General features: G+C 41.4%; 6 protein-coding genes across 7 annotated transcripts; 3 read left to right on the plus strand and 3 right to left on the minus strand.

The window, feature by feature from the left end:
• Positions 1-879: 879 nt before the first annotated feature.
• On the plus strand, positions 880-9,285 carry LOC139467046 (proline-rich transmembrane protein 1-like). Its single transcript, XM_071248758.1, has 4 exons — positions 880-959; positions 7,011-7,252; positions 7,834-7,971; positions 9,023-9,285. Exons 1-4 carry the CDS (start codon positions 944-946, stop codon positions 9,173-9,175), a joined length of 549 nt encoding a protein of 182 aa, XP_071104859.1. The 5' UTR covers positions 880-943; the 3' UTR covers positions 9,176-9,285.
• A 3,989-nt stretch (positions 9,286-13,274) lies between these two features.
• On the plus strand, positions 13,275-19,919 carry LOC139466588 (uncharacterized). Its single transcript, XM_071248180.1, has 6 exons — positions 13,275-13,618; positions 13,922-14,068; positions 14,581-14,938; positions 16,768-16,973; positions 17,287-17,428; positions 19,873-19,919. Exons 1-6 carry the CDS (start codon positions 13,275-13,277, stop codon positions 19,900-19,902), a joined length of 1,227 nt encoding a protein of 408 aa, XP_071104281.1. The 3' UTR covers positions 19,903-19,919.
• Positions 19,920-25,486: 5,567 nt separating this feature from the next.
• Positions 25,487-64,284, minus strand: LOC139467048 (nuclear pore complex protein Nup160-like). Of its 2 annotated transcripts, none has more exons than XM_071248760.1 (36): positions 64,194-64,284; positions 61,542-61,662; positions 60,611-60,818; positions 59,422-59,650; positions 58,470-58,548; positions 57,781-57,895; positions 56,745-56,823; positions 55,536-55,624; positions 54,727-54,801; positions 54,282-54,379; positions 53,736-53,889; positions 52,696-52,791; positions 52,480-52,584; positions 50,103-50,168; positions 48,333-48,441; positions 47,306-47,471; positions 46,557-46,690; positions 45,683-45,843; positions 43,338-43,471; positions 42,860-42,930; positions 42,236-42,392; positions 41,165-41,320; positions 40,536-40,668; positions 40,142-40,237; positions 38,380-38,474; positions 37,785-37,881; positions 36,354-36,459; positions 35,232-35,401; positions 33,939-34,014; positions 33,294-33,404; positions 32,585-32,711; positions 31,999-32,121; positions 29,862-30,003; positions 28,506-28,643; positions 27,679-27,780; positions 25,487-25,807 (listed from the first exon to the last, which is right to left on the minus strand). In XM_071248760.1, exons 1-36 carry the CDS (start codon positions 64,282-64,284, stop codon positions 25,727-25,729), a joined length of 4,290 nt encoding a protein of 1,429 aa, XP_071104861.1. In that variant the 3' UTR covers positions 25,487-25,726. The 2 variants fall into 2 exon arrangements, with proteins under 2 accessions (XP_071104861.1, XP_071104860.1); XM_071248759.1 differs by having other exon boundaries at positions 53,736-53,898.
• A 420-nt stretch (positions 64,285-64,704) lies between these two features.
• Positions 64,705-71,429, plus strand: LOC139467049 (U1 small nuclear ribonucleoprotein C-like). Its single transcript, XM_071248761.1, has 6 exons — positions 64,705-64,788; positions 66,432-66,474; positions 67,851-67,959; positions 68,648-68,749; positions 69,657-69,761; positions 70,333-71,429. The coding sequence occupies exons 1-6, from the start codon at positions 64,781-64,783 to the stop codon at positions 70,446-70,448; spliced, it is 483 nt and encodes a 160-aa protein (XP_071104862.1). The 5' UTR covers positions 64,705-64,780; the 3' UTR covers positions 70,449-71,429.
• Positions 71,430-80,237: 8,808 nt separating this feature from the next.
• On the minus strand, positions 80,238-101,964 carry LOC139467050 (protein mono-ADP-ribosyltransferase PARP14-like). Its single transcript, XM_071248763.1, has 18 exons — positions 101,406-101,964; positions 99,982-100,848; positions 99,764-99,810; positions 98,807-99,037; positions 96,914-97,135; positions 96,665-96,740; positions 95,929-96,002; positions 94,760-94,990; positions 93,760-93,981; positions 93,027-93,102; positions 91,119-91,220; positions 88,479-88,649; positions 87,710-87,922; positions 86,650-86,816; positions 85,431-85,833; positions 84,227-84,363; positions 83,754-83,928; positions 80,238-83,457 (listed from the first exon to the last, which is right to left on the minus strand). The coding sequence occupies exons 1-18, from the start codon at positions 101,815-101,817 to the stop codon at positions 83,168-83,170; spliced, it is 4,116 nt and encodes a 1,371-aa protein (XP_071104864.1). The 5' UTR covers positions 101,818-101,964; the 3' UTR covers positions 80,238-83,167.
• A 3,943-nt stretch (positions 101,965-105,907) lies between these two features.
• Positions 105,908-108,635, minus strand: LOC139466900 (nucleolar protein 58-like). Its single transcript, XM_071248626.1, has 3 exons — positions 108,553-108,635; positions 106,234-106,441; positions 105,908-106,195 (listed from the first exon to the last, which is right to left on the minus strand). The coding sequence occupies exons 1-3, from the start codon at positions 108,633-108,635 to the stop codon at positions 105,908-105,910; spliced, it is 579 nt and encodes a 192-aa protein (XP_071104727.1).
• Between the last annotated feature and the right edge of the window lie 18,526 nt (positions 108,636-127,161).

Below are 127,161 nucleotides of genomic sequence, written 5' to 3' on the forward strand. Positions count from 1 at the left end.
CTCTGCACAAGGAATAACCTCTACAAAATCTCAGTACTATTTCAAACCCAACTCGGGGGCCGCGATATGACTGAAATATTTTTAAAAGCGGCGTTAAACCCAACTCAATCACTTACTCAAACTCAACTCTAACTCTTTCTAGAAAATAATTGCAATAAAATAAGACGTTTAGACATAAAATACAAACAGGGTTTCAATCTTCCTGTCTTGAAAGAAAAGTTCCGTGAAGACCCATTGAGTCATATACCTCCCAGCTCTACTCGCATTTTTAACATTAACTAATGTTGACACTAATATACAATGGTATCAGCCCTATGCAGATAAGTTTACCTATGGTAAGAAATTGGTGTCAGTATTGCCCAACAAGTGTTGATTTTAATTACGGTTTAGCCGGGGGTTAAAGATATGTGAGCTGGTAAGAGATTACCTTTCAGCACTTGACAATGACATTTACGAGAGAAGAAAAGATTGTGCCGACATTGATGTACATGTACATTGCCCGGGGATCTTATCTATAATAAAGTAATCTATGTTTGCATGTATTTGTTTATTATGTAACTGCCGCTGCGCCTGATTAGCTCGTTATAAACGAGGTGCACTATACCTAATGACTTCATAATTCAATATTTACTTTGTCAAAGTTAATTTGTGAAAATAATTTATAAAGTACCAAGAGATATGTGTACTTTATACAATTATATCATACTACGTAATTTAACTAGTGTATGCTGGAACGCATGTATCAGGTATTTCTTTGTTATTGAGTGGAATAAACATGTTATTTCCACGAAACTGCCCGTGACGTCACACATGTCACTGCACATGTTTGTGTACGGAACTTGAGACAGCAACTCAACATAAGCTCGCTGTCAGGTCGGTCACGTGACCAAAAAACGCCGGGCGAGAAGGGACGCCGACAGCAGTCACATCATACCTGGATAGAATGACAGATCAACAAGGTGAGTGCGTCTTTGTAGGTTAAACACGAAGGGGTAACAATTACGGACTATTGTTATATTTAAAGTATCATATCTTATCAAAAGTAACATCGGTAAGATAGCCTTACGCTTTTTTCGATGTCTAAATTTACCCATAAATTTACCCTGTAATTACCTGAGCACCTCCATAAAGTTGGAAGAGGTACAAGTAAAACAATAACGTTTTTTGACTCGGTATTGACACAAAAATGAAACTAATGCAATTACACTCATGCAAGATGTCTTGATTATCTGCCTTTCAGTCGAGTAATATTTCTGTATGAAATATTCATAATAAAATTCCTTGCATAACGCAGTCGTTTTAATGTCAAAATGGCCACGTGTGCAGAGATAGATGTGTCTCCATAAGCACATCATAATTCAACGTATACCGAAAATAGCCGCAATAATAACTTACATTAATTTCTCTTTACCTTTTTATTTTACAAAGCCATTAACAAAGGGAAAAGTAACCTCAATATCACGTACTTTAACCTCAAGTTAATGCTCTTCGATAATTAGAAAGTCGTCAAAATATACATTCGCATGGTTTAAAACGTGTTTAATAGAAGTCCGTTAAAATGAATAAGAAGGTTGCACAGCCGGCTGTGTATATTGCCAGCAAAATATATTTACTTAACGCTCTGGGACGGAGTCAGGTGTTTGTCTCTGTTGGCCAGGGTGTGCTTGTTCAAAGAAACGTTGTGAAACGTCATTTTATTAGATTTAGAAAAACAAAGAACCCTTTTAGGTCAAGAGAGAAGGAGGGACAACCTAGGGGTAGTACAAGGGAGGACATTGAGTAGCTGGGGTCTCTCTAGGTACATGATGTATACTGGCAGGGCGAAATAGAGATGCGACATACATCTTAATAGTTGGATGTGGACAGGGAGAGATAATTATGTGAGAGATGTGTACACAAACATATTTATGATTGATGGATGTGTACAGAGAGAGAGATTTATGATTGATAGACAAATGTGGACAGAGAGGTATTTATGATTGATATATAGATAGATGAGTACAGAAACATATTCATGATTGATTGATAGATGTGGACAGAGAGAGATGTATGATTGGTAGACAGATGTGGACAGAGAGATATTATGATTGATTGACATATGTGGTCAGGGAGATATTTATGATTGATAGATATATGTGGACAGGGATATATTTATGATTGATAGATTTTGACAGAGAGATAATTATGATTGATAGATAGATGTGGACGGACAGAGATATTTATGATTTATAGATTTGGACAGGAAGATATTTATGATTTATAGATTTGGACAGGAAGATATTTATGGTTGATAGATAGATGTGAACAGAGAGATATTTATGATTGGTACAAGGATGTGAACAGATAGATATTATGATTGATAGATAGATGTGGACAGAGAGGGATATGTATGATTGACAGATTTGGACAGAGAGATATTTATGGTTGATAGATAGATGTTGACAGGGAGAGATATTTATGATTGATAGATTTGGGCAGGGAGATATTTATTATTGATAGATGAAGGTGGACAGAGAGGGATATTTATAATTGATAGATTTGGACAGGGAGATATTTATGATTGATAGACAGATGTGGACAGGGAGATATTTATGATTGATAGATGAAGGTGGACAGAGAGGGATATTTATAATTGATAGATTTGGACAGGGAGATATTTATGATTGATAGACAGATGTGGACAGGGAGATATTTATGATTGATAGATGAAGGTGGACAGAGAGGGATATTTATAATTGATAGATTTGGACAGGGAGATATTTATGATTGATAGACAGATGTGGACAGGGAGAGGTGTTTATGATTGATAGATTTAGACATGGAGATATTTATGATTGATAAATGTGGACAGGGAGATTTATTTATGATTAACTGATTTATGAAGTTTAGAGAGATGAAAATATAGAAGCTAAAAATAATAGGGACAACAATACCATGGACTGTGTGGCCTTACAGAGTAATCTGGCACTGAACACAACAAACCACGTGTCAGTGATACAACCAGGCAGCGTGATGCTGTTGTAATGTGTGTGGTCAAACTGAATATCACATCTCAGATTTCCCAGTACCCGTTGTCTGTGTATAGATAACAGGTAGAGGCAGGGCTATGTAATGACGCGGCTGGCATAAGTGTACATTCTCCTTGGGTCGGGTCTACGCAATCAATATACACCACCTGATATGTACGTCTCATGTCAGTATTATTACAAATAATAAAATTCACATTTGTGAAAAGAACTACTGTATAAAAAAAATAAATATATACATCTCAGTTCTAAATAGAGAGAGAGAGAGAGAGAGAGAGAGAGAGAGAGAGAGAGAGAGAGAGAGAGCGAGAGTTTTACATCCACCTCAAATATCGGGTTCCCATTCCCGCTTGATGAACGGAGGCACATTTGAACTATGTCACTATCCAAGGGTGATACCACGCGTTTTGACACTTGTGTTTCGGGTGTATGTACGTATTTGTGTTTCCACCATCTGGTCATCTACCAACGGACGAGTGGATTTTCTTTTGAGCGCACAGGGTGAATGTACTGTACACTAGGGGTAGTGACAACACTGTAAAGGCCTGTAAATATTGTTGGGCCCAAGGTTTAATAACACCCCAGTTACTAGCGGGATACGATCTCAGCACCAGACACTTGCTACCATGGCGCTTTTCAACGCTTGCCCAGTCCGCCGTTTAAACTGTCTATATGTTCTTAATTTGATGCCATTCACTGAGCAACGATCATCCCCTAATCATTTTCCCAATTATAAACATGAATGTCGTGAAGGCGTTGTTTGGTCAAATCTATTTTTTCTCTTTAGCAAACGTAGAAAATAAAATGTTTTCAACATTGTAGCTGATTGTTAAATTGTATACAAACATGTGCAACGAAGTGTGACGTCACCGGCATTTTCGAAGAAAATTACGACATGTTTATTCCACTCGGTAACAAACAAATACCTGATACGTGCGCCCCGCATACACTAGATGCATTACGCAGAAGTTGGGATCGGTCATTTAATTGTATTACAGTACATGGTAACAACAACACGGTTGCAGTCAGGGACTGGTGATTTCTTGAGGTTGGGGTGGGGTGGGGGTGTGAGGGGTGGGGTTGTGTTGGGTGTGGGGGAGGGGTGATGATATATAAAATGACCACGGAGTCAATAATAATGTTCCAAAGTTTACTACTTATATTTGAAATAATAGAAGTGTCTCATTTCTTCATGCCGTCCCCCTCACACATACTTTGTTGTGTGCCCACCCCCCCCCCCCCCCCCCCCCCCACCCCACCCCCCCCACACCTCATCACCCCCTATGTTACAACACATTGTAACATGTGCTTTAGTTCCACTTTCCGCGTCGCAATACTCACTCACTAAACCGGTTGTCGAGACGGAGAGTCTATATACACTAAAGTACACCCAGCTACAGAAGGTCCACGCCGCTTATATTGCGACTTTACCTCACAGGTCCGTGTGTAATCCAGGTGGCTATCCTCTACATGCTATTATTCCTGGATTGCTGGTTAGACATCATCAGATTTCACTGGGTCGGACAGACTCTGTCATCTGGGACAGGTATATATGTCACGTGTAGGCCTGGGGTTATTCTGTTCTCAAATACATTTACCACAAAAGACGCTCCTTTAACTGACAGGTGACTTAATCCGCTAGACTCGCTGTTGGATATCTACTATTATTATTGTTGTTGTTATTATTATTATCATCATCATTATTTATTTTTTTAAATGCAGTAGTCGTAGTAGTAGTAGTATTGTTATTATTATTATTATTATTATCATCATTATCATAAGAAGAACAACAGGAGCAACAACAACAACAACAACCGTATGATATGTTACATAGGTAAACAGACTAGTCTGAGCGCCCTCATAAATCTAAGTGTGAGTCAAAAGGCTGATTTATAAACCTTTGCCACACCACGCTAACCCTGCTATATAACTCGTCCTGATATATATTATTGTAAGTTTCTCACCCGTACACAAACTATTGACTTCCTTCTTACGTTAGTTCTACATTGACAAGGCAAAATAATGACAGATGGTCATTTATAGACTTAATGTCGCTTCTTGCCTTTTGTTATTCTCTATGTTTCGCTATAAACTGTAAATTTCTCATTTAACTCGTCAATTGAGACTGTTCAGTTCCCAAAGCGCCATGTTTGTAGCTTGACCAACGCGATTCTTTCGCTTCCAACAGTGGCACCGCTGATCTGTACGGTTTGATAAAGATATTCTCAACTCGTAAACATGTTGATAGCAACTCATATTTTAAAGTCGCCTGTCTATATAGGAGCAAATGACTTGTAGTTCCGGTTTACTAGATTTACTAGAAGTGTGAGGTGTGTTCAGGTAAACAGTATTGTTTAACTATAGACGTGCATGGATAACCAAGTTATATTCAACGTAGACAGTATATCCTGCCGCGCAAAATAAAGCATGCACTTGAAAATTGGATTTGACCAAAAAATTACAAACGTTGTCAAAACGTTACTGAACTGCTTCCTGCAAATGAAGGTCGAACAACCATGTTGTCAATGAACAAATCGCCTAATGGTTAAATCTTTCGATCGTGATGCCAAGGAGAGCCTCCGTGGTCTGGTGGTAGAGCGTCCGCCCGGAAAGCGAAGGTTTGGGGTTCGATCCCCGGCCGCCTCATACGAAAAGTCGCTAAAAGATGGCATTTGTTGTGTCCCTGCCTGGCGCTCTGCAGTAAGGGGCTAAAAGAGGGACTGATCGATTAGGAGTCAGTATGGTATGTCTGAGTGGGGTATTCATGTTTAAACTCCGGCACAGTATCTCAGAGGGCTAGTACTATAAAATCGGCGTCGGGCCGGACTAGTACAAGCAACAACACACACGCGTCCATGCATGTCGCGGTTTAAGTGCAATAATCTTGAACGTGACAGTAAACACCTTTTCACCTCACCTCGTAACGCCTAAGACCCGGGTCAGATTCTCCATATGGGTACAATGCGTGAAGCCCATTTCTGGTGTTCTTCGCCGCGCTATTCCTCACTCACTAATACCAAAGCTGCTATGTATATTACAACAATATTTTGTTTGTCGGTCAACGCCGCACTCGCCAATATTCCAGCTATGTGACGGCGGTCTGTAAATAATAGAGTCTGGACCAGACAATCTAGTGATGACGTCATGAGCATCGATCCTCGCAAATGGGATAAGACGACATTCATCAATCAAGTCAGCGAGTTTGACCATCCGATGCCGCTAGTCGCCTCTTAAGAAAAAACATGGGTTACTGCAGCTCGTGCCCCTCTCGTGGCCATTTTTACGACCGGGTTCCGTCTTAGCGCAAACGGGCATACCTAAAACAATTGTCAACTCGTTGCGTAATGGTTAACACAATATTTCTCCACATATTATATATATTTCAGATACAATTAAAAGCACACCTGGACATGCAGAATTATACAGTATGAATGAACACATTTAACTGTGTCTTTTTTTTAGATCCAAGACATGTAAAATCAAAAAATATTTCTGAGGAATTCTTTGACGAAGAACTTGAAATCATTCTGATTGGTTTGTCGTATTTTCGCATATAACATTCATCGATAGGGGGACGAGTCTTCTTGCAGGTTACGGAAAGGGGCGAGTGGTGACGAATGGCATGGGTTGTCAGCGTCATACCCGTGAGTTTCAGCAAACTGGTAAAAACCAAAAATGTCACGTGTTTTTTTTCATCATGTTACTGATGCGCCGTGATAAAACTGTCCTTGTTTTATTCCCTGAATTCCGAGCGCCAGGCAGGGTAACAACAAATACCATATTTCAACGTATTTTGGTATGAAGCGGCCGGGGATCGAACCACCACCCTTCTTCTAGGCCCTTATACCATTGGGCTGTATACTATATAGCATCCTACATCTGACGTCTAGTGTCGGCTTTTTCACATTATTTTGTGTCCCCCATTTTAAAGTCCAATATCATAATTCGGAATCTTTGCTGACTTATGTTGGCGTTCTATTTCAGCCCCGCCATCGCAGGGATACGCCCCTAGGGGAAGTCAACAGTCCGCATACTTGGGCCCAGGACACCAAGGGCACCATGGACATCCGGGTCTCGTGGGCCACCAAGGACATCCGGGCTACCTAGGACACACGGTACATCCGGGACATGACAAATACAGCATTGACTCGGGTTCCACAGGTGGGTATGTGCCGCCCCCACACCACCTCCCCGAACGATACAGACAACAGTCGATTGCAACATCGGTAAGCGTGGTCTCTGACGTTATATTATAACCGCTTCCTTGAGTTATATTTAACGCACATGCAATGTTAAAAGGCCATTATTATTGTTTGGTTTTAAACATTTTTAAGATGTTTCTTGAAAATTTTGTGTCAGCAGATCTATAAACCAGTTAATTAAATAATACGCCTGATCACTGACCTCGTGTGATGACAATATGATATATAACGTCCACAACTTTGCAATATCCTGAGTGAGTGAGTGAGTGAGTGAGTGAGTGAGGTACATTAAAAAGGGGACATGTCTGGTACTACTATCAAAATTGAAGTGAGTGGGTGAGTGACTTGACTCACTCTCGGTTCTTTTAAATGTTTTTGTTTCAGCTTCATGTGACGCTGTTCATGTCATTTTATCACTTTTACTTACAAACCAAGGATCATAATCAAGGAATTTTGAAATCCTGACACGACAAGGGAAGCAACTGCGCATTTGACAACACGTACTTAATTTACTCGAAATTAACTTCCGTTACAATTAAAGAAAGTGTGTAAATCTTATGATGAAGATGTGTCTATAGGGTATAACTGTGTTTGTGTTCCTCTAGCGTCCTTCCATGGATGTCACTGACCTTGTGCACGGTGGCGAAGACTCCGACTTCAACGCTCACTTGCCCCTCGCCGTGTTCGCCACCACGTGCTGTTGTCTTCCCATCGGCATCCTCGCCATCTCCAAGTCCCAGGACGTGAGTACACGTGGGGGCAGACGGTTGGGGGTTGGGCGTGTAAGTCTGCAAGTCCCGGGACGTGAGTACTCGTGGGGGCAGAGGGTTGGGGGTTGGGCGTGTAAGTGTATGTCTGCAAGTCAGAGGGTTGGGGGTGGGGCTTGTGAGTGTATATCTGCAACTCAGAGGGTTGGGGGTGGGGCGTGTAAGTGTATATCTGCAAGTCAGAGGGTTGGGGGTGGGGCGTGTAAGTGTATATCTGCAACTCAGAGGGTTGGGGGTTGGGCGTGTAAGTGTATGTCTGCAAGTCAGAGGGTTGGGGTGGGGCGTGTAAGTGTATATCTGCAACTCAGAGGGTTGGGGGTGGGGCGTGTAAGTGTATATCTGCAAGTCAGAGGGTTGGGGGTGGGGCGTGTAAGTGTATATCTGCAACTCAGAGGGTTGGGGGTTGGGCGTGTAAGTGTATGTCTGCAAGTCAGAGGGTTGGGGTGGGGCGTGTAAGTGTATATCTGCAAGTCAGAGGGTTGGGGGTGGGGCGTGTAAGTGTATATCTGCAACTCAGAGGGTTGGGGGTGGGGCGTGTAAGTGTATATCTGCAAGTCAGAGGGTTGGGGGTTGGGCGTGTAAGTGTACGTCTGCAAGTCAGAGGGTTGGGGTGTGGCGTGTAAGTGTATATCTGCAAGTCAGAGAGTTGGGGGTGGGGCGTGTAAGTCCCAAGACGTGAGTACACGTGGGAGCAGGGGGTTGGGAGCGGGTAAATTCATGTCTGCAAGTCCCGGGACGTGAGTACACGTGGGAGCAGGGGGTTGGGGGTGGGATGTGTAAATGCATGTCTGCAAGTCCCGGGGGTAGGGGTGTATGATCATGGCTTTACGCCGCTTTATTCTCAATATTACGACTGAGGGCACCAGGATCATGTTGGAGCCCGGTTCTTCGATGTGACGAGAAAGCACAACATACGATACTGAAATGGTGTTGCTGGGAGAGAGAGAAGGTATATATATATAAGAATAGATCAGTTCTTGAGAGTGAAAGTTACATTCTAATCTAATATATTTCACCATTACAACAGGCTAAACTACACTACGACCGAGGGGACATTGAATTTGCGCACTATGCATCGCTCGAGGCTAAAAAGTACTCCTACTGGGCGATGGCAGTCGGGACGACCGTCTTCGTCACCATCGCTATGGCCATCATCATCATCCTCAGCTATTATCTGTGACGTCATCATCGCCCTCAACTACTATCTGTGACGGATATGTTTTCAGTTACACCTGCAAAACCAGATATTTTTAAAAAAAAGACAAACTTTGAGCCGAAATATTTTTTTATATTTTTAAAAAAAAAAACCAACCTATTGTGAAAAATGTATTTTCCATTGCAGATAATTTCGTTTTCGTCTGTTCACCCAGCAGTGAATGGGTACCCGTAGGATGATATGGCTGGTTGTGAACCTTGTAGCGCCTCACAGGCAGCTTGGGTTGTATACTCCCCAGGGAGCTGAGAATTATTGAGTGCACACTGATCCATTTACTGGGGTAATTATAACGCTTTGATCATGCCCGTGTGGTGTGTGGAAATATGCGCAATGTAAATGGTATATTATTATCCTTACATGATTATTTAAACAGTATTTTGATCGATTCCTAGTTTTATTAGGGGTCGGGGTGGGGTGTGGGGGTGGGGGTGAGAGAGAGAAGACACATACAGCTGGTGTGTATTAAATCGTGCCATTTCTTCACAGACTACAAGTTCCTCGTTCTGTGTGTAAGACATTTTCAGACAAGCATCATTATACCTATGAGGAGCTTCTGTTTATGTATATATGTCTCGTACACGACGGAAAAGGTTTTCCTTTGTATTATTTACTTTGTTCATGAATAAAACGGTTTTCACTATCTTTGTCTTTTGAGTGTAGTTTCGGGGCACTTTGAAGTGTTGATGATACAATTGCATAAGTTTCAATAGCAAAACAATAACCTGCCAAATCTTAAACTTGAGTTTCAGCTCTTGGGCCTTGTCGTAGCCTACATGTGACCAGTTATGGAGCCATAGATATACAGGAAATACTTTGTAGCCATGGCGTGTCAGCGTTATGTGGAACGAAAGCCCAATTTAAAGTGACGCAGTTTATAAACCCACGAAGAAGGTATGGCGCTAACAAACCAGGCATCCAAATCGGGGCAATTGTGGGATTCCAACAAACGATTAGCGGATCCTGGCACGACCAAGTGGCGCAACTCTCCATGGTTATTTGCGACGCCTTATGTTTTTATGATAAACGATGACCTCACATGACGTGTTTGTCATTTCCCCACAGCTCATTAACTAATCAGTTGTAACTCATCGGCGCCATATTGCTGAATACCCGCTTCACCTATCTATATGTACACTTCAAGTTAATCATCGGGGTTTGTTGTTTAACGCCGCACTCAGCAATAATCCAGCTATGTGACGGCAGTCCGTAAATAATCGAGTCTGGACCAGACAATCCAGTGCTTGACATTATGAGCATCGATCAACGCAATTTGGATACAATGACACGAAGCCTGGCCGAGGCAAGGGAAGTAACTGACTATAAACTTCCTTGCCACGGGAAGATGGACCACACGATCCCGTTACTCGTCTCTTAACACAGCCAGGGCCGGTGGGGTAGCCTAGTAGGTAAAGCGTTCGCTCGACACACTGAAGACCCGGGTTCGATTCCCCACATAGGTACAATATGTGGGTCCCATTTCTGGTGTCCCCCGCAGCGATATTGCTGGAATATTGCTAAAAGCGGCGTAAAACAACCATAACTCATCTGGGGGCACGGGTGGCCCAGTCGCTCAGGCGCCGCGATTCGCTGTGCAGAGTTGCGTCCCATGAGCACGTCAGAAACCCAATGATTGTGGGTTCGAATCCCGCTTCGACCAGATAATGTTTCTTCGTTTGTCAGCACCATACCCTTGCTTGTGGGTTTCACCAAAGTTGTAAACGTACTGTTAAGAGTGGCGTCAAACTCTACTCACTCACTCATTAATCATCTATGGAGAGTATCCAAGAAATATGTCCTTATTCATTGTAATCGGCACCAGTGGGGTTGGAAGTGGTCTTCAGAAACCTATGATGGCTGTAAGATCTGTTTGTTTGTTGTTTAACGCCGCACTCAACAATTCCGTAATTAATCGAGTCTGGACCAGACAATCCAGTGATTGACATAATGAGCATCGATCCACGCAACTGGGATACGATGACATGCATCAACCAAGTCAGCGAGCCTGACCACCCGATCCCGTTAGTCGCCTCCTACTGTACGTATGTATGTATGTATGTATGTATGTATGTATGCATGCATGCATGTATGTATGCTGAAATACTGTTGAGTGCGGCGTTAAACAATAAACACAAATAAAAACATACGAGTCCAAATTTACTACCCGGATACTGGACCCCCAATTACCCGACCCTAACCGGATACCTGCTGTAGGCCTCGAGAGTTGGGTACAAAATGTCCGATTGGGAATTGTTTTACTGTGACCCTGGCAAAAAATATTTAGATACATCTGTAAAACGATCTGGTCATGCTTACACTGAAGTTGACTGAAGCTCAAAACAAAACAGTCCGATGGAATTAGAGATGTGTAGGTACCCCATGCATGGAGTTATAGTAGTGATTTTATCAATATATCACGTGACTAACTTCGGTAGTCCTGTGGGTACCCGGGGCCTACTCAGTACCCACCCGACCCGAGTACCCGAGTACCCGAACTACCCCTCCAAGCCCTAATACATTAAATAAATACATAAATAAATGAAAAAAATAATCACAAAAGGCGCACACTTGTGTGTACATACTACATAAAACCGTTTAATGATTCCAAATTAAAAAAACGCTGAAACTAACTGGTCAAACAAGAAGTGTAAAAGATATTTATTACTTGCCCGTGAAGAGATCACCCGTTTAATAAACATACAGCTTTATTACACATTGTGTAATACCAAAACGCGTGCTTATGTACTCTCGGAACACGTTTCACGAACAAATATTGAAAGCTCTCAACATCCCTTGGCGTATCAACGACATTGCGTGTGGAGATGATAGATCACTGGGAGGAGCTTATGGACACACGATGACCCCAGCAACCTTGTTGCTAGGCTGACGTCACATTGCTTTGACTCGCCGATGGATCTTGCAACAAAATTCAACAAATTACGTCATCGGGTATTGTGACGTCATTGTAAACTTTGAGCTGCAAGGCCCCGTTCCACAAGGCGATCGTACTATAGCGCAACGAGAGTCTTTAGTCTAAGTTAAATTATGTGAGTTGTGATAGCCTTAGCACTACGATAATTTTGTGGGACGAACGCCTGAATTCTAAAGGTGGACCATTGTATGATATTAAATTCATACGTTTCAACTTTTGACGTGTTTGAAGTATTATTCTGTTAAACTCAATTGGATTATGCCATGGATCGTGTAGGTGTCGGCCTATTTACACTCAACAGTATAATTCTAAAAACATTATAAATGACAAGTAATAAATAAAATACTAAACTCGCTCTCGTGTAAAACCAATTTTATGAAACTCGTGAATAGTTGTGGTATCTGACTCGCTTTCGCTCGTCAGATACCAGAACTATTCACTCGTTTCATAAAATTGGTATTACACGGGAGCTCGTTTAGTATTCTATATTTAGCACACTTCAATCTGTCATGTGACAAGTACTCGCCGGATCATGTGACAATGACGTCATAGTGCCAGCCAGCAGACGAGCTAGGCGCGTTCGGAAGTCGTGAGGAGCACGCAACGTAACAGCAAGTCCCGCCACGGAAAATAGTAGAGACCTCTTTCGGGTGCCACTGGCAATATACACATCCTTCACTTTGGTGTGTTTTCTAATTTTTTTGGCAAGAGACTTACTTCATAAGGAATATTGGTCGTGCAAGACTTGCCGAGGCCAAGTAGGCCTAATGGCGAAGATCACCGAGGAAGATTATCGCCAGCTAATGAATGAAATTGATGAACTCAAATAATCTGTAGCTGATTGAATATATTTATGATTCATGAAAGTTTTAGGGAAGATATTTATAATTTAGATAGTTTTAGGAACATTTTTTTCTTTCAGATAGAACTGATTGCATGATTCACTAACGTTGCAAAACGCTCTTTCGAAAACCATAATGTCTTGGCTTCCAATGTATTTAATACTATTAATTCATTATTTTTGTGATTGAGAAGACTCTTATACTTTTTTTTAAATATAATTATAGCCCTGACCAGACTTGGAAGTTGACAAAGCATCGGATCTCGCTGGCACTATCCAAATACAACCTGAAAATGACTGAATTTTCCTCTGAACTTTTCAATCATGTAAGTGGTGAGCAGTTATCATCAGACAGGAAACACATGTCACCAAGACAAATACAACGAAACATCATTGACCTTGAACTGGAAGCAACCTCGCCAACAAAAACAGATGACAGGGCATTGCACGAATTTCCGGAATTTACATCAGATTCAGAGCATCAAGCGAATCTTAATTTTCATGAAAAATTGCTGGAAAACATTCAAACTCTGCCCCGTGAACCAAATGTTGAAGGAACGTCAGATTGTGATATACGGAGAGCAATAAGTGAGCAGAGCACACCCATTAAAAAGATGAAAATAGAGATAATAAATGGGTATGTATTCAGGGTTTGAATTGTAAACATATGAAAGGGTCAATGACACTGTTATTTTGCAATGACACAGTTAAAACAAGTTGCCAGTACATAAGGCCACACTGACAAATCATTTTACTTTTGACATAGATAATATGTGATGATGTTTATAATATAAAATATTGAACCAAATTTATTGTTGACTGGTTGGATTTATCTCATTGTTTGTATGTCTCTACCCCTGTTCTGTGAATCATTAAAGCTACTCAGAGCCCACAGATCGTCACGGTAAACAAATGCTTTCATGAAGTTTGTTTCTTCCAGAATTAATACAGTGACAACTGGCTTGGAACTTGAACATGAGTCTCCAACGTACACTGTTGTGTCTCCCAGCACAGATAGCCTGGACAGCACACATCAGATTAATCCAACACAGCTGCAAATGATGTCGGCTATGGGAGACACAGGATGGTGAGGCCCCCTTCAATAGAACATATTTTTACATTATATTTATTATTCAGTCTTCAAAATCTGTGTTCCAAGTGAAGCATTTTGTTCAAATTTCATTTTAGTGTTAGTCCTAAGTGTTTAGGCAGAAAAAATAAGAATATAAATGCTGACTGTTGAGTGGCTGTCTTTGTTGACATTCTAATCTGTTGACAGGAATGACTACATGTCCAGGTCAGTGTTTGAAATTAAGCATGGAAGTCGAGAGTACCTCTTAATTTCTTTGTCATAAAAGTTAAAGATTTAGGGGTCCCTAGATTAAAATATTTATATGAACAAACATCAAGGATTCAAGGACACCCCTTAATTTCAAACCCTGCAGGTGAGCTACAGCTTGGTGGCTCTATGTTTAATAGGGTACTTGCGTTTTGCTGATTTAGAAGCCAGGATATTTTGTTTGTGCCAAAGACCTCATTAATAAAGCTGCTTTTCTTCTTGAATATGTATTTATTGTATATGAATTGGTTTCTCTACAGGTATGAAATCCTGCCAGGAGATAACATAGTGTCGACCCCTGTGTCAAGGAAACAGCATCTACATGGCCAGAATCAACTACAGACAGTCAGTGTGCTATCTATACCAAAGACAACAGGGCTCACTGTTGTATCAGACCATCAGAGCATGACTACCACACCCGTCAACCATGAAGCCTGTAACAAGTCCAATAGCAACACCAACTATGTGTACACCCCTCATCCACGAAGTGGTCAGATCCTGTACATCACAGAGCCAAATTCCATGACCGCTGAGTCTCCCCAAGCCAATGTCCAAGCAATCACACCTCTGCTGATGAACAAACCTAACATGTCATCCAGCTTCACCCCAGTATCACAGGTCAGACTGATAACTAGAAAATAGCATTAATAAGCATTGTTCGAAATTAAGGATTGTCTGTGAGATTTATTAGTATGTGAATCGGGGCACCCCCTAATGCTTTTGCCTTTAAGATAAGGGTCATGACAAGGACTTTTGACTTGAATGTTGATTTCAAACACTGACAATCCTTGTGTGAAGTTAACTCACAGGGATGCAATTTGGCACCAGCCTGCTCGTCCGGGGCAGTGTTGTTTGTTGAGGTATTCCAAGGGCTAGTAGAAACTCTTGCTTTTTAGGGGGTGTCATTATATGTTATCACTATCCAGGTAGGGATTCCGGGTTAGAAATTGGTCCCCAGCTACCAATGCTGGTTGAAAAAGGCGAGTAAACGGCTTAGATGGTCAGACTCGGTGGGTTGATGACTGCTATTTACTGTTTGAACCTAGGAACCCTCTAAATCTAATAAAGTTACAGATTGATGTTTGATGTCAAATAGGTAAACCATTATTTAAGAACATTGAAGACATTCATTTAATAAAAATATTTCCTATTCATTTATTTTTTATTGCAAAATCAAAACCTGTATCATAAACGGCCATGGTAATACGGATCAAAATTCAGGAAGTCTGATACAATTTGTTGGGTCAGAAGAGATGGAAAAATGATTTTGTCGTTCTGAGTTAAACACGCTTTCGTGCCCAGAGTTCTTTGCGTTCTACTGAGTACCACTTTCACAGCCATCAAGATGTTTTATAAGCCTACACATTTTGATAGACATTAACTTAGGAATGTTTAACTTTCTTTAAGAAAATATCCTAAAACTGCATATTTATCCTTCATTGACAAGGGTTGTATGGCTCCACTTGCAGACATTGAAGCCCAATGGAGAGCTAGTCATTCTGTTAATTTAATGTGCAAAGATATAGTTTTTGTGCACACTTTCAGAGTTGCAGTGGCATATTTTATAATTACTGTATGCTGAACAAGCAACCTGAAAGGTTTTCCATCTGCTAGTCTGCTCTGATTTCAGAGCGTGTTTGTTTACAAACAGAAACAAGTCTGATCATATGATTTTCAAATTAGCTTGTGGCAGTAGTGTAATGCTACATCACTGCACTGGAATGTGAGATTAACAGCATGCAGTATTAGAAACTGGCACCAGTCCTGTAGTCCTTGCCAAACTGCCCAAAACTTAAGATATCATAAGGACTAGTAGAAAATTGCCAATTTTAACGGTTTTGCTATATGTTATCATTTTAAGGACTTGTGGACAATTATTGGCATGTCAATAAAGAGTTAAAAGGTCAAATAATGATTGTTGCAACACATACCACCAGTTGAGCACTGAAAAGACTTCAAGTAAATGGCTGTGGTTAAGACATGACCAAGACTTGAGAAGGCTAGTTGTATGACTAAAGAGTAGGATACAGCATTCTGACAACTCTCATAGATTGCCACATTTGCAGTACCACATGACTGAACTGAAGGCCATGTTCGTTTATCTGTGGTCCTTAAGCCATCTTTTTCATGGACTAGACAGCCAGCTACCTGGCACACTGACAGTGGCACAATGGATGACAATATTTACGTTTTCACTACTTATTTTCACTACTAATTATTGTTTGGTGTAACAGTTGTCAAAGCAAACATTTAAGGTAAGAATTGATATTTTTAACTAAGGGTGCGACTGTGATCAATACTTTTGATCCATCGATGCATTGCCACTACTACTAGATATAACTTGCTGACTGTACCAGGCAACTTACCTTGAGGGCTGATAATATATACATGTACATTAGGTTTTATTGTCCTGAAAGGTTCAAGCGTAAATTACTTGTATTTTACAGATTTGCTCTCAGAGCTTGGTATTGAATAGCAGTGGTGAAGAGAACACTAGCCCAACAGAAGCTGCACCAGTCTCAACATACAGTTGTCAGGATGACTCCCCTGTGGATCCTAATGTTCAGGACTCCTCCAGCTTCCCTCTATTGAACTCCCCACAAGCCATGGATGAGGAGCGAGAGACACACAACATGAAGGAAAGGAAGAGAAGGTACATTTTCAAATTTAACAGTCATCCACATTTCAGGACACATGCTATTAAATAGGTCCACCATTGATAACCACGTATATTTATGTGTTAAGAAAAACACAAAAATATACAGGTCATGAGGCATGTACATTTTGAGGACCTATATACATGTAATTAATTTGCAAAGATCACACAAGATCTTTAGTTTCAACATGCATACGCCTTCCCATTCACTGTTCCAATTAGTTCGTGTCACTGTACAGTGTAGTAGCTGCTGACTGGTGTACATTTTGCAACTACTGTCATCTGTAAATGAAAAAATTTATATTGACAGGGCTAGAATCAAAGAAGCATGTGACTTAATGCGACAACTGGTGCCAGGAATGTCAGAGAAAACGGACAAAGCAACTGTGTTTGAGTTTGCTGCCAGATACATCTACTTCCTCAAGAACTTTGTAGGCACTTCCCACGACAAGGTAAAATGACCAGGGCCCAGTTCCACAAAGCGGTCGTATTGTTAAGGTTGTATTGTGGTTCCTAAGGTATTCAATTGTAGCCAAAGCAACACTTTATGAACAACAAGCATTGTAATCATGTGAATCAGGCTTCAGGTTCATATTTAATTCTTGACTGGTCAAATCACTGAAGCATGTTATTTTCTTTTGGGTATGATCATGAGGTTTGGAAACAAAATCCAAAAGTTAATTGAAAAGCTTGTAGTCACCAAGATGTTTTGCAAGGAAGTATCCACAGACTATGTGACTTTGTGATAAGTCATGAGCACAACACATATAATTTGTTTAAAGATGTTACAGCTGATGCCTGCACACAAACTTAGTAACAGAAATCAACAGAATAAAATATTATGCATTTCATAGTACAGTTAAGTCCCATTATTCTGACAATGAGTATGTCAGATAAACGAAATTAAGTAGTATCAACATTTGTGATTGAAAATCGGGACAACTACACGATAGATAACGATTCAAATATGTTATTAAAAAAATATAATAAATATTCATATTGTTATGTTACATTGTTGGCAGGATATGTTTTCTAATTATGCAACCTCTAAAGTTTAACAAAACAACTGTTACGGATTGTATTACTTATTCAAAATACTTTTAAAAGCATAGTCTGGAATGGAAGTCGCAACTTTGAAACTGGTAAGTGGCTAACGTTGACTTCCTGTTGGTCATTTCATTGGTAGGTCATAGTTTGCAAATGATTGTTCTGACGTGACCTGTAATGGGATGTCCTCGCTGATGATGAGAACTTGTGTCTCATTTTAATGATATCGAGGTAATCTAAGCATGTGATCAATCCTGTTTTCTTTATTTAAAGCATTAATTGTTTATTGTTAAGCAAATTTATCTCTGCAGCCATTGTAATATGCAGCTACCAGCCGATTCTTCTCGCATCAAAACACGGGCTGTGTACTCGGGGGCAGATGACCACGGAGTAAGATGATTACTGTGTCGGATTAACGAGAATGATTAATGAGTGATTTCGGTAATTCGTTGCAAATTAGGTGTGTTGGAGTCGGAGTCGGAGTCGGAGTCGGATTAACGGGTGTAAATAGCACTGATTAAATCAGTTCCCATCATTAGTGTTGGATAAAGTCGAATGTCGGATTAATGAGTGTCGGATTAACGAGACTTGACTGTATAGTGGTATTCCTGATACGCTTCCTTCTACGATGGAAAAAGAGCATCAGTGACATGGACTATGCAATCTTATTAGGTGGCATTGATTTAAAACAATAATGTAAGCTATTGAAAATTCTTTTCTAAGGTTTAGAAATATCTAAGTCATATGATTAGCTCAAGAAAATAACTGCTGACTTATATGTGTACATACGATCAGTTGAAATCTAGCATGAAATGTTAGGAATTGTTGCACTAATATAGAATACTTAACTCGTTCCCGTGAAATACCAATTTTATGAAAAGAGGGAAAAGTTTGCTTTCGCTCGTCAGATACCAGAACTATTCAAGAGTTTCAGAAAATTGGATTTACACGGGAGCGAGTTTAGTATTTTACTTATTACTTGCCATTTATGACGTTTTTAGAATTATACTGTTGAGTGTGAGTAGGCTGACACTTACATGATCCATGGCATAATCCAATTGAGTTTTAAAGAATAATACTTCAAACACATCAAAAGTTGAAACTTATGAAGTTAATACCATACGACGGTCCATCTTTAGAATTCAGGCGTCCGTTCCACAAAATTATCGTAGCGCTAAGGTTATCGCAACTAACATACTTTAACTTAGACTAACAAATGTCGTTGTGCTACAATCGCCTTGTGAAACGGTGCCTTGCACCTCAAAGTTTACAATCACGTCTCAATACCCAATGATGTAATTTATGGAATTTTGTTGCAAGATCCATCGGCAAAACAATGCCATGAGACTTCAGCCTAGCAACAAGGTTGCTGGGGTCATCAAGTGTGCATAAACTCCTCTCAGTGATCTATCATCTCCATGCGCAATGTCGTTGAATAAGCCAAGGGATGTTGAGAGCTTTCAATATTTGTTCGTGAAATGTGTTCCCAGAGTACATAAGCACGCTTTTTGGTATTACACAATGTGTAACACAGCTGTATGTTTATTAAACGGGTGATCTCTTCATGGGCAAGTAATAAAGATGTTTATGAAATGCAAGAAAAACAAAGAGGTTGAGGTCAGTGAGTGGCCCTGTTGGATAAACTCGAACATACTTCCTCAATGTAGTAGTTTATTAGTGGCTATTCAGATTTAGTAATCAACAGTTAAATGTGTTTCTTCTGAAAGAACATTTGATTTGTTCATGTTGCTGGCTAGATTTTTGTAAAAAAGTCCATGCTGGCTATCATGACCAGTACATTGTTTTGTCTTAGATGTACAGATGCTAAGTCATTGATTTCTCTATCTAGGATTTCCTGATCAAGTACAGTCCATACTGAAGGTGCCCAGGACAGTCAATTGATGGGTGGAAAGAAACATATAAAGGAACCATTGAAAGAAATACATGCATAATCCAGCATATTCACTAGGATATGACGTGGAGAATTAAGTTCAGAAGATTAGAAGAAAATATGCTCAATTTGTCTTTAAGGCAAACCATTTCTTATTACTTTTATCATAGACATATGCAATTGGATCTCTGCTACTTGAGGCAAGAAAGATACATACTTTTTTGCACCAATTGAACAGAAAGCAAAATATATGTGTTTTTGCATTGTACAAAATATAATTCTGAAAATATTTCTTCATCCACATGTTTCATTTCCGTTTTATTTGTGTGTAATCATTAACCTATAAGCTGTGCAGAAATGAAACTTACAGGGCACTACTTACTCCTTGTGTTGAAAGAACAGTTTGATTTGGTCTTGTTTGGTCTAATTAGCATCAGATATTATGAGCTTAGAAAGTGTTCAACATGTTCAAAGGGCTAGTCCAATTATGATCATCACAAGCCTTTTTTGAAAACTAGATTTTACCTTTTCATTGAGTCAATTGGATTATTTCTAAAAAGTATTTGCTATGGTTATTTTGATAGATAAAATAGTGTTTCAGATAACATGCTGTTCACAAACATTGGGTTCATACGGGGACAAAAGTTGTTTATTTATAATGAGCTTCCTAGTTACAGATGTGCTTCAACCATTCAGACTGGCAAGGGAAGTGGTGGTTCGGTTTGTTTACTGGAAACAAGTATATATTTTATTTCTTGGCAACACAATGTACTTTGTGACTACCTACAGTCTGCAACTGCAGCCATTACTCTGAAGCCTACTCTAGTATTAATATCATTGGTTGATAGAACTCATTCGCATGTTGTATAATATTAATAGTCATGGATATGTTGAGACTGAACTCTACTGAAAATGGTGACAAACAACAATATTTGTCCAAAAGGAACTTTTATACTTCTCACCAACTATCTGAGAAACTTCTATTGCAACAAAAACATTACGTAGGAACAAGTTTTTTTCCATATTTATGGCTCATAAAGCTTGGGTGTTGATTTTAATGCTACTTTTGTAACTATGAGACTTTGACCAGTGTTCTTAGATGATAGGTGTGTTACAGTATATGGAAGTTATGATTATCTATTAATTTGTTTCTGTTGAATTTGTTTAGTTGATGGTGCTATGTATTTATGTATGATGTGAATCCAAGAAGATTTAGTTACAATAGTGGGCCTGCACAGAGGATGCATTGCATGTTATCTTTTTCTGATGTGAGGTTGATATTGAAGTCATACTTACGTTTAGAGTTGTTAACAATAAACAGTTTTCGGTGTTTGAAATTAAGCACCGAGGTCCCAAGATTCAAATACCAGAGATGCACACCTCAGCCATAACAGCTTACAGAATAACAACTAATTTCAATGCATACAATACCTTAACAGCCACATTGTCATACATCAGTCGGCTAACCTTCAAAATTTCTGTGAGGCTCCATTTTTAACAGAGGAAGGTATGTAAATGTAATCTTAAAGGGCAAGTTCACCTTGAACCTTTTTTTCTTGTACTTTTTCCACATTAAAAGTGTTAACATAGAAGTGTCATAGACAAAAATATAAAAAACATCATATTTAATTAACATATTTTTTGCACTAAAACGATTTATATTTTTCACATTTACCAAGTGTTCTATTTCCATAACAAAAACACCATGGCTTATGTCCCTTGCAATATGACGTCATTGGTGCCAATTGATAAACATTATGATGTCATCATGCTTTGTTAGAGCCGCTTCACGTGGTGTAGGTATAGTTTTGTGATTCTAGCATCTCAGATGCCAGGCAGAATTGTGCTATGCTGAGTCACCACTGCGCCGGAGTGTGTCGTAGACCATGTTGTTTTACCGCAAACTGGTCCTTGATATCTTTTGCGTTGAGAATAGACAGGGACCCAGTTGAATTGGCACCAATTACGTCATAATCTAAGGGGGATAACTCAGGCCTGTTTCGCTCGTAAAACGAAGGCCTCATAACGGCATATCACTTTCACGCTATTGTGAGCTTCCTACTTTCACTGTGAAAAAAAATGAGTATATTTTCAAACACAGATACTAACTAATTCTAAAATTGCGTTTTGTTTAGAAAAAGAAAGAAAGTGATTTTTTGTGTGTACACTTCCCCTTTAAGTTGACAAAGTATACACAAAGATCATTAATAATAAGTTATTCATAAAGTTATTTAGTACTAGATATCATCTTCCTGAGGCAATGGAGTCCAGTTTCTAACCCTTGCCGAACTAGGATGGAACTTCATGTCTCGATCATTGCGCCACCAGTGGGATTATGAGTTATGTCCATCCTATTGACCAATCAGATTCCACCTCTCTTTATCACTTGCTTTTGCTTCAAACAAGATGGTGGTGCCCAGTCAAGACAATCTGATTGATACTCAAGATAATTTTTGAAATAAAGTGGGCCCTGCCTTGCTAAGTACATCAAATCACTCGAGCACCTTGATTAAGAACTTGTGAAGGTTTAGAAAACATCTGTCAATGTTCAGTTGATGGTACACATGCCTTGAAAATCTTGCAATTGAACGAAATCTGCATGACATTCACCATGTTTATGAACTGAATGTCAATTTCAGTACACGACTTTGATTGGCCTATGAATAGACTTGTTAGTCCAGCCAAACTGGAACTCCATAACTCCAGCCTAGTTTGGCTAGGGTGGAAACTATACTTTTATAGTTGGTTAACTCCCTGTCTTGGATGCCTTGATATTAAGGTGTGAAACTTAAAGTTATCTTGACATTAGCATACAGTAAAATTCATATTAAGGTAGTAGCATACATTGACTGTTGTATGAACTATGTACTGACAATTGTGACTAGAGTATTGTTGATACATACACACTTTTTTAACCATGTGAGAATGGTACGGTTACTTTTTTGTCAGTTTTAACCTTTTTTAGATCTATCTGGATCCTCACTGGCAGAGATTAACTTGTTGTGTTGCATGGTAGTTGTAATGTTGAACGTCATGTTGATATAAAGGAAGATAACTGATTGTTGAAGTTGAATTGATGATTATTATTTGAGAAAGCTGTGATACAGAATAAAACAATTCAAATTAACTTGCTTCTTTGTTAACCCTGGTATAATGTGTTGAGACTTTAAACACTTGCTATGGACATTGTCCCCACCTTTCAGGCATATGTTTGTACTATTGTTAGTCATAATAGCTGTCATTGGATTGCATGGGAGGACTCAGTGACTTGGTTGATTGTCCCCCGCCGCGCGAAAGCGCGAAGCGGGGGATATAGTATTCACGACCGTTCGTCCGTACGTCCCAGCTGTTTGTTGCCGCCATATCTCAAGAACTAAACACTGGATTGTCTTCATATTTGGAACTATGGTGTATATACAGACTCCGAAGACATCAGTCGGTTTTGGTGACCTTGACCCCATTTTTAAGGCCACAGCAGGCAAATCTGCTTTTGGAGTTGGAAAACGGTGTTGCCGCGATATCTCAAGAACTAATCGCTGGATTGTCTTCATATTTGGAACTATGGTGTATATACAGACTCCGCAGACACCAGTCGGTTTTGGTGACCTTGACCTCATTTTCAAGGTCACAGCAGGCAAATCTGCTTTTGGAGTTGGAAAACGATGTTGCCGCGATATCTCAAGAACTAATCGCAGGATTGTCTTCATATTTGGAACTATGGTGTATATACAGACACAGCAGACACCAGTCGGTTTTGGTGACCTTGACCCCATTTTCAAGGTCACAGCAGGCAAATCTGCTTTTGGAGTTGGAAAACGGTTGCCACGATATCTCAAGAACTAATCGCTGGATTGTCTTCATATTTGGTACTATGGTGTATATACAGGCGGGGGACATTTCGTCACTTTGTGACAAATACTTGTTGTGTATCATCATACCAAGGTACGTGGAATGTTGCTCATGATATTACCCCCTAGTTTGTCTAGCCAGATTATTATTTGCCGGATGCTGTGATATTGCAGGAATAGTGCTGAGGGCATTAAAAAAACCAAAACAAAATACTATTACCATATTTACCATATTAAGCGCACTACTCCAGTAAATGTCCCCTGAACAACTTCTACAACAATCTGAAAGATTCTTATTGAACTAAAAGATGTACACAGCTGTCCATTTTTTGCATGTATTTCAAACTTATTTTTATGGAATATACAGGAATTTTCCGGTGATTATTATTCACAAATGTTTGAATTTCATCAATGTTTTGACAAGTTTGCTCTTTCCCTTCCTTTGTCATCAGTCAACTTCTAAGTAATGCCTATTAAACAATTCACAAGCTCTCTAGCCCAGGGCAAGTACAAATACTCAAATTACCCATTGTTTAACATTACAAGGGCATTTTATCTTTACCGGGGCTAGTAAAGTTTGAGTTTGGTTCAAACCCTGTGGTTGCCCGTTTAACATTGATCTTTATTAGACAAAAAAAGTGTTTTAAATGATATAACTTCATGGCATCAACTAATATGGGAGCACTTGGTATTGTGATTCACTGGTGAAAAAGTTGAAATCAGTAAATAGTGTCAGTCCATAATACTACAGAGGAGAAGACTGAAAAGGGCAAGCCACTCTAAAATGATGTGCGTCCTGGACCCATTTGCCACCATAGCTTTGTTTTGAAACAGATGTTACAGGCTCCATCTCTCTCGTTGCTAGCTTCGCATAGAATTTCTCTTCCTCACAAGATCTACATTCAAACTCGCAGACTCATACAAGTAAGACCTTGATAAATCACAAGACTTCTACATCGTTTTTGTAGTTGGAACACTGTTTCCAGAGTACTAAGATGGGGAGGGAAATCCACTTAAGACGTTCAGGTTGTATTTGAAAAGTCAAAGTCAATTACTGGTGACATCGAAGCCTGTTTCAAGCATGACGGTGTAATTTGACCCATGTCTCTATTTGGAGTTGTGTCATTTGAGCTGGACTCCAAACAAAGCTATTGAGGCGAAAGGTCATAATAAAATGGAAATATGATCTACAGGATAATCGAAGTTGTTTTACAAGTGTTAGGGATTCCAGGTTGAAAATCATTGTGATGAAATCGTGTCTTACAATTGTCCTGTGTGAGGGGATAGCCCAGTAGTACAGGTTCATGCACTGAATTGAAGCTGGCAGACACTCGGTGATCAAGGCATGTCTGGATCTGAACCCACGACCAACACATCTATAACCTAATTTCAGGTTTAGCTTTCGGAACATAAAAAAAAAAACCGTGGGGATTCTGGATTAGAATTGTCTCCAGCAACCTCTGCTTGTCATCATAAACGACGTACTGGAGCAGGTGACCAGGCTAGGTAACTTGGTTGATTGTACCCGTTGGTAATAATTTCAATCACTGGATTATCTGGTCCAGAATATTATTTACAGCTCACTGTCATACGGCTGGTGACAACAACAAACAAACAAATGTTTATGCCTCGGTCTATCCCAAACTGCTGGCAACAAAAATCACATACGAAGACAGTGTATATTTGCAAATATGAAATTTATTTTACAGATGATAATTATACATTGTAGTACGATTGCGTGTTTCATGATATTTTGATTCAGCAATAATGTAAAAATGTTGACATCATGGTCTTCTTGATTCTTTGTATGAAGTCTTGGCATTGTTTCTCGTCACATGATAACATGAAAACTGCTCTACCCATGTTGGATGAGCAGGAAGTCACTTGACACAGGCAGTCACTTAACACAGGCAGTCACTTGACACAGGTACACAGTCACAGATTACACTTTGGGGAGACATTTATCACGTTCTGGAAAGACTTCGGCTGTCTCTTTCCACACGATCTTGATACATTGTGACAGTTAGCTTCAAGTCATCATAAATCTGTAAATGAAGAATGTGAACACAGTGAAAAAAGAAGCCAATGCTGGGAGTTTAAGGCCTTTTTCTGCCGCGAAGAGGATCCGGTTTTCATTTTGACCCAGATTTAAGTTTATTGGCCACAAAATGTACCACAAGCTGGAATATATTGTGCATATAAATTCTCAAACAAGTACCCATCATCTGACAAGCAGATCTTTATAGTTTACTTGCCCAGTTTTATAGGTACTTTTCATTTATTTCTTTGAACAAAAAACAGGGGGGACTGGACATTTATTAGGGAGTGTGGTCTTAAGAACTCCTATATTTTGCCAACACACACCTATTGCATGTGGCAAAAACATTTTTGAATTTATGATTATTGTATTTGAAGAAATAGAATGTCATTTTTACCCCTTAGTCCTTTGTGAAATTTTGAAGTCAACTGATCCCCAAACTAAATTCCTGCTGATTGAGATGTTGAAACATTTTTCTAAACATTTCGTTTTGTTGCATGAAAACAAAATTGGAAATAAGACTGAACAAAATGAAAACATTGACTGTCATATGCATGCAAATGATTATAATTATTTGTGCATATTATTTACACTTCCATACCTGTTACGCAAGATCTGGACTCTGAGCATACATAATATCCCACAAATTATGTCTAATGACTTCTGATTTCATATGTTATTTTTAGGGAAACAAATACGGTCCTTCGAAATAGTTCTGCCTTTCAGTCTTGGTGTCATGAACTTCATGTAGTATTGCCCTAGGAAACAATAGGAGCCAGGGACGTGTCATCTACTTAAGATTTTTGTCAGGGACACATTTTGACAGGATTTGATGTTACAGGTGAAGATTAATCTGATGTGTTATAGAAATTTTACGTACATAGAAGATTACTACATGGGTGTCTGTCAGATATCTTACGAGTAGTTTCAAACAGTATTTAACAAGTAAAGTTAGATACGTTTCGAAACGAGTTATAAGATAAATGGTATCTGACGGACACAAGTGCAGTAATCTGCTTCTTACCCTAAATCGCACCATTTTAGGACTATTTTGTCTATTCACATGATCACAGTGGCACAATGATACGTATCATAACAGACATTTGTGATGTCATTCAGCCTACTGCTTACCTACTACCCATACCTAGTTTGATCCTAAACAATAATAGTTTCCACCACATCTCTGGATAATCAAGCAATAATGATGATAATGCCAACTAGACATGACCAAATAACATTTATCAACACTCTAAAATCATAAAGTTTTGACACAGACATAATTGAATTCTACGAGTAATGAGTAAACTACCCAAAAGTAGGTGGTCTTAATTTGACCACAGAACATCACCATGGAGTAGCCAATCACGGAATTCAATCTCCCACATATGTTCAATCTCATTAAAATCAGATCTTAGTTTTCTCGACCGCTAAACAAAGATCTGAGGACATCCCATTACAGGTCACGTCAGAACGAACTTTTGTTAATTTTGACCGACCAATGACATGACTGACAAGAAATCAACATTAGCCAATCAGAAGGCAGCTTTCTTGAGCTTTACGACACTGGTTTCAAACTGTCGACTACTTTCAAGACATATTTTGACGTATTCTCGATTGAAAATGTTAAAACTGATAAGAACATTCTGGAATGGCTTATAGATGGCCTGATTGGTTGGATGGAAGGTTGTTCTGACGTGACCCGTAATGGGATGTCCTCAGATCTTTGTTTAGCGATAGGGAGTACTAAGATCTGATTTTAATGAGATTGACATATCTTTGACACCAGTTATCTTAAATGACTTTCTCACCCAACTGTGTGTAAGAAAACCCTATCTCAGCCACACATAGAGACGCAGATGTGAGTGTAGACATACTGACCTTCTTGTATGTTATTTGCTCCTTGTGATCATGCAGTGCAGCCAGGAGTTGGTCGATACTGACGTACGGCAACCACACACACTGGGCATTCAGTCGACAACCCTGAAGTCAAACAAAATCGATTAGCTTCATTCAAGTTTATTTCTCACTTAAGATCAATTGACCCTTGTTTCCAGAAGAAACTAGTTTCGTGGTCAGCTAAGTGCCAAAATGTACAGACATCCCACAGCTAAGAACAAAACCTGAATAATGATAGGATGACGTGAGTGAGTTTGGTTTGACGCCTTTGAATGGTGTTTAAGTTACATCACAGTGTATCAGCTTCACTTGGGAGGAAGGACTAAGTGATGTAGGTCTTGGATGTTTACCATATATAGATTGTATAGATTCGAACCCACAATCATAGGTTTCTGGCATGCCCAAGGGACAACTCTGCACAGCCAATGGCAGTGCCTTGGACGACTTGGCCACCCGTGCCCCCTCTCCCTATATGAGCAGTGTTAACCCATATTCTACATTCTGTAGACACTAAGTAGGTGCTTATTACTTGTGTGTGCAGAAAGAACATGCTATAAATAGGGAACTAAGTGGTATTATACTATCTACTTGTCTCACTGACAAGCCTACATTACCATTTCCAAAATAAAAACAATTGTGTTCACCACAAAATTTAATGTGCATAAGATATGTCAAACTGCAGGTCCGTAAGTTGTAATAAGTAAACGAGACAAGCTTAACACAAAGTAACATATCAGATAATTTTTAAGAACAAACAAATTAATCCATGTCTTTTTTCTGGAAGCTGAGTAATAACACGCGTGGCTCACCTTGAGACTGAACATGATCCGGTCGACTCCTGACAGTGTGTCGGTCACTGCGTGGATGTACTCGGTGGCCAGGGCTGCAGCCTCCTCCAGGAGGTCGTAGTTGATGTAGACTCGCAGCAGCTCCGCACAGTTCAACTCCTACACGCAGCAAATATTCACAATTTTACCAGAACTGATAGGTTTGTACTAAATATTGTCATACAGCTTCTTTTACGTACATATGTTTACAAAATATGCATAAAGATAAATGTAAGATATATACATAAAGAAAAATAAATTCACCAACTAGGCATGTCCAGTCTGAGCATGTATATTGGCTAAATAACTAAAATGGTCCATCAGGTAAATCAATGGTGACGAAGCAATCAGTTTAATTTGAATACTGATTTCATAACTGTTTATCAAAACAGGATTGCATTTGCAAAGGGAGGCAACTGTAATTTTTTCTCAAAATCCGGACAAAAAAGCAAATGTCAGAAAAGGCAAGGCAGGCTGAAAAAAGATCAGGGCGCAAAACAAAAAGGTCAGGGCGTAAAATAAGGTAGGGTAACACTAACATATCAATAGATAGACCCAACTTTAAGCACATGATATTTAATGGTAACCCAGTGGTTATACCACCTTTTTATTGAACCACTGGAACAATTGCATACAACTGTATGCTCGTAATAAAAGTAAGAGAGACACGGCCAGAGTTAAAGGGTGGCAGTCAACTAAAGTCACACTTCATGGTCAATGCCCACCAGTGTCCACTATATAAAGGCTCTATCTTCAGTAAGACTTATGGACGATGGTGTTGTAAAGACAGTTAGGTGACTTTGATAGGCCAAAAGACCGTAGTTACAGAGTGGTAGTCAACGCTCTCCCCCTGTCACCGTCTATGGTTGATGCCAACTGTTTTTCAATTTCAACGAAAGAATCCATACACAAAATACAAAAATTCCTTTGATGGTAGTCCTTTTTGGGTGTAGATGCCATCACGCTCAGGAATATGGTGTATAAAAGATCCACAACAATTATAAAGACTGCCCTTTTAATAATTATTTACATTCAGAAAAGGCTAGTAAGTTCGTTTTTGACATACAGAAATGGGATATGTTGGTCTGAATGCTTGGCTCTTTTTTTGACAAGATTTTAGAAGCCTAGACACTGATAGGCTGATTAGAAAGTGATAAGATTTTCACACAGAGAGATACACCGTATCGGAGTAAATGATTGATTTTAATCTGATAATCTGTCCCTTCTGAGACAACGAGTTGTTGATGAGTGAGTAAATGAATGAAGGAAAGATGCCACCCAGGTGTCAGAAGTATCCAGATTATTTAGTGTCAGCATGCGGCTGACTTTGCTTCCTACCTTGTATGAGTTAATAAACCAGGTGGGCAGGGAGAAGCCATGAGACAGTAGCTTCTCAGACACACATCTGTGGTAGCGGGCGGTGCTGTCCTCGTAGCTGTTCAGGTAACACTGGAGCAGGGTCCAGGCCTGGTCTGCTGCACTGTAACATACAGGAGTGAGGAGGTTGAGGTAGTGAGGAGGTCGAGGTTTGAGGAGGTCGAGGTAGTGAGAAGGTTGAGGTAGTGAGGAGGTCGAGGTGTGAGGAGGTCGAATTAGTGAGGAGGTTGAGGTAGTGAGAAGGTTGAGGTAGTGAGGAGGTCGAGGTGTGAGGAGGTCGTATTAGTGAGGAGGTTGAGGTGTGAGGAAGTCGAAGAAGTGAGAAGGTGAGTGAGTGAGTGAGTATGTTTTACGCCGCTTTTAGCAATATTCCAGCAATATCACGGCGGGGGACACCAGAATGGGCTTCACACATTGTACCCATGTCGGGAATCGAACCCGGGTCTTCGGCGTGACGAGCGAACGCTTTAACCACTAGGCTACCCGACCGCCCCAAGTGAGAAGGTCGAGGTAGTGGGTGAGGTAGTGAGGAGGTCGAGGTGTGAGGTTGAGGTAGTGAGGAGGTTGAAGTATTGAGGAGGTCAGGATAGTGAGGAGTCGAGGTGTGAGGAGGTCGAAGTAGTGAGGTCGAGGTAGTGTGGAGGTCGAGATGTGAGGAGGTCAAGGTAGTAAGAAGGTCGAGGTGTGAGGTCGACGTAGTGAGGACATTGAGGTGTGAGGAGGTCGAGGTAGTGAGGAGGTCGAGGTGTGAGGAGGTCGAGGTGTGAGGTTGAGGTAGTGAGGAGGTTGAAGTATTGAGGAGGTCAGGATAGTGAGGAGTCGAGGTGTGAGGAGGTCGAAGTAGTGAGGTCGAGGTAGTGTGGAGGTCGAGGTGTGAGGAGGTCAAGGTAGTAAGAAGGTCGAGGTGTGAGGTCAAGGTAGTGAGGACATTGAGGTGTGAGGAGGTCGAGGTAGTGAGGAGGTCGAGGTATTGAGGAGGTCAAGGTAGTGAGGAGGTTGAAGTATTGAGGAGGTCAGGATAGTGAGGAGTCGAGGTGTGAGGAGGTCGAAGTAGTGAGGTCGAGGTAGTGTGGAGGTCGAGGTGTGAGGAGGTCAAGGTAGTAAGAAGGTCGAGGTGTGAGGTCGACGTAGTGAGGACATTGAGGTGTGAGGAGGTCGAGGTAGTGAGGAGGTCCAGGTAGTGAGGAGGTCGAGGTGTGAGGAGGTCAAGGTAGTAAGAAGGTCAAGGTGTGAGGTCAAGGTAGTGAGGACATTGAGGTGTGAGGAGGTCGAGGTAGTGAGGAGGTCGAGGTATTGAGGAGGTCAAGGTAGTGAGGAGGTCGAGGTATTGAGGAGGTCGAGGTGTGAGGAGGTCGAGATAGTGAGGAGGCTGAGTGGAGAGGAGATCAAGGTGTGAGGAGATGGAACAGAGTGAGGAGATTGAATTGAGAGTGAGTGAGTGAGTGAGTATGGTTTTACGCCGCTTTTAGCAATACTCCAGCAATATCACGGTGGGGGACACCAGAAATGGACTTCACACATTGTACCCATGTCGGGTATGACTGAAGTGAGAGAGGAGATTGAGGTGAGTAAGAAGATCGAGTGGAACGGCGGGATTGAAGTGAGTGAGGAGATCAAGGTAAGAGATCAATGGGGCTGAGGAGATGGAGCAGATCATGAGGAGTGTTGAGATTGAATACAGTGAGCAAGTAATAACTGTTTTACACCAAATAGAGTGAAGTGGATTACAATGCAGGGGTATGGAGTCGAATGAAGTGGGCCTATAGAGGAGAGTAGAGGGTTCTATGAAGCTGTAACAGACACGCTTGGTGAGAAGATATCATAGATGCCATCTAACATACAGCCTTAACTCCCGTTGGCTTTCTTAACGTGATGAAGAATAGCACTTGCCACCATTGTTAAAACTAATTCAGCTCAAAACAATCCGACATAAATTACCTGTTGTGTCCAAAATTCAAACCAGATGATGAACAACTTTTATTTACCTGGTACACTGTGGAAAACTCCTTATATAGGTTATTGCCTCAAAATGAATTCCTATTTTGGAGTATATTAGTACATAGCTCGACCACATTGATCTGTGTATGAGCAGACCCACCTTTTGTCTCTCTGCACGGACCCAGCATTGAAATGGTTCTCCTGCAACCAGTCCCACGCCTCCGACGTCTGGTCGTTGTCTCCGATCATGAAGTAGTTGCTTCCCTTGGCCAGATGCACACATCTTCCAGGATGAAACACAATACATTAGGCAAACAAGCACACACAAACTTTCATCCAAATCATTATTTGTTTTCAGCTTAAGATAGCTGAATCAGTTAGTATTTTCATTATTGTTCCCCATATTGTCATTTGAAGGCTTTTTTAAGCCACAGTTCAATTCAGATTTACCCTAAAAAAAACAATTATGACACAAGTGCCACCACAGGTGCAGGTAAAAGTAGGGATGTATTTTTTCACAAGTTAACATAAATATGCTAGACACATGCAAGTAGTAATGTTGCAGAAGTTACCCTTGTATGTTTTGTCTAAAACTTCTAAATGTTGTGTATCCCCCCCATGGGGATGCAGACCTCTTCCCAACATCATATGCAAATGATTAGGTTCTGTTACAGTTATTCGTAGTCTGTGTCTATAACACTAGATATAAGAGCCGGATCTCTAATAGTGTAGTCTTAAAGTCCCACCTGAGTGCCAGATTCTCGAAGACAGTGTTGAGTGTGAGGTTGAAGTACTTGGCAACAATAATGGCTCGGTCAAACAGCCCGGTGTTCACTAGGAGCCCCACCATCTCGTCGGGGCCTGGCGTCGGACCTGTGCCAGAGAGGAAGTTGGTCAGTTTTTACGCAGCTTCACATTGCTACAGCAGTGCCAGCAGTGAGTGAGTGAGTGAATGTCAGCAGCCTGAATAAAGTCAAGTCTGGACCAGACAAACCAGTGACTGAAATCATGTGCAAGGCTCAACTGATATACACAGACATGCAATCAGTCAAGTCACAGTGCCTGACCAACCAATCCTCTTCTGTCAGGATGGGATTCCCAACAGAGTAGAACTATCATAGTCATGGGTCGCAAATGATGGGCCGCAACTGGACCCTTGTCAGGGCAACTTAATTATTGAAACTCCTTACATCAGAGCAGAACAATAGTTCCATGAAACGGTGCTCTGGTTACACTGAAAACTTAATTATTGCAACTCCTTCAGTCAGAACAGAAAAAATGTCCCGTGAAATGGGGCTCAGGGCCCCGTTCCACAGAGCGATCTTAGCGCTAAGATGATCGTAACTACCATACTTTAACATAGGCTTAAGACAATCATAGCACTAAGATCCCTTTGTGGAACGGGCCCCAGGTAAATAATGATAAGTGAATTTAAATCCAGCTGATTGTACCCACCTGATGCAAGAGAGGGATCTGGGTTTCTGCGGATGAGGCGGAGGCGGGCATCCACTAAGATGTATTCCTTCTCAATGTCCACCAGCTCCAGAATCTCCATCTTCCGCGTCACTGTCACAACATGAAACACACATAAAAATACCTACTCTGTACTTCATAATACTTCTCCAACAGTTGCAGGACTAGGTTTAAAAAGAAAAAAACAAAACAAGACTTACTTTATTTTGAAATTAAATATCTTCTTCAGTTGTTTGTTGTTTAGATCCTCACTCAGCAATATTCCAGCGATATGTCTGGACCAGACAATCCAGTGATTGACATTATGAGCTTCGATTCACGCAATTGGGATTGATGACATGCATCAACCGAGTCAGCGAGCCTGTCCACCCGATCCTGTTTGTCGCCTCTTATGACAAGCATAGTGGCCTCTTACGGCAAGTAAGTGTTGCTGAAGACCTATTCTAACCCGGATCTTCATGGGTCTATCGGTATTGAGTACATTGAAATGACATAGGATTTGTGTAAGTAGTCATCTGTTTGGCACCATTTGTTGTCAGCGTGTGATGTTATTTATGTTGACAAAGAATATAACGAAGTACCAAGTGGCCACCTTGGAAATCGAACTGTGGGCTGGTAAATACTCACAACTGTGTGCCTCCTTCTCTGCCCCGTCCAGGCCATGTTTTGGGGAGATACCTGGCTCATCCTCCTCATCAGACACCTGCAGACAGAAGATGCTCCTGGTCACAAACACTGATCACCTGCACAACACTATGAGAAGAGTGATCCATGTTTTGCAAAAACACACACTTAAGTGTAACGACCAGCCAAAACATTAGCAGTTGATATTCCAACTGTGCGATCTGATACCAGGGCTCAGAACTTGATCAAACTTGCACCAGGTGCATGTTGACATGAAAACTAAGTTGCACCAAACAAAACCAGGATGCACCCTGGGCCCCGTTCCACAAATCGATCTTAGCGCTAAGATGATCGTAACTCCCATACCTTAAAACAGACCTATGGCAGTCTTAGCGCTATGATCGCTTTGTGGAAAGGGGCTCTGGTCCCATAAACTGATAATAAAACATAGGTCCGTTTGCTACCAGTAATACGTAAATTAATGATGCCCTGCTTAAACTAATTTTGTTAACATGCTCTACTAGACATAAATATTAGGTTGCATTTTTCAATACTAGGTGGCACTGGCGCATGTCTTGACTTATATAGCTACATCGAGCCCTAGCTATTTGATATGTATGTTGAATGTAAGCTTCAAACTTGATGTTTCTGTCATCTCTGTGACTTGTGTATTTTTTTCACTAAGTGTGTGACATGATCGATACTTGGATAAGGATGTAAACAATTTGTTATCCACTGATGCACTGATGTATCATCCCTAGGGCTAGGACGAGTCCAAATTAACTACCCAGGTACCCAACCCCATATTACCCAATCCTACCTGGATACCTGCTGTAGGTCTCGAGAGTTGGGTACAAAATTTCTGATTGGGTATTGTTTTACTGTAACCCTGGCAAAAAGTATTTACATACACCTATAAAACGATCTGGTCATGCATACACTGAAGTTGACTGAAGCTCAAAACCACATATTCAGAAGGAATTAGCGACTTCTAGGTAATCATGGAGTTATAGTATGGATTTTCTCTCATTAAACAATATCTCACGTGACTAACCTCGGGTCTGGGTAGTCTTGTGGGTACCTGGGTCCTACTCAGTTCCGATCCGACCCGAGTACCCGTCCCAGCCCTAATCGTCACACCACCAGCAGATTACTTGCATTTTTCAAATAATCTTCACATAGACATGTATGTAAGGAAGTGTAGTAAGCATGGAGCAAAAACACAAACACACAACTAACCATCTCACAGCCTGTAAAAGGTTTGGTATCAAAGGAGGGCGAGAAGTCACAGCTCACCTCGCTGTACTTGGACATAGACACGGGCTTGACAATCCAGGCATACTCTGCTCGGACCAGCCGGAGGGCGTTGAGAGCAGCAAGGTAGCACTGAGCCTGTCTCTGGAGCCCCTTGAGGCCCGGCAGCTCCCGGCCCAGTCGCATCCCGTGCTCGTACATCACATGCCCAGCTGTAACACAGGACGAGTAGGTTATCAGGGAGACAGGAGGAGGTTCGTCATTCAACAAGGCTCTGGTGTCATGTCTACCCTAAAACACACTCCATACAAACACTATGGTGTCATGTCCACCCTGAAACACTCTCCATACAAACACTATGGTGTCATGTCCACCCTGAAACACTCTCCATACAAACACTATGGTGTCACGTCTACCCTAAAACACATGCCACACAAACACTATGGTGTCATGTCCACCTAATAACTCTCTCCATACAAACACTATGGAGTCACATCTACCCTGAAACAGTCTCCATACAAACACTATCCAGGACCACTTGAGGTCTCATGTCCATCCAATAACTATCTCCACAGAGTCTTCTTTATGTCAGTCAAAGGCTACAATTTCTCTTACTTGCAGGAAATTAACAAGTCAATAACGTAATAATATATGTCTATTTCGTTACGAGATTTTGATTGGTTTATGCATAGACTCGTTAGTCCAGCCAAAATGTAACTCCAAAATACCAGCCTAGTTTGGCAAGGGTGGAAACTGGACTTTTATGGTCAGTTACCGTATTCAACGTTATAAGCGCCCAGGGCAGTCTCAAAATTAAAAATAGGGGGCTCTTATTAGAAAGATATTAGAGTTGAAAGATAAATTTCGTGGTCTATGCTGACAGCCTGAAATGTTTATGTACGACAGATATATTTTTCCTGAATTTAATTGCCCATAATTAAGGGTGCATATAACACACGAGTGCGTATTATTCGCGACAAAAATAAGTCTCATGTACATTGATCAATCGGAAGGGGTGCCAATTGGGATTGTTCACTAGCCAATATATTAGCAAATATCGCAGTGGGAGCTTATTAGAGCGGGGCTCTTATTACGTTGAATACGGTAACTCCTTGCCCCATGAAGATGGACAGAGCTAGGAACAGCCTGTGACTGCAGGATTACCTTTCCTGAAGTTGTTCCTGTAGATGTGGAAGGAGTAGAGGAGGTTGTAGTAGTTGTGGGTGGCGAGGTCAACTGACCGTGCCCGGCTCTCCAGGATATTCACAACCTGAGAACACACATAAATCAGGGGACTTCTCTGGAAATCTAGCATCTTGTTTAGAATCTTCATAAATGAAACAGCAAGAATGAACATGTCCCGTCTTTAGTACCTTTAGTAAATGTTCGCTTGTGTTCATTTGAAGTGTAATCTGTCCTAAGACTGAATAGCCTGCAGCAGCCTTTTCAAGCCTGTATGCACCTAGGAGTCACATTGTATCTCAGTATCACAGCACGTCATCTTGAAGTGGGAGCTATCATAGGGAACCACAACTAGGTGGACACGACAACCAAGGACCATAATCATAGACAATCTATTATTCTTATTACGATCAGATCCTGGGATGGGTAAGGGACACAACTCAGTACAAGGGACCATCGTGCCTTTGACCCACTTATCAGGGTTGATAATGACAATAAGGTGAGGTGAAATGGGGTTTAACATCGCGTCAAAGATTATTGCACTTATATAGCGACGTGCATGCGTGTGTGTGTGTGTGTGTGTGTGTGTGTGTGTGTGTGTGTGTGTGTGTGTGTGTGTGTGTGTGTGTGTGTGTGTGTGTGTGTGTGGCTGCTTGTACTAGTCCAGTCTGAGGGTGATTTGCAGTGCTAGCTCACTGAGATACCATGCCGCAGTTAAACATGAATACCCCACTCAGACACAGTACACTGACTCCGAGACGACCAGTCCTTGTTTTAGCCCCTTAATGCCGAACGCCAGACAGGGTAGCAACAAGTACCATCTTTTCACGTCTTTTGGTATGATGCAGCCGGGGATCGAACTCCGCACCTTACGCTTTCCGAGCGGACACTCTACCACTAGACCACGGAGGCAGTCGAGAATGACCATGATCTCAGCAGTATGGTCTCATAAGAAAATGTTCATGTTTTTGTGTAACGGCAGTTGTGGCATTGTTGCCTTTGTGGGCATATGAAGCTGCTTCAGGCAATAATAAATTAATTGCTAGATTATCATCCCCACCCGACTCACGAATTACCCAAAGACAAATTGTTTATAACGACATCAGTTGTCAAACGGCCATTTCATGTTTACAGCATGCCATAAATTGGTCTACAACCTAGGTGTGTGCTGCCTATCGTCTGCATGCTGTCAGCTGTCAAGATGGTGCTCGCTATTTTGAAAATACGAGAGGGTGTGCAAACCAGTAAGACTGGTATGCCTGTTCTTTACCAGAGTCTATGACTCTTCATATGGAAATCTTCAACAAGTCTGCTCCCAACTTTTGAAAAAGAGGTGGATGATAATACAGCAATTATAATTTACTATGGCCTAACAATGAACCAAGTGCTACATTGTGGCCCTCCCAGACTTACCTCGTCCTGCAGGTCGATGTAGGGGAACTCAACAAGGGCCTGCAGATCTCCCCTCTCACACAGGACGACCAGCAACTGCCGCAAGCAGTCCTTCCGTCTGTTGAAGTTAACGAATATTGTCATGTTATTTGAAACTGGCCATGTAAGATCCGGGTTAGAATCTTAAAAAAAACCCATGCATGTCATAAAAGGCAACTAACAGCATAGAGTGGTCAGGCTTGCTGACTTGGTTGATGCATGTTATCGTGTGGATTGATACAGATCACCTACATATAGGCTTGAATATTGCTGAGTGTGGCGTTAAACAACAAAACAAACATAAAAATATTTACAATATTTCCAAAAAAGTGACAGACAAATTGGGAAAAAACATTATCTTGCACCACATGAAGTAATAGGAACACGTCCCAATACCTTCACATTGCAGGAGCCAAAGGATAACTTTGATGTGGAAGCAAGCTACAGAACTTCATACTTCAAGTACATGTATCATGGTAAGCGCATGATTTGTATAGGGATCTGTAACTTACCACAGAGTCACCAGCATGTAGAAAGTATGACATGACCGTCATTAAGCTAACAGTTCATCTCTCACCTGGATGGCTCTGGGTTGGCGATCATGGCTTCGTAAGCATCCTCGTTGTGACCCAGCTCCAGATGATACTTGAACACTTTGGACCATAATGTTGCCTGGAGAGAGAAAAATGTTCAGTCACCATGGTTACATGCACTTAAACCTATAATACCTACCTAATATCGGACCAGTGTTTGTGATTGATTGGCATAGAAGTTGGGTAACATGCTTCATGAAGTACTAGCATCTGCCCCGATACTGTTGCAACAAATTTATCTTACCGACATGTTTTCCTTTGCTATTGTGAAAGAATTAATACAAATTCATAATTGATAGAAAACAGCTGTTCGACTGAGCTGAGGTTAACTTGTGCTATGTCACATGACTTTCATTGAATCGGAAAAAGCGTGTGGCTTTCTGCTTCAAGGCAGGATAAATAGAGAATACTACACTCATTCTCGTTAGATACCATTTTTACAACGAGTGGACTTTCTATGGTATCTGACTGACCGAAAGTGTGGTGTTTTATTTCTTACCCACCTTAAATATATATTTAAGTGAAAATACATAACTTTTGTTCGTTGACAGACCACACTGAAACCAATTGCAAAGTCTGGTTGTGCATGAATATTGATATATGCCCAAATATGGGCATTGTTGACATTTCTATGCATATACATTAACAACATGCTCTTGCTGCTGTGTTTGCAAACATAACAGCACCGATGCTCAAGATCCTTTTGATCTTATGGTAATTCAAGCGCATTGTTGTTAGTACGCAGGACACCTTTAAGAAAATTTTAAAAGTCAAATTAGCGCTGCGACAAACGGTCGGTCACCTGCAATGATGGGGTCCTGGCTGGCAATCAAAATGGTTCGGTTTTCTTGATCTATCAGCTGAATTTAAATCCTGTCCGTACCATTTGGAAGAGGGAAATCAGAGTGTTCGCCAAAAATATTCATGTTAACTATACTGAAGAAGGGAAAATCAACTCAAGCCTGCTTGCATGTCAGTGACAGCTTCGAACTAAGGGCAAGGTCACCACCGGAATAAGATAAGACAACCGTGATCTACTCACAGTGTTTTACGCTAGAGATAGGGACTGTTATTGTTCACATTTGGGATGTTTTAGGCCACATAATCAGAAGTAAGGCACACTTGTACGGAGTTTTCAAATGATTTGTATAGGAAATGTTCACTTTTTGGGATCTGGTCGTGCAGTCGTGTATGTTCATTCATGAACCAACACCTTTGGAGGCAACGTCACAAAATAGGCTTCGAATGGCGACACTGATGGCACAACCGGAGCATCAAACGAAAGTCTTGTTATCTATTCAGATAGTTTAAACTGACTTCATTTCACCACACTTAACCTTGTATGTTAATTCAAATTGAAAGTCGGGTGCCTCACTCTAATTGAGAACCTCGATCCATTGGTAGACATTGCATATGAATATGGCTCGATTATATCATGTCTGCAGTAGCTCTATGCATAACTAGTCTCAACTGACATGGAGCTTCTGCATAACATAATAACAAATGTAAATTCTGCTCTTGTCAGTGTAAATGATCAAACAGTTATAATGCAGCCTGGGAATACAATGGTGGAACATATTCCTCAAGGACTGATGAAGGAATTTTGAAAGGGATGGGGCTAGGGAGTGGGCTAGGGAGTGATAAGATGGATGTTGAAATTAAAATGTTGCATGATTCGTATTTAGTGGTAAATTCACTGACGTGTTCAGGTTCCAGATTTCTGTGTAACTCTGGTCCACTACTTACCAGATTGTCGTCATCCTCACTGGCAGCTCCGATGGCTGTCTTGGCCAGATGGATGACCATGTCGGGCAGGTTGAACTCCTCAAACTGACGTATCACCTGCACGCAACATAGAGCTGCACTTGTACATATTCTTCACATTAAACACATCTTCAAACTGATTTGATTTCAAGGCATTTAACTTAAGATGCACCGCACAGGATTACACACTGTTTTTCATTATTTCATGAATTAGAATTAAGAAAATTAACACATTCCATTTCAAATTCTGCCAAATAGTTACATTCATTGCTTCTATTTTTAGGATTGTTGCTATGGTTCAAAGTTTCACATCAGTTCCTTTTTCCCTGGAACAAACCCAGGCATTATGAACCACTCCTGTCCACTCCTCACTGACCTTGAGATAGTACAGGACCTCCATCTTGTGAAATTCCTCCTCATCTGTCTGCAGTAGTTTGTGACTAAGGAACGTCTCGTTGCCGACACCGCTGCCGGCCTGGGTGAAGCACTGAGCAGCCTTCTGGGGCTCGCTGAAAGGAAGAAGTTCCCAGTACAGCACCAACAGAGTGTGTGTGTGTGTGTGTGTGTGTGTGTGTGTGTGTGTGTGTGTGTGTGTGTGTGTGTGTGTGTGTGTGTGTGTGTGTGTGTGTGTGTGTGTGTGTGTGTGTGGGTGTGTGTGTGTGGGTGGGTGTGTGTGTGTGGGTGGGTGGGTGGGTGAGAGCGAAAGAGAGAGAGAGTATGTCAGTTTTATGTGGGAGGAAAGATTGATGCAGGTGCCATATCGTTTCTTTGATTCCAACCCAACATCATATCATCATGGCACGCCTGAAGGATGCAAAGCGAACAGAAGCTCCTCAAACAACAGGGACATCTTTGCACCCATTTGTTTATGTACCATATCTCCATTTCGGCAGAACACATCTACTCCTTCCAGAGTTTCATAACTGATCAACAACAAATAAAACCTTGTAACCTTAAATCTATTCATGTGGACACAAACAAACTCAATATCCCCGGAAAACTTACTCAAAATGCAGGTAGCACAGCCCGAGCAGGAAGCGTCTGGATGCCACGTTCCACTCACACCAGCTGCTCAGCAGACGGACATACTCCTGCAGGTGTAGGTACTGACACGAACCTACAAGGAATTCTGGGAACAGGAAGTTGTCGCTCATCGGCCATCTTGTATTAGGCTAAGGATATATATCAGTAAATTCCTATTAATTGTTTCACATGGAAAACAATTATGACTATCAACTCATCTCCTGATACCCAAAATGACATAAATTTTCCAGAAGCAAAAAATGTCAATTAACAAATGCAGAGTACAACTGACATGTTGTTTGTAACACTCTTCTTGTTAACTTATAGAATCATTGAACACAATAAGGGAACAGTAACACTGAAACAAGACTACGTTCAAGAATTCGATAAATAAATCTGTACAAAATACCTTATGCACCACATACATGCAAACGACTCAATGGTTGAGTACCTGGGATGAGAGCTGCCTGGAAAACAGCTTAGGTTGCTGAATTTACCAAATATATCAATAATTGTTCACTAATAACCCAACTTTCACATAATGAATGAATGCTCATATTGGTTTGCATCCACTGCCTTTGCCACAAGAAACGGACTGAAAATGTTCCCATACTTTTTGCATGATGTTTTAAAAATATTTTCCCTTTCTTAGTCAAGATTACCGTTATTTTTTTTTCAAAAGTACATCAATACAAACATAATGAATGTATGTTACTATTTGTGTCTTTCTTCATGCAAGTTTATACATTTTTGATAACAAAAAGGGGGAAAAAATGCAAAAACAGGCCAAACTGAATTTCCAGAATTTCTACACAGAGTTATGGGAATTGAATTGCCGTGTAGGCAAGAGGCCACCCTGACTGTTTTGGAAGCTGAAAATGTCAAGAATTTTTCACAGGAAATAACCCTGAAATAACCTTGACACATTTCCTATAATTTACCTCCTGTCTAGGGGCATACTGAACATATTGAAAACAAGAAATTAAATTGCTGAAATTGTCTGGCCATAAATGAATTAAAGATCAATAGCAGAGAGAGTTAAACAAAGGATACACAATCTTGGCGACTGTTCTGACGAGGGGGACCAGATGCTGGGCCCAGACGGCCTGGCTCCGGTAGTCAATACCCGGGATCTGAGCCAGTATGGAGCGCCCCTGTGCCCCGCCCACACCTTGGATAAACAGCTCAGCAAGAGTGACACTTGGCAAATCTAAAAACATGGCAGACAATGAACTGAATGAATATATGGCGAGACTGAATAAAAGACTTCACTGGATCAAAATGTCGATTGGTAGCAGTCTATAGTTAATGTACAGTTAATTTATAAAAGTTGAGCATCTAAAAATATCGATACAGCCTGATGTATATTGTACTGTTGAAATTAACATCACAGTGTGCCATACATTGTTATGCCGTACCAGTCTTAATTACTCATACCTGTTAAGTCAGCTAACGTGGGCTGTTTGTATGGTTTCACTAGAACAGGGCTTGACGCTTGTACCCATGATGGCAACTGAACCGTGGATTCTGTTTTGACCGCTAGGCTACCCCATCACCCAATTTGTGCAAAGAGATTTGTAGCACAATTCCTGTCTACAAATCATGGAGAACATTCGTACTAACTATGTATCGATGATTCAATCAGTCATCAAAACAATGACCGATCCCTATACTTACTTGACTTTGACGATGTTACATTTGTTGTATCAGAGATTTCCAGCGCTGCCAACTGTCTGACATTGAACTCCCTGGAACAGACAAGATGGTCACTGACTATTGCTATCAATACAAAACATTGAGACTGAATGAGTGTTGGTTTGTTTGTTGTTCAATGCCACATGCAGCAATATTCCACCAATATGACTGCAGTGTTTAAATACTCGTGTCTGGGCCAGAAAATCCAGTGACTGATATCATGAGCACTGATCCACGCAATTGGGACACGATGACATGCATCAACCAAGTCAGCGAGCCTGACCACCTGATCCTGTTAGTCGCCCCTTATGACAAGCATAGGCTCCTTTTACAGCAAGCATGGGTTGATGAAGACCTTGTTCAACACAGCTTTGAACTTTGTGTGCAAATCAAAATGTGACAAGACACGATAGAACAAATCATTCCAACTCATATTCACATAAAAGAATCAAACACTCACAGGGCAGTATTTTGGTTGCCAATGACAACTGATTGTGAAGCCCATACCAGGAGGAGATAACTCTGTATGAGGGATCCCGTGAGAGGGATGAGGTCTTCAGACACAACAGTGGACACATCCGGTCGCAGTCCATGCTGAAGAAATGACATCCAAAGCAGAAAATGTTTACTGTAGAAACTTAGTCTAACATAAAAGGGACAGAAATTCGCACAGTTCAAGTGTCATGTTAATTAGTGCTTGTACTATTTCAACATTTTAGGGTGTTTCCACAGGAGCCCGATAATTTTAAATTACATGTAATACATAAGGCTAAAAAACAAATATTCCTGGTTAACAGGCACCGCCGCATCATCACAGAGTCCGCCACGTTGCGTTTTTATTTCCATTTTCAAAAAAAAAAAAAAGCCTAAAACATTCCGTGTCTCGAACACACGACCCCAGATGTGAAATGCTACAATACTTAAAAACAATGCGGTTAGTGTGCAGTTACTTCCCTTTTCATGCGCACTGTTGTACTGCGCATCTCATGCGTTATGGTCATGGCGGCAGTAGGAGTTTGTGTGCTTGTCTTGCTGTTTGCAATTGATAGGAAGACTGAGGACTTTGCATCTCTGACGTCTAATGTTCGTTTCAAGGTGAGTTTATCGTGAGTTGATGTGGTTTGCCGATCAGATCATACACAATTTTAATATGCCAAAATTAACAAACTTGAATGATATCTTCGAGAAAAGGAATATAATTGATTACAAACTAAAGTCCAGATACACAAAGAACACTTTTATATCCAGATAGTGTAATAATATGACTAACTTGGGTACTTCAGTCATATTTGTTGTCATGCTTCTTCCAGTGTTGTGTGCTCACTATGACATTTTCATATTGTGAAATATAATCAAAGCTCATTGTATGCTTGTATCATGCACACACTGAAAGTCCAATAGTAGTCAAAGACTGTATTCCAGTGTTTTACTCATCAAGGAACTCATTTATGTCGGGAGGCCCTTTCCCAGGTTGATGGTACACAACTGTTTATTTGGTTACATACTAGTTTGAACAACACAAGAACTGCAAGCACTATTTTTTCAAAAGCCAGTATTTATTAAAGCTTAAGTCCAACAATTTGCATTAAGTCTAATAATTTACAATAAGTAAAAATATCACTATTTGGGCTATTAGACTGCAGGTTAATTTTGTTGCACTGTTCTTACTTGACCAAGGTTATGAGGCTATGTTGAAATGTTCAGCAAACAAACAAACAAGTATTTGTCACAGAGTGACGAAATATCCCCCGCCTGTACACCATAGTACCAAATATGAAGACAATCCAGCGATTAGTTCTTGAGATATTGTGGCAACACCGTTTTCCAACTCCAAAAACAGATTTGCCTGCTGTGACCTTGAAAATGGGGTCAAGGTCACCAAATCTGACAGGTGTATGCGGTGTCTGTATATACACTATAGTTCCAAATATGAAGACAATCCAGCGATTAGTTCTTGAGATATCGCGGCAACACTGTTTTCTAACTCCAAAAGCAGATTTGCCTGCTGTGACCTTGAAAATGGGATCAAGGTGACCAAAACCGACTGGTGTCTGCGGAGTCTGTATATACACCATAGTTCCAAATATGAAGACAATCCAGTGTTTAGTTCTTGAGATATCGCGGCAACACCGTTTTCCAACTCTAAAAGCAGATTTGTCTGCTGTGACCTTGAAAATGGGATCAAGGTCACCAAAACCGACTGGTGTCTGCGGAGTCTGTATATACACCATAGTTCCAAATATGAAGACAATCCAGTGTTTAGTTCTTGAGATATCGCGGCAACACCGTTTTCCAACTCCAAAAGCAGATATGCCTGCTGTGACCTTGAAAATGGGGTCAAGGTCACCAAAACCGACTGGTGTCTGCGGAGTCTGTATATACACCATAGTTCCAAATATGAAGACATTCCAGAGATTAGTTCTTGAGATATTGCGGCAACACCGTTTTCCAACTCCAAAAGCAGATATGCCTGCTGTGACCTTGAAAATGGGGTCAAGGTCACCAAAACCGACTGGTGTCTGCGGAGTCTGTATATACACCATAGTTCCAAATATGAAGACAATCCAGTGTTTAGTTCTTGAGATATCGCGGCAACAAACAGGTGGGACGTACGGACGGACGTACGGACGGACGGACAGACGGACGTACGGACGGACGTACGGACGGTCGTGAATACTATATCCCCCGCTTCGCGCTTTCGCGCGGCGGGGGATAATAAACAAACACTTCAGGCTGACTATATCATGATGTGACGGAACCCCACAGGCCAATGACCAGTAGATCAGAAACATCTCTGTGTTTTACCTGGTCTCCGAGTCTGATGGCTGCCACCTGGAGCACGAGGAGGTCTCGGCAGAACGACAGCCGTGTTGTACACATCTGCTCCAGGCAGACGGCCAGGATGGCGGAGGACGTGGAGCTGGTGAACAGCTGGCTGCAACTCAGCTGGCGGGATGCATCTACAGCTGCAGGAGGAAGGAAGATGAAACTTTGGGTTGATATTTCTGTGCATTGGGATACTTTTGGCATGTTTTCTTTTAATGATGAATCTGCAAAATGACAGATCCGCAAAAGCAGCAAAACGATACCAGTCATCCATCAGACACTCACTAGTCATCCATCAGACACTTCAGTCATCCAGCAGACACTCACCAGTCATCTATCAGACACTGCAGTCATCCATCGGACACTCATCAGTCATCTATCAGACACTGCAGTCATCCATCAGACACTCACCAGTCATCCATCAGACACTCACCAGTCATCCATCAGACACTCACCAGTCATCCATCAGACACTCACCAGTCTTTTATCAGACACTGCAGTCATCCATCAGACACTGCAGTCATCCATCGGACACTGCAGTCATCCATCAGACACTGCAGTCATCCATCAGACACTGCAGTCATCCATCAGACACTGCAGTCATCCATCAGATACTCACCAGTCATCCATCAGACACTCACCAGTCATCCTTCAGACACTGCAGTCAGCCATCAGACACTGCAGTCATCCATCAGACACTAACCAGTCATCTATCAGACACTCACCAGTCATCCATCAGACACTCACCAGTCATCAAGCAGACACTCACCAGTCATCCAGCAGACACTGCAGGCATCTATCAGACACTGCAGGCATCTATCAGACACTCACCAGTCATCTATCAGAGACTCACCTGAGTCATCCAGCATGAAGTCCTCCTCCTGGTTGCTGAGGTCAAGGATCTTGAGCAGGACACGAAGGGCTGACACCAGGTTGTGTATCTCCTCCAGACGGTCACCGACATCCGTGGCAAGCAGGGAGTCACCTCTAGATGGACAATGTACAGAGGACAGGGTCAGTGAGGACAGGGTCAGTGAGGACAGGGTCAGTGAGGACTAGGTCAGTGTGGACAGGGTCAGTGTATGTGGGCAAGGGTATATTCTGTTTTCCAAGGCATAATACTGACAGGAAACAAGCCGTAAATAGAAGGCAATTCACCTCATTCCTAAGCATAAAACCAAATTTCTTTGTTGGATATCTTTCTTTGTAATCCTTTTATTTTTGAAAAACACCAACCCTCAAACACCTGTAATATCCCGAATTATTTATTTCTTCACGAGCTGTAATTAGGGCATGAGTTGACTTATACCCCACAGGGTCAGTGAGGACAGGGTCAGTGGGGACTGGGTCAGTGGGGACAGGCTGAGTTGACTTATACCCCACTTTGGCATCATATGATGACTAGCTTGATGTTTGAGGGAAGTCACAGATCAATGACTTTTACCACTTTGGTGAAACCAAAAAGCATTGTAATCAATGTGCTTGGCATGTCTCATCCACATACACTGGTCCTTTATCACCAATATCATTATATCTCTTATAGCAGCATCAATGATACAGAAGAAACTGGTAGCTGAGGTGGACAAATACTGAATAACAAACCCTGGGGGGAAGAAGAGAGTGTCAACCATGGGTGTCACAACATCTTTCGGCGACTCGAACATGCCGGCCTCTGTGTGGAACTGCGTGGACAACTCCTCTGACATCTGGTTGCTGATGTCACGCACGCACTCACACAGCTTCATCACGTCCTGGCCCAGGCTCCAGTCTACACACAAAAAGTTTAGGTCAAGGCGGTTTCATCATATTGCATGCAGTGTTTGAAAATATGGGGATTGGAGGTCCTTAGGTTTGCAGCCAAGGTATTTCTATGTAAACATTTTAAATCATCCTCTTGGCTTTCAGCCTTACCTCTACATTTTCAGCCTTACCTCTACATTTTCAGCCTTACCTCTACATTTTCAGCCTTACCTCTACATTTGGTGTTGTTGAAAGTCCAAGACATGCAAGAGTTGCTCTTTCAACTGAACACATCTGACAACGTTAACATTTTACTCATTTGTTAAATTATGCAAATTTCTCCTTTATGCATTTACTGCTTGTTCTTGACAAGAGAGAAGGAGCTCATGAGAGGTCTTTTCCGAAAGAAGAAGTTGTTCCAATTGGTTGTGTGGCTAACCCTATCACACAGCTCCCATGTGACCCAAGAAGTGGTGACATAACTGAACTGCACTTTGCTGCTATCAAGCCCAGAGACAAAACCTGTTTTTGAATCTCAGCATATGCTCTTGAATAAGGCGAAGGGTATTTGACTGACCTTCCAATCACTACACCCCAAGGGGCTGTAAGGGGAAGGGTATTTGACTGACCTTCCAATCACTACACCCCAAGGGGCTGTAAGGGGAAGGGTATTTGACGGACCTTCCAATCACTACACCCCAAGGGGCTGTAAGGGGAAGGGTATTTGACAGACCTTCCAATCACTACACCCCAGGTGGCTGTAAGGGGAAGGGTATTTGACTGACCTTCCAATCACTACACCCCAAGGGGCTGTAAGGGGAAGGGTATTTGACGGACCTTCCAATCACTACACCCCAAGGGGCTGTAAGGGGAAGGGTATTTGACTGACCATCAGTGGGCAGCTGCAGCTCCTCGCAGTCAGCGTCGGACAACTGGGACTGTGGCAGACAGTATAGTTCCTCCAGCTTGTCACATGGCCGGACGTAGCTCACCGACCCCTGAAACATGGAACCCAGATCAGCACAGTCCAATTGTGCATGCTGTTTAATGCCACACACAGCAATTCATGTAACGCAAACCTGTACATAATCAAGTCTGGACAAAATTCAAGAGATGGATAATGTGAGCAACAATCGCCGCTGAGGGTCATGTTGACACGCCATCAACCAAGTCACAGAGCCAGACCACCCGATCCTTAAAGTTGCCTCTGAGGACCAGCACATGTTTCTAGGGACCAATTCTAACCGACATGTGAAAATCCGGGGTTAGAATAGGTCTTCAGCAACCCATGCTTGCTGTAAAAGGCGACTAACGGGATTGGGTGGTCAGGCTCACTGACTTTGTAGATGCATGTCATCGATCCCAATTGCGTGGATCGATGCTCATGTCAATCACTGGATTGTCTGGTCCAGACTCGATTATTTATAGACTGCCGTCATATAGCTGGAATATTGCTGAGTGTGGCATTAAACAACTGGCCAACCAGCCAACCAATTCTTACCCGGGATCCCCACTGACAGTATGGGTGACTACTGGGGTACATGCTGACATATTTGTCCTGTTATCATTACCTTCCAACAACTCTATATCCTGTATATGTCTGACACGGTGTTTAACATGATCCCAACAGCTTGGGATTGTAGGTGAAGTGAAATGGGGTTTAATGTCATGTCCAATTTTTATTTCACTTAAATACCAACGTGCATGCATGTGTGTGTTGCTGCTTGTTCCAGTCCTGACTGATGCCCATTTATAGTGCTAGCCCACTGAGATACCATGCCGCAGTTTAACATGAATACCCCACTCAGACACAGTATACTGACTCGGAGGCGACCAGTCCTTGTTTTAGCCCCTTAATGCCGAACGCCAGGCAGGGCAACAACAAGTACCTCTTTTAACGTGTTTTGGTACGACGAGGCCAAGGATCGAACCCTGGACCTTCTGCTCCCTTGATGGATGCTATACCACTTGACCACAGAGGCGGTCCTTGGGAAGGGAGTGAGTGAGTGTTGTTTTACTAGTTAGGGACGACCATTTCATATTCTGATATGATGTTATGGTGGCCAACTGGTCAAGGGTACTAATCATGATGTAGTAGTATGTAATTATGTACAATGATGTTTATATTATCAAATGTATTTCAATGTCAGCAATTATTTTAATCCCTAAGTCTTAGTCCTTGCTCAACCACCCAATCTGACCTGCTTCACTTTAACAATAGCACAGCCACCATTGCACTTGCCTTATATTTTTCTCATGGCCTCTATTGTCTAGCCCCAGCCCCAGCCCCAGCTCCAGCCCAAGCCCAAGCCCAAGCCCAAGCCCCAACCCCTTATATTCAGTGACAGTGGGCCTGATGGGACTGGTTAGCTTGCATTTTACACTTGCATGAGAGTCTGTATTGCAGCAAGTTCACTTTTCACTTTTATTATGTAGACATAGGACACTGTGTTAGCAAGGATGCATAACAATGGTTTGACAAATCTGGGCCAATCAAACTGTAGCAAAGATTCACTTTGTCAGGGCATGAGGACAAACAATCAGCCAGGTCACACATTGTTACCACTCGATCCTCACAAGTCGGTTCTAACCACAAACATGGGTGACATGGTCCTTGTCTACCCCGAGGTCCCCACAGGGAAGACACTGCATCACTTACCTTCCTGATGAGGCAAACCAGGCCGGTGACACTGTCCGAGAACAGGCCCTTCACCTTGGCACCAACCTGAAAACATGGTCGACACATCACCAACAAATATCAATGTAATGGATCGATAACTATTATGTTTATAATGAGATGTTGGAGGACAAGTAGTCGAAGTGATCAAAACACTGTCATGGGAAAGACAATTTATGCAAACATCTTATATCACTCAAGACAGATTGGAGACAGTGCATTGGCAAGATACAACTTGGATGTTCTACTACCCAACTCCTGGTATGTCAACTGTTATAATACCCACCTCCCAGTATGCTATGTTACACTACCCACCTCCTGGTATGTCATCTGTTACACTACCCACCTCCTGGTATGTCATCTGTTACACTACCCACCTCCTGGTATGTTATGTTACACTACCCACCTCCTGGTATGTCAACTGTTATAATACCCACCTCCCAGTATGCTATGTTACACTACCCACCTCCTGGTATGCTATGTTACACTACCAACCTCCTGGTATGTCATCTGTTACACTACCCACCTCCTGGTATGTTATGTTACACTACCCACCTCCTGGTATGTCAACTGTTATAATACCCACCTCCCAGTATGCTATGTTACACTACCAACCTCCTGGTATGTCATCTGTTACACTACCCACCTCGAGGGTATGTTATGTTACACTACCCACCTCCTGGTATGTTAGGTTACACTACCCACATCCTGGTATATTAACGGTTATACTACCCATCTCTTGGTATGTTACCTGTTATACTAACAACCTACTGGTATGTTATGTTACGCTACCCAATTCCTGGTATGTCAACTGTTACACTACCCACCTCCTGGTATGTCAACTGTTATACTAACCACCTCCTGGTATATTATGTTACACTACCCACCTCCTGGTATGTTAACTGTCGTACTACCCACCTCCTGGTATGTTATGATACACTACCCACCTCCTGCTATGTTATGTTACACTACCCACCTCCTGGTATGTTATGATACACTACCCACCTCCTGCTATGTTATGTTACACTACCCACATCCTGGTATGTTATGATACACTACCCACCCCCTGGTATGTTATGATACACTACCCACCTCCTGCTATGTTATGTTACACTACCCACCTCCTGGTATGTTATGTTAAACTACCCACCTCCTGGTATGTTATGATACACTACCCACCTCCTGGTATGTTATGTTACACTACCCACCTCCTGGTATGTTATGTTACACTACCAACCTCCTGGTATGTTATGCTACACTACCCACCTCCTGGTATGTTATGCTACACTACCCACATCCTGGTATGTTATGTTACACTACCCACCTCCTGGTATGTTATGATACACTACCCACCTCCTGGTATGTTATGATACACTACCCACCTCCTGGTATGTTATGTTACACTACCCACCTCCTGGTATGCTATGTTACACTACCCACCTCCTGGTATGTTATGTTACACTACCCACATCCTGGTATGTTATGATACACTACCCACCTGCTGTTATGTTATGTTACACTACCCACATCCTGGTATGTTAGGTTACACTACCCACATCCTGGTATATTAACGGTTATACTACCCATCTCCTGGTATGTTACCTGTTATACTAACAACCTACTGGTATGTTATGTTACGCTACCCAATTCCTGGTATGTCAACTGTTACACTACCCACCTCCTGGTATGTCAACTGTTATACTAACCATCTCCTGGTATGTTATGTTACACTACCCACCTCCTGGTAAGTTAACTGTCGTACTACCCACCTCCTGCTATGTTATGATACACTACCCACCTCCTGGTATGTTATGTTACACTACCAACCTCCTGGTATGTTATCTGTTACACTACCAACCTCCTGGTATGTTATGATACACTACCCACCTCCTGGTATGCTACGTTACACTACCCACCTCCTGGTATGTTATGTTACACTACCCACTTCCTGGTATGTTATGTTACACTACCCACCTCCTGGTATGTTATGCTTTACTACCCACCTCCTGGTATGTTATGTTACACTACCCACCTCCTGGTATGTTAACTGTTATACTACCAACCTCCTGGTAAGTTATGCTTCACTACCCACCTCCCGGTATGTTTTGTTACACTTCCCACCTCCTGGTATGTTATGATACACTACCCACATCCTGGTATGTTATATGTTATACTACCCACCTCCTGGTATGTTACCTGTTATACTACCAACCTCCTGGTAAGTTATGCTTCACTACCCACCTCCTGGTATGTTTTGTTACACTACCCACCTCCTGGTATGTTAAGTTACACTACCCACCTCCTGGTATGTTATATGTTATACTACCCACCTCCTGGTATGTTATGTTACACTACCCACCTCCTGGTACTGTATACAGCAGGAGTAGAACTTGCTCCACTGTTCCAGCTGCAGCTGGTAGTAGTCCTCCTCCTGCATCTCAACATCCAGGGCACAGTTCCGGATCTGGGATGGGATAACACACTCATCATACTATGTTCCATGGATCCTAAAGCCTTTCAATCAAGACAAGTTTGTTGAAGCCAATCTTGGATTCTTACAACACAAAACACCTACCTCAGACTCTACAGCGTTGACAACTTCCTCTCGCAGGTTGGACATGCTGACAATACTCTCGGCCTGTAGGGCTGTGTCCAGGGAACGTCTGTATACCTGCGAAGAACATCAACCACTGTCTGATGGAGGAGTGTATGCAGAAAGCAGATATAAAAATGTGCCTCAGGATAATCACAAATATGTAGTAACAGTGTGCCCGTTTGTCCAGATTACCGTGATGTGAGAATGTATCACGGGCTTCATATGATACACACATCACCACAAAGTATTTCTTTCAAAAACAGATACCGTATTCGACGTAATAAGCGCCCCGCTCTAATAAGCGCCCACAGCGATATTTGCTAATATAATGGCTAGTGAACAATCCCAATTGGCACCCCTTCCTATTGATCAATGTACACAAGACTGTACGACTGATTACGTCAAAATAACTCCCTCGCTTCAATTGGGTTAGACATTTAAAACGGACGGGACTTTCCATAGCTGGTAAGATGTACTGCCATACAATCTCAGCCATCTATCCGACTTTCCAGAACTTTCTCTTTTTGGTTTTCAAATTTTGAATCAAACGTCTTCAAAGCGTAGTCTGGAAGTCGCCATTTTGAATCCAGTCCTGGAAAGCTTGAGAAAGCTGCTTTCTGATCAGCTGATGTCGATTTTTAACTAGTCATTTCATTGGCCGGTCAGTGTTTGCAAAGGGTCATTCTGACGTGACCTGGAAAGGGATGTCCTCAGATCTTTGTTTACCGGTATCGAGAACTAAGATCTGATTTTAAAGACAGTGAAACTTCAAGGTTCAGTGACTTCCAATTTCAACCTAGCACCCTTGTTCCTAGGTGAAGTCAGATACAGAGTAGCCAAAATAGGAAAAAGACAAAACATATTCATTGTAGTATTCATTTGATTTATTTATTCATGAATTCAACCATTCAAATTATAAGTATAAGAGTTCTAGTAAAATAATACAGAATCAGTTTTAAATGTCTTCACCTTCTTGACTATGGACTGTTGATATGACATTGCTAGCTGTCTACACTTACATTGAGAGCCTTGAGCAGGTCTTGACTGGAGAACCTGCCTGGGTGGAAGATCCTCTCCAGGTAGACATCGCGGGGGTCACGGAAGGAGGGGATGAGGATGTCGGCCACCTCCTGGGGCTGCAGCAACACCTCCACCCACGACTCTGTGTCGTCACTGTCCACCCTGAACATGTTACATTATCAGTCTCAACAATCCTAAACGGATAATGTTTGATGTTCCCGTGAAACTTTTACACAGTTATATGCCGCAATGGCAGTTTTGTCATAGCAGGATAGATAATTCTAATGATCGTGTAATTAATATGAATGATAACAATAATTGAAGAAATATCTAGAGGCTGAGTGGGTTGAATTCAACGCAACTTTGAACAGTATTTCAGTTATATATCACAGCCTTTCACAGATCTGGGATCTTTACAAATAGTTCGGAGGGAGTGAATATTGCTCAATCATGCTAATGCATTTTCATTGTGCTGACAAAAACATGTTTATCACAACTGACTTAAATAAAATGAGGAACTCTTGAATCAATACAAAGTAACGTACCCAGCAATGATTGCTACTCGAGAGATTGTCTCCCCTGACTGGCTGGTCCACAGTGTGTAGAGTTTGTCAGCCGTCACGCAGTAGTCTACAAGGTCTTCCTGCAACACAGACAGCTTCATATCATTTAGAAAATATAATCACATCAATTATTTTAGAGAAATTCAACTCTTTCCCCAAAATCACATTTAAAAGAGAATGAAATGAAGTATATCCTGGGATTAATAAAAAGTTATATGTCTTATGTTTTTGTAAAATGGTTCTTTTAAAGTTCTCTTTTGTTCAGAAAACATCCATTTGGATCCATCTAAATTGTTATCAGGACAACAACAACAATAAAAATGTAAGGCAATTTATAATGACTCCATTCACCAAGGTAATGGCTATGGTGCCTTGCAGTGCAGACACTAGAGACTGTAACATCATCCGTATGACATGACCGACTTACCAAGGGGCCAAACACTGTGACCTGGTGCTGGATGTGAAACCTGCTGTCCGTGTACACCGGCTTCACCAGGCAGAACTGCAACACAGAGCAGGAACACGAGAGGTGAAATGGGGACAAACATCTTCTTCAAGATTATTGCACCAACATAGTGGCATGAAAGCATAAATCCAGCAATATTCCAGCAATATCACGGCGGGGAACACCAGAAATGGGCTTCACACATTGTACCCATGTCAGGAATGGAACCCGTCTTCAGGGTGACGAGCGAATGCTGTAACCACAAGGCCACCCGACCGCCCCTGATAGCATGAGCTTCTATTCACGCAGATAAAGTAACATGGTGTGGGTCATACCTTCAGTCATTGTCTGTATTTGGATATCCCACTAACAGCTAATTGGCCAACTGCCATCAATAACCTTGAAATAAGGTCAAGGTCACAATTATCAACTAAAATCTGCTAACATTTTAAAGGTACATTGGCACCAAATTTGAACCAAATGCATGAAGAGGTTTGGATGAAGACTTGTATTGATCCTGATTAGAATTGGGTTTTCAGCAAACCATGCTTGTCGTAGGAAGAGATAAACAGGATTTGGTGGTCAGGCTTACTGACATGGTTTGAAGCATGTCATCGCATCCCAATGGCATCGATCAATGCTCATGAAGTCAATGACTGGATTGTCTGGTCCAAAGCGGATTATTTACAGATCGCTGGATTTACATATAGCTTGAGTGAGGTGTTAAACAACAAACAAAGTACTCGGGATTGTGGTTGGGAGGAATAAGCTTCAGTTTAACAAGAACGTACCTGGTTCTGGTCAGGGAAAGTAAGATGGACACACAGCTGGAAGGAGTTGTTCTTGGGGTTGATAACCTTCTTTATTACATGACCTGAGGCTGCAAGAGCAAGTGAGTTGAAACTGCTCAAACATCATTTCAGTTGCAAGCTAAAAAAGGTCAATCATGACTTTACAAACTGACAGTTGCCTTCATGATTCTTCTTAGTGGGAAGACATTTTATACATTTCTTGAGCATGTTCTTCTTGAAATGAGAGAGTAAATGAGGTAGGTTTAATATAGCTTTGAACTGCATTCCAGTTATATCATGGCGTGTCAGCTTAATGTGGGAGGAAAGCCGATGTGGCGCAGGTCCTAGACGTTTACCACTTTGGTGAAACCATCAAGCACGACTATGGTGTTGTCACATGTAGACACATAATCAGGGGGAACGGGGATTTGAATCCATCATAGGTTTCTGGCACGCCCAAGGGATGCAACTCTACACAGCAAATTGCGGCGCCTTAGACAACTGGGCAACCGGTGCCCCCTTTTTGAAATGACAATGGGTTATCTGATTATAATTACCTACTCAAACAGAATATGTGAATGAATGTAAACCTCAGAACATACATGAGTATATATCATCGACACAAACATGCCTATCACAGTCACAGGCTGTCCACACCATTACATATGCCTTTATTTTGGTAATTACAGTGACTTAGGATCACTATAAGGGTAACCCTCTTTTCAGGGCATTATCATTTGCAGAAGCCCGAGGTCTTCCATTAACTGCCCAATGAAGGAGGGCAGTTGAAAAGATTGAGGGCTTCTGCAAATGATGATGCCCTAAAATAGAGTTACCGTTATTATAGCTAAAATGAACAGAATTTGTTATCAAATACAAATGAACAAAAATATCGGTTTTGAAACATTTACAGCTATCAACACAAATTTCACTGACCCACTTTTACAAATATGGAAACGTCATAGAACAAACCAGATAACGTCACTTTTGAACGTGATGTCACCTATCCCTATCCATTTGACGTTGCTTAACGTAATAATGGCCTGTCGTCAAGTAATATGAGGGCATTATCAAGTTACAGTGGCCCGCTCATTTCTGATAACATGCGGGTGGTTTAATGTTAAATCTATCCAGTTTAGCTGAAATACTGGTTAACTAAAGGATGAAGTGAATGTGGCTGTTAATCAAGGGGAGACAACTGTATCTTACTGCTGGTGACTGGCGGCAGAGACTGGTCCCGTGATGACAGAAACTCCAGCAAGCTGTAGGCAAGAATGCACTCTCTTGTCTGTAAAATACAACTTTCTCTTTCAATACAAAACTCTAACAAATGTTAACTTTGCTTTTAAATTGTACATCAATATGAGTGAGTGAGTGAGTTGAGTTTAACGCTGTTTAACATTATTCCAGTTATATCACGGCGAGTCAACTAAATGTGGGAGGAAAGCCCTAAGTGATGCAGGTCTCAGACGTTTACCACAGGTAAGGTGCTGACAAACCTAGAAACATAATTGGGGCGAACCAGGATTTGAACCCACAATCATAGGTTTCTGGCATGTCCAAGAGACAACTTAGACGACTGGGCCACCCGAGCCCCCTGTGTATCAATATGAAGTTTCGACTGAAATCATAGACAATATTTTCTTGAGGCCATTGAAAGACTGTTAGTTTATGAGCAAAGACTGAGTCTGTCAATAGTGTCTTCAGCCTCATAGCAAAATGTGCCATTGCAAGTTGTCCCCAGCTGGTGGGTCATGACAAGTGTAACACCCCTTTGAATACTGTCTGTCAATGTGAAACCCACAAGCACAGGTATTGTGACAAACCAAGAACCTAAATCTTGGCACCCGTGAAGATCCGGGGTAGAGTAGGTCTTCACCAAACCATGCTTGCGGTAAAAGGCAACTTTATTATTGTAAGAGGCAACTAAAGGGATTGAGCGGTCAGGCTCGCTGACTTGGTTGATGCATGTCATTGTATCCCAATTGTCTAGTTCAGACTCGTTTATTTACAGACTGGCATCATTCATCTGGCATATTGCTGAGTGCGGAGTTAACAAACAAACAAACAAACAAACAAACAAACAAACAAACAAACCCTCAATCTGGGTGCATCTGGGAATGATTCTGGCAGCTAAGGGAAGCAACTCTGCACAGCAAATATTGTGGCCATCTGAGTCCCCAGTAAATAACAGGGTCTGGTATTTTATGTGTCTTAAGAAATGGGAACATTAAACAAACCTTACCTTAGCAGACCACATCCTTAGTTTGTGGTCACGGCACACGCAGAAGATGAAGTCCTCGCCATGAATGGAATGGATGACGATGCCAGTGGCTGTTCCAGCATCTTGCTGCACCCCTCTGAAAACAATATATGAAATGTAATGTAATTTTTTATTGATTTGTACTTTTAACTCTACCATACATTTTGCTACCTTGCAATAGATAGTGCATAGAGGATTCCTTACAAGTAATTACAGGGGTAGAAACTAATATTTTTAGTCCATTAGTCCTTATAATGATAACATACAGCAAAACTCCTAAAAATGGCAAATTCCTTCTAGTCCTTTTGATACCTTAACTATTGGGCAGTTTGGCAAGAACTACAGGACTATTGCCAATTTCTAACGCTGAATTATTTAAATAGGAAAAAGCAAGTTAAGTAACAATAGTTGATCGGAATCTATTGGTCCCTGTAAAGGCTTGACAAAAACTCTGAGGTTGTTTTGATCACTAGTATCTATGACACTTCAACTATTAACAGTGCTGGTTATAATTGGTACTGCTCTGAATAAGTATACAATATCAGAACACAGACACATTTATAATCAACATAAGGAGGACTAGCTATTAACATCATGTACTGACATTTTCTGGACTACAGGTGTAGAATTGTTATGGCAACACAGGAAGGTAGAAGGAGGTTTCAATTCACCTGATGAGGACAGGAACCAGGCCGTTCCACAACTTCTGCATCATGGAGGATTGTGACAGCTCATGCTGCTGAACAACTCCTGCCACAGACATCAGGACAGCCATTAAACAACAGTAATCAAGAGACAGCTAGATCATGGTTCATACAGATATAGAACACTAAAATTCAAGGCCTTTTGAAGGCCTACTTAGTTGGGTTATTACTTGGGTTCTGTCTGTCAATATTTCTTTAAATCCACCATACTGTATATTAGTCAAAAGACCATACTATATATTAGTTGCAAGACCTTACCTTAAATTAGTCGTAAGACCTATTTTGGTGATTTTCAAGGCTTTTCAAAGTTGACACTAAAAATACAGGCTTTTCAAGAGGGACCTTAAGATTCAAGGCCTTTACAAGCCTGTACAAGGTGAGGTGAAATGGGGTTTAACGTCGCGTCCAAGATTATTGCACTTATATAGCGACATGCATGCACGTGTATGTGAGTGTGTGGCTGCTTGTACTAGTCCGGACTGATGCCGATTTATAGTGCTAGCTCACTGAGATACCATGCCGCAGATTAACATGAATACCCTACTCAGACACAGTATACTAACTCCGAGCCAACCAGTCCTTGTTTTAGCCCCTTAATGCTGAGCGCCAGACAGGGTAACAACAAGTACCATCTTTTATCGTCTTTTGGTATGATGCGGACGGGGGTCAAACCCCGGACCATTCGCTCTCCGGGCGGACGTTCTACCACTAGACCACGGTGGCGATTTTCAAAGAAAACAGAGGTAGTGGGGTAGCCTGTACAAACCCTGTAGATTTAAAAGTATTTGTTTAACAGAAAGGCAAATAACAATGAACTAGTGTCAGTATCAGGGTTTCACATGACATAGGAACTCTGGGTATTTGACACACTATTCACCCAAAAACTATTTATCATAGTCAAGTCTGGACTCCACCTTACCTTGAACCCCCAAGGCTGGCATTTTGACCTGAATTATCCCCCCTGCATCCGTGGCAAGGACGAAGAGTGCCTCTCCATCGCTGGTGACGTGGGTGGCGGCTGTGAGGAGATGGGCTGTGATGCTTCCGCTAGGGTTCAACATGTGCATGTTTTTGGCTTCTGTTGCAGTGGCAACTGTGGCGTCGTAGAAGATGGACAATGGGGATGTGTCGGTTGCGAATCTAGCCTCCTTGAGGATCCAAACAAGGTCAGATTAGCTGCATCATGATTTGGTAAAAATGTAACTGATGCAGTTTCTTACATCATCAATGAGACCAGCCCAGTCTTATGTAGTCTGTGATTGTGATGGAGAGGAACGGAATTAGGGATCATTATCATGATTTTTATTCAATCAGTGCTCCAGATAATATTACAAGCATAAGAGTAGAGTACTGGTTATTATCAGGACTGACCAGTATCAGACAATAGTACCGCACTGCTCATGTGTAGAATTGACAAGTACTCGTATGAAATTCACAGCCATAATTTAAAGACCTTGTGTTTTCATTCAGATTTTGGTGCAAATAACGTAAACATAACCGAGACAAGAGAATTCGAGTGCAATATTATTAGCCAATAACAATACAGGATTGGGATGAAACCCATTTGCTGCTGATACGAAATGACATATTCCTCTTTAAGTGGAAGGTAATGCCCAATATGGCAAACAGAAGTTTTGCTCTGTTTTGAGAATAAGTAGACACTGTCCAGTAACAATAAATTATAAGTGCGGATAGTATTATTTGATATGGTTGTAATTTGCAATCCATCATAATTTGACTCATTTACATCCATACAACACGCCATCTATCTGGAGCACTGTTCAACTTTGATGAGACATTCTTCATCATTACAAATTTCAAAAACATCTTCCGGTCACACTGAATGAATCTCATAGATAGAGATCGATAGAGAAAGAGTATGGTGAGTATGGGTATGGTGCTGACAAACTTAGAATAGAAACATAATCGGGGTGAACTGGGATTCAAACACACAATTACATGTTACTGGCGTGTCCAAGGGATGCACCTCTGCACAGAAAATTGCTACATCTTAGACGACTGCACCACCCGTCCACAATAAGTGACTTTAGATATCTTATACACAATGTGTATAATGGGCTAACTTTATGACTGATTTTCTGACTCACCCTTCTGTCAAGTTTGAGGGGGTGGGGAAAGACGAGTCTGTGCACGCTGGCCACAGTGGGGACCAGGATGACAAGGCTGTTGCGGGCCTCGTGAACTGAGATGCCGTTGAGTATGGGTGTGTCCTGGAACCTGTACCGCACATGGTTACCGGACAGGTTCACGTCCAGTGACTGCTCTACCATTTCTAGGGTGTCATCATTTGCTCTCCTGGAAACAAAGCAACACTCCCACTGGTCTAATGGTCAAATATTTGAGACCTTCATGCTGAGAGGTATTGTATCAGTAAAATATCTGGGATTGTCAATCGACTGATTTTTCCAAAATGTTCCCTCGACCATGTTAACTAAATAGTTTGCATAATTCATGCAAGAAACAAAAATAATTTCTATTTCTAAATCATACAAACATTATGATGAAGGGGACGAAATGCTTGGTTATCTTGAGCTGACCAGTCCTTATTTAATTTTATTGATACCAAAAAGCCAGGCAGGGTAACAATAAGTACCATCTTTAAAGTATTTTGGTAAGACACGGCCAGGGTATAAAACCACCAACCTTCCTCTCATAGATAAGACATGGGAAGACAGCTGAATATTTCCTACACTTATCAAGGACTAATGAGTGAATGAGTCAGTATGATTTTACGCCGCTTTTAGCAACATTCCAGCAATATCACGGCGGGAGACACCAGAAATTGGCTTCACACATTGTACCCATGTCGCGAATCGAACCCGGGTCTTTGGCGAGACGAGCGAACGCTTTAACCACTAGGCTACCCAACAGCCTTATCAAGGAATAAGGATCCCAAATAAATCACATAAAGCTTTTACAAAAGTTACACATTAGATTAAGAATGATCATGGAATCATACCAACTGAACTATGATGGAAGAATGAAATATCCCAAGCTCAAAACTATTGATCAACTCACCAGTATATGAATCTGTTTCTGACGGGGGAGTTCTCCAGCCCTGAAGAGTCAGCATCTCGGTAGCAGTAGCCGCCACAGCTCTCTGGCACCTTGATGTCCTGCAGGGTGCTGGCAGAGGCACCTGGAAAACCAACATATTTACAGTTCTCACAATATCAAGACTCAATGTGTTTGTTCTTAGAACTCAGATCCTAAACACATATTATGACTGGTACATATTCTTGGACACTGATTTTCTTCAAATTATGTTTGATAAATTAGTTATAAGAGATGAAATAGCCACCCAATCCCCATCTTCCCAAGGCAAGAGAGTTAACTGACTTTTAAAGTCCAGTTTCCTCCCTTGCCGAACTATACTGGAATTCCTGGGCTCGACTGTAGCGCCACCAGTGGCTATTACGAGTTATGTCCCTTCTCAGCCTCTCCTATAGATCAATCAGATTCCACCTCTTGTATCACTTGCATTTCTTTCAAACAAAATGGTGGCGCCCAGTCAAGATGATCTGATTGATTATCAACATCTATATTGTGATAAAATGGGTCTTACATCGCTAAGTGCACCAAATCACATGAGCACCTTGATTAAAAACATGAAAAGATCTGGAAAATATCTGTTGACAACGAGTTGGCGGTGCACATGCTTTACAAATCCTGCAATCGACCGAAATCTGCATGACAGTTTACAAACCAGATTTCAATTTTGGTGCGTGATTTGGTTTGGACAATGCAGAGACTCGTTAGTCCAGCCAAAATGTAACTCCATAATGCCTGCCTAGTTCGGCAGGGGTGGAAACTGGACTTTTGTAGTCAGTTAACTCTCTGGCTTCGGAAGATGCCCAATCCCCTAACTCACAACTAAACCTAAGGATTGAAAGGGGTGCTTGATTGGAAAGGTGATCCAAGGCAAGGAGAGAGTTGAGGTCAACCAAACACAACTAGCCCCAAGGATTGAAGAGACATGTGAGATCAGTGAAGCGAGAGCCACAAGCTGCAGCCAGTCTTACCAAAGTTGTGAGTAGTGGTGGGACGATACACCGATGCACTGGTGGATCACGATTTTTTACTTCTCGATTGACTAGTATCGATCACAGTCGCACACTAAGTAAAACATATTGATTCTGACCTTAAATGTTTGCTTTAATAACTGTACCACTATACACTAATCATTAGTGCAAATTTATAGTGAAAACATCCATTGCGCCATGTAAATCATCAGTGTGCCAGGTATTTGGCCATGAAAAAGATGGCTTACTCACCACATGCAAGTTTCCTGATACATATCAGATTGTGAGTAAGGTATTGTGATACGTATCGGATCGCACAGTTGGTGTATCGTCCAAACCTTGTTTTGAGTTTGGGTGATGGTTAGCCATCTGAGTATCTCACCTCTCTTAACATATTAAACAAATGTAATTGAGGAAAGTATTTATCAAACTTTGCATTTTGTAGAGACAAGTACCTACCATTCATCAGGGTAAACATGGTAAACAATTAGGTGATGATCACTAGGTAAACCAGCACTAATTATTTGTGACAGTTCCCTGGTCAAATGGTAAATTGTTATCTAATTAGATTACCCAACTTATTAATCTAACTTAGCGAGTTAAATCCTCCACATTGCTCAAATTGAAATCTGAAATGCAGTAATCCTAATATACACGTATGTGAATAGTCTGATATTTGTTGGACAGGCAAATCAGTATTACCCGGTATGTCTTTGGGACCATGTGCATGATGTGTATGATCATGATGATGCGAAGGCTGAAGGAGCCGTTGTCAGCACAGGTACTACAGATATGTACCTCAGGTACGTTTCTCTATACAAAAATGTACCCTAGCCAAAATTAGTATACAGACAGTTACCCAAGGATGAGTCCATTCTGCCACAAGACATATTGCGTAATGTGCTTAACCGGTTGCTTGAACCCTTAAATATACGACACATTCTGGATGCCAAACAGCTGTAAAATTCAACATAGCAGTGCATGTTGTATATTATTCTCTCGGTATTTTCTTTCGATAAATGGATTGGAACTGTCATACTATTGTATGAGATGCATTCCAGTGTGCTATGAAAAAACAAATGAGCAAACACAGTGACATATGTACATTACCCAAATATTCAACGTTGTATAACATTATCCAGCATGCACTCGTCATCAGGCTAACCAGAACTACAATATGAACCGGTTTCGGTTTCGGGTTGAGGAATATGGACTCTTTCGCCCTTTAGGGTTCTGGGTACCTTTCTCTGTTCAGATTTTGGCTAGGGTACATTTCAGTATACAGTAACGTATCTGGTGTACAGATCTGTAGTACCCGTGCCAGCAACGAACCCTCCACCATGGTAAGTTAATCTGACTTCTGATTCATGATTAGATCTACGTATTTAAAAAAAAAAAAAATCCCTAAAAGAGAAATACTACGCCTGCAGATGTGCGTGTAAATAGGTGACAACATTCTTGCGATATTTCAACTCATGTTTGCCAGCAACTCTAAGGCTAAAGTTAGTCTGATTGTGATCGAAATATGCACAGGGCACCTGCCGGTTTGTTTTTGTCAAATTTAATGACACGACTCTGATTAAGACTTAACAGCATATATCAAATAGCCTAATGTAAAGAATACACATATATGGATTTAGATCATTACCAGTGTAGATAGTTATTTCTTTCCATCGTACTCCTGTTGAGGCTGTTACAACAACTTCTCGATGAAGAATCGTGCTCAAGCTTTCCGCCATTTTTAGTAATAATTGTAAACCAGACTGTAATCTGCTAAATAAGAGCTTATTCAATCATGGGAGCGTTGGTTACTGTGTCTTTAAATCTAGCTATTTCATTATATATATGTGAAAAAATAACAACATTTTGATGCATTAAGTCACACACTTGTTTTAAGAGTGACCGTTAGTTATATTTTATGTCTGTTTGGAGAGTAGTTTATTTAAAATGGACTAACTATACAGGAACGAACCAGGATGACGATTTTATATTAGAAATGTGTTTTTACTTCACACAAAATAAATACTGTTATAGAGAAATCTTTTAATTTACATGTCTGTCGCTACATCATACATTCTAATTTGACATAATATTTGCAGAATTGACGAAATGGGATAAACGTATTTCGTTTTAAATGCGCACTTTGTCAGACACTTCAACTTCATGTGCGGTGGATGGACGACGAATCGACGCACGCTGAAGAAATACTAACAACGGGGTTTTAGTGCAGCAAATATGCCCAAGTATGCCCTTATTTACCTGATTTATTGTCACGCACGACGGAGGCCTTTAGTGTATTAATAATTTCAACAACGGCTACCATTTTGTTCTACTTTTGTCCACCAGTAACCAATTTTAGTTGCTTGTGTGGGTAGTCCTGCCGTTGCGAGAATTCAGCTAATACTTAGTTGCTAGTAAAACCATGTATTCACATGTCAAAGCGCTTAAATGTAGAACACATTTTATGTTTCATTCAGTCAATATGCTAGTTAAACCTAGATATTCACATGTCTCTTACAATTGTAACAATACTTCGACTAAATTTTGTTACTTGAAAGAGTCTGTGAAACAAAGAATCTGTCTAGATCTACATAGGTACCCAGACACTCTATTGCTTTCTTAATAGGTGAATTATTTGGATGAGGTGGTCAGACTTGATGACTTGGTTAATTTCTTGTTGTTATGATGATGATAATGTATTCTAATCGAGTGAAGATTAAGTTATCATCATCAAAGGATGAAAGTGACCCAGGAGACCCAGAGTAGAATGTGTACCCAGCACCATGCTACTAGTCGTAAGAGTCAACTATATTTGGAAAACTCTTGGGACTCAGAGTTCTATTGGCCCCGAGCCCCCATGCTGGTAGTAAGATGTGGCTAAATTGTTCCAGTGGTCAGACTGGATAACTGGTTGATGGCATGTCAGTGTACCCTTATGGCATGAATTGTAGCAGTTAATATTAACCACTGGATTGTCTGATCCAGGGTAGAATGAAAATATTGATCCCGGATTTTTTTATACAGACTCTATTTCATAATTCACAGACTGCTGTCATAGCTGGAATACTGCGGAATGCAGCGTTAAACAAGAAACACACACATGTACACTGCAAACAAAGTGCTAGGAATAAAAAATGCATATTTCTTTCCAATTCATGTAAAAATGTAATCATTTCAAGAAATTCTTAATGTTTGCCCTTCTCTGTTGGGGGGCCACGGGTAGCCCAGTCGTCTAAGGCGCAGCGATTCGCTTTGCAGAGTTGTGTCCCTTGGACAAGCCAGAAACCTGTGATTGTGGGTTTGAATCCCGGTTCGCCCCAATCATGTTTCTAGGTTTGTCAGCACCATACCCGTGCTCGTGGGTTTCACCGAAGTGGTAAACATCTGAGACTTTAGCCTTTCCTCCCACATTAAGCTGACACGGTGTGATATAACTGAAATACTATTAAAAGCGGTGTCAAACCTAACTCACTCACTCTCTGTAAGGGATTTATCATCATTTTATCAACACCATGGTGCATGTATAAACATATCATGTTTTTTCTTTTCTTAACATGTTCTGTATTGCATGTATAAGGTAATCCCTTATTTAGTTCAAGTTGAGTTCCTGTAATATGAGGGGCGGTCGGGTAGCCTAGTGGTTAAAGCGTTTGCTCGTCACGCCGAAGACCCGGGTTCGATTCCCGACATGGGTACAACGTGTGAATCCCATTTCTGGTGTCCCCCGCCGTGATATTGCTGGAATATTGCTAAAAGCGGCGTAAAACTATACTCACTCACTCACTCACTCCTGTAATATGATACCCATAAGCCTGATCAACATCTTCATATGTTGTGTAATTCATGTTATTAGTTACACATTAATACTGTCTCTATTGTATTTCAGGTATTATTGTGACTACTGTGACACCTACCTGACCCATGACTCGGTGAGTTTCAGTTTTCTATATTACTAGATGTCTCTTTTCAGAGTTGCGTACCTTGGACATGCCAGAAACCTAACGTCGTGGGTGGAATCCGGTTTCCCTCATTGTGTTTCTTTGTGTGTCAGCACCATGCCCTTTCACGAAAGTGGGAAACGTCCAAGACCCGCAATACATCTGGCTTTCCTTCCAAATTAAGGTGACACGCCATGATATAACTGAAATACTGTTCAAAGCGGCATTAAACCCACCTCACTCAGTCACTTTCACTCACTCACTCACAAACCATACCTTTCAGGGAGTTTTTCCTTTGGTAGTCACCTGGCTCCTTGTCATGCTTATGACTTACTCATCCTGGCCAAGGTATTGTTTAACATTTTATCATGTTAAATTATGACTCTGATTCCTGATTCACTGTCATGATATGAGGGAAGTAATGTTATAATCTTGTCAAAACATCAACATGCAAACATAATTTGATCAAGTCCTGAAGGTCAAAAACAGGTGTAGAAACTAGGGTCATTATTAAATTAATATTATCCAGCGGTTTTGACATGGGCATGATAGATAGCAATAAAGCAACTTCATAATCTTGTAATTTTGTCAATATAAGTTATAAAGAAGATATTAATATCCAGTTAAATATTGAACATTGTCATGTGTCATTGTCAGTGTGGGGGGGCAGGGGGGGCAGGGGTTTCGCTGTGCAGAGTTGCATCCCTTGGGCACGCCAGAAACCTATGATTGTAGGTTCTAATCCTGGTTCGCCCCGAATATGTTTCTAGGTTTGTCAGCACCATACCCGTGCTCGTGGGTTTCACCGAAGTGGTAAACGTCTAAGACCTGCATCGCTTCAGGCTTTCCCCCCCCACATTAAACTGACATGCCGCGATATAACTGGAGTATTGTTAAAAGCGGCGTTAAACCCAATTCACTCATTGTCAGTTGTCATTACTAACTTCCTGGTTGAAGTTAGATTTTGACGTTTTTGTAGAGGGGTTATGGTTGCTCAGTGTTGTAGTTGCTGTTACTGCTGTACAGGACCTGTGCCAGAACCTGCTGATCATGAGATTGAATCCCAGGTTCACTCTGTTTATGATTATGATGATCTTTGCTTTGTCAGAACCTAAAAATGCTGGTGGGTTTCAGCTAGATGGTTGGGCTGCATCACTTTAGATCTCCCTCGAACACTAAGCATGCTGACATGGTTAAGCAGACAAACTCGGATTAGAATGTGGAATGGAATGCCCTGTGTTCTAGTGTCACTGATCAATGAGCACTTTACCCATTCCTGGCTACTGTTTTTGTTCAAAATGATGTGAATACAGTTCCATTTTTTATTTAAATAGTTCCTGAGAGTTATCAATGAACTCTTTTTTCAGCCCTCTGTGAGAAAGACCCATTGCAATGGTCGAAAACACAAAGAAAATGTGAGGTTATTTTATCAGAAGTGGCTGGAAGAGCAGGTGCAGAAGCTGGTGGATGACACAAGTGAGTTAACTGGTGTTTTGGTGTGTTATTTCCCTTTGTGAAGCCTGGATCTGCTGGTCGTGGGTTCAAATACCAGATTCTCCATCTTTTGACGTGTAAAAGAAATAGTGACAGATATTAACCAGGGCCTCTTTCTACAAATAGACCGCCTCCGTGGTCTAGTGTTAGAGCGTCCGCCCGGAGAGCGGAAGGTCGGGGGTTCGATCCCCGGCCGCGTCATACCAAAAGACGTTGATGGTACTTGTTACCCTGTCTGGCGCTCGGCATTAAGGGGCTAAAACAAGGACTGGTCGGCTCGGAGTCAGTATACTGTGTCTGAGTGGGGTATTCATGTTAAACTGCGGCATGGTATCTCTGTGAGCTAGCACTATAAATCGGCATCAGTCCGGACTAGTACAAACAGCCACACAAACACACACACGTACATGCACGTCACTATATAAGTGCAATAATCTTGGATGCGACTTTAAATGCCATTTCACCTCACCTCTTTCTACAAAGCACATTTAGCACTACAACGATCATAAGTCTACGTTGAATATGGGAGTTATGATCCTCTTAGTATGATGATCTTTTGTTAAACATGGAGAATATTCTACAGTATTTACATGACCAGGACAACTTTATTTGTCAGATGACCACAATTAAATATCAATTGCCAAATTTGATGAAACTTCTGTTTCTGCAGCTGCGGCATACAAGGCAGGGAAGATCTCCAACAACCCCTTCGGCAGTGGGGGTGGCCCAGGAGGGCAGGGCGCCATGGTTCCCCCACCGGCCAACCTTGGAGGTAAGTCTTTGTTTTGTCAATTTTGAAGTTGCGGTTGTTTCTTGATTTTTTTCTCTAAGACATAGATCCCAATGCCTTACTTGTGTGTGGGACAATGATATGTATTGTGTCGCTTTCAACCGTGAACCAGTATAGAGAAGGTCCCCAGTATACCAGGCTTGGAATAGAAGAAACTGCCCAAATAGGATTTGAGTGTTGACTGTGTGTGACGTGACTGTGTGTGACCTGACTCTGTGTGACCTGACTCTGTTTGACCTGACCGTGTGTGACCTGACCGTGTGTGACCTGACCGTGTGTGACCTGACTGTAGTGACCTGACTCTGTGTGACCTGACCGTGTGTGACCTGACTGTGTGTGACCTGACCGTGTGTGACCTGACCGTGTGTGACCTGACCGATGTAATGCTGTGGCATTCATCATTGAATGTTCATCAATCACCAGCTTGCCTGGTCGAGACTCGATTTCTGACATGCCACAGTGATATATTTCTCCATTGACCTTATTTTATTGCTTGGTACATTTATGTCATGGTTCAGTTTAGTGTGAAAATAACAATGGTTTTGTTTTGCATACCAAAACTGGCTTCCACAAAAGATATTGCTGCAATGAAATTGCATCACAGCATTACCAGATCATTGTCATGATTGTGATATCACGAATAATATCACTAATGTCTCTGCCACCGAAGCTGGTTAGATGTTGTTTTTACACAAAAAACACTGGTTATTTTTGCTTACAGACTGAAAAAGTTGGATGAATGATTTTGGATGGTAAACATGATAAATAGTATCATATAGAGAACCATAACATATAGATAATGTTCAAGTAAGTTCACATCCCAATAAGCATCTCTTTTTTATTATACCTCATCGTTTCCATGGCGATAATGATGTTCCTGTATTTGCAGGTAAGGGAGGCCCTCCTGGTCCCGGTGGGCCAATGGGAGGAGTACCCCCAGGCATGCCGCTGATGGGACACCCCCATGGAGGACCCATGCCACCTATGATGCCAGGTAGGCAGATACTATCTTCAGGCTCTCGTGTTCTTTCAAACTCAGAGAGAGGAAGGGCATTAGTTCGACATTAAGCTCGGCATTAGGGGGCTAAAACAAGGACTGGTCGGTGTCAGTATACTGTGTCTGAGTGGGGTATCCATGTTAAACTGTGGAATGGTATCTCAGAGGGCTAGCACTATTAAACCAGCAATAGTCCAGACTTGTACCAGCAGACGCTATGTAAGTGCAGTAATATTAAACACAACTTTAAACCCCATTTCACCTCACCCCACTTCTTTGTGAACTGAATGGCAAAGTACCCCGATGGCACGGGTCGTTGTTCACAAAGTTAATCACTGGATTGTCTGTCCATATTTGATTGTTTACAGGCTGCCATCATATATCTGGAATATTGATGAGTGCAGCGTCAAACAACAAACACTCACATAAATCAAGAATATCATCTCAAGAAATATTCAAGCCTCGGGGGTAAAAAAACTAAGGACTTGTCCAGGGAATTGGGAAGAAATTCTTTTAACTCCTTAACATACATCCCTGTTTAGCAATCACATGTTTCCCTTGGTTGTAGGAATGCGACCTCCAATGGGACCTCCGATGGGCCCCCCGATGCACCCGATGATGTCAGTAGGCATGAGGCCACCATTAGTGGCAGGACCTCCACCCAACAAGATGCCCAGGAAGTGAGGCCTTGGCTGGGTTGGTACAAAAACAGAATGATGAAATATTTTACAGTCACAGAGGATGATGCCATTGTTATTCTGGACATGTTGACAGTGATTGTGACTAGCTCGCTACGACCACAACAACTGGAGTTTGTGAAAGTTGAATCATGTGTTTTAATGATATTTTTTCAAGTAAGACCACTCTATTACGGTAGTAAGTGAACAGTTGCTATGCATATTCAGCTAAGCTGTGTGTCAGTTAGGTTTTGTATCAGGTCAATGAATAAGATATCATCTCCTAATTATAAAGAATCTGTATGTCACTTTAGTTTGGTACTTGATGACTGAAGACATACCGAGATAGAACTCATAGCCTATTTTCCAAATCTGTCATATAAACAAACAAGTTGGGGATGTTGAATATTTTTATTGATGTTCTTTTGTAGTGAAGACTAAGCACAAAATTTCATAATATCCCCCAAAATGTTCATGATCCCTGATCTTTTAGGAAGGAGCCTCTGCTTGTGGATTTGAATTTTAGATAATCCCAACCATGATCCTTGTGTTTTTGTAGTACCTAAGTATGAGTGACTTGCATTGGTTTGGGCTTTCCTCCAACTTTAGCCGACAAGTCGATATAACTGTTCCTCTGTTGTTAATCGTCACTTCCATGGAGGCATGAGTGTGTTCACACAAACAACTGTACATTTATTCAGTATCACATTGACAAATATTCCAGTCCAAGAATCTGAATTGAGCATATTGTTCTGATGTACATTATATGGTAAGTTAGGATAAGAATCTGTTTGTATGTTTTGTGTATTTTAGAACTCATCTTAACATGTTTTTTTAAAAGCTGGCCACTCTGCCTCATGATTGGATGTTGTGTTTTGGACAAGCATCCAGGGGACTTTTTAATGCAGTACATCCAGGTTCCTTCATTGTATGTTGCATCATGACATGTTTCAACTTCACGTCAGAATTAAATTTACATTTATCATGACTGTTATTTTGTTTTTATTGTTTTCGATCACGAGTTGAACGTGTAATCCATTGTCGTTCTGGCTCACTTTGGTCACTGTGACATGTTCATTTGAAACCACACAGTATTACATATACCATGCATTATTGCATACACTTATAAGTGAACCAATCTCTAGATTATATGGTGTTATGTACCCTGTGCTTGAGCCAATGTAACCCATGTTATCAGGCAAGGCTTACATAGGTTCCCTCACAGGGTACATCACTCTATAATTGTTTGATCTTAACCCTCTTAAGCTATCATATAATGTGAGGTATGAAATAGAGTGTAGCTTTAAGAGAAGAATAAGGCAGTTGAATAAAGATTGTTGCCACAGCTCTTAAAATATTTCAACCGTCTCCGTGGTCTAGTGGTAGAGCGTCCACCCGGAGAGCGGAAGGTCCGGGGTTTGATCCCTGGCCGCGTCATACCAAAAGACGTTAAAAGATGGTACTTGTTGTTACCCTGTCTGGCGCTCAGTATTAAGGGGCTAAAACAAGGACTGGTCGGCTCGGAGTCAGTATGCTGTGTCTGAGTGGGGTATTCATGTTAAACTGTGGCATGGTTTCTCAGTGAGCTAGCACTATTAATCGGCATCAGTCCGGACTAGTACAAGCAGCCACACAAACACATACACGTACATGCATGTAGCTATATAAGTGCAATAATCTTGGACGCGACGTTAAACCCAATTTCACCTCACCTCACCTCACCTTAAAATATTTCAGTTAGAAGATGTAAGTTTAGTTACAAGGTTCTCAGAGTAATGAGAAACCAAGTATCTGTTAATGTTTAAATATACTCTTTCAAAAAAGTAAGGACATGCCCAAAATTTGCAACAGTCTATATTCTGATAGCTGTATTCAATGTATTCAATATAAATAAGACGCAACACATCCAATACAGGACACTCAACAGATGAGAACCTGAGGTGAGACTGGAAAACAGTTTGGATTTGCCAAATTTCAAATGATCATTTTGTGATGATCCTTGTGAATCAAACGCACTCATTGCTATAAGGGTTGAAGAAGAAGACCAGAATGCAGATTAGACCGAGGTCATGTGATAGGGTTAGTTGGAATATTCACCACAGGAATTGAAAGAGGCATCTAGAAGTCCCCATCTGTTATTCACAGACTGGATAAGATTTCGGATGATGACACAGCAACTAGGGCTGCAGACCACTGACAGCTGGTTCATTGAGACTGAAGGCACAGGCAGCCACTCGTGAATGTCGGTGCACTGTCTGTTAGAAAATGTGTCTGTGCCTCCAGGATCCTTTCCAGATGTCCAACAGCAACACCATTACTTCTGCACGTCACAGGGCTGCTCACATGTTTTGGCAGAGAGCTCATCTTCATTGAAAGAGACAGCAGCGTGACGTCTCGTGACGATAGAGTCTAGTCTTTACACGCAGTGAATATTTTCATAATGTAAATGTCAGAGAAAGAGACATACTGGGTCCTGTATGGTCTGGGTTCACCTAAATCTTTTTCCATATGAGGTTTGAAATAACGATAGTAGGGTGAAGTTTCTACATCTGTTTAAGATATGTTTCAACAGTTACCGGATTCCAGACAGATGGTCAAAGAGTTTCATCAGTTTCAACTCTCTGAATCAGATCCTTGGACCGATACGTTCCTGGTGGATAACTCTGGCACCTGCAACATATAGGCTGTATTGTAGTGGGTTAATTGAGAGACTGACAAGATGGACTGAGAGAAATGACATCAGGGATAAACAGAATGGCTTCAGGAGGGGCCGCTCCATAATCGATCATGTATCATCAATATCTAGCATCACTGAAACCAGAAAATCTGAGAGGAAATCAACTTTTATCGCCCTGGTCTTCCAAAATTTGCACCTCTAACTGGTTAATAGCATAAAACAGACTCCATCAAGCAGATGTTAAAATCGAAGACAAAACGTACGTTACATATAATCTGACTTTGTTCTACATTTTCATCCTTTAAATGAAAACGATGTTCCTCCTAATTGTACCCTTGTGACGAGGTCAGGCAGTGTTGGTCTGCGTGGATTTCACACTTGTAATGTATTCTTTTTATAAATAATGAGTGAGTATGGTTTTACGCCGCTTTTAGCAATATCCCAGCAATATCAAATAATTTTGCATATGATGAACTGTCAACGCTAGAAAACGCTTTGCTGTTATAACTGAAGTTATTGAGGTTTTGTTTGCTTGTTTGTCAGTTGTTGAACGCCGCACTCAACAATATTCATGCTGTAAATAATCGAATCTGGACCAGGCAATCCAGTGATTGACATCATGAGCATCAATCCACGCAATGACATGTACCAACCAAGTCAGCGAGCCTGACCACTCGATCCCGTTAGTCGCCTCTTACAAGCAGAGAAGTTATTAAGGTAGCCACATTTAAGGGGTTAAAGTAGCGAATATCTGTAGCTCTCTGATAGTCCTTGTATTACCTAAACCCGAAGATTATCGAGGACAATTTCATCAGCAAGAATATTAACACTTTCGATATCAGAGTAATCTTTTTGTTTGTAAAATATAATAACGAACCTACCCCCGGTGGGGCAGGATACGCTCACTCTTCGTGAACACCTGGTATCACCACTATTTGATAAGTGATTAAAAAATAAACGCGACAACACCGTTTCCATATTCATTAGAAATCTCTGCCAAAAGCAGAGTCGATTGTACGATTCCGACTACATCATGAACATGGTGTCTATGAATCACTATCAAATAGTGATGCTACCAAGTGTTCGCGAAAATGTGAGAGTATCCTTCCCCACCGATGGCATCCGTCACAAACACATGCAAAGGCAAGTCAATTGTTCACCTAAAAAAAACCAAGGGAACATATCATACAAGCCAAAATAGGGATATGCATTGGGCATATATTTTGTAAATTTGGAAATGCATTGGGCATATATTTTGTAAATTTGGTAATGTCTTCCACATGTCTTCCATAAAACGATTTCTAGGTTTCACTGAGGCCTTGAATGTAGTAAACAACTTCTAAGAGTGGCATGACGCTCTTTGAAGTCATGGTAGAAAGAGCATGCTAGATTGTACGTCAAACGTTAACTGTAAACACCAAAGCCTGGAGCTGCTTAGACTAACATCTAGTCTCTGAAATGAACATATCGTAGAGAAAAAACCCCAGTTGTTCAGTTATCTAAATAAAAATATAATAAAAGGGAGCCCAGTGACTCTCTTCATTTTCAGATCCTGATACTGCAGTAATCTAGACTTGCCAAACATTATAGACTTGCATGGGCTGTATTTGATATATATTTGTATCAGGGTCTGTAAGACAGATTAGGAGCTGCTGGAATATTGCTCGACACAAAGGGAAAGCTGGCCATTGGAGAGATGAAGTCATCCCTCTTGTCAAACAGTCTTGTGGGGACGATTTTCATGAGATTTTGAATTTTGACTTTGCCTTTGCACTTTGACCATGCCCTTAATTCACTGAAATGTATACCCTAACACTATACATATACTCCCCCGTGAGACTACAGGGCCAGTGAAGCTGAAACGTCGCATCCTTGTTTCTTCTTAAGATGATATTAGAAATTGTTCAAGAAATTGTACTGACACTATTATCATGTATGTAGACGTTCCCAAATAAGGGGTATAGGGTTCTTGGAAAATCTCTCAGGGCTACGACGATCGTTAATCCCATACTGTAACAAAGCTGTCACTGGATTGTCTGGCCCAGACTCGATTATTGACAGAACGCCGTCATACAGCTGGAATATTGCTGAGTGCGACGTTAAACAACAAACAAGCAAAAATGTATAAACCCCTGGTGACGTCATCCTTTTATCCTATGCGGGTTTTCTCCTCCTCTCCGCAAGTACATTGTTGGATTCAATCGAGTTGACATAGGGAAACGATGTTGAATGTACATAGGAAGGATTGACGTTCAAGTAAAACCTGCTTTGAGGTTTTACTTCCTTCAAGAAAGACATAAGGTTTTCCTTTACCTTATAAATAAGACCTGCTTTGTGGTTTTGCTTTTGAACTTTACTCATTCAAAATATATGAGAGCGCCCTCTGAAACGAACAATGTCAGGACAGCTGTATTGTCTTATGGTCTTTGGATACACAGCGCGTCACTGAACAAAGCACTTCAATACAGAACAGTTCTTGGTATGGTTCCTGGGGTGCATGTTGTTTCAAAACTATTTTGGCTGTGTTTGGGCGATTGTTTCACGAGACAGAAACTTGCCTGAATTTGAATGCATTACTTTTGGATGTGCAACGGTTGCTCACCCCAATACAACAATGAACGTGCTTTCAGTGAAGCTTGTGAAACCACTGCACATATGGGAATAAATGGTTGACGCTTTGGAATTCTTTCTCCACCTGTTTAGTAGTGAGTGAGTTTGGTTTAACGCCGCTTTTAACAGTATTCAAGTTATATCGCGGCGTGTCAGCTTAATGTGGGAGGAAAGCCTGAAGTGATGCAGGTCTAAGACGTTTACCACTTAAGTGAAACCCACGAGCACGGGTATGGTGCTGACAAACCTAGAAACATAATCGGGGCGAACAGGGATTCTAACCCACAATCATAGGTTTCTGGCATGCCCAAGGGACGCAACTCTGCACAGCGAATCAGTGCTATTAGGAACTGTTTCCGTGCCACCAGGACCACCTCAAGACGTCCGGCTGTAAGGTCACCTCATCAAGCTGCTAGTTAGTGTCAGTGCCATTAGGAACTGTTTCCGTGCCACCAGGACCACCTCAAGACGTCCATCTGTAAGGTCACCTTATCGAGCTGCTAGTTAGTGTCAGTGCCATTAGGAACTGTTTCCGAGCCACCAGGACCACCTCAAGACGTCCAGCTGTAAGGTCACCTCATCAAGCTGCTAGTTAGTGTCAGTGCCATTAGGAACTGTTTCCGTGCCACCAGGACCACCTCAAGACGTCCAGCTGTAAGGTCACCTTATCGAGCTGCTAGTTAGTGCCAGTGCCATTAGGAACTGTTTCCGTGCCACCAGGACCACCTCAAGACGTCCAGCTGTAAGGTCACCTCATCAAGCTGCTAGTTAGTGTCAGTGCCATTAGGAACTGTTTCCGTGCCACCAGGACCACCTCAAGACGTCCAGCTGTAAGGTCACCTCATCAAGCTGCTAGTTAGTGTCAGTGCCATTAGGAACTGTTTCCGTGCCACCAGGACCACCTCAAGACGTCCAGCTGTAAGGCCACCTTATCGAGCTGCTAGTTAGTGTCAGTGCCATTAGGAACTGTTTCCGTGCCACCAGGACCACCCCAAGACGTCCAGCAGTTAGGTCACCTCATCGAGCTGCTCGTCTTGCCTTATGCAGAGTTCATCGTCATTGGAATCGGCAGCAAAGGTCGTAGGTCTTGGTTTGGTGACTCGCGTCAGCCTCCAGTTTAATGATGTTAGCAATCGAGTCTTTAGACGTCGAAGTGAACGCTTAAATGATGTAACCGTACAAGTGAGTGAGTGAATATAGTTTTACACCGCTTTTAGCAATATTCCAGCAATATCACGTCGGGGGACACCAGATATGGGCTTCACACATTGTACCCATGTCGGGAATCGAACCCAGGTCTTCGGCGTGATGAGCAAACGCTTTAACCACTAGGCTACCCGAACGCCCCTGTAACCGTACAAGGAAGTGACGTTGTTGTTAAACGGTTGATTAGTATTGACAAGGGGTTAGTGTTGACAAGGCGATTAGTATTGAGAAGGGGTTAGTGTTGACAAGGCGATTAGTATTGAGAAGGGGTTAGTGTTGACAAGGATTAATGTTTATAAGGAGATAAGTGTTGACAAGGGGATTGACACGGACCAGGTGATTAGTTACGAAAGGGGGATTGATGTTGACAAAGGGATTAATGTTGCCAAGAAGATTAGCGTTGACAAGGGGATTAATGTTAACAAGGAGAATAGTGTTGACAAGGGGATTAATGTTAACAAGGAGATTAGTGTTGAAAAGGGGATTAATGTTAACAAGGAGATTAGTGTTGACAAGGATTAATGTTAACAAGGAGATTAGTGTAGTCAAGGTGATTTATGTTAACAAGGAGATTAGCGTTGACAAGGGGATAAGTGTTGACAAGGATTAATGTTAACAAGGAGATTAGCGTTGACAAGGGGATAAGTGTTGACAAGGAGATTAGTGTTGACAAGGGGATTAATGTTAACAAGGAAATTGATGTTGACAAGGGGATTAATGCCCATAAACGGAGTAATGTTAACATGCATTTCTATCAAGACACCCGTGACTTATGAAGCAGGCCCAACTATGCAGGTACCTGATCTGACGGCTCGGAAAAGCTATTTATGACATTGTAATACTGTTTCCATGTACACACATTGTGTAAAATCAGTGCTTGACCTGCACCTCTAATGTGGCTGCTAGCGACCTGAGCGTAATTAAGTTCAGTTCAGTAACGTCACAAGTACGTGTGGAAATGTGTCAGCGAATGAACAAGAAATGATGTTGAGTCTCTCTACCTTGAACCTGATTGTCACGGTGTGAGTTGGGTTTAACGCCACTTTGAACACTGTTCCATTTATATCTCGGCGTGTCAGCTTAATGTGGAAGGAAAGCCCGAAGTGATGCAGGTCTCAGACGGTTACCACTTTAGCGAAACCGACGAACAAGTGCATGGAGCTGACAAACTTAGAAACACAGTGGGAGCAAGCCGGATTCCTCACACGCCCTTAGGTTTCTGGCGTGCCCAAGGTACCCAGCTCTGCACAGGGACATCTAGTGATATAGAGTCTTGAAGTCTTGAAGCTGAAGCTCACCGAGTCATCCACGAGCACAGGTATGGTGTTGTCAAACCTACAAACATAATCGGGGAGAACCGGCATTCGAACCCGTGATCACAGGTCTCTGGCGTGTTCAAGGGACGCAACTCTGCATAGCTAATTGCGGCGCCTCAAACGACTGATTCCCCCTACTCCCAGGTTCAGGGTTCAAGGATGAACGGTTCAGAAATGTTCAGGAATTTGGGCGTAACGTAATATCAGGTGCGGACGATCGCGGGTTGGCTATTGATTTACAACTTTACATTTAAGAAGTTATTGATTTGATATTCATGATATATTTGCAACGGTTTACAAATCAGTAAATTAGCATGTTTAATTATCTATATTTGTTATTTATTTGTTCTGTTACGCACGAGAGGCAAGCAATTCAAGCACTGTGGGACTTCATGAAGCGGCTTTGAGAAGAAAATGTATTCCATTTTGTGCTTCAGAATAAAAGGAATAATGGAATTCTAGAGAATAACGATTTATTGGGATCTACGTTTGAATAAACATACACTATTGATGCGTTCTGACATTGGGAACTTTTGCATATCCGTGCTTCTATCTTCAACATATTAAACTAATTGGTTTGATTTCCCAACATGGAAAATAGCGTCGTTCGATAATTAAACAAACAGTTCAGAAGGTTATTGCGTCTGAGCTCAAACAATTCATCATTCGAGACAATAGCTAGGTTTACATTATTAACAAAATGACCCAACCAAAAATATAATCGATAATCCTGGATGTCGAATGAAACATTTGTAAGTACTCTAAAAAAGAAAGAAATTACTTTAAATGTTAGCGGTGTACACTGAAAATAGTAGAATGGGTTTCAAGCCAATAAGAATCCGACATTCACGTGTAAGGTAAGATACATGTTTGTGATCTATACCGAAACGTCGCCTTTAGGTAAACAAAGAAGTGTTTATCAATAAATTGCGTCTACTTTCTCATCCGTCAACTTCTAAGTAATGTCTGTCAACAAATTCAGTAATTTGATTAGCGCATGGACCCTTTTCCCGTATCCTTCTTCAACTAAGTGCTCACTTCAGGTGATGTACCAGATTCGAGGTTAATCGCTACTATACGCCCTATGTATAAGAAACAGATTAATCTCTTATATGTACTCAGTTGCTTCAGTAAACGTTTCATTGGTATTCTCGGTCGAGTGAGTGAGTGAGTTCGAATTTACCGACACATCGGTAATATTTCAGCCATATCATGACGAAAACTGAGACATAATAAATAGAATTTACCGACACATCGGCAATATTTCTGTCATATCGTGACGAGAACTGAGACATAATAAATAGAGTGTACCGTCACATCGGCAATATTTCAGCCATATCGTGACGGTGAATACTAACTCACTCACCCACCCGACCCAGAATATCAATGAAACGTTTACTGAAGCAACTAAGTACATATAAGAGATTCATATTTTTCTTATACATGGGGCGCATAGTAGCCATTAACCTGTCAACGATGGACAGTATAAGAACTTGAGTATCACAGTTTCGATTTTAAAACTAGTTGAAAACATTCAAAAGAACAAATTTTCATTCAACATTACAGCATAAAAACGGGTTAGAGATCACCAGCAACCAAAGTAAGGCCACCTTACTAGGGGCCGTGGGGACTTACAGTACTTCTGCTACCTGCACGGCTCCCCATCAGGATTTACACCATGGGGACTTACAGTACTTCTGCTACCTGCACGGCTCCCCATCAGGATTTACACCATCCCTTCAGCTGCTGGTGATGGTACGCAATTAAGCCAACAGTTAAAACAAACAAATATACTACGTTTAAAAATGAGGTATGAATAAATGTACTTTGAATGATGTGGTCTTACATAGCCTCTCAGGGGACAATAATTTTACGTTACTTCAACCCCCTTTGAGGATACAACCACTAACTCTAAGTAACAAATTATACACTACCAATATAAAATATAGCTATATGCACTGTCGAAAACTTGACACTTTCCTTAAAGACCAGTAATATATAAAAACCAACTTAAGCTGGGTTTAGAGCAACTACTTACCAAATACTTATACCGAATAGGATGTTACAGATTCTTAAACCTCGAAATGGGGGTTTTCTGCGCATTTATAGATTTTATAAGCTTTTGACAATGTATGGAGAATAGGTTCTTGTCATACGTTAGCGATGTACAATGTAGACGGTAACGTCTGGAGGTTAATGAACAATATATAATAATATAAAGTTATCTGTTATGATACATTATCCAACTTCTTCATATGATATTCCGGAGTACAAGGAAAAAAGATTCTCCTCTTTTTCTCTCTATCTCAACTACTTAGAAAAGTTTCTTTTTGACAAGGCTGTGTGGGTGTTAATTTGAACCATGGACATGATGTATATATGAAGCTTCATTAACAATTTCTTATTATATTTTATACACTTTGCAAAACTGTCAGACGGTCAAGAAAAACTACAAACTCTTAAAAATCCTTCCATGGAAACTTAAAGGTCATATAAAAAAATGTCCAATATATTATTTTGGGGTAAGACGAAAGCGAAAAAAGGTTTTTGTTGTATAATGGCAAAGAAACCGAAGACTTGTTACTTCAAAAAAGACTCTGACAAATAGTGCAAACGCTAGGCATGTTCCTCTTTAAAGATCACGTAATATCAATTTGGCGTTAGATTCATTATTCAAAGCATTTCATGTGATGTCATTGCCAGGAAGAGTAACACGTATCGTCTTTTGGTATGACGCTGTGGGGGATCGAAGTACCGACCTTTCGCTCTTCGTGCAGACGCTCTATCAACTAGGCCACGGAGGCGGTCTGGTGAAATTGGAAAATACCCTCTCAGCATTACAATAATGAGAAAATGATAACTTACTGGTACAAGTAAGGATTGACTGTGTACTTGTTTCGGTTCAGAGAGGTTTGAATCGAAAAACTGATGTGAAAACTGTCTGAACCCGCGTAGCGGCCAACCCTTATAATTAAACTCGACAACGAAACCATGTGTTATCTACCACAGTTTAATCAAAAGCAATTATAAAGATCAAAGCAGGCAGATATAACGAGATTAATAAACGTTCCACGCGTAGGAATATATACTGTGGCGTGGCAAATATCAGGTGATTGTTTAAGTTAGGTACATAGCCTGACACGCCCACGAAGTCAGTAGCCAATCAACGGAGAGTACATCAAACCTAGTTAATAGGACCTGCCAATCAAAGTAAGAGACGCGAAGAAGAACTGTTTGATATGAATCAGAAAAAAATAGGTAAGGGGGGTTGCAGCTGTTTCAAAGGACACGGTTATTAACCGACAAATCAAACATTAGTTTCATAATAACTGGAAGACAAATTTGGAAAATAGCGAGTTAGAAATGAAAATAAAGCGTTAAAAGTTAACCCTTTCCATATCCAATACAAATCTCGGTATAAAGCAGAATCGACTGTACGACTCCGAACATATCATGAACATGTGTCTGTGAATCACTACGAATCAAATAGTGATGATACCAGGTGTTCGCGAAAATGTTAGCGTATCCTGCTCCACCCGTGGCACCCGTCACAAACACATGCAAAGGCAAATCAATTATTCACCTAAAAAAAAGTCATGAAATTTCCGTAACTGAGATTGTACGATGCTGGTGTTTGTACAGTGAGTGTGGAAGACAACGATATCATTTTGTTGTGGGTAGGTTTGATACCGAAATCTAGCGCTAAAATTTTAGAAGGGCAGATACATTCATGATGATATGGATGAGCAGAAAGAGAATTTCCTTCACTGTATTTGGGATTTTTCGACATGACGTTGTGATGAAATTAGTCCGCTTCGGTGGGCGTGGCTTAATTCTTTACATTCATTGGGAAATGAACGCAATAACAAGTGACCAATGTAGGAATTACAATGACACAACGAAAATATAATTAGGTTAGAATGTAGTGATTATCTGATTAAGTAGGCGCCAGGATCCGCTGCTTGTGGATGAATTATCATGCGCCCGGATTACGATCGTTGGGTTGTCATCACCTGTCACGTGCTTGTATGTTTCACAACAGGGGTTGAAGTACGTATACCAACTGCTTAACTTTGAGACGTACAATGTAGCTGTGCAATATGCGTCTATATTTCTCCGATCAACACACTTTTCAATGTTTGTTTTTAGCACATCATCAAAACATGATCTATTCATGATCAAAAGATAATCAATTCCTGTCTCAGATGGACATGGTCACTGAAGACGTGAACCTGGTACCGTTTGTTGATATGTTGTCGAAACACACATGTTCGCCTTCAGTTGGTACCTAAACATTTGAACGTAAAAACATGTACTGCTTTCTTTGGGGTTGCCAACAGCCACCCCCTTTCAGTCGAGATTCCCCTGATTCGGCCGGCACAGGCCCTCATACTGACTCAACAGATCTAGATGCATCGTGCCTTTCGGTATCCTTCAACATTACAGTCCTTCATAGAACAAAACTAATGTTCAAAGCATTAATCTCTTAATCATTCGATTTCTTGTGGCAATGATCGTTCAGGGAAGCAGCCCTTGGCCCTGATCATGTCTTTTTAGGTATAGAAGCATCACAGCGAGTCTTAACGCCGCTTCGAACAGTATTCCAGTTATGTCACAGTGTGTCAGCTTAATATGGGAGGAAACCCCGAAGTGATACAGGTTTCAGACGTTTACAACTTTGGTGAAACCCATGGGCATGGGTATGGCGAATTGGGATTCGAACCCACGATCATATATCTCTTGCTTACACAAAGGACGCATCCCCGCACAGCAAACTCCGGCGCCTTAGCGACCGGGGGAGAAGTTCATGTATCATACCCGTGCTATTGGGCGACCAATTGGTTAACCTGATTCACTTCGGCCTTTCCTCCAACATCAAGCTGACGCTCCGTGAGCTTAATATACTCATTCACGCATTCATTTTTCTTTGATAGCAAACAGGTATTGAGGGTAGGACTGCGTGTCTCTGAACACCACATGCATGGTCGGCTTTTTGACGTTGTCAACTACAGAGTCGTAACGGATTGAACTGCCCTTTTCCAAAAAAGGTGCGTCCAACATCTTCACATCCCCCTTCGTGAAGATCCCCGTGATAACCTGGCATAGGTAGATATACTTGAAGCCCCGGTCATCTTTGGGAGACAGTTCCTTTTGAGCAGAGTAACTAGCTTCTGTAGCAAAATATACACCTCTCCCAAATTTCGTTCCTGTAATCAGACAGAATGATTTATTCAAAGTTATGAAAGAGTTAAAGAAATATTATGTGCAAAAGCAGGAGTGTTCAAATGATTGATTCAAAAACGCATTAGTAAGTTTTACACTATTCTTGTTGCGATTTTCATTACGTGACTCAAAATGTGTACCTGCGCATTATAAGGCAAAATCAATTGTGGTTTAATAAATGATACGAGCGTGTTTATGATGATATAGATCTTATGGCTTTAGAGACTAAACAACCATTGTCAGGACAGTACAAGGTAGCTTTATGCCGTTTTAATGTTACCGTTTTTTCCATTGAAGGATCGGTTGAAGCCATCTCTATTGATGCTTGTGAGGACATCACTCCTGGTGCCGTGCCAGAGGCGTCTCTCAATGATTGTGTTCGCGTTGCGGGACTGCACCGACTGCCTCTGTATCTGGTACTGCTGGTACGTCAATATATTTTGTATGCGTCTGATCTGCAAGTACACGTTAGCTGATATGGTTGAGGGAATACATTTCAACTGCTCGTACATAAGGGATATTATACACAGTTTTCTTGACAGAGGCTGGGACCATCAGGAACGGGAGATAGGAGGTGTATGTGTGCGCGTGTGTGTGCGTGTGTGTATGTGTGCGTGCGTGTGTGTGTGCGTGTGTATGTGAGACGAAATATTATAGTATTTTAGTACTTCAGCTGCCTGGCGATTGTGGATGGACAAACAGCTTTGGCTACTTTGTAGTATTCAGTAATGTACAGATAGAAAACTGACGTACCTCTACAATCTCGTACCCATTCCCCGCGCTGCTCGTAAATAGTTGTGTCAGTTCATCATTTTCAGGTCCAGATGTGACACATGGGGCTATCAAATCTTTGCCACACATGTCGTCCCAGGTCTGTGGTAAGGCCATCGCTGTGGGAGTAAGGACGTTTTTTTAGATAGGATAGACTGTGAAGTGCATTCATACACTGTATGACTAGTGTGTGAATGAGTTCAGGTTTACGTCACTTTAAACCTAGAGTCAGTCAGTTTTCATGGTGTGTCAGGGTGCACGGATGGCCCACTCGATGGCGTTGCGTCCATTGGTCGTGCCACAAACGTATGGTCGTGGGTTCGAATTCCAATTCGCCTTGAATATCAACACAGCCTTTCAATAATCAAGCTTGGAAGAGGAAAACTAGTGATTGATAGCACAAGCAACAATACTCGTTGTCATCTTTTGACGACACAATTTCAGCATGATACTGGTTAGCGAGAAGATCTTCATGTGTTCTCGGCATGCAAATCAAGCATGGGGTGTTTGACACATTTTCTGAACCGGATTGACAGGGCGTCTTGACAATATAGACATAAAAGTACAGTCACCAAAACTGTTAAATTGGAATACCATACCATTTAATGTATGTGGGTGAAGAGTATTAGTTTGACCAGAATAAGTCAATTTGACAAGTGTGTCTACCAGTCAACATCTCTAAAGGAAGAGACCGCCTCCGTGGTCTAATGGTAGAGCGTCCGCCCGGAGAGCGGAAGGTCCGGGGTTCGACCCCCGACCGCGTCATACCAAAAGACGTCAAAAGACGGTACTTGTTGTTACCCTGTCTCGCGCTCGGCATTAAGGGGCTAAAACAAGGACTGGTCGGCTCGGAGTCAGTATACTGTGTCTGAGTGGGGTATTCATGTTAAACTGCGGCATGGTATCTCAGTGAGCTAGCACTATAAATCGGCATCAGTCCGGACTAGTACAAGCAGCCACACGCTATATAAGTGCAATAATCTTGGACGCGACGTTAAACCCCCTTTCACCTCACCTCACCTCTAAAGGAAAAGAATATATGGATCTCAACTTCTTGATTATGAGGAACACAACGTGTATATGCTTACTCCTTCATCAGGTGAATGAGGACACCTCTAACGATGTTATCATAGCCTTACTGGCCTTACCACATCAGCAAGCATGTTATTTTGACCTCACGACTTACCTGGTATTTGCTTCCGGGATAGCTTATGCTTATACTCGGGTCGATTCTGGGGTATTAATTCCATGGTTGTAAAGTCAATGTTGACCTTTCCAATGAGAGTCTGCACCACTGATGTGGGCTGGCGGAGTCTTCTGAAATAGGCTTCCTCGATCAACAGGTTGGTCACTGCAGACACCTTCACTGCTCCCTGTGACGAGGCAGACCACCACTGCACGAACTGCCTGAGGAATTCCGCCCTCTCTTTATGTATTTGAAGAAATTCAATATCCTTTAACAGTTCTCCTGTTTTGGATTTTGCTTTTTCCACGTCAGTCTTCAGACCAGAATGACGAACGAGACGGTTTTCAGTATCCACTTTCGCCTCCACATCCATGTCAGCACACGTCTGTTTTATGTCCTCTTTCTGGAGACAACAAGTGATATCATTTCATAGGAATCAGAATAGAACCACGACTGTAATCTGTGTGAAATTAACATTACTTTCTATTATGGACGACGTGGTAACCTTGTCGCTTAAGAATGTTCTGCTCATTCAGAGGATCCGGGTTCACAACGTTGTGACCTGCCTAGGATTATACTAATATCGGCGTAAAATATTGCTTTCTCACTCACTGTTAGTGAATTGAGCTACTAGTATACGTATGAGAGTGTTCACATATAGCCAGGAGAGTGTTGAGCTAACACTATATGGACAATGCTAGGTAGGGGTTGATGTGTTCTCTTGCAATACAGACACTGGTTTTTGTTGTTGTTTAACGCCGCACTCGGCAATATTCCAGCTATGTGACGGCGGTCTGTAAATAATTGAGTTTAGACCAGACAATCCAGTGATTGACATCATGAGCATCGAGCATACGATGATATAAATCAACCAAGTCAGCGAGTCAAACCATCCGATCCCGTTAGTCTCCTCTACGGCAAGCATGGGTTGCTGAAGACCTATTCTACCCCGGACCTTCACGAGTCTGCATGGTAAGCGTTGAGGTGTTCAACCAATAATAACGATGCTATGTTAGTGTTGAGATGTTCACACAATACAGACAATGCAACTTTCCACAGTTTCAGTATTCATAACACACTGGTCTCTGACTTAACATATATATGTAAGATCTACTGCCTAATGAATAAACATGGATTGTTTAGTTAGTGCTATTAAATTGCTATCCACTTTTTATGGCATAATGCGGAAAACACATCTATCACATGTGTGTAGACCTACTTGTTCCTCTGTGAGATCATAGATGACGTCACTGTGGAGGTCTTCAGCGCACAAATTCTCCTCGAGCTGCTGATCAAGGAACTGCCGACACTGATTTATGTTCTTCCTGTCACTGGACACTATTCTCAGGTGTAGTTCTTCATGTATTGTTCGGTCCCGCTCATTTTCTGGAAAACACAATACCATACATTCCTCGTGTGATTTGATAGTGATTCATAAACACATACTCATCGGAATCGACAATCGAATCTGGTTTTAGAGAGATGCAGTATATGTTAGCTCGAAAGTTAGCAGGATCAGTTATCAAAATAGGACAGGTTTTATAATTTGTTGTTCCTCATAAAGAAATACTGCATGGAGATGCGTCCGATCAAAAAAATGTCCTCCAACTTCACTGAACAGGTTTTGATGTTATTAAATGAATCTTTGTTTTTGAAGTAGAAGTTGCCTTCGTGTTGGACATAGCAAGAGTTCATGATGTCCCGAAGGACCACGCGAGGACTTCAATCATAGCTATATTGCAGCACCCCCGTCAGTTCTCAGGTGTGGTCGGGTAGCCTAGTGGTTAAAGCGTTCGCTCGTCACGCCGAAGACCCGGGTTCGATTCCCGACATGTGTGAAGTCCATTTCTGGCGTCCCCCGCCGTGATATTGCTGGAATATTGCTAAAGCGGCCACAAACCATACTCACACACCCACTCCCCCGTCAGTACTCGCTTGGCTAGGTTTCCAAAACAAATGCTCTCTGAAAATCTTGAATCCAGTATGGCCGCCACACAAGGTCACCAAAATTAAAGAATATAATTGTCGCTCATTCAAAGCTGCAGTAACATGTAAAGTGTGATAATTATTTGACGGGTTTGACAGTTATCGGACTTGGTTGATGCATGTCATCGATCCCAATTGCGTAGATGGATGCCCATGATGTCAATCACTGGGTTGTCTGGTCCAGACTCGACTATTTTTAGACCGCCGTCACATAGCTGTAATATTGCTGAGTGCGGCGTTAGACAACAAACAAACAAACACACTGACGTATTGACAGAAGAAACTATTTATACCCAATGTGTGGCTGGGCTTTCTACACAGGCTCAATCTCTTCACGAACAATTTCCCGAAATAGTCCTGGAACATCCGGGTTGTTTCTTCCACAGCGACCGTGTCAGTGAGTACAAGTATCACGTGCCGGACATGTCCCAGTCTGTCGTTGCCGTTGACGATGTTTAGAATGCATCGGATGAACGCAAAGTTGAACAGGTCCTCTGCAGTGTTGTCTGCTGAAAATAATCCAGAATGCCAACGTATTTACAAGAAGAATAACTCAAGTTGCATCTAGATTGCGTGTTATTGGAACTTGGCAAACTATATGCTCTTCATGTAAATAATACGGACTAATTCAGCTAGTTGTTATATACTATAAATCAATTGATTCAAATAGTAATCAAATAAATCAAAAAAAGTATGTAGTAAGTTGAGGAAGCAAACAGCTATTGATTTTGATGACAGCCTATTTCTTTACACTGTTGCAATGTTTCATAGATACTAGCAACTGCAATAAACAACGTTATTAAAGACCTTGACATAATATTGATTTTGGGGCGGTCGGGTAACCTAGTGGTTAAAGCGTTCGCTCGTCATGCCGAAGACCCGGGTTCGATTCCCAACATGGGTACAATGTGTGAAGCCCATTTCTGGTGTTCCCCGCCGTGATATTGCTGGAATATTGCTAAAAACGGCGTGAAACCGTCACTCACTCATTAATATTGATTATAAAATAAGTGTTGTTATTTATATCCTACAGTTGAAATCGAACGTTGTTTGATAAATCACCTGCTATATGGGGTATGGCCACAGACACGACTTTCTTTTTGTCAGCTTTACGTAGACACTTGGTAATAATGCGCTCCACCTCGTACCCAAAGAACTCTCTTGAGACAGCGATTATACTCGCCCTGTCCTGTCTGCGTACAAACGCTGTTCCCGAACGTCTGATCTTTGGATCTGGAAAATCGAAGTCTAGTTTTACTCTGAAAGGTCTCCCAAAACCAAGAAGTCAAAAACATAAAAATTATCTCTGCATTGAACGTTTAAGTAATACTAGAAGACCAACCTGTAGGTCCCGTGACCAAATCAAGGAAACAAAGGTTTGAAAGTGTTTTTGAGTTTCCTGATGTATACTGAACAATTTTGACTTGGGCTGCCCGGTTGAAAATCCCGGGCATTTTGGGGAAGGGTCAACAAAGGTCACACAGGGGTCAAAATTCAAAATTGTGTCGATATGCATATCAAATTACTCGTCCAGTCATAAGAAACCTAGAAATATATAGTTTGTTATACTTCCGACCTTAAATGGGGGAGCTATGGCCAAAAACGTTGAAAGGTCAACGCACTTTTGGCAGTCGGTGAAATTCACAAACACAGTTAACATTGTCCGATAGTCATGATTTTAGTGTCTAATAATATGTTTTCTGACATGACAAATTCAACCAAGCAACTTTTAAAAGTAAAAAGGGTTACCTTGGCCTTGAAAATCGAAAATGGTTGGCTGCATGAAGAATTGAAATGCTTCAGCAAAGTCACAGGATCCTTGGCCAATAACGCAGCATATTTCAGAATCCATTGTCCAGTAATGCTTTTCTAACCTTACTTTAGTGCACAGTTCATCATCCTACTCTGTGTCATACCGATCAGATGCAGAGTCGGAATCACTGTCACAATCAATTGAATCTAGAATCTGTGTCCGATTCTACAGAGCAGTTTGCTCTGGCATCACTCAGATGTTGAGGCAGTGCTGGCTGTTTCCAATGACTTTGCTGAAGCATGGCAACCATTTTCGATTTCCAAGGTCAAGGTAACCCTTTTTACTTTTAAAAGTTGCTTGGTTGAATTTGTCATGTCAGAAAATATATTATTAGACACTAAAATCATGAGTGAGTGAGTGAGTATGGTTTTACGCCGCTTTTAGCAATATTCCAGCAATATCACGGCGGGGGACACCAGAAATGGGCTTCACACATTGTACCCATGTCGGGAATCGAACCCGGGTCTTCTGCGTGACGAGCGAACGCTTTAACCACTAGGCTACCCGACCGCCCCCTAAAATCATGACTATCGGACAATGTTAACTGTGTTTGTGAATTTCACCGACTGCCAAAAGTGCGTTCACTTGACCTTTCAACGTTTTTGGCCATAGCTCCCCCATTTAAGGTCGGAAGTATAACAAACTATATATTTCTAGGTTCCTTATGACTGGACGAGTAATTTGATATGCATATCGACACAATTTTGAATTTTGACCCCTATTTGACCTTTGTTGACCCTTCCCCAAAATGTCCGGGATTTTCAACCGGGCAGCCCAAGTCAAAATTGTTCAGTTTACATCAGGAAACTCAAAAACACTTTCAAACCTTTGTTTCCATGATTTGGTCACGGGACCTACATGTTGGTCCTTGACTATAAATGCAACACCATTTTTTAGAAATGACAAGCACTTCATTGATAAGCATATTATTGTGCCCTTGTAAAGTATTATTGTGAACAAGGGGCATACGACTCAAAAGTTGTTTTATCAGGAAGGTCCATCTTCCCGAGGCAAGGGAGTTAACTGACTAAAAAAGTCCAGTTTCCACCCTTGTCGTACCAGGCTACAATTATGGAGTTACATTTTGGCTGGACTAACGAGTCTATGCATAGTCCAATCAAAATCGCGTAACGAACGAGACATCCGGTTCATAAACAACATGGATTTCAACGTGCAGATTTCGGTCGACTGAAGCATTTGCAAAGCATGTGTACCGCCAACTGGGCGTCGACAGATATTTTACAAATTCCTTCAAGCTTTTAATCTAGGTGCTCAAGTGATTTGATGAACTTTACAGGGTAAGACCCGTTTTATTACAATATAGATCTTAATCATCGAGCAGATCGTCTTGACTGGGCACCGTCATTTTGTTTGCAGCAAATGCAAGTGATATGAGAGATGGAATCTGATTGGACATTAGGAGGAACATAGAAGGGGCATAGCTCTTAATAGCCAATGGTGGCGCTACGATCGAGCCTGGAAATTCCGGCTAAGTTCGGCAAGGGTGGAAACAGGACTTCTATAGACAGTTAACGCCTTTGTCTCGGAAAGATGGGAAGGTCAGACTCTTTGAATTGTTTGACTGCTCATCACTACTAGCTCGTCTGGCCACGATTTTATTATTTACAACCAGGATATCATATAGATTGAATAATACTGCCTGCGGCGTAAACAAACAAACAAACACTATTTTCCAAATCATAGATTGTAATATTCCCGAAAAAAATATGAAATATGCTGAACAAAAGAGTTATGGGCCATGACTATGTTTTGTCGTGAAGAGCACACAATTTCAGAAAAATATCACCAGAAATATTCACGTTCCCTAACGGTTTTGTTCAGTATATGTGATGTTTTTGTCATTATCTCAGTGTAGTAATATCACTCACTAGGTACGGCCATGTTGTCGGTCGGAAGTACCACAGCATCGACCTCTTCGTCCACGACGTCCCCCTCCTTCACCTCCAGCTGTAAATTGCCGACGTGGAACTCTGAAACACATCGGAATAACAATTTATTATTGCAGTGTACACTCGTGAGGCGAAGTGAAATGGGGGTTTAACGTCGCATTCAAGATTATTGCACATATATATTCTGCGAAAAAAGGAAACGCAAAAATCTTAAACATCGCCGACACCCATACACAGTTAATACCAAATTTGAATTGGTCATCTCTGCAGGGGTTAGGCTTGATTTGTGTGACAAGGATTGAGGTAAAGCAGAAATTTGGTGAAAAGATGGAAAAATCGATAAAACACAACCACGTGAGAAACACCGAAACACACCAACATGATATGTACGTGCAACATCACGTGTTGGGCTATAAAAACGTTAGGCTTTCATTACATGCCTTTACAATCTTACAGTAAGTGAAAAGCGAAAACATGCCACGACTGACGGAACCCCAACGCAACAACGCCATCGGCAGACTGCAAAACAGGAGAACCATCTTCAGCTGTAGCCAGGTTTCCACGTATCACCAAGCACCGTTACGTAAGACTGTGGAACCATTACCAGACACACGGGACAATAAAGTACCTTCCCAGATCCGGTCGACCACGTATAACCACTTGAGCACAGAACAGATTCATACGGCTATGTCACTTATGTGAAAGAACCACCACGCCCACCTGTACAACTACGTCAATTCCAGGATTGCATAGGATATCAGCCCAGACAGTGAGGAACCGTTTGCGCGCTGGAGCTATTTGCCCTAAACGACCAGTTCGAGATGTCATTTTGACGGACCTTCATCGTCGGCTGCGACGTCAATGGGGTCAAGGTTACAGAGTACGGGTGGCCGAGTCGTCTTAGGCGCCGCGATTCGCTGTGCAGAGTTGCGTTCCTTGGGCACGCCAGAAACCTATGTTTGTGGGTTCGAATCCCGGTGCACCATACCCGTGCTCGTGGGTTTCACCGAAGTGGTAAACGTCTGACACCTGCATCACTTCGGGCTTTCCTCCCACATTAAGCTGACACGCCGTGATATAACTTGAATACTGTTAAAAGCGGCGTTAAACCCAACTCACTCACTCACTCACTCCAGGTTTCCAGCTTTAAACCCAATCAAACATGAATGGGATGCTCTAGATCAACGACTGGGAACACGTCAGCAACAACCACATAACCTCCGACAGGTGGTAGAAGCACTGCAGGCAGATTGGGTGAACATTCCCCAGGCCACGCTCACCTTAAAACTCTACTATTCCGTGTGTGCCATATGGAACCTGGCTCAATGACAATGATGTGTGCCAAGTTTGAACAATCGATTATCATCTGTTGATTATTTATAGATGTACATATACATCTGAACTTTCTTTTTCGTTTTTTTTCACAATATATACATAAATACCACCTCAGACGCAGTGTACTGTCACTCGGCCGACCAAACCTAGTTTTATTCCCTTATTTTCGAGCGCTATGGAGAGTAACAAGTAGAGACATCTTTTAATGTCTTAAGAATGACGCGGCCGGAGATCGAACCGCCGACGTCCCTCCCCACGTAGACGTTGTATCCACAAGACCACGGAAGCCATCCAGTGTGTAATCCATACTGCTAGTTAGTTTGTTGTTTTAAGCTGAAGTCAGCAATTTTCCAAGCAGCGTATAAATAAAAAAGCCTCGTCTGACAAACCAGGGGTTGACATTATCAGTAATGCCCCATGCCGTATTCGGACACTTAAGACCACCCAAGCCAATATATTCGCCGCTGGCAAAAGAATGCGGCGGACCTATTATAAGCCGAGTTCCCAAGGGTGCATTAACCATACAATATTTCGAGTTTGTTGTTGCCTCACCTCTCTGTCCCTCCACATCCGGGGGAAAGGTTTCACTCTCAGAATCAGTCTTCTTCCGGCATATGGTGTTGAATGCCTGTTTATAAATACAAATAATCATGTTGATTACACCACCTTCACAATTTCAGTAGTGAGAAAACCGCGAGGTTTGAAAAAAGAAACGAATAATTGTTTATTTAATTCACCATTCCAGCTGTTTTACTTTTTATACAGTTTATTTCTATTACAGATGGGCACACCGTTCTGCCTATCACAGAGTGATACTATTTATCCCACCTCCATGTCAGAATGAGATCTGATTGGTTCACGTGACCTTTATCAAATACTCCATCATACCTCCATGTCAGAATGACAAGGTTTGATTGGTCCACGTGATCTTTATCAAATATGTATCTCAGCGAGAGAATAAATCCATAAACCCCGCTATGAACAAGACAGGCTGCACGTGGATTTCTGAGAGGCACAATAATTCCCTTTAACGCCGCTTTATCCGAGTCAATGAAAGGCACAAGTTAACATCAGCTCAACTGAACAGCTGTTTTCTATCAATATTTAATTTGCTTTAATTCATTCACAATGTCATATTAAAACATGTCGGTAAGATAGATTCGTTGCATCACTCGGCGTACATGCGGTTTAATGCATCCCGCGTTGGGATGTATACCATGAGCTGGAGGCAGTGCGCATAACACCACATGTACCCCGAGTGATACTGCTACAACTTAAAATATACCTCTATTGTCTTTCTGTCTTTTTCAAACAAGACAACTGCAATATCCTTGAGAGAACTGTGTGGGTTGGATTTGTGATATTCCTTCACCACATCTCTGAAGACCGCCGCCACAACCTCCGCTGGGTATTTTCTTAGTCCTGTTCCAAGGGCGGGGAATGCTATGCTGCCATGGTTTCCTGCAGCTGCTTTATGAAGACACTGGTGTATCGTCAGCCGTAACAACTGTAAAGAGTGACCATTCGTAAAAAGAGATTTCAAATAAAAATTAGAACTGAAAGAAAGCTATCACCATGGACATTACTGTTCTACAGTGGGTGAGTGAGTGAGTATGGTTTTACCCCGCTTTTAGCAATATGTCAATAATATTACGAAAGGGGACACCAGAAATTTTCTTCACACATCATACCCATGGGGGCAATCGAAACTGGGGTTCAGCGTGACAAGCGAACGCTTTAACCACTTGGCTACCCCCAAGCCTCTTCTACAGTGGGTGGATCAGGGAATAGGTGTAAAGTAATTGGCTACAAATTAAATAAATTGCCTTTCTGTCCCAAAAAAATAAAATAACATTTTTTTCAGAAAAATGATAATACAATTGAATTAAAATATTCAAAACACGCGATGAATATACATACAACACCATATTGTGTTTTTAGTGATGACATACTGTATTTGTCTGGAAAAAAATCCCATTTAAAATTGATACCTCACTCAAGTTATTCACGCGTGGGAAATTACACTTGATACCGGAACTACTTTCAGAATGGCTCATTGATACAATGGAGTAAGATCATGTAAATCAGTAAGAAAGTACGTATTTAATTCATGTTCTTTTTTCGTTACCACAGCGCCATTCATGAAAATATAAACTTTTTCGGACAACTCGATAGGATCAACATGTAATTTCACAAGCACATGCAAATATCCTCGTATTTTGGTTGGTTTGATTAGTTTGTCCTTTCCAAATTATTCTCCGATGAACAATAACGTATATCCTCACCTTGCCTGTATATTTATCTGATTTCCACTCCGGAAGACAGCAGTGATACAGCTCCTTGCAGCGCAGATTTCCAGGGCCTGTCTTCGCCACCTCACCTTCTTTAATGCCGTGTGGATAAAGCTTCTTACACTGCGTCTGTAGGATAGCGCCTCCTACACCGACTAAGGATTTGGTCAAGGGCCCAGCAGACAGATCCAGTTTCTCGTTGGTTGTGTTCACAATAACATCTGCCTGGAAAGAGATAATATATTCCAATATAATCTTATTCATATATAGTAATACTAATTTCGGCTTCTTTCATATACAAATTAACCCCTTGTGATTCCTCTTGTGGGTTGGAATCGGCGCCCATCAATCTTTGCTTGTAAGACCTCACGTAAAGGATAGGGTGATCACGCTCAATTTTTGCGTGTCATGATAGCCCAACTTTGTGGATCCTTGCTCATAATATCAATCACTAGTTTTTCTTGTCCAGTTTCAACAACAAACAAACTAAACCCAAACATACGTAAATGAATAATGTAAGTTAAATACCCTTTGATCCATAACGTAAATTACCCTTTGATTCAACAGGGGAAACGGGTGGCCTCATCGTCCAAGGCGACGCAAATTGCTCTGCAGAGTTGCGTCCCGTAGGCGTGCCAGAAACATATGTTCGTGGGGTCGAATCCCTCTTCGCTCTGATTATGCTTCTAGGTTTGTCAGCAGCTCGTGGGTTTCGCTAAACGCCAAAGATCTGCACCACTTCGAATTTTCCTCCCACATCAAGCTGACACGCCGTGATATAATTTCAATACTGTTAAAAGCGGCGTTGAACCAAACTCAAATAATACAAAATAATGACAAAAACAGCCGAGGAATCACTGAAGTTTCTTGTTTGTTTGTTGATCAACGCCACATTCAGCACTATTACGGCCATGTGACGACCTGACGAGTCTGGGCCTGACAATCCAGTGATTGCCATCATGAGCATCTATCTACGCAGTTAAGATACGATGACATGCATTCACCAAGTCAGCGAGTCTGACCACCCGATAATGTGAGTCGCCTCTTATGACAAGCATAATCGCCTCTTACGACAAGCATGGGTTGCTGAAGACCTATTCCTGTCCGGTTCTTGACGGGTCACGGAAGTTTCTCATGGAGTGTATTTAGTAAAGTGTGCATACCTCTGTTTTTGCCAGATCTCCTACTTTGAAGAAGACATCGCTTGCAGAAGGGGAGCTGGTTGTGTTGACTGATCCTACAATATATGTTCATAGATGTCAAATTCATGGGATGCTGTTTGGTCACTGCTTAAATTAATTTTCCCGAATCAACAGTGATGATATGGTATAGTTATACACTTAACAAAGCACGTTCTCGAAATCAGGCTTGGTGTAAAAGAGGCCCACCGTAGTCAAGCTATCGTTGAAAGATTTAACCGGACGTTAGCGGTAAGTACACCTATTACCTATACTACTGACTGTGATACTGATGACTCAATGATGGAGGTCAAACAACAGTATGCTTATGGCTACTGACACCATTCACCATGTGTTCCTTTAATACTGTTGGTCATCACAACCTTTTTCCTTTACGCCTTAAGGACTCTGGTTCGGCAGATATTTGAAACGGATTATATTCTAGCGTTGACAGTTGAGTTTGCTAGGGATTTCAGGTTTATGATTGGTAGTTTGCATTTGGAGAAATTTACAATTTAGTAACTCAATATAGACAGCATGTTATCTTACCAATTGGTGTGGTCGGGTAGCCTAGTGGTTACAGCGTTCGCTCGTCATGCCGAAAACGGGGTTCGAATCCCGACATGGGTATAATGTGTAAAGCCAATTTCTGGTGTTCCCTGCCGCGATATTGCTGGAATATTGCTAATAGCGGCGTAAAACCAAACTCACTCACTCTTACCATTTTGTACTTCCGTGCCTGGAACGGGGGTAACTCTTTCCTGTAGTGTATGATCCCCGTATGTCTTCTTAAATACCTGTTTGAAAATGTATTAAGTATTATCATGGATGTATTATAAAGGTATAAAGATTTGACTTAAATGGCCCTGTTAGCCTCATCTGATCATGCCACATTCATTAAATGGAAGAAATTGTTTTTGAAGAATGTATTTGTCACTCTAAATGAAACGTCTCTATTCGGTTATCTTACCTCGAGTGTATTTTCGTCTTTGTGAAACAAGACAACGACCACTTCCTTCAGGGAACAGCATGGGTTAGACATCAAGTACTCTCTCACTTCATCTCTGAAGACTCGGGCCACGACCTCGGCCGGGTATCTGGCGGTACCGGTGCCAAGGGCTGGGAATGCTATGCTGCTGTGTTCTGCTTCCGATGCTTTCCGTAGACACTGGCGTATTGTCTGACGCAATACCTGTATACAGGAACACACAACGCATCACAACTGGTGTACACAACAGAGTATGCAGGTATATGAATCACAGGGACACACAACCCATTATGCAGGTGTACACAACACAGTATGCAGGTATATGAATCACAGGGACACACAACACATCACCACGGGTATAGGCAGCACATTATGCAGGTATATGAATCACAGGGACACACAACACATTATGCAGGTGCGCACAACACATTATGAAGGTATATGAATCACAGGTACACACATCACCGCAGGTGTACACAACACATGATGCAGGTATATGAATCAGAGGTGCGCACACCACATCGGCACAGGCGTACACAACACATAATGCAGGTATATGAATCACAGGGACACACACCACATCACCACGGGTATACACAACACATTATGCAGGTATATGAATCACAGGGACACACACCACATCACCACGGGTATACACAACACATTATGCAGGTATATGAATCGTAGGGACACACACCACAGATCTACGGGCGTACACAACACATTATGCAGGTATATGAGTCACTGGCACACACAACATAGTACCACAGGCGTACACAGGCGTGCAGGCGTGCAGGCGTGCAGGTATATGAATCATAGGTGCACATAAACCATCCTGTCAGGTGTGTCAACCACAGGGACACACAACTCATTATTACATGTGTGTTGGCAACAAGGTCACAGAACTCATTACCACAAGTTTGTCGACAACAAGGGTCACCTGCATCACCTGGCATCGACAACAACACCAAGTAACACATACAACCTCTGAGACCTAAATAGACGAAGGAATTAGCTTCACGAGCAAATAGCATCTAAAATCACAACAGTTGCAGCTGATGAGTTCTTTCTAATAACAGCCAATCCACATGCAACCGACAGTCAACAGTCACAAGTCATCCATCCAGTCTCCAACTGTGTAGGGCGGTCGGGTAGCCTAGTGGTTAAAGCGTTCGCTCGTCACGCCGAAGACCCGGGTTCGATTCCCGACATGGGTACAATGTGTGAAGCCCATTCCTGGTGTCCCCCGCTTAGATGTTGGTGGAATATTGCTAAAAGCGGCGTAAATCCATACTCACTCTGCGATTCGCCGTGCAGAGTTGCGTCCCTTGGGCACGCCAGAAACCTATGATTGTGGGTTCGAATCCCGGTTCGCCCCGATTATGTTTCTAGTTTTGTCAGCACCTTTTCGTGCTCGTGGGCTTCACCAAAGTGATAAACGTCGAAGACCTGCATCACTTCGGGCTTTTCTCCCACATTAAGCTGACACGCCGTGATATAACTGGAATACTGTTAAAAGCGGCGTTAAACCCAACTCACTCACTCACATTTACAATAATAATAATAATTAATAACACTCAAACCACTCCAATAAGACACAATAGGATTTTATAACTCAGATCCATGTGAGTATTATTCAAACTGTCACACAGAATATGAAGCGACCCCTACAGTGTTAAGTACACACCGTTACTGTGACGTCATAATGTTATACCAAAGGAAACTTGCAAGGTTTGCGAAATTTGTGCTTCAAAATATATATCTTTTTTCGGGTGATACGGCTATCAGGAAAATTATGGTTTAATATACAATCCGTTTGGCTACAAATGAGAACGATGAAAAGAGTCAGAGTGAAGAATGCTAAAACATCGTTACCTTGCCATTATCACGCTCTGATTTCCACGCTGGGAGACAGCAGTGATACAGCTCCTTGCAGCGCAGATTGCCAGGGCCTGTATTTACCACATCACCTTCTTTGATTCCGTGTGGATAAAGCTTCTGACACTGCGTTTGTATGATAGCGCCTCCTACACAGACTAAGGACTTGGCCAAGGGTCCAGCAGTCATGTCCAGTTTCTCGTTTGTTGAGTTAACAATCACATCAGCCTGAACAAAACAAAAAGAAGTAGGTGTTAATCATTAGTACGTGATCGTGTTTACTGAATAAAAAAACATTATTGAAAAACAAATTTCAGAGAATATTGTCAGAAATAGTTTCTCTCCCACTTTTCACTTCGATTCATATGAGAACCATGATCTAATCAGAGAATGAATATTGTAATTTCTTAGGTATGTTTGCTGTTTAATGCGGCAATATTCCCGCTTTATGTAAGAATATATAATAATACATATAATATGGAGCCTGGACCAAACGATCCGGAGAATGGCGTCATGAGCATCGATCTACACAATTGGATTTGGTTTGGTTTCTTGTTTTACGCCGCACTCAGCAATATTCCAGCTATATGACGGCGGTCTGTAAATAATCGAGTCTGGACCAGACAATCCTGTGATTTACATCATGAATATCGACCCACGCAATTGGGATCGATGACATGCATCAACCAAGTCAGCGAGTCTGACCACCCGATCCCGTTAGTCTCCTTTTTAGGACAAGCGTAGTCGCCTTTTACGGCAAGCATGGGTTGCTGAAGACCTATTCCAGCCCGGATCTTCACGGGTCGACACAATTGGAACACGATGACATACACAATTGGAACACTGCATCAACCGAGCCTGACAACCCCATCGCCTCTCACGACAAGCATAGATTGCTGGGGACCTATATTCTTACTTAGTATGCTCCGGTGTCGTGTTCCATATGACACGTACCTTTGTTGTATGGAGATCCCCGACTTTGAGGACTACTTGGGTCCCATCTGAAGAAAATGCTATTTAGTCTTAAATACATGCATCACCATTTGAGAACCAACAAATAAATTGCAACTTTTTAATGTGAATCACTTTAGAATTACAAATGAAGCCAATTGTATCGATTTACCCCTCTAAACCCCGTCATTGTGGATGATACAATACGTTTTTCTAATTACCATTTCGTTCCGGATAGTCTTCTATCATATCTACGACACACACATAGCTTTTCCCAGCCGATTCTATAGTTTGTTTGCTTGCTGGTGACCTGAAATATTTCTTAGCTCCAGCCTTCCGCGACATGTACGAACAGACAACCACCTCGGAGATGAGAGATCCTATTTGTCCAACTGCATCTTCCACATGTCCTTCTTGTCCGCGAATTATGACAGCGTTAGTGTCCAGATCAAAAGAAATACCAACTGTCAATTTATGGATCAAATCTATTTTTTGTGAACGATATGCCTGGAGAAACATTAATATGCTTCGTTCTACTGAGATACGTCTTTCATAGGGTGTTCCACTTTGGGTGCATGGTGAAGCTGATCTTTGTTTAACCATCATCTGCGCCAGTTCAATGATGCACTTCTCCTCTGCTTGTTGAGCTAGATGTTGCAATGCTGTAATAACTGAAGCAACTTCGCGGGAAGTTCCTGTAACGATGTAGCCAGACTTGTCCTCAGAGGGTATCACCAACACATCTTCGGACGTATGAGGAAGACAAGTTGATAAATTTCTCTGGTTTACCTCTTTCCGGATTTTAGGAGACATGGCCAGTTGCGTTACAGTGATCTCACTGAAGACACGTGTAATGATCATATCCACGTCACACGTAAGTGCCTGAAGATCTGTACTCAATCTTACAGGTGTTGTTTCCAGGTCTAGTGCTACCGTTAGTGTATCTACTAAACTCTGATCCCAACACACCATAATAGATGGATGCCTCTTCTGCAATGCGGTCGTTAGTGTTGTCCTGTGGAGATCAGATTGCTTGACAAATGCAACTTTATTTGCATCAAGGTTACGAACGGTGTGATGCGTAATATCTGTTTTTGTAGAAACAAATGATACTCATCAAAGAATGAAATGTCACAAAGATCACGAATAAAAATGGCATGAAAACTAATAACCATATAAAACAAGAGAGAAACAATATTTCAGACGATAAAATAATGTTGAGGAAATCCAGTACGTTAAGTGTTGAAGGCGGAAAATAAAAAAGATAAAAACCCCATCAATTTTCAAATAGTGTGGACGTACACAATCCATAAACATTTATCATCCATACAGGTAGCTTGTTCCATTTCTTCTTCTGAATGCAAGCACTATTTGCTTGTGAGTGGCCTAATGTCTGACATTGAACTGGTAGAAGCTAGTGTGCCACATAAATCTGCCCCGGATCCGTTTGTTTTAGTTGTGTTTATTTAGAATATAGTTAATAAACTGAACTATATGACAAGATCATATGTGATATCTTTGCTGATCTACGAGTACTATTAGAAACATAAAGAAGGTTTAATGGTTAGCAATTTATAAAAAATGACAAAACGTTCAATATAAAGAAACAAAAGCACAAAACAAATTCAGTGGACTTGGTACTTACCAACTACACCGCTAGAATACAATGGCCCATCTATGGAGAGTATTGAACTAAGTTCTGACGAAATGAGCGTAACTGCTGCATCAGGGGTTTCCCCAGGTCTGCCTCCCAGGCGTTCTTGGCTTCTCTTGTTGCAATATGTCACCAAGTCACTCAACGTATTTCTTTCATTGGATTGATGCGCACTTGTCCTTTTTGTCGTTTGAGACACACGTTCCTCCACTTGCACGTCACTGATTGCCAACAATCTGCGTGTAATCTCTTCATACACATGAACATCATTACCATCACCATCATTGGCGCTGATAAATCCACGGACCTGTCTAGGAAACAGAACTGGTGTCAGTCCCAATTGTGTATCATTGAGCAGACGCCCTCTTATCGTCTCTCCGAGACGTCGGATACTTTCCGCCATTGATACGAATTAGTTCGCGGCACCCAACTTATTCCGACTGAACAGTTCACGTACTAAACATCCACATGAAATATGAAGCACGATAGACAGGGACAGGTAGTCAGGTCACTGATATCCCTACACATCTAATGGAGATTCGCACTGATACACGCAAGTGTTACTTGCAAATACTAACTGAACTCTGCTACGGAATAGCTTCTATACAAAGGGGCCCCACCAATGACTGCATATGTGGGTAGACAAGGGGGTATTACTTACCTTCCTGGTTCTAAAAATAACAATGAAATAATCTTTCGGTTTCACGCACGACATATTCTAGACACTTGCAAACCACCCTCCTCTCACTATTATGATATTTCGCCAGTACATGTTGAGTCAAAGTATTTTAAGCTTTAATCTGCTTTCACCGAGTTTTCTATCATCAGCATTACTCAGGGTATCTTTGTAAATATAACCGCTTCAGTCACCGTGTACGCATGAGTAATTTGTTTACAAAGTCCCTGAATGTTGTGTCATACAGTGTGGGGTCTTCCCCTCGTGTGTTGTCACGGGTGCTCCTGTCACGTTTGGAGGCATGCAATCTGGGTCATCTGCTACATTGTATGTCCCTCTGTATGGCCTCAATAACTTAACGCATACAACTCCCATAAGTAAGTGCTTAAATATATTTTAACATCAGTTCACACAAATATTCAGAGCTCCTCCGCTACTGAGTGAGTGCCTGAATGTTGTGCCAGACATTATTCAGTGCATATCACAGCGGAGTGGACATACCAGTCCCGAACAGGGAACCAGTGGTTGATAGCACGAGCAGCGATCAACGCTTTGGGGTTAAAATGACACGAAATCAACTAAATCCTTTCATACACTGTATGGTGGGTGTGTGAGTACGTTTAGGGCCGTGTAAACCCATGAGGAAATCCTTTATCGCATCAAGTCACTTATAAAATAAATATATATTTTGTTCATTACCTCCAAATGAGAGTGAACTTACCGGGTATGACATGATTCCAGCTCTTCAGTTATAATGGCCTTTAGCTTCATTATTGTAGGCGGCAAGCTTCTTGTTTCCCATCACCGACCAACCCTACAAATCAGTCAGACCCTGACATTGACAAAGTCAGCTAAATAAATACTGGTTCATCAATGTTGTTTTGTGTACAGTGCTGGTTCATCTACTAGTATGCATGTCTGTGTACAATTGCTGTTTCATCTATAATGTTCTGTTCATCAATGTGTGTCAGTGTACAATTGCTCGACAATCAATGTTGTTCTGTGTACAATTGCTGGTTCATCAATGTTGTTCTGTGTACAATTGCTAGTTCATCAATGTTGTTCTGTGTACAATTGCTGGTTCGTCTATGTTGTTCTGTGTACAATTGCTGGTTCGTCTATGTTGTTCTGTGTACAATTGCTGGTTCGTCTATGTTGTTCTGTGTACAATTGCTGGACCATCATTGTGTCTGTGTACAATTGCTGGTTCATCAATGTGTGTCTGTTTACAACTGCTGGACAATCAATGTTGTTCTGTGTACAATTGTTGGTTCATCAATGTTGTTCTGTGTACAATTGCTGGTTCGTCTATAATGTTCTGTTCATCAATGTTGTTCTGTGTACAATTGCTGGTTCATCAATGTTGTTCTGTGTACAATTGCTGGTTCATCAATGTTGTTCTGTGTACAATTGTTGGTTCATCATTGTTGTTCTGTGTACAATTGCTGGTTCGTCTATAATGTTCTGTTCATCAATGTTGTTCTGTGTACAATTGCTGGACAATCAATGTTGTTCTGTGTACAATTGCTGGACAATCAATGTTGTTCTGTGTACAATTGCTGGTTCGTCTATGTTGTTCTGTGTACAATTACTGGACCATCATTGTGTCTGTGTACAATTGCTGGACCATCAATGTTGCTCTTCACAGACTGCCTCTGTGCTATTTAATGCTGAAATCACTGGACCATTCTGGTCGCACCACATGGGTTACTCACGTTAAAAACATCTTGTTTAATTAGATTTTGGATATGTATGGTTAACGCAAGATGTTGGCAATGTGAAAATATTTATTCATCTTTTTAAGCAAAGATTATTTGGTAACCTTCAACAATCATGGTGTAGTTCTATCAATAGTATATCTGATACCTTTTATTATAAACATTTTAAATCCCTGTTAAATGTAGAAATATATCTTACACTCCCCATACCAGTCTGAGAATATGTATGACTCGTGTCAGATGTAGCAAGTTTAAACTTGCAGTTGACTTGAAGGGATACACAAATGTCCCATACACTGAACGATTATGTAGATATTGTATAGAAAATGGTATATCCTTTATTGAAGATGAATTTCATGTATGTGAGCGTTATTCAGCCCTAAGAAATGAATCTTAAACAGTATATAAAGTTTCAAACTGTAACATCTTTTACTGAAATTATTTCATCAGAAAACTTTGATGTTGCATATAACGCATGTTTATATCTATATAAAGCCCAACGGCTAAGAGAAACTTAAATCGACTACTTCCTTGGCATGCGTAGTTCATGCAATCATCCATTGTCTGTATTATGGGCCTATGGCCTTCTAACTGAATAAACTGCCTGTCTGTCTGTCAGTGTTGTTCTGTGTACAATTGCTGGTTCATCTATGTTGTTCTATGTACAATTGCTGGTTCATCAATGTTGTTCTGTGTACGATTGCTGTTTCATCTTTGTTGTTCTGTGTACAATTGCTGATTCATCTATGTTGTCCTGTGTAGAATTGCTGGTTCATCCATGTTGTCCTGTGTAGAATTGCTGGTTCATCAATGTTGTTCTGTGTACAAATGCTGGTTCATCAATGTTGTCCTGTGTAGAATTGCTGGTTCATCCATGTTGTCCTGTGTAGAATTGCTGGTTCATCCATGTTGTCCTGTGTACAATTGCTGGTTCATCAATGTTGTCCTGTGTAAAAATTGATGGTTCATTCATGTTGTCCTGTGTAGAATTGATGGTACATCAATGTTGGTCCGTGTACAATTGCTGGTTCATCTATGTTGTTCTGTGTACAATTGCTGGTTCATCCATGTTGTTCCATGTACAATTGCTGGTTCATCTATGTTTTCCTATGTACAATTGCTGGTTCATCAATGTTTGTCTGTGTACAATTGCTGGTTCATCTATGTTTTTTCTATGTACAATCGTGATTCATCCATGTGTGTCTGTGTATAGTATCTGGTTTATCTTTGTTGTTCTGTGTACGATTGCTGGTTCATCAATGTTGTTCTGTGTACAATTGCTGGTTCATCAATGTTGTCCTGTGTAGAATTGCAGGTTCATCCATGTTGTCCTGTGTAGAATTGCTGGTTCATCAATGTTGTTCCGTGTAGAATTGCTGGTTCATCTATGTTGTTCTGTGTACAATTGCTGGTTCATCCATGTTGTCCTGTGTAGAATTGCTGGTTCATCCATGTTGTCCTGTGTAGAATTGCTGGTTCATCTTTGTTGTTCCGTGTACAATTGCTGGTTCATCCATGTTGTTCTGTGTACAATTGCTGGTTTATCAATGTTTTTCTATGTACAATCGTGATTCATCCATGTGTGTCTGTGTATAGTATCTGGTTTATCTTTGTTGTTCTGTGTACAATTGCAGTGCAAACCTCTACCACTAACCTAGCCGCGACTGTGTTACCATGTTTTGACGCAGAAAGAATACAACTCTTTCCCTCCAAAAATACCAACTATCTTCTGTATCTATTTATCAAGTAAATGACTATCTGGTAACTTTGTGCGTGCAGTGTACTCTATTGTGTATAACGGGCTTGTATAATTGGCTTTGTGCAATGTCCTATTATATGTACAACTATGAGCTGTATGCTATACAAGGTTCAGATGTGTGATGTATGCTATTTTGTGTTCAAATAAATGCTTATATAGTTGGCTGTGTGCGCAGACCGGTATATTATGTACAGACGTTACACAGTTTGCTGTGCGGACAGAATGGTATGCTACAGGTTTGTGTTATGGGTACTCTTATGTATAACATATACTTTATATTGAATTTGAGTTTTAATGAATCTAATGTCTCACAGACTTGAAGGCCGAATCATGCACGTATTTATGGCATCCAGCTTTGTTTTACTGTGTTCAGCAATATGTGACACTTAAATGCACTAATCCTCTTCTTCTTTCTCTTCTTCTTCTTCTTCTCCTCCTCCTTCTTCTTCTCCTCATTCGCCTTTCCTCCTCCTCCTCCTCCCCCTTCTTCTGCTTCCTTCTTCTTCTCTTCCTCCTTCTCCTCCTCCTTTTTCTCTCCTCCTCCTCCTATTCTTCCCCACTCCTCCTCCTTCGTATTCTCCTCCTCTTCCTTCTTCTGCTTCTCCTCCTTCTTATTCTCCTCCTCCACCTTCTCTTCTCCTCCTCTTCCTTCTCCTTCTCCTCCACCTTCTTCTCCTTCTGCTTCTTCTCCCTCCTCCTACTTCTCCTCCCCCTCCTTCTTCTCCCCTCCTCCTTCTTCTCCCCGTTCTTCTCCTTCTCCTCTGTCTTCTTACCTTTCTCCTCCTCCTTTCCTCTTTTTTCTTCCACTTCTCCTCCTCCTTCTTCCTCTTCTCCTCCTTCTTCTTCTTCTCCTCCTTTTCTTCTTCTCCTCCTCCTGGGGCGTGATATTGCTTGAATAGTGCTAAAAGCGGCGTAAAACCATCCTCATTCACTCACTCACTCTCCTCCTCCTTCTTCTTCTCCTTTTCCTTCTCCTTCCTATTCTGTATCCTCCATGATATAACCTACTCCCTTTCCCAGTGCCCGATTATTGAACCGAGACAAAAAGATCCAACAAGTTAAATCACATAAACCTTTCAATAATAATAACATTTTCCCTGACCATGTATTTCCCTTAACATCATGTCAGAACGACCGTGTAGAGCACAGTATACAGCGAAGCCTTCAAAATCCCATAAGAAAAGGGAGACATCAGGAAGTACATTGGGTGTTTTATCACTTTCGCCTGAAATCAGAAATTGCTCTCCTCGATACAACTACTAGCAATATCAAGATCGGGATTAGAATTCAGCAATCCATACTTGTCAAGAGGCGACTAACAGGATCGGGTGGTCAGGTTCGTTGACTTGGTTGATGCATGTCATCGTATCCCAGATTGATGCGTAACTGGCTAAATGTGCCATATTTTGTATAATTTAGTTATATGTGCAGTATGCCATATTATGTTTAATTTAATTGTATGTGCACTGCGCAATATATTGTATAAGTTTGCATTATGCTATCTTGTGTGCAATTAGCTGTATGTTCAGTATGTTATATTTTGTGTAACTGGCTATATGTGCAGTATGCCATATTTTGTATAATTGGCTACATGTGCAGTATGTTAGGAGATATGGAATGTTATTGTTCACCTTTGGGATATTTTTGGCCACATAATCAGAAATCAGGCACACTTCTACTGAGTTTTCGAATGATTTGTATCGGAAATGTTCACTTTGAGTGATCTGGTTGTGCAGTCGTGAACAAACAACTCCCGAAACTGTGCCACAAAATACGCTTCGAAGAGGACACTGATGGCACAACCGGAACATCCCAAGTAAGTCACGATATCTGTCCAGATAGATTAAATTGACTTCATTTCACCACGCTTATCCTTTTACGTTGAATCAAATTGGAAGTTGCGAAAGTTGTCGGGTGCGTCACCTTCATTGGGACCCTCGATCTATTGAACGGTAGTCGTACATTGTAAATGGATATAGCTCGATTATATAATGTCTGTTGAAGCTCAATGCATAACTTATGTAGGATGCAAACCGAATTTGATGCGTGTGACAATCTTGTTTGGTTTGATAAAGTGGTTGTTAATATCCCTCGCTCACAAGAGATTGCCTCAGTTCTGCCTTTAGTTGCAAAATGAATGACGTCTCGCGATTTTTCATGAATGAAAAAAAAAGTAGTCCCGGTGGTCAGAGGTCACGGTTATCCAATCAAACGAATAAAACAAGGTCTACCTTGTACGACACACGTGTGACGTACGGATTTAGTATCTGTATCTTCACCACGTGGGTGATAAATATGTAAGAACCTATCCTATCATCGATGCAACTGTTTGGAGCTACAATATCAGCTGGCATGAAAAAACGGCTTAACGTCCCTTACACTCTTCAAAAAAGTCTTTATGTATTTGATATGTGTGTTACACTCCCAGGAGTAACAAATGCTAAGTCTATTCAACTGCTTCGTACGATTGAAAACACATTGGGACAACTTGAATTGCTCTCTTTGGTAACATACATTCTTCAAAAAAAGAAACGCACAGGTAGTGTGTAGTTCATTGAACATGACTACACAAAAAATCTAATATATAAATTCGATATATGTTATTGGAAAATGTTGGTGGTCTGATATTCGACAAACGATGCAACAAAACGCAGCAATAGTCTATTTGCAATGTCTTAAACGGCATCGTGGTAGCTGCTATAAAACGGCAAGCATAAGCCAATAATTTGTCATTCAATTGTCAACATTTTTCAAGTTCGAAAATGCCGAGACTCAGCGCTGCCGATCGGAACATCGCCATAGGACGTATCCAATGAGGGGAATCGCAGTCTTATGTTGCACGCCACTTCAACGTCCACCACAGCACCATTTGCCGCCTTTGTGACCGATACACACAGTTCAATTCCACTGCAGACCGTCCGAGAACCGGCCTACAAAGAGTTACCACCCCTGCACAGGATCGCTACATTCGACTGTTTAACCTACGTCCTCGCAATGCCACAGCTACGGAGACTGCAGAACGCATCCCTGGTTTGAGGAGGATATCGGACCAGGCTGCCAGGAACCATCTTCGCGAGGCTTGAATTAGACCCAGAAGACCAGTTATCGTCCTTGTTTTGCAACAGATCCATCGACAGCGACGCTTGCCACCCCTTACAGCCTTGGAATTTGAGAAACTGGAGACGAGTGTGGTTTAGCGATGAATCAGGATTTCTTCTTCACCGGCGAATTGGAAGACAACGTGTTTATCGTCGTCGAAATGAGCGTTATGACCCACATTGTGTACGGGAATTCGACAATTTCGGTGGCGGTAGTGTCATTGTGTGATGGCCATATCCTACACCACAAGATCTGACTTGGTTGTGGTTCAGAGAAATTTGACAGCAAATCGCTACATAAATCAATTTCTTCAACCTCACCTTCTTCCAATCATTGACCGCCAGAGGGAGGTGTTTCAACAGGACAACGCTCCAACGCACACAGCTCGTGTCACGGTGGACAACATTTATAATGCCAACATCAACGACTTGCCCTGACAGTCGAGATCTCCAGATCTCAACCCAAACGAACACCTCTGGGATGAACTTGATCGACGTGTACATCAACGTCAGAACACGACGCAGACATTCCCACAACTGACCAACGCGTTACAAGCAGAATGGCGCAGAATTCCGCAGGACAGAACTCCAGTCACTTATCCAGTCATTACCGAGGAGATGCAGAGCCGTGATTGCTGCTCGGGGCTGTGACACGAGATACTGAGTTCAGCGCAACCTTTTGGCCTTATGTGACATGACAAAGGACAGTTTTCAATGCCTTTGTACACCGACAGCATATGACATTTGCATCTATGATATTAGATTAAATATATCGACTTGATAAGGTACAATAAATTTACTAAAAATCTACCCGTGCGTTTCCTTTTTTGAAGAGTGTATACTATCAGTAAGTTCTATTTTCTACTGCAGAGGACTTAAACACATTAAAAGAAATTAGTTTATTTTTTTCACCTTGTTATAAACAGATCGAAAAACGTACTTAGCTATATTGACTTCGATACCCTGCACTTCATTCTTTATTTAGAAACTTATTTGTTGTTGTGTACATGTTTATGTTTTAAACATATTTTCGGTAAGATTATTCAAAGCCAGTTTGACATTTCGTTTGTGTACCATTCCAATTTGTGTTTCCACAATATGGTTTCATCATAATAAATATTAAACATTTATTCATTATTAACAGTTATTTCAAAGTATGCTTCATTTTCTTTTGGTAAATGTATAGATGTTCTATTGGCGTAATTCATTGTTACTGCTGAACTTCTTTCAGTGGCATTTAGAAGTTGGAGTGATGAAGTAAGACGAGTTCTATGGATGAACAACTTCTTTATTACAGTTAGTGCGACGTTTCGGTGGATAGGGCTAAACAACATAGGTATATATACACTTATTGACATCTAAGTTGTTACAGTGACTAGTTGATGGACACAGAGAGGTGATTAAGCTAATTGGAAGCCAGTGGATGACTAATGAACACAGAGTAAACAAGCAGACAGATGGAGATGATGGAAGGCATTGTATTAATTGGATGGACAAAGGGATTTAGCAATTAGGTGATGGTAAGCAGGCGGGATGTAATAGCCTTGGTCTCTGTTCATTGCTGGCTGGATCCTTTTGATCTACATCAGAAGCCATCTACATCATTTAGCTTAATCACCTCTCTGTGTCCATCAACTAGTCACTGTAACAACTTAGATGTCAATAAGTGTATATATACCTATGTTGTTTAGCCCTATTGTAATAATAAACTTCAAAAAAACAGCTAAACACCCTGAAGCCCCCAAACATATCACTTTCGGCGCTAACCATAACTTAGAGGTCAAACCATACATCAAGCAAGTAAAGCAATGTTCTAATTGCCTACAATATAATCACACCGCTAACCAATGTACTTTCAAAAAAACTAAATGCAAAAACTGTGCTCAAACGGACTGCCCAGGCATATGCACACCCTGGTGCATCCACTGCAAATCCATAAAACACTCATCACTCTCGAACCAATGCCCCCACAGACTATCACTCACCCAACAGGCCAACAGACATATAGACATAAACACGGCCAAAATCCAAACCAAAAAACCCACACCGCAAGCATACAAACCACTACTACCAACACCACCCTCAAACAACAACACTCACGCACGCAAAACAGTATACCCAGTCTCCGTATGGGACCCAAATCAGCGAGACGCATACACCGCAAATGAAATAAACACCCCACACATCCCACAAACTCACACTCTCACCCTCCCCGCCTCTCACCCTACAATTACCACATCTACACCCGCAAGCAAAACCCAACGCACAACGACCACCACACAACCAGCACCAACACAAGCCATCACAGCCACAAGGGCAACAACACTCCCAAACCTACAGGCAACCCCCGAACACCCAGTCAACAGGGAAACTACAGAAACCACTCAGACTCTCGCACCCAAACCCAGCATGCAACCCACCACCGAACAGATTGACCAAACTAAAGACAACTTAACCGAAGAGGACCAGTACACATCCTCAGAGGAAATAAACGAGCTTACCTTGTCAGCCCCAAAAACCAAAAGCTATAGAAAAAAACTCACCCAAAACGTAGCAAGCAAAAATCTGAACAACTTAGTCCTCCTACTAGCTTACGTGTTAAAGCAGTCTAATCCAGAAGCCAGCTCCAAAGCCTTCTTTGGTGTAGCACATAAACTAAAACTCGTCACCACCTCTTTCGAACGTTTCAGCAGCAACCTTAATAACCTACTAAAGTAAATACCTAAACCAAGCCTAAACCAAACATAAATCCACCCATTTTCCCAATGGAAGGCCTAAACATTTTTCAATGGAATGCCAATGGCCTCGCCGGCCATGGTTCTGAACTCAAAGCTAAATTCAAAATAGATAAAGGTCCCCATGTAGCTTGTATTCAAGAAACCAAATTCTCACATAAAACTAAATTCAACCTACCAAATTATAACGCAGTGAGAACCGACAGGTCCAAAACCATGCCAGGCAGAACAGGAGGAGGTCTAATCATCTACGTTAGAGAGGATATTAACTACGAGGAAGTTAAAGTAAACACTCCTAATCTAGAAGCTAATGGAATCCAAGTCACCATCAATAACCAAAAAATAAAAATCATTAACATCTATCACTCAACACTAAAACCAATTAAAGATACAGACCTAGATGTCCTTTACCAATTAGGAAATAAATCAACCATCTTCCTAGGAGACTTCAATGCCCATCATCCTACCTGGGGCATTGCAGATAAACTAGACAACCATGGACAACTAATATCAGAGTGGATCGAAAAAAATGACCTAATACTATTAAACAATAACCAACCAACTAGGTACGACAAAACCCACCACACCATGTCGGCTATCGACTTAACAATATGTACGCCAGACTTAGCACAAAGTCTGATGTGGGACGTCCACCCAGTACCTCTAGGCAGCGACCACTTTCCCATAAATATAACCCTAGGAAATATAAAAATACCAAATCAAACCCCTAAACAGGAACCTAAATTTCAGTACAAAAACGCCAACTGGGACCAATTCCAAGAATTATGCAACGAAGCTAATCTAAACGATTTAGAAACAACAGACCCCGAAACATTCTGTCAAAACCTAACTAACTTCATAATCAACGCAGCCAAATCCGCAATCCCCTTCAAATCATCCAACCCAGGAAAACCCACTGTCCCTTGGTGGAATGAGGAAATAGAGCTAACTAGACTAAAACGCAAATCAGCTTTCAACAGAGCTAAACGAGACCCCTCTCATCTCAAAACAGCTCATGAACTTAACCACCAAGTGCAAAACCTAGTTAAAACTGCTAAAACCAAAAACTGGAAAAAATTCTGTGAGGAGCTAAATCACCACACCGACGCTAGGAAGGTGTGGCGCAAAATTCACGCCATCCGAGGCATCAAACGGCACAAAAAAAGCCCCAATATAAACAACTCAACTAACCCCACCCAAAAGGCCAACAACCTAGCCAAACACTTCTCTAAAGTTAGCAGCAACAGTAACTTCAGTAAGAAATTCCAAGATAAACTAAATAAAGAAACCAAATTCTCCAAAGAAAACAGACAAGACAACCTAGAAATAAATCAACCTTACACCATAGAAGAACTAAATCACGTACTAAACAATAGAAAAAAAGGAACAGCCCCTGGCCTAGACCTCACCTCTTACCAAATAATCAAACACTTACCTACCAAACTACTCCAAACTTTACTTAAACTATACAACCTAGTCTACCTAAACGGACAGGTCCCATCCTCATGGAAGGAAGCTCTAGTAATCCCAATACCTAAACCAAATAAACCAGCAGATCAGGCAAACTCCTATAGGCCCATCTCCTTAACCTCAAATCTCTGCAAAATAATGGAACTTATGACTAAAAATAGGCTACAGCACTACCTAGACCAAAACAACATCATAAACCCTGACCAAAGCGGCTTCACTCCTGGCCGATCAACTCTCGATAACCTTGCCCGACTAGAACAGGATATAAAAACAGGACAGTTAAACAAGCAATACACCATAGGCATATTCCTCGACTTCTCTAAAGCTTTCGATATGGTATGGCACCAAGGGCTAATACAAAAACTAAAAAAAATAGGACTAAAAGGTCAAATAATAAACTTCATCCAAGATTTCCTAAACAATCGCAAAATTACCGTGGGTATAGACCATACACTATCGGACCAGTGTCCCCTAGAAAATGGCACTCCCCAGGGCAGCATCCTCAGCCCAACCCTCTTCAATATAATGATAAATGATCTATTCGAGGGCTTATCCCCTAAACTAAACACTTCAAAATTCGCGGATGACGGAGCCCTATGGATCCGCACTAAAAGCATTAAAATGGCAGAAAACTTAATCCAAAAATCTCTAAATAAAATACAACAATGGGCAGACAAATGGGGCTTCTCCCTTAACTCAGATAAAACAACAGGAATAGTATTCAAACATAAAAACATGAAACCTGCCTACCCAATCCTCCAGCTAAACAACCAAACAATCAAATTCCAAAAACAAACAAAATTCTTAGGACTTATTTTCGATCAACACCTCACCTGGGAGGCTCACGTCCAAAACCTAAAAACTAGATGCAGCAAAGACCTTAACACATTAAGATGTCTCACCGGCTCTAACTGGGGAGCCTCCAAAGATACTCTCCTCTCACTATATACAACACTAATTAGATCAAAACTAGACTACGGCTGTGCCATATACAATACCCTAAACAACTCTCTTTCTAAAAAACTTGACTCAATACAATATCAGGCTCTCAAACTAATTACACGCACCCAACATGGCACCTCTTACACCTCACTTCAGGCCCTTACAGGAGAAATGCCACTAAATCTACGCAGGGAACATCTAAGCCTTAATTTCTGGGCCGCGTCCCAAACAAACCCTCTCATCCAAAACCTAATTAACCAAAACATTAGCCCAAGAAACCAAGCTCTAGCTCGCAAACACCCCTTACTCACCCCAATATCCCAAAGAATAACTAACTACCTCAATGAACACCAAACTCAAAATCTTAAACAAAACTGCAAAAAATCAAATATCTTCACCCCTAAACTCAAAATACCCCAAATAGACACAACGCTAGCTAACCAAATAAATAAACAAACCGACCCAAACATAGCTAAAACCACCACACTTGCATACATACACGAAAATTGGCCAAATTGGTGTCACATATACACTGACGGATCTTCAGACCCGATCTCCAACCACACAGGCTTCGGAGTCCATACCACACAACCAGTTATATCCACACAATCTTACCGACTCCCTAACAACCAATCAATATTCACGGCCGAACTTATGGGCATGGCCTCAGCCCTGCATAACCAACAATCTAAAAACAACAAAAAAATCCTAATTCTCACTGACTCCCTTAGTGGACTACAAGCCCTCCAAAACAAAAATACCAAAAAACGACCTAAATTAATAAACCAAATACTTAAAAGCTCCAACGACCTAACAAAAGCAGGCAAACAAATAACCTTCTTGTGGATCCCCGCCCACGTAGGAATTTACGGCAATGAAAGCGCCGATAAAGCAGCTAAATTATCTCTCAAAATACCAGAAATAAGCCTAAACCTACCCATCTCAAAATCAGAAATTAAAAGTGTAAACAAACAAAAAATAACCAAAAAATGGCATAATCAATATCAAAACTCAAATAGCCAAATCAAAAAAGTGCTCAGAAAACCACTAGCCAAACCTAAAATCCTACACCCCTCTAAAAAAATTGACAGATTAATTACAAAACTCCAAACAGGACACACCAACCTAAATAACCACCTAAAACAACTTAAAAGACACACCACAGGCAACTGCCCCCACTGCAAACAACCCGAAACCACAGAACACGCACTCATTCACTGCACCCACTATCAAACACACAGAACCACACTACAAACCGCCCTCAATCTAAATAAGGTTCCTACTCTAGATGAAATACTAAACCCTCAAAATAAACTAGAAAACTTCAAGGCCCTAGGCGTATTCCTAATCAAAACAGACCTAATTAAGCGCATCTAAAAATTAATTAATCTACCAATCCAAAATCCAATAAACATACAAACACGCACCTCACCCGGCTCCCTTAGTTCCCTCCTCCACCCACCTCGGCATTTATTCCAAATTTAAAAATTTCAAAAAATCAATATAAGCAACCCCTAAAAGCCCCCTCTTGGGTTGCACACACCACTTTCACCCTTCTCGGAATACACTAAATGGTCCGGCCAGGCCCGTGTGCGAAATACGCTGTAGTCGGAAAGCGCACGTTAAATCTTTTATATCAGTCAGTCAGTCAGCCCTATCCATAGTCTACCTAAACGGACAGGTCCCATCCTCATGGAAGGAAGCTCTAGTAATCCCAATACCTAAACCAAATAAACCAGCAGATCAGGCAAACTCCTATAGGCCCATCTCCTTAACCTCAAATCTCTGCAAAATAATGGAACTTATGACTAAAAATAGGCTACAGCACTACCTAGACCAAAACAACATCATAAATCCTGACCAAAGCGGCTTCACTCCTGGCCGATCAACTCTCGATAACCTTGCCCGACTAGAACAGGATATAAAAACAGGACAGCTAAACAAGCAATACACCATAGGCATATTCCTCGACTTCTCTAAAGCTTTCGATATGGTATGGCACCACGGGCTAATACAAAAACTAAAAAAAATAGGACTAAAAGGTCAAATAATAAACTTCATCCAAGATTTCCTAAACAATCGCAAAATTACCGTGGGTATAGACCATACACTATCGGACCAGTGTCCCCTAGAAAATGGCACTCCCCAGGGCAGCATCCTCAGCCCAACCCTCTTCAATATAATGATAAATGATCTATTCGAGGGATTATCCCCTAAACTAAACACTTCAAAATTCGCGGATGACGGAGCCCTATGGATCCGCACTAAAAGCATTAAAATGGCAGAAAACTTAATCCAAAAATCTCTAAATAAAATACAACAATGGGCAGACAAATGGGGCTTCTCCCTTAACTCAGATAAAACAACAGGAGTAGTATTCAAACATAAAAACATGAAACCTGCCTACCCAATCCTCCAGCTAAACAACCAAACAATCAAATTCCAAAAACAAACAAAATTCTTAGGACTTATTTTCGATCAACACCTCACCTGGGAGGCTCACGTCCAAAACCTAAAAACTAGATGCAGCAAAGACCTTAACACATTAAGATGTCTCACCGGCTCTAACTGGGGAGCCTCCAAAGATACCCTCCTCTCACTATATACAACACTAATTAGATCAAAACTAGACTACGGCTGTGCCATATACAATACCCTAAACAACTCTCTTTCTAAAAAACTTGACTCAATACAATATCAGGCTCTCAAACTAATTACACGCACTCAACATGGCACCTCCTACACCTCACTTCAGGCCCTTACAGGAGAAATGCCACTAAATCTACGCAGGGAACATCTAAGCCTTAACTTCTGGGCCGCGTCCCAAACAAACCCTCTCATCCAAAACCTAATTAACCAAAACATTAGCCCAAGAAACCAAGCTCTAGCTCGCAAACACCCCTTACTCACCCCAATATCCCAAAGAATAACTAACTACCTCAATGAACACCAAACTCAAAATCTTAAACAAAACTGCAAAAAATCAAATATCTTCACCCCTAAACTCAAAATACCCCAAATAGACACAACGCTAGCTAACCAAATAAATAAACAAACCGACCCAAACATAGCTAAAACCACCACACTTGCATACATACACGAAAATTGGCCAAATTGGTGTCACATATACACTGACGGATCTTCAGACCCGATCTCCAACCACACAGGCTTCGGAGTCCATACCACACAACCAGTTATATCCACACAATCTTACCGACTCCCTAACAACCAATCTATATTCACGGCCGAACTTATGGGCATGGCCTCAGCCCTGCATAACCAACAATCTAAAAACAACAAAAAAATCCTAATTCTCACTGACTCCCTTAGTGGACTACAAGCCCTCCAAAACAAAAATACCAAAAAACGACCTAAATTAATAAACCAAATACTTAAAAGCTCCAACGACCTAACAAAAGCAGGCAAACAAATAACCTTCTTGTGGATCCCCGCCCACGTAGGAATTTACGGCAATGAAAGCGCCGATAAAGCAGCTAAATTATCTCTCAAAATACCAGAAATAAGCCTAAACCTACCCATCTCAAAATCAGAAATTAAAAGTGTAAACAAACAAAAAATAACCAAAAAATGGCATAATCAATATCAAAACTCAAATAGCCAAATCAAAAAAGTGCTCAGAAAACCACTAGCCAAACCTAAAATCCTACACCCCTCTAAAAAAATTGACAGATTAATTACAAAACTCCAAACAGGACACACCAACCTAAATAACCACCTAAAACAACTTAAAAGACACACCACAGGCAACTGCCCACACTGCAAACAGCCCGAAACCACAGAACACGCACTCATTCACTGCACCCACTATCAAACACACAGAACCACACTACAAACCGCCCTCAATCTAAATAAAGTTCCTACTCTAGATGAAATACTAAACCCTCAAAATAAACTAGAAAATTTCAAGGCCCTAGGCGTATTCCTAATCAAAACAGACCTAATTAAGCGCATCTAAAAATTAATTAATCTACCAATTCAAAATCCAATAAACATACAAACACCCACCTCACCCGGCTCCCTTAGTTCCCTCCTCCACCCACCTCGGCATTTATTCCAAATTTAAAAAATTCAAAAAATCAATATAAGCAACCCCTAAAAGCCCCCTCTTGGGTTGCACACACCACTTTCACCCTTCTCGGAATACACTAAATGGTCCGACCAGGCCCGTGTGCGAAATACGCTGTAGTCGGAAAGCGCACGTTAAATCTTTTATATCAGTCAGTCAGTCAGCCCTATCCATCCCCATCGGCATCTATTCCAAATCTCAAAATTCCCAAATTCTATATAAGCAACCCCTAAAGCCCCCTCTTGGGTTGCGCAGACCACCCTCGCCCCTTTCGGAAACACATTAAATGGCCTGGCCGGGCCCGTGTGCGAAATACGCATCAGTCGGAAAGCGCACGTTAAATCTCCAAAGTAAGTAAGTAAGTCTGATTGAAGGCTGATTTACGTTTTCGTCTAGTCTGTTCTATTTCCTCATTCCACCATGGTACCGTCGGTTTGCCTGTCTTAGATGTTTTGAAGGGGATGGAGGTTTTGGCTGCGTTTATTATATAGTCTGTTAGGTTTTTACAATAGGTTTCTGGATCATTATTTTCTATTTCGTTTAAGTTAGCTTCGTTGCAGATATCTTGGAATTGGTCCCAGTTAGCTTTGTTGTAATGGAATTTTGGTTCTTGGTTTTCTGTTTGGATTGGTACGTTTGTATTTCCTATGGTTATGTTTATGGGGAAGTGGTCGCTACCTAGCGGGACGTCGTGCACTTCCCATTGAGTGCTTTGGGCTAGATCTGCGGTGCATATGGTTAGGTCGATAGCCGACATTTTTTGGTTTATCTTATCGTACCTCGTGGGTTGGTTGCTATTAAGGAGTACTAGGTCGTTTGTTTCTATCCATTCAGAGATTAATTTGCCATGATTATCTATTTTATCATCTATACTCCATGTAGGATGGTGAGCGTTAAAGTCTCCTAGGAATATAGTAGATTTATCGCTTATTTTGAGTAGTTTGTTTAGATCCTCAGGTTGGACTTTTTGTTCCGCCCAGTGGTAAATATTTATGATGTTTATGTTTCGGTTATTTAATGTGATTTTAATGCCGTTGGCTTCTAGGTTTGGCGTGTCTATTCTTATTTCTTCGTAATTTATATCTTCCCTGATAAATATGATTAGTCCTCCTGCGGCTCTTCTTGTTTTCGGTTTAGCTCTGTCAGTTCTAACTGAGTTGTAGTTAGGTAGTGTGAATTTCGATTTTTTTGAGAATTTGGTTTCCTGTATACAAGCAATGTGAGGGCCTTTATTTAGTTTAAATTTAGCCCAGGGAGAACTTCAAAGGTAATTATATAACCACTCACCCAACCATTCACAACAACCTACACCTCCTAAACAACGCTCACACCCAAGCCCAAACCTAAAACTACACTCACAAAGCCCACCTAATAAAAAACAAACACTTCAAATTAAAACACAAGCCCTCTATCTCTTAAAGCTTAAAACAACTCACAAACCCTAAACAACCAAAAACACCCAAACGCTACTCACCCCTTCCAAAACACTCCATCCACAACCCCACAAATACCACAACTCACACACACATCCTATACACCCAATCCCAGCATGGCAGACCAAAGACAAATCGAGATAAGCGAAATCTCTGACATTACATCCCCTACACCTGCGGAGGCGCACAACACCTCCGACAGGGCAACACCCTCACTCATCCCCACAGGCTACGGCGATCAAGACCCTCAAGCCTCCTACATGGAAACTCAACCCAGCACCCCACCTCCCCAAGCATGCAACTAAAAAAAAACGCAAACTAGACGCATCGGCATCACCTACCTCACACACCCTCTCACCCGCAGCCCTCATCACCACGTGGGCCCTCTACTTTTTTTCGGCCACCCCCTCAGTACAACTAGCTCCAACACTAACCATAAATAAATTAGGCATGTGGCTAAGGCAACAAAAAATCAACTACTTAAACATCAAACGTAGCTTCAAAGGATATCAGATAATCTTCCCAAATCAGGAATCCTACATAGCAGCAACTAAAATTAAACAAATATTCCAATTCACCGTAAACAGCTCTAAACCTAACTGGCAAATATACACTAGGGGAGTTATTCGAGTGCACCCAAGGGAAACCGACGAGGACCTCGATATATACGCCCAAGAAGCTAACACTATCCAAACCCAACCACAAATAACTAGCCTCCGCAGGATTAAATCAAACAGAAACGGGAAAACCACACCCACACCTATTGTAATAATAAACTTTAAAAAAACAACAACATATCACTTTCGGCGCTAACCATAACTTAGAGGTCAAACCATACATCAAGCAAGTAAAGCAATGTTCTAATTGCCTACAATATAATCACACCGCTAATCAATGTACTTTCAAAAAAACTAAATGCAAAAACTGTGCCCAAACGGACTGCCCAGGCATATGCACACCCTGGTGCATCCATTGCAAATCCATAAAACACTCATCACTCTCCAACCAATGCCCCCACAGACTATCACTCACCCAACAGGCCAACAAACATATAGACATAAACACGGCCAAAATCCAAACCAAAAAACCCACACTGCAAGCATACAAACCACTACTACCAACACCACCCCCAAACAACAACACTCACGCACGCACAACAGTATACCCAGGCTCCGCATGGGACCAAAATCAGCAAGACGCATACATCGCAAACGAAACAAACACCCCACACATCCCACAAACCCACACTCCCACCCTCCCCGCCTCTCTCCCCACAATTACCACATCTACACCCGCAAGCAAAACCCAACGCACAACGACCACCACACAACCAGCACCAACACAAGCCATCACAGCCACAAGGGCAACAACACCCCAAAACCTACAGGCACCCCCGAACATCCAGTCAACAGGGAAACTACAGAAACCACTCAGACTCTCACACCCAAACCCAGCATGCAACCCACCACCGAAGAGAGTGACCAAACTAAAGATAATTTAACAGAAGAGGACGAGTACACATCCTCAGAGGAAATATACGATCTAACCTTGTCAGCTCCTAAAACCAAAAGCCATAGAAAAAAACTCAACCAAAACGAAGCAAGCAAAAAACTAAACAATTTAGTCCTCCTACTAGCTTACATGTTAAAGCAGTCTAACCCAGAAGCCAGCTGCAAAGCCTTCTTTGGTGTAGCACATAAACTAAAACTCGTCACCACCCCTTTCGACCGTTTCAGCAGCAACCTTAATGACCTACTAAAGTAAATACCTAAACCAAGCCTAAACCAAACATAAATCAACCCAGTTTCCCAATGGAAGGCCTTAACATTTTTCAATGGAATGCCAATGGCCTCGCCGGCCATGGTTCTGAACTTAAAGCTAAATTCAAAATAGATAAAGGTCTCCATGTAGCATGTATTCAAGAAACCAAATTCTCACATAAAACTAAATTCAACCTACCAAATTATAACGCAGTAAGAACCGACAGGTCAAAAACCATCCCAGGCAGAACAGGAGGAGGTCTAATCATCTACGTTAGAGAGGATATTAACTACGAGGAAGTTAAAGTAAACACTCCTAATCTAGAAGCTAATGGAAGTCACCATCAATAACCAAAAAATAAAAATCATTAACATCTATCACTCAACACTAAAACCAATTAAAGATACAGACCTAGACATCCTTTACCAATTTGGAAATAAATCAACAATCTTCCTAGGAGACTTCAATGCCCATCATCCTACCTGGGGCATTGCAGATAAACTAGACAACCATGGACAACTAATATCAGAGTGGATCGAAAAAAATGACCTAATACTATTAAACAATAACCAACCAACTAGATACGACAAAACCCACCACACCATGTCGGCTATCGACTTAACAATATGTACGCCAGACTTAGCACAAAGTCTGATGTGGGACGTCCACCCAGTACCTCTAGGCAGCGACCACTTTCCCATAAATATAACCCTAGGAAATCTAAAAGTACCAAATCAAACCCCTAAACAGGAACCTAAATTTCAGTACAAAAACGCCAACTGGGACAAATTCCAAGAATTATGCAACCAAGCTAATCTAAACGATTTAGAAACAAAAGACCCCGAAACATTCTGTCAAAACCTAACTAACTTCATAATCAACGCAGCCAAATCCGCAATCCCCTTCAAATCATCCAACCCAGGAAAACCCACTGTCCCTTGGTGGAATGAGGAAATAGAGCAAACTAGACTAAAACGCAAATCGGCCTTCAACAGAGCTAAACGAGACCCCTCTCATCTCAAAACAGCCCGTGAACTTAACCACCAAGTCCAAAACCTAGTTAAAACTGCTAAAACCAAAAACTGGAAAAAATTCTGTGAGGAGCTAAACCACCACACCGACGCTAGGAAGGTGTGGCGCAAAATTCACGCCATCAGAGGCATCAAACGGCACAAAAAAAGCCCCGATATAAACAACTCAACTAACCCCACCCAAAAGGCCAACAACCTAGCCAAACACTTCTCTAAAGTTAGTAGCAACAGTAACTTCAGCAAGAAATTCCAAGATAAACTGAAAAAAGAAACCAAATTCTCCAAAGAAAACAGACAAGACAACCTAGAAATAAACCAGCCTTACACCCTAGAAGAACTAAATCACGTACTAAACAATAGAAAAAAAGGAACAGCCCCTGGCCTAGACCTCACCTCTTACCAAATAATCAAACACTTACCTACCAAACTACTCCAAACTTTACTTAAACTATACAACCTAGTCTACCTAAACGGACAGGTCCCATCCTCATGGAAGGAAACTCTAGTAATCCCAATACCTAAACCAAATAAACCAGCAGATCAGGCTAACTCCTATAGGCCCATCTCCCTAACCTCAAATCTCTGCAAAATAATGGAACTTATGACTAAAAATGGCTACAGCACTACCTAGACCAAAACAACATCATAAACCCCGACCAAAGCGGCTTCACTCCTGGCCGATCAACTCTCGATAACCTCGCCCGACTAGAACAGGATATAAAAACAGGACAGCTAAACAAGCAATACACCATAGGCATATTCCTCGACTTCTCTAAAGCTTTCGATATGGTATGGCACCACGGGCTAATACAAAAACTTAAAAAAATAGGACTAAAAGGCCAAATAATAAACTTCATCCAAGATTTCCTAAACAATCGCAAAATAACTGTGGGTATAGACCACACGCTATCGGACCAGTGTCCCCTAGAAAATGGCACTCCCCAGGGCAGCATCCTCAGCCCAACCCTCTTCAATATAATGATAAATGATCTATTCGAGGGCTTATCCCCTAAACTAAACACTTCAAAATTCGCGGATGACGGAGCCCTATGGATCCGCACTAAAAGCATTAAAATGGCAGAAAACTTAATCCAAAAATCTCTAAATAAAATACAACAATGGGCAGACAAATGGGGCTTCTCCCTTAACTCAGATAAAACAACAGGAGTAGTATTCAAACATAAAAACATGAAACCTGCCTTCCCAATCCTCCAGCTAAACAACCAAACAATCAAATTCCAAAAACAAACCGAATTCTTAGGACTCATTTTCGATCAACACCTCACCTGGGAGGCACTTGTCCAAAACCTAAAAACTAAATGCAGCAAAGACCTTAACACACTAAGATGTCTCACCGGCTCTAACTGGGGAGCCTCCAAAGATACCCTCCTCTCACTCTATACAGCACTAATCAGATCAAAACTAGACTACGGCTGCGCCATATACAATACCCTAAACAACTCTCTATCTTAAAAACTTGACTCAATACAATACCAAGCCCTTAAACTAATTACACGCACCCAACATGGCACCTCCTACACCTCACTTCAAGCACTTACAGGGGAAATGCCACTAAATCTACGCAGGGAACATCTAAGCCTTAATTTCTGGGCCGCGTCCCAAACAAACCCTCTCATCCAAAACTTGATTAACCAAAACATTAGCCCAAGAAACCAAGCTCTAGCTCGCAAACACCCCTTACTCACCCCAATATCCCAAAGAATAACTAACTACCTCAATGAACACCAAACTCAAAATCTTAAACAAAACTGCAAAAAATCAAATATCTTCACCCCTAAACTCAAAATACCCAAAATAGACACAACGCTAGCAAACCAAATAAATAAACAAACCGACCCAAACATAGCTAAAACCACCACACTCGCATACATACACGAAAATTGGCCAAATTGGTGTCACATATACACTGACGGATCTTCAGACCCGATCTCCAACCACACAGACTTCGGAGTCCATACCACACAGCCAGTTATATCCACACAATCTTACCGACTCCCTAACAACCAATCAATATTCACGGCCGAACTTATGGGCATGGCCTCAGCCCTGCATAACCAACAATCTAAAAACAACAATAAAATCCTAATTCTCACCGACTCCCTTAGTGGACTACAAGCCCTCCAAAACAAAAATACCAAAAAACGACCTAAATTAATAAACCAAATACTTAAAAGCTCCAACGACCTAACAAAAGCAGGCAAACAAATAACCTTCTTGTGGATCCCCGCCCACGTAGGAATTTACGGCAACGAAAGTGCCGATAAAGCAGCTAAATTATCTCTCAAAATACCAGAAATAAGCCTAAACCTACCCATCTCAAAATCAGAAATTAAAAGTGTTAACAAACAAAAAATAACCAAAAAATGGCATAATCAATATCAAAACTCAAATAGCCAAATCAAAAAAGTGCTCAGAAAACCACTAGCCAAACCTAAAATCCTACACCCCTCAAAACAAATTGACAGATCAATTACAAAACTCCAAACAGGACACACTAACCTAAATAACCACCTAAAAAAACTTAAAGTGCACACCACAGGCAACTGCCCCCACTGCAAACAACCCGAAACCACAGAACACGCACTCATCCACTGCACCCACTACAAAACACACAGAACCACACTACAAACCACCCTCAATCTAAATAAGGTTCCTACTCTAGATGAAATACTAAACCCTCAAAATAAACTAGAAAACTTCAAGGCCCTAGGCGTATTCCTAATCAAAACAGACCTAATTAAGCGCATCTAAAAACTAATTAATCCACCAATCCAAAATCCAATAAACATACAAACACCCACCTCACCCGGCTCCCTTAGTTCCCTCCTCCACCCACCTCGGCATTTATTCCAAATTTAAAAATTCCAAAAATTCAATATAATTAAGCAACCCCTAAACCCCCACTCTTGGGTTGCACACACCACTTTCACCCTTTTCGGAATACACTAAATGGCCTGGCCAGGCCCGTGTGCGAAATACGCTACAGTCGGAAAGCGCACGTTAAATCTTCTATATCAGTCAGTCAGTCAGCCCTATCCATCTATTGCTTGATAAAGGTGTTAGGATCTACACCGAAACGTCGCACTAATTGTAATAAAGAAGTTGTTCATCCATAGAACTCGTCTTACTTCGTTACTGCTGAAGTACAAAATTGCGAACGTCTCAGAAGAAATAATCCGATCCAAAAATTCATTACAAGCAGAAATCTTACATGCTCATATCATGTATTTTAATAATTAACATATTTTACAATAGCAGAAAAGAACCAAGCTTAATTCTGTCAAAACACATATTTTTTCAACTTTGGACACCAGTTACCCGCCCGAAAAACTTGTGTGACAGTGCACAATTTATGATTAAATTCTTCACGTTGTTATATTTGCCACATAGTTCGTTTATTTCATTCTATACAGTTACTAATATTTAGTTATCCTTCATGACAAAGGCAAAGCAGTCGTAGCTCACTTAGCAAAACTAATTAGCACCAGCTACTTAGGTGATGTGATTCATCCTATACATTCACAACTTTATTTACCATTATGCCAAGGCCAAGCTGACAAAAGCTCGCCTAGCATTGCTCATTAACATCAACCATATGCACCTGAAGTGTCTACTTAAAATCCAATCTTTTGTTTTCTTTAGCTGTAGATAACTTAATAACCACAGAAAAGACAAAGAAAAGACTGTGTCATTAACGCAATTTCCGTCGTTTCATTAGCTTTACATGTCAATTACCTAATTACCACTGTATAGACATTCAGACTATGAAATATACAGCAGCTGTAAAACAAACCAATATTATTATGAGAATTGGCCAATCAAGGGAACTCCGACGTTGATCAGTTGTGTTTCCCACTATTTTTAGACCATAAAAAGAGGTCCGTGGTTATATATCAACATATATGCACTCAAACTCATACCGGAACTACCGGAAGCAAAGGCAGTCATCCTATCAGACTCGCTAAGTGCACTTTTAGCCATCAGCAGCAGAAACTCAAACTCTTGACCAAACACAGCCAATAATATTCTGTTCGAATAAACAAAACTTTTGGAACAAGGGCAACAGGTGGAGCTGTGTTGGATCCCCTCTCACATAGATATTCATGGAAATGAAAAAGCAGGCACACTGGCGAAGCTAGCTCTAGACAAAGCGGAGATACAGCGTATTCCCTTTAGTAAACTAGAGATGAAAAACAAAATCAAAGCCTCCATAGCCTGAAGATGTCAAGCACAGTTGGACGCAAGTAAGATCGGCAGATGGCTATACAAAATTCAACCCAATATCCAGCAAAAGCCATACCAATACTTAAATGACAGGAAAGTTGAAACACCCATCTCACACCTCAGACTCGGTCACTAAAAGCACTATGACAAGGTATGTCCATCTTGCAATAAACCTAAATCTATTGCTCGGTTGTTACTAGAATGTCAAGAGACATGCCCCATCCCGGGGTATGTTAAAACAAGAATTGCGGTTAGATCCTCTATGTGTCGAGGAACTCCTAACGCCAAGAGATGCAATTGCGAAAGCCAAACTAACTCTATTTCTCAGAGAAAGATTGCTCCTCGAACGCGTAGTAACAGAAGGTCAAACATAAAAATGAAATCATATCAATATACGAAAATAGAAATCATATCACTACAAAAACAGAAACTATATGAATAATGAAACTCACACACATGAGTCTCAAAGAGGGACAGATTAGCAGAAATTGCTAAGGCAGAAGGCGACATCTTAAACACTTAAAACAACAATAACAACAACAGCATATCAAACACATTAAACCCCACAATAAATACAGTAAACTACAGTTATAACGAACACGCTTATTACGAACTGACGGATTTAACGAACTAACTTTTTAGTCCCGACTATTTGCTGTAGTTATGCTGTATATATGCTTATAACGAACTACGGTTATAACGAACTAAACATAGTAGTCCCTTTGAGTTTGTTATAACCGTAGTTCACTGTACTGGAACATCTCTTTGACTGATCACTGCTCTGGTTGTTGC

The sequence above is a fragment of the Haliotis cracherodii genome, unplaced genomic scaffold, assembly GCF_022045235.1.
Source record: "Haliotis cracherodii isolate W230 unplaced genomic scaffold, xgHalCrac1.p SCAF_19, whole genome shotgun sequence".
Taxonomy (NCBI): domain Eukaryota; kingdom Metazoa; phylum Mollusca; class Gastropoda; order Lepetellida; family Haliotidae; genus Haliotis; species Haliotis cracherodii.

Bases quoted from the DNA above. Each gene is read 5' to 3' on its own strand.
- LOC139467046 (XM_071248758.1), top strand. The intron at 7,253-7,833 runs GTAAGCGTGGTC...GTGTTCCTCTAG, and splicing joins AACAGTCGATTGCAACATCG to CGTCCTTCCATGGATGTCAC. The intron at 7,972-9,022 runs GTGAGTACACGT...CCATTACAACAG, and splicing joins CCATCTCCAAGTCCCAGGAC to GCTAAACTACACTACGACCG.
- LOC139466588 (XM_071248180.1), top strand. From the start codon at position 13,275: ATGACTGAATTTTCCTCTGAACTTTTCAATCATGTAAGTGGTGAGCAG. The intron at 14,939-16,767 runs GTCAGACTGATA...TGTATTTTACAG, and splicing joins GCTTCACCCCAGTATCACAG to ATTTGCTCTCAGAGCTTGGT. The intron at 16,974-17,286 runs GTACATTTTCAA...TTATATTGACAG, and splicing joins ATGAAGGAAAGGAAGAGAAG to GGCTAGAATCAAAGAAGCAT.
- LOC139467048 (XM_071248759.1), bottom strand. From the start codon at position 64,284: ATGGCGGAAAGCTTGAGCACGATTCTTCATCGAGAAGTTGTTGTAACA. The intron at 54,380-54,726 runs GTAAGTCGGTCA...TCTGTGTTGCAG, and splicing joins TCACAGTGTTTGGCCCCTTG to GAAGACCTTGTAGACTACTG. The intron at 30,004-31,998 runs GTGGGTCTGCTC...TGTATGTTACAG, and splicing joins TCCGTGCAGAGAGACAAAAG to TGCAGCAGACCAGGCCTGGA.
- LOC139467049 (XM_071248761.1), top strand. The intron at 67,960-68,647 runs GTGAGTTAACTG...CTGTTTCTGCAG, and splicing joins GAAGCTGGTGGATGACACAA to CTGCGGCATACAAGGCAGGG. The intron at 69,762-70,332 runs GTAGGCAGATAC...CCTTGGTTGTAG, and splicing joins CATGCCACCTATGATGCCAG to GAATGCGACCTCCAATGGGA.
- LOC139467050 (XM_071248763.1), bottom strand. From the start codon at position 101,817: ATGGCGGAAAGTATCCGACGTCTCGGAGAGACGATAAGAGGGCGTCTG. The intron at 99,038-99,763 runs GTACGTGTCATA...TGTTTTGTTCAG, and splicing joins GGGATCTCCATACAACAAAG to GCTGATGTGATTGTTAACTC. The intron at 96,003-96,664 runs GTAAGAGTGAGT...CATATATTGTAG, and splicing joins AGGCACGGAAGTACAAAATG to GATCAGTCAACACAACCAGC.
- LOC139466900 (XM_071248626.1), bottom strand. From the start codon at position 108,635: ATGGTTCCTGGCAGCCTGGTCCGATATCCTCCTCAAACCAGGGATGCG. The intron at 106,442-108,552 runs GTAGGTTAAACA...ATCACGCCCCAG, and splicing joins AGCTGTGGCATTGCGAGGAC to GAGGAGGAGAAGAAGAAAAG. The intron at 106,196-106,233 runs GTGGAGGAGAAG...GGAGAAGAGAAG, and splicing joins AGAAGCAGAAGGAGAAGAAG to GTGGAGGAGGAGAATAAGAA.